Below are 144179 nucleotides of genomic sequence, written 5' to 3'. Positions count from 1 at the left end.
GAATCCCATTAAGGTGATAAGAAGGGGAATAGAAAGAGGCAATATGATGGCAGTTAGGAGCAATCTCATCCTTTAATGTTAGCAGTCCTCTAAATGTTTTCAGACTTATTCATGCTTCTCTTAAAAATAAACAGGATAGGAAGCACAGAAATAAAAAAGAAAGAAGGTTACAAGGTTTCTATACACTATATTCCATTGCAAAAATGGAACATTGAGAAAGATTGTGGAATTATAGGATTATAGAGATGGAAGATACCTTGGAGATAATCTAATCCACTCCCCTTATTTTACAGGTGAGGAAACTAAGGCTTAAGAGAGATGAAATGGAATGTGGATAGTAACAGTGCTAGCCTTTTAATCAACAGCTGGCTCTTTCTAGGGCCAACTTCCATGGATCAAAACTCTTGTGCAAACATCCATTATAATGTCATGTCAGGAAAATAATAGGAATGACCTAAAAGAAACATTGGTAACAGTATTTAGAAGAATTCTTCAGCTGTGATGAGCAAAGGGGGCAGCAGGTTGAGTTCTCCAACTTTATCTACCATTTTTTGGTATCCTCCACATAGCTACCATAGTAACATCTCTGAAGCCCAATCAAGATGGCAGACTAGAAGGAACCAGAATAGCATCCACAAATATCCATATCAATAAATTGGGCATGAAACTCAGAATGAGGAGAAAACCATCAAATTAAATGCCAAAATTGAAATCTAGAAGATCAAAGAGATTAACAAAATTGAAAGCAAAAAATTAATAAATATAATAGTTTTCAAAATGATAGATAAACCATTATTGGAACACTTAAAAAGACGAAAACCAATTTCCAGTACTGAAAAGGAAAAAGAATTCACAGCAAATGAAGAAATAAAAGAAATTATTGGAAACTACTTTGCTCAAGTATCTATCCAAACGCAATTGAGAAATATTTTCAAAAACAAAATGCCCAAGTGAACAAAACAAGAAATAGAGGACTTAAATAATCCAGTCTAAGAAAAATTAAATAAGCAAAAAAAACAAAACAAAAAAAAAACACCAAGTAGAAGAATCGACAAACAAATTCTATCAAACATTTAAAGAACAGCTAACTTCTAATATTACATTTGGCTTTCCCTCAAATGTACCCCAGGCCATCCTTCACTCATCTGTCAGATTGGTGTTTCTAAAGTACAGTCAATCCCCTAGTCAATAAACTCCAGTGGATCCCTATTATCTCTGACATCAAATATAACATCATCTATTTAGTTTGTAAAGGCCTTCCTATTTTGGCCCTTTCTATCCTATCCACTCTCCAATCCAGTGTCATAGGCCTCCTGGTGTTCCTGGCACAGGACACTCCTGACTCTAGTCTTTGTCCTTGGCTATCCCTCATGCCTAGAATTCTTTCTCTCCCCATTTCTGTCTCCTGGTTTCCCTGGCTTCCTTTGAGTCTCACATAAAACCCTACCTTTTACAAGAACATAAAAGCCTTCCCTCTGCTGATCATCTCCAATTTATTCTGTATACATATCTTGCTTGAACATAGTTATTTGCATGTTGTCTCTCCCAGTAGATTGTGGGCTCTTCAAGGATAGGGACTAATATTTTGCTTAGTAAATGCTTGTTGACGACTTAATCATATCTGCTGTTCCATGTGATGAATCGTACCCATTCAAATGTCCCCCAAATATGTATCTCCATCCCCCTTCTTCTCTCTATCACCAAGTGCAACCTCTCTCCAAAGTCCCAGTCTTATATTCCCAACAGCCTGCTAGACATTGCCACGTGGTAGGACCACTAGTACCTCAAGTGCAACATCTCCAAAGTGGAGATGATCACTCCCCCCCAAACCCTGCTTTTTCTCCCTCCCTCCAGCATCTCTGTTTCTCCAGATAGCTTCACCATTCTCAAATTTACCCTGGTTTGAAACCTCAGAGTCACCTCTAACTCACCTCATGCCCTACATTCAATCAGCTGCCAAGTTCTTTTGATTCTGCTCATACTCTGTAGCTTACCTCTTCCTACTCATCTTAACACCTACGCTTACCATCTGGGTCCAAAGGCAGCCATGACCTAATGGACAAATAGACATGGTCTCTGAGTCAGGAGTTATCAGTCAATCAGTTAGTTTAATAAATCAATCAAGAAGCCTTCATTTAGTGCCTTCTGTATGCCAGGCACTGAGTTAAGTGGTTGGGACACAAAACCAAAGAGGAATCATTCCATACTGTCAAGAGTTTGTATTCTCTCAGGAGGATATAAGATGGATATATATTATCATTATTATTATTAAGGATATAGGTAGCATTTATGTAGCACTTTAAGTTTTGCAAATTGTTTTACAGATATCTTATTTTATCCTCACCACAACCCTATAATAATAATACCTGTCTTGGAGATAAATACTATTTTCCCCATTTTATAGATGGGAAAAAGGCTAGGAAAGGTCAAGTGACTTTCCCAGGGTCACATAGCCAGTAAGTGTCTGAGGCTGAATTTGAACTTGAGTCTTCCCAACTCCAGGTCTAATGTTTTATCCATTGTACCATCTAGCACCCCATATACAAGTATACGCAAAATTTAAAGAAAATCAATACAAAGAGAAAGGGAGGAGGAACTGGTAGCTAAAGGAACTGGGAAAGGCTTCATGTAGATGGTGGTGCTTAAGCCAAGTTTGAAAAGAAATAAATTCTAAGAGGCAATTTTACTTTGACAGGTGTCACTATTTAACCTGACAGTCAGGAATCAGTAAATCACTGAGCATTTATTAAGTACCTACTGTGTGCATGACCCTGTCCTTCTAGTATCCCAGGGCAAATCTTTAAAATTATGAATTGTACAGGAGGTGCCAATCTGCTTTGAGACAGGGTATTTCCTCAATAGGATTTTTCTATGCCAACAAAATCATAGGTTTGATTCAAAAATAAAAAGGAAAAATCAGAAATGTTTAATAATATATAATAAATGTATATCCCATATCCCATATCCCATGCCTTTGCATCCCCATATCCTAGCAGAGTGCTTTGAATACTGTAGGTCCTAATGAATATTTTCTAAATGAATGAATCTTGTCCCATTGTTCAGGGTCCCCCTTGTCCCAGTATCTCCGCCCCTTTGTTTCTTCATCCATACAGTAAAAGGGTTATATGAGATATCATCTGTGATCCCTTCCAGCTTTAAATTTCTGACCCCACACACCTCACCAACTTACACCAAGACTGGAGTCCTTTCTGACCAGCAAAGGCTGCCTCTGCTGCACAAGCCAATGCCTGGCTTGTTCTGAGGAGTACTTCCTCATTAATATTTCATTGGCAAGCCACAAAACTGAGATCTGAAAGGAAGGGACCATTTCATTACAGCCCAAGGTAGTTTCAACCACCACTCTACCAAGGCTACATAAGTACCAAGTCCTTAGAAAAGGATGCTGAGAATGTGAATCCTTGGGGTAGAGGCAGCCACCTTGCAATTAGCAGATGGATCTTTTATCAGTTGATATGGGAAAGGTGAACCTGAAAGACATCATGATCTCAAAGAACCTTCATATCTAAAAATTCTAACCTAGAAATATTTTCCTAGAATGGTTTTTTAACTGTGAAAAGTACTTAAAATTAAATGAGTTCCATAGATTCTGAGTTACATAAGACTCCTCAGGCCCTCTCTTCTGTCCTGCATCTAAACAAGAGTCCCTCTACCATATTCCAGACCAGAAGTCATCCAGTCTTAGATTGAAGACCCTGAGAGAGAGAGAACCAACCCCCTTCCTCCCAAAGCACTGCAAAGTCCCCTCAGCCTGAAGAACTTCAGTAATCATCTAATCCTAGGGTCTAAGGACAGAGGGAACAGAATTCTAGATTTAGTGTTAAAAGAGAGCTGAGCAGTCATCTAGTCAATTTCCTTCCTGTACAAGTGAAGACACTGAGGACTTGCCCAAAATCACACAAATAGTAGTAGGTGAGAACCTCTGATTTAATTTTCTAGCATCTCCAATTGTTACTGGGTTTTGTTTGTTTGTTTTTCCTGACACAAGCCTGAATTGCTTCTCCACCCAAGCCTACTTCTGTCCTCAGATACTATTACATAATTACTCTTGCACTTTATTTATTTCCATTTCATTGAATTAAAAAACACACACATACATACGCTTATTGAAGTCCCACTAGGCAGGGTGTTAGGCCCCTGGAATCCAAAGATGTAAACAAAATAGTTTTAGTCATAAAGATGTTTTATTCTGTTGGACTGGGAGGGCCATGTTGCAGCTATGGGATATTTCCCAGGCTTCCTCTTTTCTAGGCTACACATTCCTAGTTCCCTCAGCCCTCAAGTGGGCAGATTCTAACCTTAGATCTTCATTGGGCAGGATCTCTGATCCATTCACCTCCTAGCTGTCTTCTGTTGGGGATGCTTCATTCTTATCCCTGTCTTTTCTAAAACATGATTGTTGTGGTTGTTCAGTTGTGTCCTATTCTTGTGACCCCTTTTGGGATTTTCTTGGCAAGGATTCTGGAGCAGTTTACCATTTCTTTCTCCTGCTCATTTTACAGATCAGGAACTGAGGCAAACAGGGTGAAGTGACTTGTCCAGTGTCCCATCACCAGTAAGTGTTGGAGGCCAGATTTGAACTCAGGAAGATGAGTCTTCCTTATGCCAGGCCCAATGCTCTATCCATTGCATCACCCAGAACTAAAAAACAATATTCAGAACCAAAGGGAGTGGTCCAGATGTGACAAGTATAATAAAACCTTCACCTCCCTCTGTTCTGGACACTGTGTCTCTCTCAATGTGTCTTTGGATGGCATTAGCTTTTTTGGTTGCTGTGATACCCTGTGGAGTGTAAACGCTGTTTAGCGGCTTGCCCTGCAGCCACAGGGTCTGTTGGCCAGCCTATCTCTCCTCTCTCAGAGTTGTGAGGTTGAGTTCTTTTTTTTTTTAACCCAGTTATCAAATAGTGCATGTCACTTTAGACAACTCCCCCATTGCTCTCACTGGAATGGTTTCTTTTCATGTCCTAGAATTTGATTTTTGAGAGCTTATCCTGCACTGATTTCCCTTGTGGAATGTTACACTCTGGAATCCTACCAATCCTTTCTCTGAATTCTTGGAAATTTGATCTCCCCACATGTAGTTGTAAGATGAAGACTGACTTTACTCTCTCTATCTTTCCTTAAGATCGAGATCTTCCATCATTCTCAGCCGTAAAACTACTTTGTCATCTTTGATGACGATTGGACCGCAGGCAGACAAGTTCCCTCTGTTGATTCCACTGCCTTTTGGGGTTTAGTGACTTGCCCAGGGTCACACAGCTAGTAAGTGTCAAGTATCTGAGGCTGGATTTTAACTCAGGTCCTCCTGACTCAGGACTGTTATTCTATCCACTGTGCTCCCATTCCATTGCTTTTTAAAGAATGAAGAGATCATTAAGGCAAGTCAAGGAATGATCCCAGCTTTGCTCCTGGTGAAAGGAGCACCAGCAGATGTCCAAATAATAGAAGTTTTCCCGTGACTACTAGATCGCACACCCATCAAGGATTTTGATCTGTCTTCCACAAAGTTCATTTTTTTTTTCTGTTAAAATTATAATCTCATCAAGGGCAAGGACTAGCCCTGATCTGTATTTGTAATCCAAAAACTTAGTATAGTGCTTGATGCATTGTAAGCACTTGATAAATGCTATCTCTTCCTTCCCTTCCTCCCTCTCTCCCTCCCTCCATTCTTTCTTCCTTCCCTCCTTTCCTGCCTCCCTCCTTTCCTCCTTCCTTTCTTTCCTCCTTCCTTCCCTCCCTTCCTCTCTTCTTGTTGAAGTGAGATTCAGCAGCTACTTCCATATCCCTGGGCAGGGATCAACCACCCCTTCCACTGGATGTTCTCTCTGACCATAGTGGATGCCATCTCACCTGACAGTAGCTATTGCTTGATATCCTTATCCCTTGAAGCACCAGACTAGAAGCTGGTCCTTCCAGCTCTTTCCTCCAGAAGAGTAGCAGTAGCCTCCTCCCTATGATTTAGGCTCAGATAGTCAGGGTTCTTTGTTCCTTTTCTTTTCCATATGACCTTCCCCCATGACTCATCCTCATGCTGCACTAGAGAATTCCCCTCTTATCTCCTGAAATCCTTTTGCTTCTGTGGTTCTTCCTTGAAGCCCTTTTTTTCTAGGAATATTTTAGGTCCCTAAAAACCCAAAGAATAGAAATATGGTCCTCTAACACATTTACTTTCTGTTCTTTTTAAAAATTTAATGTTTTTTTTTTGTTTCATTTTAAGTTTTGAACTATCTCCCTCCCTCCTCGTCCCACATTAGAGGCCACCATTTGACCTATACACGTGTATATATAAATCCATATCATGCATTCTTCTATTGATCAGTTATTTTTCTGGAGGTAGACAGCATTTTCCTTCATAGGTCCTTTGTAACTGATATGAGTATATATAATACTCAGAATAACTTAGTTGTTTACAGTTATTGTTATACAACATTCTCGTGGTTCTGCTCATTTCACTCCTCATTATTTCATACAAGTCTTTTCATGTTTTTCTAAAATCCACCAGCTCATCATTTCTTACAGAAAGGTAGTATTCCATCACAATCGTATACCACAACTTGTTCAGCCATTCCCCAGTTGATGGGCATCCCTGCAATTTCCAGTTCTTTGTCACCACAAAAAGGACTGCTCTAAATATTTTAGAACATATTGATTTTTTTCTTTCTTCTTGATAACCTTGGGAAGCAGACCTGGAAGTGGTATTGCTGAGTCAAAGGATATATACACAACTTTATAACTCTTTGGCCATAATTCCAAATTGCTCTCCAAACTGGTTGGATCAGTTCACAACTCCACCAAGAGTGCATTAATGTCCCAATTTTTCCACATCCCCTCCAACATTTGTCATTTTCTCTTGCCATATAGTCAATCTGATAGGTGTAAGATGATATCTCAAAGTTGTTTTAATTTGCATTTCTCTAATCAATAATGACTTTGAGCCTTTTTTCATATGACTATATATAGTTTTAATCTCTTTATTAAAAAACTGCTTGTTCATATCCTGTAAGATAGAAAACAACTTGTACTTTGTACATACACAGAAACAGGGACTGGACCTGTTCTCTATATGTTGTCTCTCCCATTAGACTATAAACTCCTTGAGGACAGTGACTGTCATTTGCCTCCTTTTGTATCCTCAGCACTTAGTATAGTGCCTGCAACATAGTAGCTGTTTAATAAATGTTTATTTTTTCTTCATTGCTGTATATTTTTTAAATTTTTATTTATTTTATTCTGAACTTAAGGAATAAAACAAACATTATACACATTTCCATTATATAGTAGAATAAAAAAAAAGATGATGGCACATGAAACTGCAAAACTATCATGAACAACTTGCTATTCCCTTTAAATATTAAATAATGTTATGATGTAATTTTCTTTTTTCCATTCTTTTCTTCCCCTTCCCCCCTCCATGGCTGCCCACAAATCTGTGTGTGTGTGTGTGTGTGTGTGTGTGTGTGTGTGTGTTCATCCTATACATACTTCTATTTATCAGTTCTTCCTCTGGATGCAGATAACTGCTTCCTTCATAGTTAATTTGGGTATTTATAATAGTTAAAATAACTTAATGGCTCAAAGTTGTTCTTAAAACGTTACTGCTGTTGCTGTATACAGTATTCTCTTGGTTTTGCTCCCTTTGTCTTCATTATTTAATGCAAGTCTATCCACAGTTTTTCTGAAATCATCGAGCTCATTATTTCTTACAGCATAGTAGTATTCCATCACAATCGTATAGCACAACTTCAGCCATTCCCCAATTGATGGGTATCCCCTCAGTTTCTAATTCTTTGCCACCACAAAGAGAACTGCTAGAAACATTTTAGAACGTATAAGTTCCTTTCCTTTTTAACCTAATCATCTTTGGAAATAAATCTAGCAGTGATGTTGCTGGATCAAAGGGTATAGGGGCAGGGGAGGAGAACGTGCAACCTGGAGGCCATATGTAACCCTCTAGGCTCTCAAATGTGGCTCTTTGACTGAATCCAAACTTCACAGAACAAATCCCCTTAATAAAAAGATTAATTCTATAAAACTTGGACTCTGTCAAAAAGCTGCGTGGACCTAAAAGGCCATATGTGGCTTCAAAGCAACAGGTTCCCTACCCTGGTGCAGGGAATAAAGTGTTTATAGATAAAAACAGAAAAGCAGAAAAATTAAAAATATCCTTTTCAGATCACAATGCAATAAAAATTATATTTTATAAGGGACCATGGAAACATAGATTAAAAACTAATTGTAGACTAAATAATCTAAACAAGTCGGTACCTTCTCTACCACTTAGAGTCTTAGAAGGCTAACAGAAAACACAGAGAGGTTAAGTAATTTATTTAGAGTCACACAGCCAGTAGATTTCAGAGGCAGGCCCTGAACCCAGGTCCATCTAAATCTGAGGCCATCTTTCTCTCCTCTGTGCTTTCCCTCAACACTACTTCCCTACAAAATACTTGCATTCCAAATAAATTTGTCTTAGCAGTCACTTAGTGACTTGCCCAGGGTCACACAGATGGGATGTAGGCCCGCTTTCTATTTTCTTCTCCAGGCCCTCTCTCTTATGTACATAGATAAAGATGAAACATAAACCATATAAGTCAGGGGGGAGGGAAGGGGGTAGGAGGAGAGAGGATGTGTCAAGATGATAGAAAACATGCAAACAGAGATAAAAGCAAACTCTGCAGGCAGACTTCAGAAAAACCTGGAAAGACTTACATGAACTGATGCTGAGTAAAGTGAGCAGAACCAGCAGAACACTGTACACAGTAACAGCAACACTGTGTGATGACTGACTTTGATAGACCTAGCTCTTCTCAGCAATGCAAGGACCTAAGACAACTTCAAAAGACTCATGATGGAAAATGCCATCCATGTCCAGAAAAAGAACCAAAGAGTCTAAATGCAGATTGAAGAATATTATTTGTGTACATTCTCTCTTTTTTTCTTTTTGCTTCTTCTTTCTCATGATTTTCTCCCACTGGTTGTAATTCTTCTTTACAATATGACTGATGTAAAAAATATGTTTAATATGAATTCATGTGTGGAGCCAGTATCAGATTGCATGCCATCTTGGGGTGGGGGGTAGGGAAGGGAGGGGGAGAAAATTTGGAACTTAAAATCTTATGAAAGTAAATGATAAAGACTAAAAATTAATTTTAAAGATACAAATAAAAAATAAAGCAAGCTCTAGACAGGACAAATAGGAAATTAATAAAAGAAGGAAAGCCCTGGAATGAAGAGAGGTTAGGAGAGGCTTCCTGTAGAAGGCGAGATTTGAGTTGGGAATTAAAGGAAGTCAGCGAGGTCCCTAGTATCTAAAACAATACCCAAGAATTTTCAGACAGAAAGTGACAAGATCAGAAAAGGCCTCATCTGGGAGATGATGTTTGGACAATACTTTGAAGGCAGTTAAGAATTCAGTGAGGCAAAGGTGAGGAAGAAGAGTATTCCAGATACTATGAGACCATTTGTGTAAAGGGATGGAGGTGAAGCTTGGTGAAGCAGAGAAAAGAGATCAAGAGGAGTAATGATTCTGCCAATACGTTTCCCATATAACGAAACCTGTTGTTCCTAGAAAACTTTTCATCTCTAAATAATAGAGTATGTGTGATGGGGTGGGGGCGGGGCCTCTTAAAGAATTGTTTTGCATGATTTCTGCTCAATCAAGGCAGTGTCTCCAGTTTTCTTCTCCAGATAGTTCTTCTCAAATCAATCCCAAATTACTCTCTTCTCAAGCCTTCCATCTCCCTCACTGCTGTCATCTGGCCCATAGAAAACTCCATTCCACCTCCAGGGAGTTCATAGCAAAGTTCCAACAACTTTATTGCTCATGCCTTGGAATCTAATCCTGATGACAAATCAACCTTTGCCTGTTTCTCTCATCTCAGAGATACCTTCCTTGTCTTGGCTAGGATCCCCAGCATTAGTCCCAGAGTTCCATTTACCCTTCCTTCTTCACCATACCATGGTTCTTTCCTTCCTATTTTGTCCTATTCTTTGCTTTTTTTGAGTCATCTTTGGGGTGTCATCATTTCCCCCTATTATTTTCCTGCTTTATGGTTTAGACTATACCACAAGATGAAACCAATTCTTGAGCTCTCTGGTTTTGATCCCTATCTTAATAATAACAGCATGTTCCTATAAGCATTGTAAAGTTAAAAACCAAAACACTTTTCTTGCAACAATCCTCTGAAGTATATGTATCATTGTCATCTTTGACCTAGTGCACCCTCTGTCCCAAAAGGCCCCTGCTCTTACTCACACAGACTGGGTTCAGTCCTGGGGTAGCCTGACCCCAAACAAGAGAATACGAGTTTTCTAAAGCTGTCTGGCTCATTGCCCTCATCCTGGAGTAGAATACTGGAAATCTTTTGTTAGAATTAATCTTTTGAAACAAAGGTTATATAAGGTTCATCTCTAGGATGCCTCCAAAATGATGAACAGAACTTGCTTTTATTTTTGGAGTGGGAAGGCAGGCAATTGGCATAAGTGACTTGCCCGAGGTCATACAGCTAGTAAGTGTCAAGTGTCTGAGGCTGAATTTGGGTCCTCCTGACTCCAAGGGCAGTGCCATATTCACTTTGCCACCTAGCTGCCTCAGATTTTCCTTTTACTCTTTTTTTTTTATTTAATTTTTAACATTCATTTTCACAAAATTTTGGGTTACAAATTTTCTCCCCTTTTATCCCCTCCCCCCCCCAAACCCAAGCATTCTAATTGCCCCTGTGACCAATCTACTCTTTCTTCTATCATCCCTCCCTGCCCTTGTCTCCGTCTTCTCTTTTGTCCTATAGGGCCAGATAGCTTTCTTTACCCCTTTACCTGTATTTCTTATTTCCTAGTGGTAAGAACATTACAGTTGATCCTAACACTTTGAGATCCAACTTCTTTACCTCCCTCCCTCTCCATCCCTTCCCTTTGGAAGGCAAGCAATTCAATATAGGCCAAATCTGTGTAGTTTTGCAAATGACTTCCATAATAGTTGTGTTGTATAGGACTAACTATATTTCCTTCCATCCTACCCTGTACCCCATTACTTCTATTCTCTTTTGATCCTATCCCTCCCCATGAGTGTCGACCTCGAATTGCATTCTCCTCCCCATGCCCTCCCTTCTATCATCCCCCCCACCCTGCTTGTCCCCTTGTCCCCCACTTTCCTGTATTGTGAGATAGGTTTTCCTACCAAAATGAGTGTGCATTTTATTCTTTCCTTTAGTGGAATGTGATGAGAGTAGACTTCATGTTTTTCTCTTACCTCCCCTCTTTATCCCTCCACTAATGAGTCTTTTGCTTGCCTCTTTTATGAGAGATAATTTGCCCCATTCAATTTCTCCCTTTCTCCTCCCAATATATTTCTCTCTCACTGCTTGATTTCATTTTTTTTTTAAGATATGATCCCATCCTCTTCAATTCACTCTGTGCACTCTGTCTCTATGTATGTGTGCGTGTGTGCGTGTGTATGTGTGTACTCCCACCCAGTTCCCAGATACTGAAATGTTTCAAGAGTTATAAATATTGTCTTTCCATGTAGGAATGTAAACAGTTCAACTTTAGTAAGTCCCTTATGACTTCTCTTTGCTGTTCACCTTTTCATGGTTCTCTTCATTCTTGTGTTTGAAAGTCAAATTTTCTTTTCAGCTCTGGTCTTTTCATCAAGAAAATTTGAAAATCCTCTATTTCATTGAAAGACCATTTTTTCCCCTCAAGTATTATACTCAGTTTTGCTGGGTAGGTGATTCTTGGTTTTAGTCCTAGTTCCTTTGACTTCTGGAATATCCTATTCCATTCCCTTCTATCCCTCAATGTAGAGGGTGCCAGATCTTGTGCTATCCTGATTGTATTTCCACAATACTTGAATTGTTTCTTTCTAGCTGCTTGCAATATTTTCTCCTTGACCTGGGAACTCTGGAATTTGGCCACAATGTTCCTAGGAGTTTCTCTTTTTGGATCTCTTTCCTGCGGTGTTCTGTGGATTCCTTGAATATTTATTTTGCCCTCTGGTTCTAGAATCTCAGGGCAGTTTTCCTTGATAATTTCATGAAAGATGATGTCTAGGCTCTTCTTTTGATCATGGCTTTCAGGTAGTCCCAAAATTTTTAAATTGTCTCTCCTGAATCTATTTTCCAGGTCAGTTGTTTTTCCAATGAGATATTTCACATTATCTTCCATTTTTCCATTCTTCTCTCTTTGTTCTGTGATGTCATACTTTCTCGCAAAGTCCTTAGCCTCCATCTGTGCCATTCTAGTTTTGAAAGAACTATTTTCTTCAGTGAGCTTTTGAATCTCCTTTTCCATTTGGCTAATTCTGCTTTTGAAAGCATTCTTCTCCTCATTGGCTTTTTGAACCTCTTTTGCCAATTGAGTTAGGCTAGTTTTCAAGGTGTTAATTTCTTCAACATTTTTTTGGTTCTCCTTTAGCAGGGAGCTGATCTGCTTTTCATGCTTTTCTTTCATCTCTCTCATTTCTCTTCCCAGTTTTTCCTCCACCTCTCTAACTTGATTTTCAAAATTCCTTTTGAGCTCTTCCATGGCCTGAGCCCATTGGGTGGGCTGGGACACAGAAGCCTTGATTTCTGTGTCTTTGCCTGATGGTAAGCATTGTTCTTCCTCATCAGAAAGGAAGGGAGGAAATGTCTGGTCTCCAAGAAAGTAGCCTTCAATAGTCTTATTTCTTTTCCCTTTTCTGGGCATTTTTCCAGCCAGTGACTTGACGTCTGAATATTCTCCTCACACCCACCTCGCCTCCTGGTCCTCCCAGCCAGTGTTTGGGGTCTGAGATTCAAATGCTGCTTCCAGCCTTAGGGCTTTTGGCGGGGGCGGGGCTGCTATTCAGTGTGAGAATTAAGTTCAGGTGGTCAGGTCCGGGCAGGGCCGCCTCTCAGGCTCAGTTCCCTCAGGGGGTTTATGCACAGACCTTCCACAATGGATCCAGGCTCCCGCCCGCTTGGGGAGCCCCTGTCTGCAGCCGCCTCTCAGCTTCTACCTCCCAGGGGGGCCCGAATCATGGGGGCACCCCACTCCCCTCTCGACCCTCCAAAGAGACTCTCTCACCAACCCCCGTCACCTGTGGGTGGAGGGACTTGTGCGGCCGCTGGAGATCCCATCCCTGAAGCCTGCTTGGGTCTGTTTCTCTTGGTGCCGTGGCCACAGCAGGTCTGGGCTGGGCTGGGCTCTGCGTCTGCAGCGTGACGGACCTTTTGCAAGAGGTTTGCAGGTCCCTCTGTGGGTGGAGGGACCCGCGTGGCTGCTGGAGATCCCGTCCCCGTAGCCCTCTCGAATCTTTTCCTCTTGGTGCCACAACTGCTGCAGGGCTGCCCTCAGCTCCCAGTCCCGGCGCCCAGTCCGCAGCGGAAAGGACCCCCCGCGAGAGGTTTGCAGGTCCCTCCGGAACAGAAATCTCCCTCGCTCCAATATTCCATGGCCTCTGGGTGCAGAATTCGCCGTGAGTTTCTCCCCTGTAGCCGTTCTGTGGGTTGTGGGTTCGGAGCTACGTGTATGTGCGCCTTTCTACTCCGCCATCTTGGCTCGGCCCCCCCCCCCAGATTTTCCTTTTAGAAAAGTTACTTAATGTACAAAATAATCCAGATGTATAAGACTGCTATTTATTTACTCAACCATAAAAGAAATACAGAGCATCCCCAAAGTCAGAGTGAAGTTTTAGGCCATTATAATGTAAAACTGTTTTAAGGCTAGGAGCCATCCTGTATTTAAGGCACAACAGACTCACCAACATATATTAACAAAGACTACATGATATATCTATATCTATATCTACATGATATCCTTTGTAGAACTGTTGAATGTGTATTTCACTTTTATCTCAGGCTTATATGGTTTATTCATGAGTCTGGTTCTCCCAACCAGCCAGTCATGGCCTTGGCTGTAAAGTCCTCCTGGTCACAGTGCTTTTCTCTTCCAAGGTGCTGCTATATAAATCATCTCCTGTTGACCAACCAGTACCAGACTCTGGATCTCCAGACTTCTTGAACCCTCAAGGCTGCCACCTATTTCAGCATACCTGGCCAGATCCCTGTGCTCAGGGAAAGATACAGAAACTAGATTGGAAGTCCAATTTGAGGCTTGCCTAGACCAGAATATTTTCTCACTGCCAAGTACCAGCAGCTGCCAGAGCTGTTGCTAGGAACAGGGTAGGTAGGAGGGAAGGACGTCAAGTCCTTCAGCTAGAGCACCTGTTGCCCATGGGAAGGGACCCATCCCCACACTTGCTACCACTATGTTAAATACCCATTTTATAGATGAAGAAAGTGAGCTTATTCTCCTCAAGGTTAGGCCTTGACTCCTATAAATAAATACAAGACTTTCCCCCTGATTGTGAGTACTCTGTAATCCTCCCCCCAATTCCTTTGCATTTCTTTTGGTATTTGCTTGTCTGTTTTCCTGTTGTTTGCCTCCCAATAGAATGTGTTTCTAGAGGCCTTAGATGGTTGCCTTTGATTTAGGCATTTAATATCATTAAATAGCCCCTCAAGGTTGCAGAGCACTTCACAAATATTTGGAGCCAGCTAGGTGGCTCAGGGAGTAGAGCAACCAGCCCTAGAGTCATTAAGACTTGAGTTCAAATCAGACCTGGGATACTTTCTAGTTGTATGACCCTGGGCAAGTCATTTAACCCCATTTGCCTCAGTTCCCTTGTCTGTAAAGTGAGCTGGAGAAGGAAATGACAAACCAGTATCTCTGCTAAGAAAATTCCAAATGGAGTTTTGAAGAGTCAGACACAACTGAAAAACAACTGAATGACAATGGATTACAAATATTGTCTCATTTAATCCTCACAACCCTGAGAGATAGGGGTTATTATTATCCTCATTTTTCAGAATAGGAAACGGAGGTAGGCAGAGGTTAAGTGATTTGCTCAGGATCACGACTAGCAAATGTTTGAGGTCAGATATAAACTCAGATCTTACTGACTCCAGGTCTTTAAGAAATACTTGGTTGATTCATTGACCAATTGATTTCAGGCCCAAGTTTATCTCTTTTTTCTTCACTGTAAATTAATATCATTTCCTTTGTTCTTCCTGGAAGGTACTCCTTATATCATGTTTGGAAAATGCTCAAATGAATTGGTGATCTCATTGATTTAGACATTTCTTCTAATGCCATGTAGGACAGGCCATCCATCCCTGCTCACCTGGGGAATACCTGTCTGTATCCTCCCATAAACTCAGCATAAGGAGTCCACCCAAAGTGGAACCCTTCCTTGCTTTCTTCTCATGTTGTTAGGGTACCAGAGGATCATTTTGTGAGTCATCCCTTGCCCTAGCCACATGGCCAGCCTACCATCTCTACCAGTCATACAATTCCTTGGTAGCATGTTTTTCCTCCTATTCTTTGGAATATCCTGCCCATTCTCTGGTGCTGCCTGCTTACTCCCACCATGAGCCTCTCCATTTTTCTCTGACTGATACTCATTTGTAATTCTTCAGAGACTGCTGTAATCCATAACTTGCTTCTGTTTAGCAATCCCTGTAGGGTGTGGGTAGTAAAAAGATGGGCCTTTGTATTCATGGAAGGTTCCTGAAAGCAATCAGAACTGCTTTCCTTCTCTAGTTCAACTATACATTGTCTGTCTTCACTGTCTGTCACCAATGGATAAATCCTATGGATCATGCCTCCCAGTTTCTTCCAGTTTATTTATTTGTCCTTTGGCTAAGCCATCAGTGATGACATGAGTACGCATAGACCTCCGATTCTGAAATGACCATTATATCTGTAACCAATAGTTTCCTGTCTTTTAAGAGCTGGTCAATTTCAAGTAGAATGACATCACATTCAATGCTTGCCTCCTGTTGCTAAGTAGTTAGCAAGCTTTGGGCCTTTTTCACTTCTTGATCCTGAACCACGTTTTCTAACAGTTATTACTGTCCTCCCCAGAATTCGCTTTCACAGTACAGTAATCCAGTAACAAGAGCTGTATTAACATTTTGGAGGTCCTTATGAAGTTCCCCATAAAATCTCTTCAGTTCATCTTCCATTATATATAGATTGGCACCTAATCTGTTGCTATTTTCATTGAATACATTTCCATCTATAACCAAGGGTCCCTAATGTAATAATGTTTCTTGTGATCTTCAGGCACATGATAAATCCAGCTCCTGCAGCCAATGTATTTATTCACCTTACCAAAGAGTACTTACAAGATGTCTTCATTTAGTTGCAATGCATTTTTCTTTTGGTCTTCTGGCTTATCATGAAAATAGGAATACTACTGTGGTTTATTTCTTCTAGGAGAACATCAGCTTATTGTTGATCATTGAGCAAAGATCACATGTTAAAAATTATATTATAATAATAACTAAATTTATTTAGCTTCTACTGTGTGCCAGACACGCTGCTAAGCATTTTACAAATATTATCTTATTTCAGTCTCACAACATACATGACAAATATGTGCTACTATTATTCTCCATTTGACAGATGAGGAAACTGAGGCAAACAGAGGTTAAGTGACTTGCCTAAGATCATACAGATAGTAAGTGTTTGAGGTCTTCCTCACTCCAGGGTCAACATTTTTTCCACTACAGAATCCTAGATTAATGTTTGCTATTGGCATAAATAGCATAATATTCTTAGCATCTTCTACCTCCTTTCCTGCCATTCTACTACTGTCACTGGGTAGTGAAAGTGAGCCACATGGGGCAAACAGCAACTTTGTCCTTTGGGTAAATGTGTAAAAAAATAACCACCCACTTGGTTCCAACTTTTGAGTGATGAGCCTCTCAGCCTGGCCTTCTTAGCCAGGCTTTTAAACAACACTCAGTCCATCACTGAGACTAAACTTGGGGTCTTTATAGCTTATAGGAATCCACCAGCGTGTGCATTAGGCTGATAGAACCTTTAAGAATCTTGGGTCACCACAGGGTGAAGCATATGAGTAAGATATTTGTGACTGCAAATGTTAAGTAACAAGGACACTTGAGTCTACTAAACCTATAAACTTCTTGAAGACTAAGACCGTGCTTTATTTTCACTTAGTATCTATCTCCCCCACCAGTGCCCAGCAGAGTGCTCTGCACACAGTAGTAACAATATATTCTTGGTGAAGTTTGTTGTGAAGATGAGGGCTTTTCCCTAGCATCTGATTAACTCTGGCAATTCCAGTGAAGACAGAGGAAAACTGTTGTTTACTTCATAAGTTCTGGCTTTTTTTAAAGCCTTCATCTCCATCCCTATTTTATTTATCAATTTATTTTTTGACCTGGCTTTGTAATTTCTTTAGGGTGTAGGAAGTCCAAGTAAGTAAATCTTACTACCAAGCAAAGGTAATGTGGTACAGTGGAGAGAACACTGACTCTAGCTTTCAAGTCAGAGAACCTGGGTTCAAATACCACCATTGCTGAATACTATCTTTGTGACCTTTGGCAAGTCACCTAACCTCCAATTAGGTGACCGCTAGCCTCAGTTTTCTCATTTCCTCATTTGTAAAATAGGAGTGAATTAGATGACCTCTAAGATTCTTTTCAGTTCTTTCTGTGAGCTTATGATCCTATATATAGCATTGTGCTAACTGGAGACACAAATTATTGGTTGGTTGTCCTTCATACTCAAAGAGAACCAAAATGACATCACTATGTCAGGTCAAGGTACAGTGCATCTGACTGTGGCTGATCAGACCAATAGGAGCTCGGAAGACTCTACCACAGGTTGGGCACAGAGAGTCTGTATGAGGATTTGGAGTGGAGATTTCTCTAAATTTGTATGTCTCATGTGTCTTTTGAGCTACTGCAATTCTGCTTTGCTCATAAAGTATAGCACCCCTTCGTTGAAGTGGGTATGCCATGGCTGAGTGGTCCTATGTCAATGTCTCCCTTGTCGCACAATCAATTCCAAAAATCTTCAGAGAGACCTTGAGAGTGTCCTTGTATCACTTCTGACCTCTATGTGAGTGCTTGCGTTGGGTGAGTTCTCCATAAAATAGTATTTTAGGCAAATATGTGTTTAACATTCAAATCATGTGGACAGCCCATCAGAGTTGCAATTTTTTTTGGAGGAGGAATTTTATTTTATTTTATTTTTTTATTAGTTTTATTTATTTTCACTACCAATAACTTAGATTATTATTTTTCTCCTCTCCCTCCCCGAGATGGCATACAATTTTTATATAGGTTCTACACATGTATTCTTGTTAAATACATTTTCACTATAGTCATGCTGGGTAGAAGAATTAAAATAAATGGGAGAAGCCATCTGACAAACCAAAATGCAATACATACACAAAATGATCTGCTACATTCTGCGATTGAATTCCATAGATCTTTCTCTGGATGTGGAAGGCATTTTGCCTTAGAAGACCATTGGGAATTTTTTTTTTTTTAATTCCTTTCATTGCTACAAAGTTCCAAGTCTACCAGAAAAAACTCTCCCACACTGTGGTCATTGCTGTGCACAAAGTTCTCCTGGTTCTGCTCCTTTTGCTCAGCATCAGATCATACAAGTCTTCCCAGGCCTCTCTGAAGTCTTCAGAGTTGCACTTTCTGCAGCAGAGTTTGAATGCTTGGCAGTTCAGCTTGAGAAAGAACCTCAGTGTCTGGTACCTTATCTTGCCAGGTGATCTTCAGAATCACCTTAAGACAATTCAAATGGAAGTGAATCAGTTTCCTGGCATGACGCTGTTAGACTGTCCAGGTTTCAAAGGCATACAACAGTAAGGTCAGCATATGACTGTAGACCTTCAGTTTAGTGGGCAGCCTAATACCTCTTCTCTCTTATACTTTCCATCAGAACTTCCCAAACACTGAGCTAGCTCTAGTAACGTATGCATCAGCCTCATCATTTATGTGCATATCCTTGGAAAGTGTACTGCCAAGGTCATTGAATTTATCCAAAGCATTCAATATTTCTCCATTTGCTATAACCGATAGTTTCACAGATGGATGGTGTGGTACTGGGTGGTGGAGAATCTCTGTTTTCTTGGTGTTATTGGTCCAAAATTAGTATAAGTGTCAGGGAATCAATCCATATTCTGTTACATCCTAACCTCAGAGGCTACACTGAGTGTAAGCCCTAACCCTAACCTGTGAACAAAAAGTTGCACCCCAACTCTCCCTCCATTTTAGTCTTGGCTTATAGCCTTTTCAAGTTACTAGTTTTGTTAACATTTTGTTGAAGGTATCTGACAACATCGTTGAAAATATCATGCTAAAAAGCATGGGTCCTGCCTGATTCCATTGGTAACTGGGAAAGTGTGAGAGCACTATCCATTATCCAGAGGAGTTACTAATATAAAGACAGTTCCATCCCTCAAGGATTTTATTTCCTTTTTTATTAATTCAATTTTATTTTATTTTCAGATCCAAATTCTTTCTTTCTCACCTCTCTTTCCCCACTGAGAAAGCAAGAAAAACAAAACCTGCTACAAACATGCCTGGCCAAGAAAAACAAATTCCTACACTGACCTTGTCCTAAAACCCCAAACTCAGCAACAACAAAACTCAACCACACACCTCACTCCATGCTCTGAGCTCATCATCCCTCTCTGAAGTTGGATGGCATGTTCCAGCACGAGTTCTCTGGAATCACAGTTAGTCATTATGGCAATTTGAGTTTCTAAGTCTTTCACAGTTTTGAAACAAAGCTATTATTGTTACATAAATTGTTCCCCTGGTTCTGTTCACTTCACTTTACATCAGTTCATACAAATTTTTCCAGATTTTTCTGAAACCATGTCCTTCAACATTTCTTAGAAAGCAATATTATTCCATCAGAGTCATATACCGTAATTTGTCCATCCTTTCCCCAATTGATGGCTACCTCCTTGGTTTCCAATTCTTTGTCCCCATGAAAAGAGCTGCCTTAAATATCTTTGTACAAATATCTTTGTCCTTTTCCTCTTTCTTTGATTTTCAGGAAATAGATAGAAGTTTAATAGATTCTAAGGCAAAGTTCCAAATTGCTTTCCAGTGATTTGACTGGTTCACAGCTCTGCTGATAGTACATAAATGTATCTGTTCCAGGCAACTTACACTCTCCCACTCTAGTACTTGTCACTTTCCCTTTTTGTCAGCTTTACCAGTCTATTGATCATGAGGTAGTACCTCAAAGTTTCAATATTTCTCTAATTATTAGTGACAAAGAAATTTTAAAAATATGACATTCATACATTGAATACCTTCCTTTGAAAACTATTCATATCATTTACTAATTGGGGAATAGATCTTATTTTTACATATTCGACTCAATTCCCTATATATTTTAGAAATGAAACTTTTATCAGAGAAATTTGCTTCCTCCCCCCATTTCCTCCTCTTCTAATTTTAGCACAGTGAGATTGTGTGTGTGTGTGTGTATGTGTTGTGTGTGTGTGCAAAAGCTTTTTAATTTAATGTAATTAAAATTGTATATTTTACTTCTGGTGATCCTCTCTGTCTCTTGTTTGGTCATGAACTTTTTTCCTATCCATAGATCTGATTTCTTCCATGCTTTTCTAATTTGTTTATGATGTCACCTTTTATGTCTAAATCATGTACCCAGTTTAAGTTTATCTTGATATATAGCATGAGATATTGATCTATAACTACTTTGTGCCAGACTGCTTTCCAATTTTCTCAAGTTTTTTTTGATCAAATAGTGAATTCTTAGTGAGTACCCCAATAGCTAGGATCTTAGAGTATATCAAACATTAGGCTACTGTATTCATTCACATCTGTATATTGTGTTTCACTGATCAACCTATATTTTACCTACCAAATTGTTTAGATGATTGTAACTTTATAAGACAGTTTGAGAACTGGTACTGCTAGGTGCCCTTCCTTCCCTCTTTATTTCAACAATTCCCTTGATATTCTTGATCTTTTATAACAATAATAACCTTTTATTACTCCAGATGAATTTTGTTATTATTTTTCTAATTCTATAAAATTCTATAAAGTAATCCTTTGATAGTTTGATTGGTGTGTCACTGAATAAATAAATTAATATACATATTATTGTCATTTTTATTATATTGGCTCAGCCTACCTATGAGCAATTGATACTTCTCTATTACTTAGATCTATCTTTATTTGTGTAAAGAGTATTTTATGATTGTGTTCCTATAGTTCCTGTGTATATCTTGGCAGGTAGACTCTCAAGCATTTTGTACTATCTGTAGTTATTTAAGGAGCTTACTTATCTCATAACAGATATGAGAGAGGAAGGCTGTGAGAAGTATTTTGGTTCAGGAAGTTACATGAACCTTAGGGAATTAGAGCCATAGGGATTTTTAGAGTCATGGCATTCCCTTTTGAGTAGCAGTGGGTCATATTGGTTCTAGAAATGGGAGGTGAATTGAGGAGTACATTCATGGCAGCAAGGCATCTAGTGAGTACATGGTAACAGAATAAAGTAAAGCATAGCTGAAACTGGCTTAGGTGGAATGGGTCATATCAGGTCAATCAGTCAGTTAATAAACATTTTTTAAGTATCTATCATGTACTAGGCATTGTGCTAAGTACTAAGGATACAAAGAAAGGAAAAAGACAGCATCGGCAATCAAGGAGCTAATGGGGGTTACAAGACACAAACAACTACATGTAAATATGATCTATACAGGATAAATTGGATATAAACAACAGAGGGGAGGCATTGGCATTAAGTGGCAATGGGAAAAGCTTCTAGTAGAAGATGGGATTTTAGCTAGAACTTGAAGGAATCTGGGGAAACCAGGAGGTAGAAATGAGAAGAGAGAAAATTTCCAGGCATGGAGGCTAGCCAAGGAAAGTGCATGGAATTTGGAGATGGGAGTGTTTTGTTTGTGGAACAGCAAGGAGACTAGGGTCACTGGATCTAGGAGTATGTATGTGTAGAGACAGTGGAGAGTATAAGGTTTAAAAAGACTGGAAAGGTGGGGAGTAAGGCTAAGAAGGGCTTTGAACAACACACAGAGAATTCTATATTTGATCTTAGAGATGATAAAGAGCCACTGAAGTTTACTGAGCAAAGGAATGACATGGTCAGACCTGCAATTCAGGAAGATTACTTTGGCAGCTGAGTGAAGATCATCAACTCAGACGGTGGGTACTAGAGCAGGACATTCCAAAGGCCAAAGAGTTAAGTCCTCCAGGGCATTGTCTTTTGTAAAAAGACAGCCTGGGAGTAAAGTAGTACATGCAACTCTGGCAACCTAAATTCTTAGAGAGTTGACTAGGACACTGAGGGGTTAAAGGACTTTCCTAAGGTCACACAGACAATATGTATCAGAATCTATCCCTATTTTTAAAAAATCACTTGATTTTTCAGGTGCAGCAAGCACTCTGATCTTACTCTTTCAGACAAAGGTGATCTACACCGCACCATTAGAGTTCTTAGGAAATCACCCAGAGGTATGGGCTTCTCTTTCTCAACTTTTGGGTCCTTTGTCAAGAGTAGGGTATACTCTGGGGATGTGTAAGATCTCAGTTCCTCCAAGGTGGCACAATCAAGTGTGTACACTGGGCTGGGAACAGGGAGAGATTTTTGTGCCCAGAATCCTAGCAGTTACCTCTCCACAGCCACCTAGCCTCCAGTTCTGCCAAGCCAACATGGGTGGCTGATTTTCAGATAAGCGGTGGGGGCAGGGCCACCATTCAGCATGAGATAAAGATCAGCTGCCTCAGGGCCTCTACACAGGGCTGAGGTAAGAATGGGCTGCTCAGTGCCCCCAGGGATTTTACGATCCAACAATGGATTCGGGCTGCTGTAGGGGCTGCTGTGGGAACTGCTACTGCCTGCTGGATGTAGCCTCTGCAGGCAGCTGCCCGAAGCTGTAGCTATGGGAAGGCCCTTCTCCCTTTCTGGCCAGCTGAAAAAACCCTGTCACTGACCTTTGGCACCTGTGGGTTGAGGGATCTTCGGACCTGCTGCTGCGACTGGAGATTCCGCCCCTGACGTGTCCTCCTCCCAGAGCCACGCCATGTGGCCAAGGCTGGGGTGGGCTCCGCTCCATGCAACAGATGTTTCCCATGGGCCTTTCAGGACACCCTGGGCTTGAAATCTCCTCCACTCTGTTGTTCTCCACTTCTGCTGCTCCAGAATTTGTTGAGAGTCCCTCTCTACAGGTATTTTATGGGCTGTGTGAGGAGACCCTGCTGTATGTGTGTCTTTCTACTCCACCATCTTGGCTCTGCCCTCGGCTTCTCTTTTTCTAGCACCATTTGGTCAAGCCCCATTCTGGGGGTTCTTAGTTCAATGATCAGTACCCCAGTTCAAATTAACCAGTCAATATTAATAAGCTTATAGAAAGGGAAATTTACTTTGGAGGTTTAGCAAAAACAGAATGACAAATATTCCCTTCTCCCAACACCACAAGGAACACACTCTCACCTATACCACCCTGGTCTCTGGAGAGAATGAATCAGACTTATGGAAGCTTCTCCATAGGTTTAATACCACCAAGTTCACTAAGTCAAATGTAGCATGAATGGATGAATCGCTATCTCAGCTACCATTGGCCTGTCAGTGGCTGGGTCTTGAAGGTAGCTCTTTGGGACCTTGAATCTGGGCTGGCTCTAAAATTCAGACCTCAGATGGTTTGAACTCCTGAGCCCTTGATGCTTACAAGGTCATAGTCACCTCCAGTCTCCCTCACCTAAAACAGAAAATCACATTCCAAGGTAAAGAACATAAGCCTGCATACATGGACCACATGTTGGCCTCTCCCCAGATAGGAAGAACTCAAGGACTCTCCTCTCACATGATTGTCTCTCTTCTCTCACTGGAAGACATTAGGCAAGAAGATATGGGTGGGGGAAAGGAGGAGATCTGGCTCCTACCTTTTGAATGTACCCACAATCCCAACTATGCAGCTACAGCCAATCAAAAATTCCTATTTACTATGTAGTAATCTCATCAAATTTAATTACAGTCTTTATGCTGATGCTTCTCAAATCTACCTATCCTGCTCCATTCTCTCTGCTGACTTCCAGTCTCACAGCTCCAACTGAGACATCTCGAACTGACTGTCCAGTAGACCCCTCAAATTCAATACATCTAAAACAGAACTCATTATCATCCCCCCTTACCCTAAAGACACTTTTCCTATTATTGCAGAAGACAACACCATCCTCCCAGTTCCTCAGATGATGAGTCATCCTAGATTCCTCACTGTCTCTCACCCCACCCCCAAATCCAAGTTGTTGCCAAGGCCTGCCAATTTTACCTTGGCAGCATCTCCAGGTACCCTGTCTCTCCTCTGACACTGCCACCATTCTGATGAAGACTCTCATCCGCTCACACTTAAATGACTGCAACAGATGCTGATGGGTCTGTCTGCCTCAAGTCTTTTCCCCACTCCAATCCATTCTCCATTCAGCCACTAAAGTAATTTTCCTAAAAAAAAGTCTGATCATATCACTCCCCTACTCAATAAACTCCAGTGTCTCCCTACTGAATCTAGAAGCAAATACAAAATGCTCTATTTGGCATTCAAAGCCCTTCACAACCTAGTCCCCTCCTATCTTTCCAGTCTTTTTACACCTTATTGCCTGATGGATACTCTTTGATCCAGTGACACTGGCCTCCTAGCTATTCCAGGAACAAGATACGGCATCTCTTGCCTTTGGTCATTCTTTCTGGCTGTCCCCCATGCCTAGAATGCTCTCCCTTCTGTACTCAAACTTCTGACCTCCTTGACTTCCTTTAAGTCCCAATGGAAATCCTACCTTCTAAGAGAAGCCTTCCCCAACTCGTCTTAATTCCAGTGCCTTCCCAATGTTAAATCTTTCCTGTTTTCCTGTATGTAGCTCATTTTGTATTTATTTGTTTGCATGTTATCCCCACCCTGGTGCCCCTAAAATTATAAGCACCCTGAGGGGCAAAAACTGTCTTTTGCCTCTTTTTATATCCCCAACATTTAGCACAGTGCCTGCCACATAGTAGGCACTTAATAAATATTTATTGAATTGATTTGGTTAACAGACCACAACCAAGTATAGAATGTTTATTCAGGCTCCATTGTCCACATGGGAAGCACATGGACAGAGCACTCATAAGGACTGGGCTCTTTGACCAGTCCCTTATTATACTTGCCCTTCAATCTCCCTTTATGCTAACTCAGGATATGAGAAGGGCAAATCCTCCACTACACAGGTATCTATGATCTCACTGACAAGTATTTTCCATGAACCATACCAAATAAAATCAGCAAAATGAGAAGGGGGCAAGGGACTCAAGGAAAGAGGACAATTTAGTGTTGAATTGCTCCACCAAGGGGTCAAGATGAGGAAAAGAGGAGAGAGTGGATAGTATGTGGGAGTGCCTGGGAGACAACTGAAGGACTAAGGGATTAGAGGTCATGATATGAACTAAGAGCAAGAGAAGGCAGAGGAAGAGGTGAAAAACCAAAGGATTATGGTCAGATAAGGGAATTTCGGAATTCTTGAATATGGAGGTGGAAAGTTTGTGGGTGATGACAAGTTCAAGGGTATCTTTGTGTGTGGTTGAGGTGGGGTGGAAGAGTAGCTTATAGGAGATGAGTATAGTGTAGGAACTGAGTGGTTAATTCTGGAATAAGGGCAGGAGGTGGGGAGCGGAGACAAATTTTGACCCAGGAATTGAATTCATTGAGGAAGGAAAGGGAATGACCTAGAAGTCTGCAGACCAGGATTTTGATTGGGTGGAAGATGTGAATTGAATGGAATACAGGTTCTTCCTTCCTCTACAGTTGGCTTATTTGGCTTACCCTACTCAGAATTGTCCCCTGCCTCAAATGACTCAGAATTGTCCCCTGCCTCAAATGAATCCTTAAAAAATGGAACTTGTAGCAGTAGCTTGGTGGTGTAGTGGATGGAGCACCAGCCCTGGAGTCAGGAAGACGCGAGTTCCAATATGGCCTCAGATACTAGCTGTGTGACTCTGGGCAAGTCATTTAACCATGATTACCTTAAAGGGGGGAAAACAAATGTAAGTGGATCAACTCCTACCCACTACACTTATCTTCTACCACATTACACTATGAATCTTTTCTTTAGCTAACATAGATTCTTTACTTTCCCAAGATTTGCCTTTCTCTTTCATTAGCAGCATGCTTCTGTTCATTCTCCCAACCCATGTCCCCTCCCCATGCATACCTTTTTCTCATCCTTGGTGTGAGTCCAACCCTATCTATCACTCAAGGTTCAAATAAGGCCATTTTTTTCTATGAGACCTCCTCCTGCGGCTCCAACCCCTGGGTTAATAGAAAGAGAGCTGGAGTCAGAGTCAGGAGGCCTGGATATGAAGCCTGCCTCTGACATCTACTATTATATGACCTTGATCAAATCACTTAGCCTCCAAAAGACTCAAGTTTCTTCATCTGAAAAAGTGGTAATACTTACTACTAACTACACAGAGTTGGTATGTGGACAAATATTTATAAACCTTAAAGAGCTGTACAAATGTTAGTTCTTATGGATGTACATTTTGGATCCACCCATTATACATTGACAGGCATTTATTAAGCACCTACTTTGTCCTAGATACTGTGCTAGGATCTGGGGAGTACAAAGACAAAAGCTACCTTAGAAGTCCCAGATTGTTAGACTTTCAGAGTTGGAAGGGAGATCATTGGTAATACAGACCAAGCCATTTCTGAGAAAGAATTCCCTCACAGTAGATCTAACAATGTCCAGCCACCCTCAAAGACCTCCAATGAGAGGGAACCTTGGTTGCACTTGTGACCAGCTCTAATCTGTTACAAAGCCCAGCTCTTCCCTCCTCCAGGCTGAGCATCCACTGTTCCTTCATACATCCCCTAGAGCAGTGGTGTCACTCAAACAGAAATAAGGGCCACAAAATCATGCATAAGCTGCATGTTGACTTAGAAAGCACACGTTGACATTATTTATGTTTTACTATATTTTGCTTATTTTGTCAAATATTTTACAGTTATATTTTAATCCAGTTTGAAGGCACTTGGGAGTGTTGCAGGCTGTGGGACATGTGTTTGACACCTCTGCCCTAGACTATATGAACTAAAGGGCCTTCAGCCTCCTGGTTGCCTTCTTCTACATCCTGTCTAGCTCATCATCCTCCAGGGCTGTGTTGGAACCAGTTCCTGGAGTTTCAGGAGAGCCTGTTAGGATTTTCTGAGTGAGGCCTTCTGAGTACAAAGCTACAAATGAGAACTTGATGGAAAAAATGTCCAAAATGCTGATAAACTTTAAAAGTATGTCAAGCACACATTTCCCCCTGGCCCTGGAGACCTTGTTGTTAAACATTTACCAGCATTCCCTTGTCAACATCCTTCCTAAACGCTAGTATCTAGAACTAAACTTGATGTTCCATCTGCACTCGGACTAGGGCAAAGTATAACTGGACCATCTCCTTCTTCCCAGAAGCTCTGCCCTTCTTAATTGAATTGAAGAGCTCACCCTCCCCCACTCCTATCCCTCTCATCCTCCTCCCCTGCTTTTTGCTACCATGTCTCACTTTTTGCCCATATTGACCTTGCAGTCCACTTAAACTTCCAGATTGTTTTCAAATGAATTGCTACCTAACCATGCATTCTCCCTCTTGTATTTCTGAAGGTGATTTCTGGAGTCTGTGTGAGACTTGACATTGTGTGTATTGGATTTCATTTTCCTTAATTTGGCCAAATGTCTTGGGTTATTATGCTTATTGACTGATTCATTGATTTCTGATGATTTCTGATGCTGACTCTTGTCCTTCAGTGTATTAACTGTCTCTCCCAGCATTGTGTCATCTGCAAATTGGATGATTGCCTACACAGAAATCATCAGTAAAAATACTCAACAGAGCAAGACTAAGGCCAGATGCATGAGGAATTCCATGGAAGACCTTTTTCCAAGTATATAGGATCATAGACTTAGAACTGGGAAGGGATGTTCATGGTTCAAGGTCAAACATCACAGAACCACAGAATCTGAGAGTTGGAAGACACTGCAGTAGTGATCTAATCCAGTTCCCCTCCCCATTTTGCATGTGAGGAAACTGAGGTTCAGGGAGTTTAAATGATATGCTGAAGCTCACATAAACCGTAAATTAACATGGAACAATGAATAACTATTAGTCATATAATCCAATGCCTTCCTGATACAGATCAGGAAACTGAAGCTCAGGTTCATAGATAGTATGATAAATAATAAGTCCTCATATTCCAAATTCACTGCTCTTCACAAGATCACACTACCTCCTCAAACTGAATGCAAAAAAAAATTTATCTACAGCGTTTCTTCTATTACTTCTTCACATACATATTTGGCTTTCCATCATTACTTAATTCTTTCCTATATGTATGTTTATTTCTTCCCACCCTGCCTCCTCCTTCCCCCTTCCCCTCCAACTAGGTTGTATCCCACATTGTACCACATGGAAAGTACTCCATGCACATTTTCTAAGGGAACACACTGATTGTTGGTGGGGGCAGTAGCTTCACAGAAACATCGAATCACAGAATTTGAGAAGTGGAAAGAACCCCAGGGACCATCTAGTCCAACTCATCAATGGAAAGAATCCCTGCCATCACATATTCATTAAGTGGACAGGAGCATATCTATGAATTGTTTTATGGGATAAAAGAAGTGAAAATACTGTCAGGCTATTTGTGAGCGTTACTGTCTTCAGACTTTTCTAGGAGGTTGGTATGTCTAATAAAGCATGTATTGTAAAACACCCTGCACTTGGAGTTAGGAAACCCTCCGGTGTCTGATGAGAGGCTGTCTGATCCTGTACCATCCGAGGGAAATCCCTTGTCCTCTCTGAGACTCATTTCTCTCATCTAGAAAATAACTAATCATGTTTGTAACAGTTACCTCCAGCATCTTCCCTGACCCTGCCTCTCCCACCTGTTTGTCTTGAAATGAAATGACCTTGTACTGACATCTCTGTGTTACATATGAGAGGCAATGGTGGGAGAATGGATGTGAGTCAGGGAAAACCTATATTCAAACCCGCCCTTCTACTGACACATCCTGACTAACTGTGTCATCACAGGCAAATCACCACACCCTCTCAGTAGCTCAGGCATCTTTCTCAAGGTATAAGTTATAGGTGAATCATCCTTTGATATATAGGTAGAGGGAATTTCCACACTAGGAGTTCCCCATGCTGATGAATCCATGGCCCAGGTCATAGATTGAGAACTGGGAGGGGCTGTAGGGAGCATTCACTTTGCACATGAAAAGACTAAGGGTCAGAAGAGCTAAGCCACTTGCCCAAGGTCACCTAAGCAGTAAGTGATAGAAGCAGACTGGAGTGTCTTTGAACCCAGATCCACTGATATTAAATCTGAGGCTTTTTCACTCTACTATGCTCTGATAGTTCCTCCCTCACCAAAATAAATGAATAAATAAATAAAAGAATAGAACAGAAGATGCTCAAGGCAGGGATTATCGTGTTTTTATCTTATTATACACAACATTGGGCACAGTGATTGGCACATTGTAGGCACTTAACAGGGAAAATTTATATAGTACCTACTATGTGACTTTACAAATATCTCATTAATAAATATTTGTTGAATTAATTGTAAGGAAAATTCACACAAATTTAAATTTTCATACTTTTTCTACCCCTGGCATCTGCTATATAGAAAATACACAATAATCACTGACAATATCCCTTCAATCAATCAAACAATCATTCAGTGAGAAAACATTTATTAATCACAGACTATGTGCCAGATGGGACAGCAAGGTGGTGCTGCAGTGGGCAGAGTGCCAGGCCTGGAGTCAGGAAGATTCATCTTCCTGAGTTCAAATCTGGCCCCAGACACTTACTCAGACCCTGAGCAAGTCACTTCACTCTGTTTGCCTCAGTTTCCTCATCTGTAAAATGAGCTGGAGAAGGAAATGGCAAACCACTCCAGGATCTTTGCCAAGAAAACCCCAAATGGAGTTAGAAAGAGTTGGACAAGACTGAAAAGGACCAAATGAGCAACAAAATGTTAGACACTTTGCAAAGTACTGGGAAAGTCTGTTCTCTAATTGAGGAATTCAGGATGTTTACGGATAAGAGGAGATAGTAGGGTAGTGAAGAGAGCAGTGCACCCTGAGTCAGGAAGACCCCTAGGTTCATATATTGCCTCAATCCCCTTGTGGATCTTTGTGTGACTGTAGACAAGTTATAACCTCTCTGAGCCTTAGTTTATTCAGGCATAAAATAAGGGGGTTGAACTCCCTTGCAGTTTTGATCTATGATCCTAGGGAGTAAGTATAGGATATAATCACCATAAATAAAAGGTAATTTGGGAGTGAGTTGGCACTGACAACTGGATAAATCCAGGAAAATCCTTTTAGCATGTGGTTCTGGGGTTGTTTTGAAGGGAGTATTTTGTAGATGAGGAAACTGAGGCTCCAGGAGGGTAAGTCATTTGCCCAAGATCACACACAGGCCAGAATTTGAATCCTTACCTTCTGATTTTGAAGTGCAGCGAGGTGTTTTGTTTTTGTCTTTTACTACCTCACATATTCTCTTGCTAGTATCTGTTTCAAAAATAATTCTCCTACATTATCCGTTATATCTTCATAAGAACCCCTATAAAAGGGATGCAGGAGTTATAATCCTGTCTCAGTTTTAAAGAAGTGCTGTCTCCAGTACTTTCATGTTGAAATCAAACAGAATTGATACCTAAAATTCACACTCTCTCACCTCCTTCTCTGCTCACCTTAAAACTCTCCAAGAATCAGCCATATCAAGGCGTTCTTTGCTGGTTTCCCTGGAAGTAACTTTTACTTCTCAAGACCTTGGACTTTTTTGCTCATATCCTGTTGACATCTGTGGCTTGACCAAGAGGTCACCAAGACTCTTGGTCAGAACTCTGGAACAGATGAAGAAACTGAGGCAAACAGGTGAATTGATTTGCTCAGGGTCACACAGCTAGTAAGTGTCTGAGGCCAGATTTCAGCTCAGGAAGATGAATCTTCCTGGCTCCAGAGTTCACAGCTGCTGGCTGTGAAGCCCTCTATCAGCTGTGACAGCTCTGAGATGAATGCACTTGGAAGGTAGTGGGTAGCAATAGAAAATGTGTCATTTATCAGGATGAGATACCCAAATATGAACTTATGGCTCCCTTTTCAAAAGTCGAATAGGATAAACTTTAAACAGCATATTGTTTTACATCTCTCTAATGCATTCAATAACTCTGAGTTGAATTCTGATCTCCCAACTAAGCTGTGAGCAAGCACCTGGTGTCAGGTTATCTCCACTTTCCATTTGTCCTTCCACTTTAATACAGCAGGCACTAAACAATCTATTGCATTATTGTAATATTGTATTATAGATATCTGTTTTGTGTCATGCCTTATATTATAGATATCTGTTTTGTATCAGGTCTCCTTACAACATGGTAAACCACTACAACATAGAGATTGTGTCTTATGGAAACTGTATTTCCCTTAGGGCTTAGCACAGGGTTCCTCATGTACTAGGTTCTAGATAAAGGTTTGTGGCATTTTACTATAATATTATGTGTGCTTGTGCACTTGGAACTAGATGATGACTCTCCAAGAGGAGGGGGCTCAGTTTTTATCTATACTTTTTATATCCTTCATTGCCCCTAGACCACAATGCTTAGCATATAGTAGTTGTAATTTAGTTATTAAATTGTGTCCAAAATGTTTTGCATAACTATATATGCATAATCTATGTCAAACTGCTTGCCTTCTCAATTGGGGGGAAGGGGAGGGAGGGAGAGAATTTGGAATTCAAAATTTGAAAAAAGAATATTAAAATTGTTTTTACATGTAATTGGGAAAAAATAAAATATTAAATAAGATTTTAAAAATAAATTGTGTCCGACTTTTCAGGACCCCATGGGGTTTCCTTAACAAAGACACTAGAGTAGTTTGCCATTTCCTTCTTCAGTGGATTAAGGCAAACAGAGTGTAAATGACTTGCCCAGGGTCACACAGCTAGTAAGAGTCTGAGGATGAATTGGAACTCAGGTCTTCCTGACTCTAAGCGCAAAGCTCTATCCACTGAGCCTTCTGGCTGACAGAGTGTAATCAATCGTAAGCCATTTGACTTGAATGTATTGTAGGATATTGTGTTGTTTTGGGGTGAATTGCATTGTATTAATGTTTAGAGGACAGATGGCCACTTCTGGGGAGTTTTAAAGAGAGGCTTCCTGTTCAAGAGCAGCTTGGCCCAGATGACTAAGGGAGCCTTCCTCGTCTAATGAGAGGAGTCAGACAACTCACCTTGGAATGTCATCTGACACTTACTAACTCGAGAGACTTGAGGCAAATCACTTCCCGTTTCTGAACCTGTGTGTCATTCATCATTTTGAATGAAAGCATGAACTCCAAGGCCTTCCTCAGCTCTTTTCAATTCTAGGAATTAATTCTCCATCTCTAGATTTTAGGATTCTGAGTTTTGAACTCATTCAGTCTGATCAAGGGGAAGCTGATATAGATCTTGTCTAGATCAGTCAGCCAATCAATAAGCATTTATTAAGTGCCAAGTAACCCTAATCCAACTATTTCTTCTAACCAGAGTTACATTCTATAAAGTTCCATGATCCTTAGGAATTCTCCATAATAACTTACTTCAAATATTCCGCTGAGTAGATTTACTAAGAGGTCGTCAGATGTAGCTAGTCAGGAAGATCTCTGTTTAAGACTTGTCTTTGGGTAATCCTGGGACAATCACTTAACCCCTCAGGGCATGAGGCCAGAGATATCAAACACATTGCCCTCAGGCCTCAGGTTTCCTCACATCCTCATGTACAGATTAATAGCCCCTGTTTCTATCTGAGTTTGACACCACTGCTCTAGGTGACTCTCTAAGATTAAAAGTGCTGGGGAGGTGCCAACCTCCATTGGTAGAGGGAGTTTTCTCACCTGGGAGCTCCTTGTGCCAGTGAAATCTCTCTCTCTCTCTCTCTCTCTCTCTCTCTCTCTCTCTCTCTCTCTCTCTCTCTCTCTCTCTCTCTCTCTCTCTCTCTCTCTCTCTCTCTCTCTCTCTCTCCCCTCTCCTCTCCTCTCCTCTCTGTCTCCATCTCTCTGTCTCCATCTCTCTTTCTCTCCCCCTCTCTCCCTCCCCCCCCCCAATCTATTTTAGGACAGCTAGGTGGCACAGAAGTGAGAGTGCCAGACTTGGAATATAGCCTGGAAGCCAAGTTCAAATGCTGCCACCAATATTTACTGAGCTGGTGACAAATTCAGCCTCAGTTTCATCATCTATAAAATGGAGATAAAAATAGAATCTACCTCAGGGGGTTGTTGAGAGGGTGAAATGAGATAATTATATAAAATCCTAAACTGATAAATGCTCACTATTCATCATCAACATCAAGGTTGGGCAAGGTTGATGACTGTAATCTCCTTTTCTCTGTATTTCTGAAAAAGGGGGAGGGCAGGGAGAGAAGAATCATTAGTTGTTAAAAACAGCCTCCCAAGGTTATAAAAAACAGCAGGAAATCCTTACTAAGTGACAGCTGAGCACACAGTGAGAGGGAGGTGGGGAGTGAAGAGATACAAAGTCACTCAGCAACATTTGTCAACATTTAATAGTCTTTGTTGTGTCTATCGGGGGCAGCTAGGAGGTCCAGTGGATAGCTGCCAGGGCCCTGTAAGCAAGCAGACGCATCTCCTTGAGTTCAAATCCGTCCTTAGACACTTACTAGCTGTGTGACCCGGAGCAAGTCACTTAACCCGTTTGCCTCAGTTTCCTTATCTATAAAGTGAGCTGGAGAAGGAAATGGCAAACCACTCCAGTATCTTGGCTGACAAAACCCCAAATGGGGTCAGAATGAGTCGGACACGACATAGAGCTTTTTTTGTAACCTGACCCAATTTGGAATACTTTGTATTTCTGTCTGTCACATGTACGTATGTGCATGTATATATGTTTACACATTGTATCTCTTCGGTGTATACATTGTTTCCTCCCTCCCAGACGAATTAGGATAGCTGCGACGGTTTGAGGCCAGTCTTTGTGTCCCCAGCTCCCGACACAATAGCCCGGCTGCCAGGCGCGAACCAGCAGGTGGATCTGAGCCCCAGCGGCAATATTTCACGCCCATCCCAGCGAAGGGAGTCAGAGGACCCAGGGTGGAATCCCAGCCCTGCCAAGCCTGACCTTGGGAAAAGCCTTTTCACCCTCTGAATCTCAGTTTCCACATCTGTAAAATGGAAGGGTTGCACTAGAGCGCCTCTAAGGTCCTTTGCAGCGCTATGTCTATTTTCCTGGGGGACTGTGGTTCTAAGGGTGTGTGGCCTGGCGGCGGTGGGGTACCCGTGCTTGGGTGGGTGGTGGTGGGGCGGGACTACATCCCCCAGTCGGCCCCGCGGCGTCATGGGGCGGGGCCCTCCGGGGGCGGGGCGGGGGCAGGAGGGCGCAGGCTCCTTCCCAGAAGCGGAAACAAAAGAGCCCCCGCCCGGCCGTGGCACACTCGACTGTCTCTCGCTCTCTCGCTCCCCATCCTTCCCCGGGTCGCCCGCCCGCTCACACGCACGCAGGACGCACGCACGCTCGCTCGCTCCTTTGCTCGCACACGCACGCACGCAGGGCTCACCCGGAGCCGCGGGGGAGTCTGTGTCCGTCGGGAGGAGAAGGAACGAACGGCCGCTCGCTGGGGGGGGTGTGCGCGCGCGCCTCACACTCACGCTCGGCGCTTGCACACGCACGCTGCCCTCGTCCCGCAGCCCAGCGGCCGCCTGAGGCAGGAGGAGCCCAACGCCCCCCGGACCCATGGCGCTGAAGCGGATCCAGAAGGTGGGTACCCCCCCCACCGGGCCTGGGCTCCAAAGAGCCCGGCATCCCCGGGAGGTGGGACGGAGAAGGGCCCCCTCCCGGCGCCGGAGATGCGCCCGGAAAGAACCTGTGCCGGGCGCCGGCTGTTTGGGGGTAGCTTTTATTGTTGTTTATCGCTCCTCTTCTCCCCCCTCCCCCGTGGGTCCGGGTTAGAATTAATGATTATCCCCTCCCGATCCCACAGGGTGGGGCTTAAAATCTGGCTACTCTCCCCGCTGTCCGGGCTGGGGGGGTGAGGGGAACGTGCTGGAGAGCGCAGGCCTCCGGTGCCTCGGGCTTGCTAAATTCCTTTCTTCGCGGCGCCCTTGCCCCTCGTGGGCTGGGAGGGAGCCCCTTTTCGGGGCAGAGTCTGGAGGCCTAGGGCTGCCCGTCTCCGCCCTGCTGCCCCTACTCTTTGGGTGCCACCCGCCTTGGGGTCACCTCGCTGGCTGCGGTCTGATCTGCCCATCCCATTCTGACCCAGAGGCACGGGGGAGGGTAACTTGGGTGCTGGGAGAGACACGCAGGCCGAGCAGGCTGGCTTTTCCCAAAGCACTACTGTCTTTCTGGGGAACTTTGCTGTGAAGTTTGGGGCTCTGCTTTATGGAGTCCCCCACCCCAAGTGTGGCCCTGGCGAGGAGGCGGTTTCGTTTGCCCTCTTTGAGCCAAAGGACTCAGAGCACGACTTTCTGAAAGCAGACCAGTTCGCCGGGCTGACTGAGATTTGGTTTGTTTACTTATGTGACCTTGGGCAAGTCATTTAGCCAAATGATCCTCCATTGGGTAAGGAAGGATTTGGACCAATCCCTAGACATCTTTAAGGCCCCCTTCTAGCCCTCAGTCCCGGGATCTAATTTAACTTCTTGGCTAGATGGTTTGGCACAAAGTAATATGTTTTCTAGGGATGTAGCCCTTTCCTCTGTATAATGATGAGGTTAGACCAGATCAGGGGTGCTTAATCTGGGCCCATAGATCTCTTGGGAATAGATTTCGGGCTTGTGAACTTAAGGGGGGAAAATCATCTTTTTTTCACTAACCCTCCAAGTGAAATTGATCATTCCTTTTAGTTATTTAAGCACATGATTTTGAGAAGGGTCTTAAGCTCCACCATACTGCCATTGAAAAGCCCTGGACTCCATGAATCCCACTGTCCTTTCCAGTCCCTAAATATTGGAGTCTTATTTGTGTGGTTCTTCGTTTACCACTAACCAAAGTTCAGACTGTCCAATTATTTAGGGGTCTTCTCATCTGTAATATGAAAAGGGGTGGGATTAGATTATCTTTAAGGTCCCAGGCCCTCTTCTGACTTTCAGTCTTCTGCCTGTGTGTGTGGCTTGGTAGACATGAAGGCAGTGGTTCTTAACATGAAATGTATACTGTTTCCATGTTTTAATACAATCAGAGTATTCTTACTGTCTGGGGTATCAGGAAGGACTTCTGTCTTGTAAGCAGTAGATCAGAGTTGAAAGCCTGCCTCAAGACACTTACTAGCTTTATGACCATGGGTTGTGCATTTGATTCTCAAAGCCTCAGGTTCCTCTTCTGTAAAGTGGGGATAATGTTTGCACCACCTCTCCCATTTATGCCTTTCCTGCCTATGTGATTCTTGTCTGTGTCCTGTAAATCCTTCTTAAAGGATACACCCCAGTACTGGAGTCCTTCCTCTGCGTCATGTCATGTTTCCCTGATAGCAGTGTGCATCTGTTGACCTCACCACATGACTGGCCTCCTTTTCTCTGGCATACCTTAGCCCTGCTTATGGCTTGTAGTCTGCTGCTTGGACTGAAATCATCACCTTTGTAACTTCCTACCTAACACCTCCCATCGGCTAGCCAGGTGTTTCTTCTGCTACTGCCTGGGGGTGGGGGTGGGGGGCTGCTATTGCCACTTTCTGATGAGGACAGGAGCAATCCAAGTAGTATTTCTCATGTCTTCCTATTAATTTTACCTCTCTTAGCAATGGTGTATTTCGGAGAGCTGGGAAAATATGGGCCTTTTGTTTTCAGTTACTATCCATGGCTACATCTTTCACTAGAGAATACAGCTAATTTCTTTAGATATTTAAGAGTCATGTACTTTATTTAATAAGGCCATATCTTCTGTTTTCCAAAGTGATGAAACTAATTATGATGTTCCAGTCTTTATTTTTCTTATCTCCTGCATGACTTAGCAATGATGATGCAGTTATAAAATATTTTTATGTCAAATGGAATATATTTTCAAAGTAAACATCAAAATTTTATTTTCTTCCTTGGAGTGAGGATTTTTTATATGATTTGGAGTGTATTTTCAATATTCTAATGATCGTAATAACTTGCACTCTTTTCTTAAAATGGGTAACTGCTATTGAATTTTTTATAGGGGTTTGGAAAAAATTTGGGAGCTGTCACACCCTCTGGATACCATTTGCACTTGTTACTGAACTAAGATTAATTAGCTTATTTGTATCTATGATTTATATAGCACTTCAAGGTTTTAAAAAATATTATCTCATTTGGTCCCCAACAACCTTGAGTTGTTGTTCAGTCATGTCTGACTTTTCATGACCCCATTCTGAATTTTTTTGGCAAAGATCCTGGAGTGATCTGCCATTTCCAACTTCAGCTCATTTTACACAAGAGGAACCTGAGGCAAATAGAGGGAAGTGACTTGCCCAGGGTCACTCAGCTAGAAGGTGGCTGAGGCCTGATTTGAACTCAGGAAGATGAGTCTTCCTGATTCCAGACCTGGAACTCCGTTCTGTGTCATATTATTCCCATTTTACAAATGGAAACTTAGCGTAAGTCATTTGCCCATGGTTTTACAGCAGAATACAGGATTTGAACTCAGGTCTTTCTTACACTCAGGTGCAACAGTCTCCCCACCAGGCTGTGCTGTCTCTGTGCTGCGATAAGATTGTTTTCTTTTCTTTTCTTTCTTTGAGGCAAAGAGGGTTAAGTGACTTGCCCAGGGTCACACAACTAGTGTCTGAGCTGCATTGGAACTCAGGTCTTCCCTCCTCCAGAGCTGGTGTTCTATCCAAAGATGTTTTCTAATAAAGTGGCCTTGTCCAGGACACTGTTCCTTTGCTATATACCCAAGCAGACATAACACGGATACTTGTTTTGTATTTTTTTATTTCCATGCCATATACTGTGAGTCACTTAACCTCTGTTTGCCTCAGTTTCCTCATCTATCAAATAGGGATAATAATAGCACTTACTAGCCAGAGTGGTGGGGATAAAATGAGATAATTGATGTAAACCACTCTGCAAACCTATGATTGTTGTTTTTGTTACTATTATTACTCCTAGCCGCCCACATTTCTGTAGTGCTATAAGGTTTGTAAGGCATATAACATCTTTTATCTCATGTGATGCGAAGTGATTTAATCTAGTTTTGACATGCTGTGCTACTTTCATATTCCCCCTAGAAAGGGATAGCCCTATATTCTCTTTTTTCCTGGGATGAAGTACAATATCAAGGCTGATAAATAGTGTGGGGGGGGGAGAGAATGTAAAATAGTTTGATCTTCTGCAATCTCCTTAAAGCCAGGGGGCCCTTTGTAATTTGCCTGCTTTAGACTTTGGCCTATTGTATTGTTCTGGCGGCCTCTGCATTTTAAATTACTTGCAAAGAATTTAAGCTAATGATTACCCCACTTGCAAGACGTGAAATCAGGAACAGGCCTCTTGGTTTTCTAGTTCCTCTGTTGAAGAGTGAGACAAGGCTTGTTGTGCAAATATGGCAACCTTGGTAATTATTCCCCAATGCCTGGTTGTTCCCATAAGGGGCCTTAAAGATTGGCTTGTACATGAGCTGACTTTATAGTCAATATTTAACATGACAATATATGTTAATGCAGAAGAAATATGTATGATCGATCCTGTGCCTTTTAGACTCCTACTCTCCTTGTCAGGCAGTATGTGTGAGACCTTACACAACTTTAAAGCCTTTTCCAAAATCCTCTCAAGAAATGGAGATGCCACCTTCAGAACCTGGAAATTGGCCCATCCTTTATAGCTGATCTATGTCTGGATCATATCAATGCTTGCTCTGGGCCTTACTAAAGCATGGACCCTGGGACCATGCTGTGGGGTAAGGGAGTGGAAATGAAGCCCCCAAGGCACAGATAGCCAGTCTTGGGGCTTTGTACTGCCAGCCCTGTGCTGTTTTTCCTCTCAAGCCAGGCAGCAAAGTCTTTATCTCTCCCTGAACTGTTCTGCATATTGATCCCAATAGAAAGTTCTGTTGAGAAAATGTTTCATAAGCTGGATTGTTGAACCAATCTTTAATGAATATTAGACCTTGGTGTTGCTTTAAATACATTGATGTCCCTCAATTCCCTCCTTGTTTTTACATCATAAAATACCAGTTCCTAATAGAGCTCATGTCCCATACCTGCTAAGGCAGTTACTTTCCTTAAATTGTCTGTATGTCCAATTTGTCAAAATGAATCTACATCCCAGACAGCTGATTCTGGCAAAAACTTTGGACAATAGTCACTTGTATCAATCAAGCAGCTATTAGAGGAAGATTCCTCTAGTTGAGAGAATTTTCATCTTGGAAAAAGAAAGACCCCCCCCCCCCCCAAGTTCCTTCAAGGGAGAGGACAGGGAACAACTTAAAAACAACACTGTGAGAAAAAAAAACTCACTTGTGTGGATTCACATCTTTAAAACGAACAAATCTGAGTTTTCTTTTGCCTCCTATAGCGTTTTCTTTTTGTTTCCCTCCTCCTTTGAAGGTATAATGGTATCTGGGAAATGCAGGTCTCTTCTGTTCTTCCTCATTGGGGTTATTAATAGCATATGCTTAAATAAGACTTGTTTAAAAATAAAACCACCACCCTGACCCCAGGCCTAGCTGGATGCAGGAGTGCCTCTAGTCCCCTGGTCTTAGGGACTTCATTGACTGAAGTTCCAGGCTGATTGAGTCTAAGTAGAAAAGGCATCAGTTCAGTTCAGCAGACAAAACTGGCCTTCCCTGATCGCTGTCCTTCAGGGCCTCCTGTATCCTGAAATAAGGGTTGCCCAACTCTCAGCCATCAGCTTGCTCTAAATGCTTCAGGAACTGACTTCTGTGTTGTTCACTTAAAGAGCTTGTTTACTTTTACATATTTAATTTGCCAAATAAACATTTATGGGTGAAATAACACTTGGATTGCATCAAACTGAAGGCCTGATATTTTACACCCTGAGGTTTGGCTTTGTTTTTCTCAGCCTTCGTTGATTGAGTGATTGTCAGTGAGCCCTCGTGGGATACGAGAATGTACCTGAGGAAGGCAGAGATCAGGGTCAATACTGGACTACCTTTGGCTCTAGAGGACCCTTGAAAAATTGGGTTACTTCTCTGGCCTTTGTGATATTTGAATTGGCTTTTTCTGACTTATCCCAGAATGACTTCTGGTCCTGTTCTGTGTCTCTTCTGGTAGACTGTTATTACTTTTTTTTCCCCTGAACTATTTCTTCATTTCTGATCTTACCCCCTAATCAGTTTTCATACTAATGGCCAGCTGAGACTTCTGGCCTGCCGGGCTATTTATGGCCAAAAACTCCAAGGCTAAGTGGAAGGCAGTTTGGTGAGGAGGAGTGTCCTTCTAAACAATCCCCAGCAGTAAAAATAATCTGGTTGTTTTTTCTCTAGGTAGGGCTGTCTGAGATGTATTTACAGAGAGTTTACTAAGTAGTATGGTGGAGAACTGGGTGGGGAGGTGCTAACATAGACCTGGTGGCCAGGGCTTCCATCCTTCAAAAACCAGAATTGAAACACTGGCCTATATTTAGCATATTTGCACTGTGATAAGGTAAAAAAAAAAAACAACAACAAAAAAAACCCCTTTCTCCTCTACTGTGTTTGCACACTTCAAAAATTGTTTTCATGAAAGCCTTCATGACTAATTTTAGTTTGGCATTATTTTCTGGAAATAACTTAGGTTCAACAACCACCACCACAGTGTCCCTCTTGCCTTGGGAATCATGACTTCCGAGTCCTCCAAAAAGAATTCTCTGGGAACTTTGGTCTGTGTAGTGTTGTTAAAGCTCATGATTTTTACTTTGTATTTAGAAAACTACATGAGTGAACACAATGTAACACATTCTTATACAGTTCTATCCATGGCCCCACAACAGTTGATACAAAGTGACATTGTTTATTGTTTATTGTTCTTCCACTAAAACTGGAAGTGTTTGGTGGCCTTTGCCTACTCTCCGATCTCCAGATTTAGAGCCCTGGGCCCTGGTAAGCTTTGGGAGAAACAGGTAGAAATGCAAACTTTTGGTAGGAATTCTTTAAGTGGGTGGTAGTGGAAAAGCAGCCATGATAGTTGGAGATAGGCTATTGTACTAGTATACACCCTTCTTTAGAAAGATTTTTTTATACTTTAAAAAAGTTGCTGTTAATTTCCAATATTGCCATCATCAGTAGAATTCTCTGGTATCAAAGTATAGTGACCAGAAATAACGGACACACGTGTCTAATGATACTATATACCTCATAGCGATGAATCTCTAGTCTACCACCTCTCCTGAGAAGAGAGATGGGCATGTGTCCTCACTGGTTCCCTGCAGTCAAGATTGATCATTTAAATTCAGCAAGCACTGGTTTGTCTTCTGATGTCTCTGAGTGTTTCCCTTCACATCCTCAAGATCGTTGTCTGCATTGTTCTCTTGGTTTTATCGGTTGTTGTCAGCATCAGTTCATTAGAACTTTCCCAAGTTTCTCTGGATCTTCTCTTTTGTCATTTCTTGAAACACAATAAAATTTTTTTGTTTAACAAATCCTTAATCAATGGGTGCCTGCTTTGCTTTCATTATGTGTGTGTTGGTGGGGTGTGGGTAATTAAGAATATTATGTTAGAAATGAAAGATTTTTTCCCTCTCCCCAATTTACTTGGGGCATATGCCCAGTAGTAGAATTAATTTCAAAGGGTATGAAAAAATATAGTTGAAACTTTTTCTCACACAGGTCTACATTGTTTCCAGGAGGGCTTGGCCAGATTGTTATTAATTAAACTATCTTCTGACAGTCTGTTCAATACTGACTCTTTTTCATAGATTTTGTTGACATATTTTGTTTATATGTTCATCCAGATTTCCATCTTTATCCTTCCTATTTCCCTTCCCAGAGGGCCATTCTTTATAACAAAATCTTTTAAAAAGAGGAAGAGGAAAAATCCAGCCAGATGGATCAATATATCAAAAAACCCTGATATCATAGGCAGTATTTCATACCAATGCCTCCCCTTGTCAAGGACTAGTATTGACTATTTTAAAAATAATGTTTTATTGATAATATTTATTTTTACTTCACCTAAAGTTCTAACCTCAAAAATAGTCACCCAATGTTGACTATTGGTAGTTTTTTGAAATTCATCTTTGCAATTTGTTGCGTGTGAAATGGAGACTCAGTTATCTTAATTTTTGTGCACGTCTCCAATATATTCATAAAAATATAATTGCACTCTTTTGTCTTAATATATTTTAAAAGAGACAAGGATGACAAAAGTGAAATAGACATGAGTTTGAAAAATACTTTTTATGATACAAAAGCCAGTTTTGATGTTATACAATAACATACTTTTGTTATTTTCAAAAAATCCCTCCATATTCCCTGGCGTATAGTGTAGTCTTATAAATGATAATTGTTAATAATCTACTAACTGTTTGATAAAAACAGGTGAATATCCTGGGGGTTTAGGGGTTGTTGTGTTTTTTGTTTGTTTTTTACAGATAACACTTTTTTAAAAGCTACCTGATACCTGATACAAGAGATCTTAACAGACAGTATAAATGCAATAGCTTTTCAGACTCATGACTCCATATACAAGATGCTAAACTACATGAAAAAGTGAACTGCAGAAATTTTTTGACATAAATGCTCTTTTTCTTTACCTAGTTCTTCCTGATGGATTGTATCATTCTTTCAGTACCTGCTCTTAATCTGGATATTTAGTTTTTTGCATGAGTGAGAGGAATAGCTAGGAAGCCAGTTTGACTGGACTTTATCATTAGATGGGGAAGGTAAGTCAGCAACAGAAATGTCAAACATAGGAGTTTCAAGGGATCTACTGGGATTTATTGAATAGGAGGTGATGTAATTAGACCTGAGTTTTAGGAAAATCATTTTGGCCAGTCTGTATAGGCAAGATCAAGAAGGAAGGGAGGGGGACATGTTGCGGTAGGAAATTCTTGGAACCCATGCACTACTAGTTCAGACATGAGGTTATGAAGACCTGACCTGACTGTGTGAGTGAAAAGAAAGGAACACAATGTGTGAGAAGTTTGTAGAGACAGAAACCACCCCATCTGGCATCTGCTTGGATACGTGGATATAAGGTTGACACCTAGGGTATGAGCCTGGGTGACTGGAATGATAGAGGTATCCTTGATAGAAATTGGGAAATTTGGAAGAGGAAGGAAAGATCATGTAATAAAATCTACAGTGCACATAGCAGTCATCTATCCATACTTGATCTTCCTGGTTGATTATTATTTCCTACCCAAGATGTAAAGGAATAGGTGGGGCTTTTTCTCACCATCCTGGAACTTCAGGTCCTATACTCTTAAGGGGCACTTTCCGGCAGCTACAAATAATACAGGGGCTGGAGCTGTGTGTGGGTGTTGGGGTGTGCATTCACGGATGATAGAAACAGAGACAGACAGGGGTAGAGAGATTTTTTCAGTAACCTCTGTGCAGCTGCTGTTGCTGTGGGTGCCTGGGTCTGGGCTGTAATTGCTCTGAGAAGTGAATGTCCAGTGCAGAAAATGGAAGGTTGTAAGCTTTCCCAAAAGTCAGGGTGAGGGAGGTCTTGCATTTTTCAACGAAGTGAAGGGTAGGTGTGGTACTATTTGACACATCTTCCTACTCTTTGCTTCATCACCCCTTAAGGTGATGCCCTCCACTTTTGTGAATTTCAGTTTTTTTCTACAAATTATTATTTTCTCTCCCCCGCTTCCAGATGAATAATAAAAAAAAAGAAAACTGATGACTGATATGCATAGCTCAGCAAGATCGAGTCCTGCATTGACCATGTCCAAAATGTGCTCCTCAGTTAGCATTTGAAGTCCATCACTGCCCTGCGAGGAGGTAGCTAGGGGACTTAATTTGAAGGTTAGCGGCATCGTCATTGATCCGAGCTCTTGAGGTTTTTGTCTCTCTGATGTTGTCATTGTGTAGACTTCTCTGGTTCTGCTCAGCTCGCTCTGTGCCAGTTCATTGACGTCTTCTCGGTTTCCTCTGAAACTGTCCATTTCATCATTTCTTATGGTGCAATAATATTCCATTACATTCATAAACCATAATTTGTTTAGCTCTTCCCTGATGCGTGGGCAGTTCCCAGTTTTTTGGAGTTTTTTTTGCTACTATGAAAAGAGTTGCTATAAATATTTTTGTGCGTATGGGTCCTCTTCCTCTTATTAGGACTGAAGAATTAAAAGATTAAAGAATTAAATTAAGGAATTTAAAGATTAAAGAATCCTTCTGGGATATGGATATGACCGCACTGGCACAGGGAGTTCGCAGCAAGGAGAAGGCTCCTGCGGCAGATTGGCAGCTGTTGTGCAACATAGAATCTGAGAAGTGCCTGGTGCTTGTGTGGTCATATGACTTGCCAGGGCCCCATCCCCCAATATGTTCAAATAGCAGTACTTGAGGCAGGTCTTCCTGAGCCTGAGGTGGCCTATCTCCCGTTACTTAACACCCCCCCCCTCCATCGTCTCTTCAGTAGGAATAATTCATTCAGATAGGAAGCTACCAGATTATCCTTACCCACCACAGTCATGCATTAGGAAGCTAATTCACTCTGCTCTTAAACCCACCCGCACTCCCCACCTCTCAAGATTGTTCCAGAATTTCCCCTCTTCTCCACTCCAGAGCACAGGTTCAGATATGGCCTCAGACACTTTCTGAGCTGTGTGACCCTGGGCAAGTTACTTAATCCTTTTTGCCTCAGTTTTGAGCCAGAGAAGGAAATGGCAAACCCCTTCAGTATCTTTGCCAAGAAAACCCCAAATAGGGTTGAGAAGAGTCAGACACAACTGAACAACAACAAACCAAACCCAAGTTGCTAGCTATGACTGACGGGCAATATCCACCATTGCCTACATTTCCCTCTTCCTTTATTAATGTAGTACTTGTCTGTACTTTTTAGAAGCTGCCATGGCCAAATTGAATATACACTTCATCCAGGGAAAAAATTGAAGCCCCACAAAATTTGGATAAGGGCCTTTTCTCTGGGGGGGGGGGGGGGGGGGGTAATTGTCTGCCAACCCTTAGTTTGATTACTACAGGGGAATTATTGGGAAAGCTCCAATATTTTGTATTTGGGAAAAGGCCAGGCAGCTGTTTGATTTGTAGAAATTCTGCCATGACTACCATTAAGGAAGTTCTGATCTGAAAGCATTTCTGCCAGCTCTTTTTTGATTTTTTTAATCTTGAAATAGCTACTGTCCATTGCATATAAGTGGATCAGAGTCTGAAATGAAAGTACAAGGAATGTTTATGTATAAGCAAGCCAGCCATAGCTCATATGCCCCTGTAGTGGAAACAACCAGCAAGGAAATCCAGTAAGAATTGTTCCCTTGTTGTAGGAGTGGGAGGGTCTGAGGGGAGCTGCAGCGACAGCTAGCTGCCTGTTGGCCTGACTGATGGCTTTTGAAATTAGTCAGTATGGGTGTTTTTTAGTCTTTGAGGCTCTGACTTGCAATTAAATTAGTACTCTAAACATCACTGCTGACATGGACACTGGTCCCTTACATTGCATGGAATATAAATTTTCAGAAAATCTTGAGGCCAAAAAATAACAAAAGGGCCCATTTAGTAGGATTGGGGTTTTGTTTTGTTTTTTATTAATTTGCAGTTTGGAATAAATATTTGTTGGCCACCATCACACCTGAGTAATTGAGGGTAGATAATAGCTGAGTAAGACAATTTTATAGCATATTAAAAAATACATGTAATATGAACCTCCACAACCACCTTTAAACTGTTGACAGCCTTCTGGGAGCTTGGCGATTTCTTCTATCTCGTGCTTCACTCAGTTCCCATTTATTTGATTACCTGCTTTGTATTAGTTTACCTTGTCTGCATTCAGATTTTACGTTCCTCAGGGGCAGAGACTTTGTGTAGATTGGTTTAACATAGAACACTTGTCGTATTGTGTGACTCTTGTAAATAATGCTACGTGTGCAATTACAGATTCAACCTGGACTCTCTTGTTAATATTTTCATTATGTGGGATTGATACAGAGAGCCTTGGAAATGTTAAGGCTGTGTCTACTCTAAAAGAGACTGTTTTGTTTCATTTTGATTTCCTATCACCCCTTGTAAACTGAACATTATTACTATACCGGCCCTTCCTTAACCAACATCTGAGGCCATTTTTGGATACAAAATGTATCTGAAATTTAAATTTTGGATACAAGTATCTTTCAGTACCCTTAGAAAGAGATTGGATATAATGGTTTGATCAGCAGTGCTGATGCTTTTTGTGTGGTATGCCTTTAAACGGTCATTGTCATTTGTGTGTGATTTGTATATACCTATGTGTACATGTTGATGAACCATCTCCCAAGCTACCCCACCCTATAGTGGTGTAGTATCACAAAGACTTATTTCTTGACTCCTTTTATGTTATTCATTTTCACTGTCATGCCACCTGCCTCCCCCCAACCCCCGTCCCTTTCTCAAATTGGTCAGGATTAGAGAATGGTAGATCTTCAGAGTTTGTCTTGTGTAAGGAACAGTCTCTTTATACAGCAAGATATATGTGTGGTGTTATATGCTTGTGGCATTTGGGATCAAACTGTAATAACTCATTTCCTTCTCTTTTAATAGAATTGGAAGTGTGACCTAGTTTAAAAGAACTATTTCTAGTTTGCCCACAGTGTTGAAACACCACCTCTGTTGTTTCTCTTTTATTAAGCAGCAGAGTGATACCCTTTTGAGTAGCATTTAAGAAGTTTATTCTTGTTTTCACTTTTGTATACAATTTAATGAAGATTTGTTGTTTGTAAACCATCACTCTGTGTTTCCATCAATGGCTTTTGTAACAGAAATGGACTTGGTCAAAATGACAAGGCCATAAGTTAAGAGGAATAAGGTAGGAAGTAAAATCTCTTTTAAGAATTTGACTTCTATACTCATTTTGTTCACCATTGCTCATAACCTCAATGTTAATATCCTTTATACCATTTTTATCATCGATTAAAAAAAAAGCTTCAGAACAGTCACTTGGGTTATTGAAACAGTTGCTTTTGATTCAGTAATACCAGCACTTAAATCTCAAAAAGACCAAAGAAAGGGAAAGAACTCAAATGGACAAAACAATATCCAGCAGCTCTTTTTTTAGTGGCTAACAATGGGAAACTAGAAAAAGGAACGCCTCTCATTTGGAAAGTGGCTGAACAAATTATGATACAATATGGTAGACAGCTAGGTAGCCCAGTGGAGAGAGTACTGGGTCTGGAGTCAGGAAGACCTGAGTTCAGATCCAGCCTGAGACACTTACTAGCTATGTGGCCTTTGGCAAGTCACCTAACTTATCTGCCTCAGTTTTCTCATGTACAAATTGGGGATAGTAATAGTAACTCCTCCCAGAGTTGTTTGAGAATAAAATCAGATACCATTTGTAAAGCACTTAAAATGAGATATAAATCCTAACTGTTAATGTAATGTAACACTATTGTCAGGTAAGAAATGCTGAGAGGAATTGATTCAGAAAAACCAGGGAAGATTTTTTAAAAAAATATTTATTTTTAGTTTTCAACATTCACTTTCATAAGATTCTGAGTTCCAAATTTTTCCCCCATCTCTTCCTTCCCTCTACCCCAAGATGGTGTGTAATATGTAAAGAAGAATTAGAACCAATGGGAGAAAACATGAAAAAGAAGAAATGAAAAAAAGAGAGAGCAAATAATATGCCTCAATCTGCATTCAGGTTCCATAGTTCTTTTTCTGGGTGTGGACAGATTTTCCCATCCTGAGTCTTTTGGAGTTGTCTTTGTTGCTAAGAAGAGATGTCTGCCCGTTAGTCATCTTACAATGTGGCTTTTACTGAGTACAGTGTTCTGATTCTGCTCACTTTACTCAGCATCAGTTCACATAAATCTTTCCAGATTTTTCTGAAGTCTGCCTGCTCATCATTTCTTACAGCACAGTAGTATTCCATTACATTCATATAGCACAACTTGTTCAGCCATTCCCCAAGTGTTGGGCATTCCCTCAATTTCCAGTTCTTGCCCATCACAAAATGAGGTGCTATAAATATTTTTGTACATGTAGATCCTTTCCCCATTTTTATGATCTCTTTGAGATACAACCCTAGAAGCATTATTGCCGGGTCAAAGGTTACGCACATTTTTATAGCCCTTTGGGCATAGTTCCAAATTAGTACACAACTCCACCAACAATGCATTAGTGAAATCAGGAAAGATTTGTCTGAGATGATGCAGAGTGAATTGAGTAGAATCTGGAGAACAACATATATGTACAGTAGCATTTCCATTTTGAAAGACTAAGGCCATGAGGTGGCACAGGGGACATTGTGGTGTGGAACTCAGACAAGAATTTCAGTTCTTCTCCAGTTTGCCAGTTGCAGACCCCTAAGCAGGTTGAATTTTAGCTTCCTTACCTGTATAACAGGGATAATAATGGCACCTAACTCACAAGGTTGTTGTAAGGATCAAATGACTTAACATGGGATGTGCTTTGCCAACGTTAAAGTACTACGTGAATGGTAGGCATTACTGTTATCTCGGTCTAGCCCTAGGTCTTAAGGAATTCTGATCACTGCAATGACCACATGACTCCAGAGGACCAATGAGGAGCTGCCCTTCCCATCTCTTGCTGGTTACGAGCTGAACTCCCAGAGTTGGCTGACTTGTCTTGAGAAACAAGAAAAAGCAGCATGTCAAAAACCCAGAATACTTTTAAAAAAAATATTCAGAAGTCACCCCATCTTTTCCTCATAATAGTAGCATCTGTTTGGCATTTTTTGTTGGTACTAAATGAAGTTCCAAATGCTATTGATGTAAGTCTGGGTTTGTGGGGCCCTTGCAATAGCTGTGGTCTACAGTTTGGGTCATAGGATCCTTGAACCAGAGCTGGCAGAGACCCCCAGGCCATCCTACCAGACCAACTTCTCTCATTTTACAGATGAGGAAACTGAGGCTCAGGAATTTTAAGCAGTTTGCCCAAGGAGGTAGTAAGTGTAAGAGATCTATTGGTACAGTTTATCTTATCTGAAATTACATAAGGACATAACCAATTTTTATTATTTCTGTTTCCAAATTGAATTTGACTTTTCTCCAAATTCTAAAATTTGTGTTGGAGGGATGCTTGCTGATCTTCTTGAAATGTTTTTCTTTCATAGCTTGACTTTTGAAATGTTTTCCCTTATTTAGACTGTATCATTAGATATAGTCATTCTTTAAATTGCCATAAAATAACATGAACTGATTCAGTCTTATAATATGATTACCAAATTAGCCTGACATGTTAAATAGGTAGCTTTTATAATAGAAAGAAGAAAAGTTATGGGGAAAAGAATCCTGAATTCAGTCAGAAGCCTCAGTTTTGAGTCCTATCTCTGCTCCTTATCTGCCTCTATGACCTTGGACAAGGGACTTCAACTCCCCTCCCCTTTCCTCATCTGTAAAATGGGTGCATAAGTGGTAATGCTACAGGACTTGAACTAGGTGGCCTACAAGCTTTCTGCTAGAAGCTCTTAGTCCTGTGGTCTGAATTTATTTATTTTAAAAATATTTATCCTAAACTGACTGACCTCATTTTTATCCTTTCTTCCCTAATCACTACTTACAAATAAAAATATGATGCCAAGAAGGACCATGCTTACTTGGCTGTGTAGGCAAAAACAAATGCACTATCTTCTTCTGGGTTTAATAAAAACTTTTAAAAATGCTTGATCTGGAGCAGACCATTCAGAATATGGCCTGAAGACTAAAGAAATTGATGTAGAAAGTCTCCCTACCTATGGTGTCTCCTGGATTTCTATGTGACAGCAGAATGTGGAGAGAGCACGAACAAGTCTTGCAAGATGAATACCCCAGCCTCAAATGAGGCAGTCTTACCTTTGGTCTCCAGCCTGAGATCACATGAGCATGAGTTGTGTGTTCACATGGGAGCTTTTTATTTAGGATACAGCAGAAACCCAGTTTTTTGGTATAGTGCATTCATTGAGCAGAAACCAATATCCATGTACAAAGCACATTTTCACTGAAGAAGGTACAAATCATTGTCTCAACTTTTGAAGGAACCTCATATATCACCCAAGCCTGACATATGCTCACATGAATACCTCTAGAGACACGCAGCTCACTTACCTTTTGTGGTAGCCCGTTCTAATTTGGGATGATAACCATTGTTGTAAAGCTTTTCATACTGAGCAAGATGTATAACCTGTAACTTCTTCCTGGTGTATCTACCCTTTGAGGCATTAATGCTCCAGCCCTCCCAGCTTCCCCAGTCTTCCAGAGTCATTTCTCATCAGGCTAAACAGCTCCATTTCCTTCATTGCTATTCATGGGGCCTGCTTTTTAGTTCATTCCCCCATTCTGATTGCCTTTCTCTGACCTTGCTCTGGCTTGTTAATGTTTTTCCTAAGTTGTACCCCATAGACAAAACTACACACCCAGAGTAAGTGTTCAGCAGGATCAGAATTAGCCACTCCCCTCGTGGGGACCCTCAGCTTTCTATTCAACCTGTTAGTTTGGGGGACTCACCTGCCACGTGTAGGGATGCTGAGTTTACAGTGCTAAAGCAACAGACTTGGCTTGGACTCCATGGCCTACGAGACCCCTCCCAGGTCAAGGTTTATGACCAGATGGTCCCCTAGCCTTTTGAGACCATTTTCACATGAACAGTTGATTGTCTGGCCCTGTTGAAGCCATCTTGGGCCTGTGCAATTTGAGTCTTTTAAACCAACTGGAAGATTTTACATTTAACTCTCCAAAGTTTAATATTAGATTCCACTCACATCGTTCCAGCCTGCTGAGCTATTTCTGGTTCTGTTCTGTCATCTTAGGTATTAGCACTCCCTTCCAGCTTTGGGGAAGCATCTTATCTCTTCCATCCAAGCCAGTGATCTGAATGTTGAACTGGATTGGGTTGATTTCCCTGGAAGCCTCTCTCCAGGCTGATTTCAATGTCATCATGGGTACCATTATGATTTGGCTAGTCAACTATTTATAACCCACAGAACTATCCTTCCTAGTTTCCATCCTTCCATGTTGCCTACAAGGCTCTTGTGGGAGAATTTTGCGAGTGCCTTGCTGAAATTCCCATAGACTGTGTAGCATTCTCTAGGTCAGCAACCCCTTTCCTGTTAAACAAGAGAATAAGGTTATTCTGCAGTATTTTGTTTTCAGTTAACCAATAGTGGGTCCTAGTGATCACTTCCCTTTTAGTAATGCTTTCTACAGTTTTGTCAGTCCAGCCTCCTTGGGTCTGTAGTGTAAAGAATCTGCCTTTTTATTTTTGTTTTTCCAGAAAATTGGTGTAATTTTTGGCACCTCTCCCCATTTATTACCTTTTTTGAATGCTTTTTAATTTTCACAGCATATTCATTTATAAATATACATCTCTGTCTTCCCCACCCACTCATGTTATCTTTCCTTGTAAGAGAAAAAAAATATTCAGCACACCCATATAACCCATGGATTATGTGTGACAGCATATGCAATATTTCATACCACTCTTCTTTGACCTTTTCAATGAGAGAGGTTCATTTTTCTCTAGGGCCATTATAATTACACAAGGTTCAGTTTCATCTTACTGTTCTTTTCATTTACATCCTTATAGTTACTGTGTTTATTGCTTTCCTCGTTCTGCTTCCTTTTCCATCGTTTTCATCTTTGCTAATTTGTGGGATATGAAATGAAATCTCAGAGATGTTTTGATTTGTGTTTTGCTCATTAGTTATTTGGATCAGTCTCTCATGACTGTCAGTAGTTTGTGATCCATCTATTGAGAACTATACCAGTCCTTTGGCCAGTCATACATTGTGTATTTGTGTTAATTCTTGGGATATTTTGGATATCACACTCTTGTCAAAGATACTTGATGCAGACCTTTTTTCCCTGATTCAGTTTCCATTCTTATCCTAACTGCATTTATTTGCTCCGTGCAAAAGTTTTCATTTTCATATTGAGCATAATTTTTCAGAGATGACTAGGAGTGACTCAGCAACCATATCCACAATTTATTTCAATATCTGGTTATGTAGTTTAGATGAGCCTAGTGGCTCAACATAATGGAGGGTGGTCAGGCATTTTCTTTGCTAATTTTGTCTTTACCACACTAATGGTAACATGCCTTTCATTCTTCTGGGACAAGAAAACAGAAACAGTTGAAGCACTTGAGAATTGTAGAATCCCAGAAACTTGGATTGGAAGGGGCCACTGAGACTATTGAATCCAACTTCCTACTTGAACAAGAATGCTCTTAGTAACACAGTGAAGAATGGTAATCCAGCCTTGGCTTGTAGACCTCCTTTAAGGGGGAACTCATCTCTCCCAAGATTTCTGAACGGTGGGTGGCTCCATTTGTTGAGAAGTCTTTCCTTTCTTCAAGTTTGAATCTGCTTCTTTACACCTTCCATCTTTTGCTTCCATTTCAGTTCTTTGGGGCTGCCAGAACAATCTACTTCAGGGGTGGGGAACCTGTGACCTTGATCTAATTTCTTTCCCCCATAACAGCCACTGGTAGGCTTCAAACATCTGCCATGCCACCATTCCTTCCCCCCGAGTTGTATCTTCTTAAAGCTCAGCAGCCTGAGTTCCAGTCACCTTGAAGAAAAGAACATCCATACGTAAAGAGAGAAGAAAGATGAGTGTGTCAATAACAAAGTCAGAAAAGCTGATTATGTTATTGAAGCCTTTGTCCAGGATGATAGAGTTGATAATGCACGTGTGTTCTGCTCTGGTTACAGAAACACTGAATAGCAGAGGAGAAGGGGCCTCAGACCCTCTCTAGTTCACCCTGAACTTGAAGGAGAATCCCCCCCACAGTATACCTGAGAGACAAATGGTCATCCATTGACCATTTGAGCTGTCGCTCAAAGATGGCCGCTCTTCCCAACGCAGCTAGTTCCATTTTGGGAGAGCTCTTACTGTTAAGATATTTCTGCTTCTATCAAGCCTGAAATTTCCTCTTTGCTTTTCCATTACTCTTAGTAAAAAGTGTAATCCCTCTTCCTTATGACAGCCTTTCAACTGCTTAAATCCAAACTATTATGTGCCTCCTTCTAAGTCTTACTTTCTTTAGGCTAAATATTCCCATTTCCCTGAACTCATCCCTCTGGGGTCATGATTTTGAGAGTTTTCCCATCCCATTTACCCTTCTAGATAATCGGTGTCCTTCCTGAGAAGAGGCATCCCAAACAGAACATGGTACACTAGATATGCTTCCACCAGCACAGAAGACGAGTGGGCCTGACCTCTTCCTAGGCCTGGATGCCAGGCGTTTCAGTGCTATTTAAGATCACATGAGCTTGCTTGGATTACGTAGGACATTGTTGATTTGAGTGGAACTTGCAATCTACTAGTACTTTTTCATATTAATTGGTGTAGAACCTCCCCTTCAGTATGTTATATTTGTGAAGCTGATTTTCAGAAATCCAGGTGTATGACTTCGCTGTTCAATTCCATCTTACTTGATTTGGCCCAAATTTCAAGCCTGTCACAATCTTTCTGAGTTTTGACTCTCATCCTATGTGGTAGCTATTTCTTCCAGCTTTGTGTCTGTTACCCTGCCGTCTCTCTGGCTTTTTCTCCATCATGTCATTATTTCATCTATCTGAAGCAGTGATTCTTTATCGACTTTGATCTTTCTCATATCTCAGAACATTGCTTTAAAAAGCCCTTTTTGTTGTTTTTAGAATTCGCCACAAGCCTCTGCTCCTTCTGTGTGCTTCAGGCTTTCTGATAGCTCTTGTATCCTGGTATCTTAGAGAGAACCTCCTACTCTTTTGTATTTGTTCTCAGTGACCTGCCTTTGCTTTTTTTGTATGTCTTTTAAACACTTTAGTTGGTTGATGTGTGTTCTTGTCAGTCTTTTGAAAAAGGTTCCCTTTTTTCATAATCAGAATAAGATAATGACTTTTTCCTTCAAGAAGTTTACAATCCAGTGGAGAAGAGATGTACTTAAATAACTCCAAGACCAAACAGAACAGAAAACCTTTCAATTTGAGGGTTCAAAGCAGAGGAAAAAGGTCTACGTAGCGCTGGGAGTTATCAGGGAAGGCAGTTGCCATTTTAGCTAGGCTTTCAAGAATTATAGAAACGTCAGCTCCAAGTATGTTCTTAAGCCAGTGAAGGGAAATAGTGAAACAGTTATGAAGAGATTTGAATGAGAGGCAGAGGAATGGAGTGAAAGAAGAATGGGTTTGGAGTTAAATGACTGGGGTTCAAATCATGGCACAGCCATGTTGCTGCTTGTGAGACCTTGTTTCTCACAACCTCTTTCTTTGTTCCTCAGTTTGCTAATCTGTAAAATGAAGGTTTGGACTAGATGACTTCTGGTGTCCCTTCCAACTTTTTATCAGTGATCCAAGGAATGTAAGGCCAAGGTGTTTAAATTTTATTCAGTAGACAGTGGAAAGCACTTGCCATTTTAACAAGGGTAGAGTGGTAGATCTGTGTACTAGAAAAATAAGTTTGTCCAAGGTAGGAAAGATCAATGGGAGAGGGAGTGATAGATTAGGAGTCCAATACTGGGTTCTTGATGGGAGATGAGGGTGGCAGCAGAAAGAAATGAAAGCAGGAGGATGTACGTGAGAGAAACTGAAGAGTACTTAAAGATGACCCATAGTTTTTGTGCTAAAAAGAGAAATGAAGATGTCCGGAGGATTGGAGACGGGGAGAAAAAATATTGAGGGGGAGAACTAATGAATTCTCACTGCTAATGATACCATTTAGAAATTCACTTTGGGCCATTAGAACTGGATGCCTAGAGGACAGTGGGGAATGAGATTGAGCTGGAAATAATGTTTGGGCATCAGGATCAGAACCTTGAACAGCGCTTGCAGCCCAAAGAGAAGGAGAGGTCAGTGTTTTGGAGGAGAGAATGTCACAAAAGAGACCTGTGGAGAGTGGACAATTGTGTGGGATGTTACAAAAAGGTTGACCCAGATGTGGACAAAACTGTCAGCCCTTGGGTTCTAGGCCACTCCCTGGCTGTGCCACCTGAACTGTGTGGCTCGTCTTTCAGGCTTGATTTCCTCTTCTGCACGGAATGACTTGTAAGGTCCCTCTTCCTGCTGTAACTATGTCTTTTTGCTTTTTTAACAGAGGATACAATTTTATTGGCAACAGACTTCTTTCTACATATGATACTGAACAGATTTTAAATGAATCAACAGAATAATATTAATTGCACAGGTTGTTATTAGCACTTAGATAATATTGCTTTTTAAAGCTGTGTGTTGTGTGTCAGGTTCCTATGAACAGGATGTGAATGTGACAGTCATTTAAAGGATCTCAGAAGGACTTCAGTTTTAACAATGTTAACTTCCAGACACAAAGCACAAATAACCACCACACCAAACAAAGCATTCAGTGTGTCAGACCCTGCAGAATCAAGAACTAGGATATAAAATGAACACTGTCAGAGAAAACTGTGAGGAAGAGTCTAAAAGGCTATTCCTTTAATCTTCCAGCAGTAGAAGATAAGATCCAGAAAATAGGAAATTTTAAACTTTAGAAAAGACAGCTGTATTCTACTGAAGGGGAGCACAGTAGCTATAGGAATTATAATTTTTTTTTTTTAAGATTTTCAGGTTGCTCCATTACTCACCTTCCTTGATTTTTTTTGAACCGTGTTTGTACAGATATAAAGAAAGAACACAATTAAAACAACTTTCTCTCCAAATTCTGTCATTTAAAGAAAACCTAGTACTCCACTGAACTGAAGAACTAAGGAATTCAATTAACATGTCAACCACCTAAAAAGGCCACTTTGTTCTTTCCACAGTTAAGACAAATATAGATCCTTCGCTTCCCTCTACTGCATGAGAGCATAGACATAGACAATCTGCATCTCTTAGAAGGAGATAAGAGACGTGGATCGTTAAAGAGGCATTGTGGCCCAGTGGAAAACCTTCAGTCTGGTCCTGGCTTTGCCATTAGCTAGTTACAGGATCTCAAGGATATGTCCCCAGGGAGACCACCCCACTTCTCAGGCCTTTGGGGGCTGGACTTAATGACCTCTAAGATCCCATCCAGCTCTGAAATTCTAAGTAAACTTAGGACTCTTACTTGAGGAAGACAAGTGAACGAAACAAGGAGTTAAAAATGAGAGACCTGAGATTTTTAGAAAGCGTTGTCACTTAGAAATTCTTTGCAGTGTTCTTAAAAAACTCTTATCTATACACAGTGACCATGACTCTTACAAGTTAAGGCCTACTGCTAAAGAGAGCTTTGATAAACATTTTAAGACTGACAAATCTGGCTAAATGAGAGATCTCCAAAGTACTTTGAGAGCCAGAAATCAGGGGTTTAAATGTAAAAATGATTAAAACATTCCACAGTTAGACCTACTTGCAGATATTCACCGTATGCACAACTATGCGAAATGCAAGACTGAATCTAATGAATAAGATAAGGACGATGAAAATTTGTTCTAAGAGAAATAACAAACGGAGATATAAAGTCAAAATAAGGATTGTTTTTTTCTTTACAGAATAGAAACAGTGCTCAGAATTTTTCTAAAATCAATCTGTCACCTAAAAAATGGTGCAAAGACCACTTTATCTGGGATTTAACACAATGGTTTTATTTTCAAAACACATTAACTTTCTTTTCCTCATAAGGCAGTCATACTCTGCAAGGCCTAGATTCTGAAAGAAACATGATTTCTTTACAAAGCCACATGGTTGAACACAAGCATTCTGGGTACTTAATGCCAAAGTAGTCCTGGATTTTCCAACGTTAAAGCTTTCATCACAGCTATAAGTTGCTTTGATGTCTAGGTTATTGAAAACAAATTCTCCCCTTTGACCCAGCAATAGTACTTCTAGGACTGTATCCCAAAGAGATCATAAAAATGGGAAAGGATCCCACATGTACAAAAATATTTATAGCAGCTCTCTTTGTGGTGGCCAAAAACGGGGAATCAAGGGAATGCCCATCATTTGGGGAATGGCTGAATAAATTATGGTATGTGTATGTGATGGAATACTATTGTGCTATAAGAAATGATGAACAGGAAGACTGCAGAGAGGCCTGGAAGGACTTGCATGCTGTGGTTGCTGCTGTGCACAAAGTTCTCCTGGTTCTGCTCCTTTCACTCAGCATCATTTCATGTGAGGAATTTTTCTGGTAGACTTAGTCCTTCATAGCAGTGCAAGAATCTAAAAAATTCCTAATGGACTTTTGAGGCAAAATGCCTTCCACATCCAGAGAAAGAACTATGGAATTGGATCACAGAATGAAGCAGACCATTTTCTTTTGTATTATGTTTTGTTTTGTTTTATGGTTTCTCCAATTCATTTTAATTCTTCTATTCAACATGACTAAGGTGAAAATATATTTAATAGGAATATATGTGTAGAACTTAAAAGACTGCACGTCGTCTCTGTGAGGGAGTGGGGAAGGAGGGGGAGGAAGGGGAAAAAATCTAAGATATGTGGAAGTGATTGTAGAACACTGAAAATAAATAAAAAATGAAAAAAAATTCCCCGGACAACTTGTCTTCTCCAAAGTCCATTTCTGTTCCTAACCGTGTCTTGTCAGTGGTGTGTTCTTTGCAATGAACACTCTAATTTCATCCTGACCAGCTTCATCAGATGATACATTCTAAAGTGCGAGAAAGGCCATTGCAGCCTCTGGTTCCCACCTACCTTTTCAGGTTGACTTTAAGAACCTGCTGTATCTTCTTCACAGCTGCTGGTGGCAGGCTCAGGGCTGCAGCTTCCTCTGTCTCACTGCTGGGACTGTGGCATGTGCCACCAGTGAAACCTCCTACACTTCCTCCCTTCCCCTTCCCAGGGATGTCCTGCTGCAGCTTAGCTGCTCCATGGACGTGGTCAGCAGGCCCCCTTGTGCCCCTGACTGTGTATTTTCAGACTGTGAAAAGTCATTTAATTGATGACAGTCATTCACAGGAGACTTTGGGGAGGTCAGTTTTAGTAGAATGGTGGTCGTCTTCCAACTGTGTTGGGAAGTGATTAAGTGGGTGATGAGAATGTCTAAGCTAGATTGTTAGGTTAAGACTGATGTTTGCAGAAGTAGGTTAAGGCCTATCCTGTGCCAGGCATTGGGGGTCAGAGAAAAATAAAAAGCAGTGCTTCTCCTCAAGGAGTTTACATCCTAACAAATCAGTGCCGAGTAGGTGCGGGGCAGGCTTACCTGGGAAAGCAGTAGTTACTGGGGAGAGGAGCACTCTGAGAAAAGGCTCCTGGAGGGGATGGTGTTGGAGCTATTGTTTGTCCTTCATTCTCAAAGAGGACCATGATATCAGAGAGGTGATGCCATGGTTTGCAAGTGAACTGGATTTAAGTGAGGAAGGGCTGTGCAAGGTCACCAGCCTTACTCTGTCCTCCAGAGGCCAGATATCAATCAAGATGACTGGAGATGGGTACCTTGGCCTTTATAAAGCTAAGCTGTTTAACAGGTCTTGGTTTGACTGAGGCCAGTGTTTGAGCTGAGTCTTAAAGGAAGCCAGAGCTTCTGAGAGTTGGAGGTTGGTGAGCATTCCAGATATGGTGGGCTGCCAGCTCAACACCACCATGACTAGAGGTGGATCTTCAGGTTTGGGGAACAGCCAGTGGGCCAGGATGGCTGGACTGACTTCTGTAATGTGTGTGGAAATAGAGGGAGGGACAGGGTTGTGAAGAACATTAAATGCCAAACAAACAGAAATGTTTCTATTTGTTCTTAAAGGCAATGGGGAGCCATTGGAGTTTATTGATCGGAGAAGTGACATAGAGCTGTACTTAGCAGTGCAGAGGATAGACTGTGGAGTGGGAAGAGACTTGAAGCGGGCCATCCAGGTAGATCTAAGTCTGTTTTTGCAGCAGTCCAGGTGAGAGGTGATGAGGGCCTGCAGTTAGGGTGTGTAAATGGAGAGACTGGGACATGTTCCTTAGAGAAAGAAATGATAAGATTTAGAAGTTAATTGGATATGTGGGGGGGCAGGGGTATAGGAGATCACCATGAGGTTCTTATTAACCTGGTAACTGGAAGGATGGCGGTGTTACCCTGGGTTTAAAGAAAATGGGCATGTCTTTTGGACATGGTGAGTTTGAGATGCCTAAACTGTATACAGTTTAAATGTCCACTAGGCAGTTGGTGATAATGAACTGGAGCTTGGGAGAGAGTAGGGTTGGATTAATAGATCTGGGAATCATCAGAAAGATAATTGAACCTATGGGAGTTGATGAGATCCCCAAGTGAGATAGTGTAGAAAGAAAAAAGAAAGAAAAAAGACCAGCATCTTAGGGTACAAAGCATACAGAAAGATCTAGCCAAGGAATCTGAGGAGTTGATCTGACAGGTAGGATGAAAAGTGAGTTGTAAAAACCCAGAGATGAGAGGGTGGCTGGGAGGAGGAGGAGGAGGAGGAGGTGGTCACCATTATCCAATGCTCTGGAAGGCCCAAAAGGATGAGGATTGAAAAATGGGGCAGGGTGGGGGGATAGACAGAGAGACACACGGTGAGCAAGTTTAACTGGAGTCAGGGACCCAACAACTCTGATGTGTGTGCCAGAGGGAGAGTACAGGATGCCTCAGAAGGTGCCAAGGATCATGTGACAGATCCATCACCCCATAGGCTGGCATGTCCATGCCTGGCCACTTTTATTTACCACTGTTTCTCTACATTTCTCAAAGTGTTTTGCTCAAAGCCTGGCATTCTTAGACCCCCTCCCCCCTGTAGTCTCTGATTCCTAGTATTTGTATTTTGTCTTTTAGATTCATGTGCCTTTTTTCCTCATCCTTCCCCTATAAACCCCTTGGAGGCAGGGCCCATGTTTTATATTTCTTGTATCCCTAGCTCTAGCCCTGAGGCCTGCACGCAGTAGTTGATGAACAAATAAATGTTTATTATTGCCAGGGGTGTAGGGGTATTAATAAGCAAGAAGATAATCTTTTTAATTTGCTTGAAAAGGGGCACATTTCCTGAAGGGTTGTTTCTAGTGTGGGGACTCTTGTGGATGGCCTTGACCCAAATAGTGATTTTAAGTGAATTCAAAATTGTGTGTCTGGAAGAATAATTGTGGGTGTGTCATTGGAAAAAAAGAAAATTAACCCTCAAATATTTCTCCTTTGCCACAGGAATTAAGTGATCTGCAGCGTGACCCTCCTGCCCACTGCTCAGCAGGCCCTGTAGGAGATGACTGTAAGCTTTGCTCTGTTGCTTGGTTTTTGTTTCTCTTAGTATTGAAGGTCTGAACCCTTGCTGATGACTTAAACAATCCTTTGTCTCTTTCAGTGTTCCACTGGCAAGCCACTATTATGGGACCTGTAAGTATATGATTCCTCTAGATAAACCTTAACCCTTAGAGCCAAGCTGCTTTCTTATCCCTTCCTAGAATCTGTTCTCATAGACTGGTTTCTCCCACATCTGCCCTGTTTGATTTTCCTCCAGTTCTCCCCACCAGATTAATCTTAGGGGGATTACTGGATTTCTCAGCAAGTAATCTGATAAAATTACTGTGATATCTTTGATTCTCCAAATTACTGGTCATGAAGCATTATCGTTACAAATTGCCACGCACAGAGCTAGAAAGGAACATAGACAACAGTAGAAAGAGCCATGGCCTTGGGAGTCATAAGACCCATCTGGATTCTGGTCCTAGCTCTTGTGTGATCTTAAGCAACTCACTTCTCTGTTTGTCTCAGTTTCCTTGTTTGTCAAATGAGGGTGTTATGCCAGATGCTGTCTGACAATCTTGGCTTCTCTATGTCATCTAGTCACATCCCATCATTAATTAGAGCAGTGAAGTTTTGGTTTCCAGAGTCCTCTAGCTAATTAGTGGAAGGAAAAGCCCAGAGCCTTTGGGCCTTTACCTCTAGCCAGTGTCCTTTCTACTGTGCCACACAGTCTCTCCTAAAACGCCAACTTAGAGTGAACTTTTTCTGTTTTTTAAGAAGGGGAGTAATAGGATGTATTTTCTAAACAAATAGTCTTTTAGTAATGAACAGATCATTTCTATTTGCTATTTGTTGCCTTTTTAGAACAGTCAGAGTACTGGAATTTAGAGGTCCATCAGTAGGTGCTGCATGAACAGTAACAATTCATAACTCACTTTAGGGGTGTCACATGCATCTCCAGGTGTCAATTAGTCCTCTTGCCCCTTCCTAATGGACAGCACCTGGAACATTGGTCACTTACCTGAGGAGATCAGAGAGATGTCACTTCAGCTTAACTTTGTGGACCCCTTTAATTGATCTAATTACTCTTGATAAACTAGAACAAAGATATATGTCTTGGCAGATATACCCCAATTTAAACAGCATAACTGATAGCCTTGTTGATTATAAAAGCACTAATTCAGACTTAGTAGCCTAATAAAGGCCTCTAAATGGAAGAATTGTGTGGCTTACAGTGCACTTTGCTACTAAATCTTTTTAGCTTGTTCTTTTTTTTACTACATTGCAAACATTGTTAAAGCACATTAAAGAGTTAGTGCTAAGGCCCACTCTGTACAATTGCTACGAAAACTGATGATGGGTGAATCCTCAACTATTAAGAACATGGGAAGGGTTTGCCCTTTCACTCTTTGACAAGGAGGCCATACCAAGAGAGTAGCCATCATCTGGGTTTGGAAAGAGACTCCTTTTATTGGTAAATTGTAGTTTTGTTTTAACTCGCCAGCCCAAGTTCCGAAGCTGTAGTCTTGTAGCTTTGTTTTGTTACAAAGCCGAAGTTGGATGTTTACATTACACGACAGAATCCATTTCACTTCAGCCTTTTCTTGTAGGAAGAGTTCTAGTTGTAGGATCCAGAGACACTTGGGTTCAAGTTTCACCTTGGCTTCTACCTATTTTTCCAGCAGCAGGTGTCCTTTGTGGCTCTGAACCATCATTGCACATCTTTAAAATGGGGGAATCCTATTAATCCCTTGTACCACATCCCATTTTGGGGATAGGTGGGGATTCTTCTGTCCTATTCCATTCTTAACCCACCAGTTCATTACTACTGCAGAACATTTGTTTTTTCCCCTTACGGCACATTTCTGTGGGTATCACACAAATCTGTTCTCACTGACAGATTTGTTTGTGGGTCATATGATAGATTTTTATGTATGTTTGGAAAATCTTCCTTTACACCAAGAAAAAGAAAATGCTTTTTAAGGTAAATGATTTGGAATGTAGAGTGGGACAAAACCCTTTTTATAAATTGAAAGTCTATGGGGGAGATACCCAACATTTTGTGGTTCCTGTGAAGGAGAGGTGATCCCAAGGTGATGTGCATGTCTTCTTCTTTCAGCCGGACAGCGCATATCAAGGTGGAGTCTTCTTTCTCACTGTACATTTCCCAACAGACTATCCTTTTAAGCCACCAAAGGTAAATGTGTATTTTAAATGTATGACCCTTCCTGATATCCTGTGTTGGGAATTTTAAATCTTGTCCATTTTGTCTACAGTAGTATGAGAGTCAACATATTCAAGATTTAGTGCTTGGGTTCATTGGAAGCTATAGATGAGTCTGATTTATTGATTTCAGCTGTCATAAAGTGTATTTGTCAAGCTTTGTGAGTGTGTTATGATAGTGGAAAGAACTCTGAAATCAGAGTTGGGAAAAAATTCTGACTCTGAGATGACTACTATCTATGTGACCTTGGACAAGTCATTTACATTCTAAGCCTCAGTTTCTTCATTTGTAAAATAGGCTTACTGATTCTTGGACTGTTTACCTCATAGCATTGTTGCAAGTAGAAACATGAGCCATACTCTCTTATTTGATATTTGCATCAAAGGAGTGTTTGCTGCAACTGTTGGAGGTTCTTTGGGTCAGTTATCTGATTTTTAGAAGTTTTAAGTCAATAACGATGTGTTTTTGCATAATACATACATAAATTTAGGACCAGGGATTTCCCTGTTCTTGCTTTTTCATGAATTTTGTCTTTTGACAATCACCAAATCATTAATTTACATTTAAAGGCAGGGAAATCCTTTTAGATATCACTGAGAAGGCTTAACCTCAGAACTGTGGAAGATAGGAGATTATATGGACACTTATGGAGTGGAGGGGAGAGTTTTCACACTGCAAGTTTCCTAACTACACTGAGGAAATCATGGTTCCTGACTCTCTCTCACCTCCTCCTCCCCTCAAAAGCCCCAAGCCCCAAGGCTCTGGTCATTAACCTTCTTAGAGTTATTATTTATCAGTTTAAGGCATGGGAAAGGGAAGTGGAAGAAGACATAAAGGGAGAAGATAGAAAGAGGGAGGTGAGTTGGGTGTTAACAGCTTGTACTGAGTTACACTTAGTCTGATCAGTACCTTGATTGCTTACCCCTTCATCATTTTTCTAGTAAGATCACTCATCTAAGAGAAAGTTCATCCTTAAGTGAATTGGTTGTACATTGGTGTTCCTCTTTCACTCTTCGTATTTTTTTAATCACTAGGTTTTTTTTTCCCCTTCCTTCTTTAGATTGCTTTCACAACAAAAATCTATCACCCAAACATAAATAGCAATGGAAGTATTTGTCTTGACATCCTGAGGTCACAGTGGTCACCAGCTCTGACTGTATCAAAAGGTAATCTCATTTAGAAATTAATAATTTTGGAAAAAATAATGGGCTGGATATGAAAGTAAGATGAGAGTTACAAAATAGCTAATGAGTGAATCTGGGAACCAAAGCCTTAGTCTCTCTCTGGTGCACTCCTGATTCCTTTCAGAGTCCTAGGATGGAAGCCTCACCGATGACTTACTTCTCTTTAGCTCTGAGGACTCTGCCAGGAAGGTGGCTAGGATATTTTAAATAAGAGGCCAGGCCATTTTTTAGAGCAGGATACGGTGGGGTGAGGGGGGAAATTACTTTGAATACATACACCCTTGGGAAGAAGACTGGTTTTTGTGGTTTGGTGTTTTCTTCTTTAAAAAAAGATGATGTGAAGAAGTTGCCATGAGTCAGCCAGTCCTCAGATAAGATTTTAGTGTGAAGTACTGCTGTTTTTAAGGTGAGCAGCAAGCTCCAGGCCGATCGCTAAAAAGAATGTTCAGATGGGACCAAATGAAAAAAAATTGTAAATGATGAATCTCTATGTCAGGACAATAGAGGATTTTTAAAAATGTCTTTTCACATTTAGGGGTGATGTAGGCAAAATGAATATTTTAGTTCAAACTTCTGGTGTTAATTTTAAAACAACAGCAGTGGCAGTCATTGATTTCAGTGTATAACTGATGCTGTAAATGCACCTAGACAGTAAGAGATCATTTGTTCCTTTCTCAGTTTATTGGATACGTAGGCAGAAGCCACCAAAACAATGAATTGACCAATGTTTCCCAGTTTAGAAAACCTTAAAACCAGGCCCCACTCTGACGTTATTTACCTGATCAGTAATCTTTCTCTTCCCCCCGCCACCAGTACACTGTGGACAGGGAGTACCTTTTCATAGGTTACTTGGCATTTATAAATGCTCTTTTCATTAGCCACTTACTTTTGTTATGTATGTCAGAATTGTAGAATTATACTCTATGTTCTCTCTAGGAGTGGAGTGTTGTTTCTGACTCTTCTGGTGTTGTAGCCTTATGAGTTTGAGCATAATGGACAGGCTCCCTTTGCCTTCTATAGCTCAGGCTGGCCAGACTGATAATAGAGAGCATTCTCTTGGGGTTGAAAAAACCAGCCCAGAAAATTGTTCCCCTTGTAGCATTCATGTAAAGAACCCGGAATCCTTTATGTTAGTGTTATTTTCAAGTTGTTGCCTGACAATAACATTTCTGTAAAAACAATGAAATTTGACTGCTTAGGCATGCACAGCCATGACTGTTTCACATGCTAGCTAGTCCTATATTTTCCTTAGTACATAATGGCAAATTTTCTCATCTAAAATGTTCAAGTGTTGTTGATGCCTTATTTTAAAAACAACAACCACCTTATGATACGAATACTTTTTACCTTATTTATCAAAGATTGATTGACGTTAACACCCCATTTCCTGGATTGGTGGTGAGATGCATCTCATTTTACATAAATAGCCAAGTGCGAACACTTACACAAGAGATGGCAGCCTGCCAAGAGACTGTCTTCTGACACTGCTGGCTTTATTTCAAGAATATTGAGCATCATTGGCCTCTGGAAACCTTGTCCTTTGGATTTCAGAATGATCATGTTTTTTCTGCCATTCTCATTTGCTTTTTGAGGTGCCCTTCAGGCAAAGGAAGGCTTTTTCTGCCATGGGAGACAGGTAGAGAAAAGGAAGCGCCATTTTCCCCCCTCTTTTGTTTTTTTTAACAAATATTTCATTGTGTTTGTTTAAATATTTTATTTTTTCTGAATCCTAAAACTCTTGTTCTGTCCCTTTTCACATAAATATGATGGAAGTAGAGCATCCCTGAGGCCTAAACGTGTATATGAGGGGATCATTCTTGTGACAGCCCAGAGGAATTATTTAGTTAGTTTGTTTACTATAAATGGCTCAAATCCTGAGAAATGGGAGGGAGAGCTGTCATTGGCTTCCAGCACATCGAGTTTTACTACCCTCTTTTCTTTCCTGACTGATCCCACCCTGGCATGTGTCACCTGCTTTGGACTTGGGGGTTACAGAAAGAGGAAGTAAGGGAAGGGAAGATAAGTGGGGAGAGATATTTCACAGTTGTTTTCATTTACTTAGAAATGAAAGAGTGTGACTGGAAATGGCACCTTCCCTTCTGCTCCCTTAAAAATAGACTCCTAATTAATAAACAAATAAATAAAGTAAATGAATAGAAGTAGAGCCCTTCGTGATAGTATCTGAGCACTATAACAAGTGAAGCCAATAGTGGTGTCATTCACATGGTGGAAATCTTGGCAGGATGTTTGGTATTGACACTGAATTTCCCCGACTGCCTATTATACCACCATGGGAGACAATGAAGGATTACTTGGTGCTCTTCTCCTTTGTATTTAACCAGAGTGAGACTGGGTGAGCCAAATGATGGACAGACTGCCCACCCAGGTTTGGACTGATAACTCCCAATTAGATTGGCTTGGACGCAGGCTTTTGGTATTCAAATGATAGCAGAAAATATATACATCTCTACAAACTTACTAGAATTCAGGATTCAAGTCAGCAAATAATTTAGTAAGCACTTCCTAGATACAAGCAGCAGTTTGACAGTGAATTGTCTGCTGGGTTATAGCATTAGTGAGATGTAGGCCCCAATCCCACCGCCAACGCTAATATGTATGTGATCCTGGCTTTTCTCTGGCTCCAGCAAGCCCCTGCGGCTTACGTAGAAAGGAGTCATGATGTGTGTTAGCAGAGGGAGTTCTCCATGTGAGGAAATCATAGGTCCTCTGGGTACTGGGTGCTGTGTGTCAGCCTATGAGCTAGCACCAAAATGTGTCCCAAAATGTTAGGGATACAGAGGTGAAATATGACATAGCCCCTGCCCTCAAAGAAGCCAGTAGAAACTATCATTTGAAGAATTTTTTTTCTGTTTTAATTTTTTGGGGGTATTATAGGCAATATTCAGGATACCGTGCTCTTGTACAGAGTACTTTGAAGATGGTGTGTCTAATTCCTAAACAAATTGAATTCTCAATGCAATTTAAAGCTGTGGTGGCTGGAATCATTTAGAGAGGCAAGGTTGCGTATCATTTAGAGAACTGGATGAAAAAAATCAGGAAGAAATCCCACCTGTGCCACATACTAGCTGTGGGACCCAGGACAAGCCACATGGCCTGAACCTGAGGTCTTCTGTAAAAGGAGAATGATCCTGTCTACCTTCCAGAGTTAGGGTGATGATCCACTGGGAGAATGAGGTAAATGTCACCTCTCATCTGGCCAGTCATCTGGTTCTCATCTAGTTGGCTGGAGTTCTGGTAGAGCTGCTCAGGGGACAAGTGGCTGTGCCATTCAGTAATCTCCATTGTTGTCATCCTCATCAACACCAAGCTTTATTATGTATTATGTATGGAACATTTTAAAATCTAAATGAGCACTTGTGCAGTCAGCGTGTAGATGAGACATCAGGTAGCTGCCTTAAAGTCCCTATCATAGAAACATCTGTATTTGTCTAGCACTTTGCAGCGTATGAATAAATGTTCAGTACAAAATCTGTATGACTGATTTGAAACAAGCAGCTAATGGCGTGTTCTCTTTTCTTTCTAGTTTTGTTGTCCATATGTTCACTACTTTGTGACCCAAATCCAGATGACCCGTTAGTACCAGATATTGCACAGATCTATAAATCAGACAAGGAAAAGTAAGTGTTTGTGGCCATTCAGTCTGGATTGGGTACGTTTTTGTTCTGTGTGCCAAAGAAAAGAAAGATTTTATAGATAGATGTGTTTAACTGAAGTAAATTATACTCAGGAAAGCAACTCTTTACACATGGCTTGAATGTGCTTCTTCTTCATCGTCCTTTCTTTGTTTTACTGGGTATTTTTGCCTTCTTTTCTGTATCTGTTGTTTGGTCTCCTCCCCCCCCCCCCCCCCAATATATCTTTATTTATGTTGTTGATATTTCCTAACTATATGTAAAAGTCTTAGCTTTCGTTTCTTAAAGTTTTGAGTTCTAAACTCTCTCCCTCTCTTTTGCCCCTTCTTGGGAAGGCAAGCCATTTGCTATCAATTATATATGTGGAGTCAGGCAAAATGAGAGGCCCTGTGGTATAGAGGAGAAAGACCTAAGGTTTGCTTCCAGAAGACCTGGGTTCTGGTCCCGGTTCTGCCACTGGGATCTAAGGCTAGTTTCCTTGACCTGTAAAAGGAAGGGGTTGGAATAGATGCCAGAGTCCTTTTCAGCTCTTAATTCTATGGTCCCCCCTTTTGTACCCTTCCCTTTACTATTTGTAAAATACACTTTTATTGCTGCCTCCTGTTTCTTACATCATTATAGTTATCCCCAGGATCCTCTTCCCTTTCCCTCCCAAGAGCCATCCCATAGAACAAATAATGTTTCCTTCCATTTACTATTATACATTTTAATAAAGGTTCTAGTCGGCGAGCAGTTATCGAGTGTCCTCTGCCCCTGGGGTGTTACATGTTGAAAAGTTTTCAGTGCCTTGGATTATTTAGAGCATATATTCATATTCACTTCCTAGAAAGAAAAATTGAATTCACCTGAATTCAGATCTTTAAACAAACAAGTAAACCCCTCAGAAATTAGCCTTCTGTTTCGAAGTGGGTTCATCTTGGTATTTTCTTTTCAGGGGTTGCAAGAAGCCTGCTCTAGGTGCTGGTGCCCCTAGCACTGCTCATGGGCAGGTTTCAGACAGTCCCTGACCTAAAACAGACAGGCTTTCATGTGCCTGATCTAATAAACTGATTTCTCTCTGGAAGGTGAATTCTTTATTTTGTCTTAATTGGTACTGTAACATCCCGATTTCCAGTAAGTTAGTGGAGAAGTCCATCTAGCTTTGGGAACAAGTCGAGTTTCAGATTTTGTAGCTCCATGGGTTGAATGATGCACTCCCTGCCATTTGGCCTTGGACAGATTGATGCTGGATTCCAGTGAAGGACATTTACGTATAAAGCCTTTGAAAGGATACAACATATGTTCACATATATTCACTGTGACTCTTTTGTATACCCGCAGATACAACAGACACGCGAGAGAATGGACTCAGAAATATGCAATGTAAATTGGAAGATTTTTTTCCTATATCCCAGAGTACTGTAAATTCTAGGTTTTTTCAATATTAGAAGTAAATCAAGCACCGTTTACTGTTCCAGTGTACCCTGAGACCCTTTGATTTTTACCCATTTTAAATGTGTTTCTGGAGCAAGACAAAACAAACTTCCAAAAATAACCTAAAGACTGTGATGAGAGTATTTATCCTTTTGTATGCTTTGCAAAAGACATTTATTATGGTTTTTAAGATACATGGACATCTGCATCTTCAGCCTACAAGACCCACAGTGCAGTTGTAAAGCAACCAAATTATTTTTTGCTGATACTAGATGTTTTTACATGAGATACTGTATGTGTTTGTCTAAGATGTCGTCAGTTTTATAAATCTGTATTCAGATTTCATTCTTTGTTAGCTCACTATATAATTTGTATTTTTTTACTGTATAGACTAAATATATTTTATTTACCATGTAAGTCAACTCATTAGACGTTCTCTTCCTGTGCACAGTATTGACAAAATACAACTGCTAGTAATGAAACAAATGAACGCTTTGCCTCCTTCTCTTGCTTAGGATATTCCGTAGACTGATTGCAGATTCTTCAAACTTAACGTGATCTTTTACACTGTAATTCTCAGTATGCTGATTATGGAGAAACACTTGTTTTGATTTTGTTGCATACTTGACTTAATTTTATTGCAATGTGAACTAATTGCACTGCTAAGTAGGAAGATATGTAACTTTTTATTTGTTGCTATTCACATTTGATTTTTTTCGTACGTACGGGCAATATAATATTCTCACGGACCTTTTACAGATCTTACTGTAGCTTTTTCCATATAAATAAAATGCTTTTTCTATTACTTGTCATGCCTGTTTTTACAACAAGTCTCATTACTAGGTCTATGAGAAAGGATCTGAATATTGTATATAGTTTTGCATGCAAATTGTTGATGAGGAGTACTCCAAATTTTGAAAATAAGGTCTGCCTTATTCAGAGTTCATGTATTTAATTTTCATTTGTTATTATTACATTTCCTGTATAAATCTTGTCTGACATTAAATTAGCATCCCATTACAGGAAATCATTGTACTAACAAATAATTCCTGTAACTCTCTTGCTGTAGAGCAGAATTCAGAATATTGTGGGTCTGTCATGGATCCTGGTGTTGAGGCGGTTTGTTTGTTTATCAGAGAACCAGAAGGAATCTCTTGTAGAAAATGATTTCACTGTTATGGCAGGCCTGTGGGATGGACCCTGAGTATAGCACTTGTAGACATGAGGCCTAGTTTAATCAATTAGTCAAACTTAATATATGTCTACAGGTGCATGTTTTAAAAATAAGTTTGTTCAATAGACTGAACTTTCATTTTATCCTCAATATTTAACATAGAATTACTAATATAGTATTTTAGAAAAGGATTCTCAATTTTGAATTAAACTGATTTTTTACTAGAGAAGTTTTAAGAAGACACTAAAATCATGCATGTTTGAGTCTATTTTTGTGAGTAGCTTGCTTCAAAGCCCCCAATTGACTTGTGTCAAACTTTCATTATTGCATAATGAAAACTTTGAAGACAATAAATTTTCTAATCATTTGACTTTAAAAGCTCGTAACGACTTACATTTGTCTAGTGAGTGACAGTTTTGAAAGCACTGCATCCATAATCTCATTTGGTCCTCATGACAAAGCCCATGAGGGGAAGCAGGCCAAGTGGTAGTGAGTGCTCCCCTTGGCCAGATGAGGAAACAGAGGTTCAGAGAGGACTGCTAGCTTGCACACGGTCACACAGTAAGGAAGTGATAGAGCCAGAATTTGAACCCAGGTCTTCTGATTCTCGGGCCAGTGCTATTTCCCCTACACCAAGGTGCTATTATGATTATTGTTGGTGTTGTTTTCTTTTTCACCGCCTGATGTCTTTAACACAGTCATTTTTCCTGTAGTGTTGCAGTGGTTCTATAAATGTACACCTATTTGGGATGGGTTTATGACAATAATTTAAATCAGTTGGCTATCTTCTGGATAGAAAGTTACAGCACAAATAAGCTTATGAAAAAAATAGAGATGTCATGTGTTTTATAAATGTATGTAAAATATTTAAATGAATTGTGAAATGGAAACTTAAAATGTGATTGTTTAAAAAAAAACCACCTCATCCTTTGAGTATTCATGGTAGAGTCATCTGAAAGATACTTTATGTTCTGGGCTACTTTCTCACTGAATTTAAAATGGGGTTGAGGTAGCTAGAAAGAAACTCTTGGCCTCACTGGGGTTGGATAATTAATCTGCTTTGGTAGTAAAGGACTTTGTTGGCTGGAATATCCTTAGAGCTTTTGTTTTGTGACATTCATTTATGGAAATATCTTTTTTTTCTTGCATTAAAGTTTCTGAAACTTGACAAAATAGTGTTTTCCTTTGCTTTACTCAATTAAATTCTCTTCCTTTGCTTTACTAGTTCTGGGTTATACAGAAAAAAGTCACCAACCTATCTGTCAAATGGAGACAGGTGAAAAGGTCTTCACAACCTAGCAGTGGTATAATGTTGGGTCACATAAACAGTCTTCCAAAGAGCAGCTTTCTAGGTGCAAAGGAAGGGCCCCTTTTGTGATTGGGTGGAACAGAAGGGAAATGACCCAAATGACTTTTTAAAAACAACATGGTATTGGGACCCACTTCTGGAGGTTCTAGACTCCTAAGTCTTTTTAAAAAATTATTTATTGAGTATTTTATTTTTCCCCAATTACACATAAAAACAATATTAGACTCCCAAGACTTGACTCCCTTTTCCCCCTACCCCTACTGGTATTGAGGTGGAAATCATTGGCATGGGGAGAAGAAAGAGTGAGTATACCTTTGGTCCCATTGCTAGGGATGTAATATCTAAAGATTTAAAACTGCCTAGATGACTTTTTTCTAATGTGATTGAGATTTCTGTTACTTTATTTAGTACCGAACATAATTACAGATAGGATTGCAGATTTGGTTTTGTTCTGTCACAGATATTTCCTGGCAGAGTATTTAATGGGGAAAAATGAAACTTCTCTGATTCCACCACCACTATTGAGGTACCCACATTGATCAGTGATGTACAGAAATATGCAGAAAGCAAGTAGCTGAGCTTCAAATGAATTTGTTCCCTTTCTTAAAACTCAACTAATCATGAAAAGAAAAATAATTTCTTTACATCTTACTGGTTTCTCTTCATGCTTGATCAAATCCTTGGCTTTTAACAGAAGACTGGTCTTAATTTCCTATTTTAAAATGCAGGAGGTATTGAGAAATTAAGTTTTCCTGTGAACCAAGACAGTCTATGGCCAATTTGGACTTGATTCGAAAGCCAGCCTGGTTAACTCTGGACAGCTTTTGAGGTGGACCAAAAATCACTAGTTGTATAATATTTGTAGGGAATTCAAGTTGAGAACATTGGCAAATCTGAATGATCAGCTCTTTGTTTTTTTGTCATGATGCAATCTGAACATATTTCAAGTTCTCATAGTTAATTTACAAATATACCAGAAAGTTCTAGTTATCTTAAAAGCAAAGTATTATCATTTTAAAAATATACAGTTCAAAGAATCTTAATACATTAAACTGCAACTTCAAATTATTTAGTTTGTAAAAACACACATATACATACACACACATACATAGACACAGAGGCAGCTAGGTAGCACATTGCATAGAGTCAGGAAGACTCAGCCTTTTGAGTTCAAATCTAGCCTCAGACACTTCCAAGCTGTGTGACCCTGGGCAAGTCACTTCACCCTGTTTGCCTCAGTTCCTCATCTGTAAAATGAGATGGAGAAGGAAATGGCAGATCAGTCCAGTATCTGCCAAGAAAACCTCAAGTGGAGTCACAAAACATCAGATGCAACTGAAATAACTAAACTATATACATACATATGTGTGTGTGTATATATGTATATAAAACATTTTTGCTTTTTTAACTTCTTAAACTAGAGTCCTAAAATATTCTATACATTTCAGAGCCTTTTTTCTTTTAATCAGACTTATGGATGTCAATTGTTTTCACATTACAGCTATTTTTGAATACGTTCCTTCATTGCCCTGATTTTTCCTCTTTCCCCAGGAACTGATCCCCGACTTATAACAAAGAACAAGAGACAAAAATAATACTTTGTATCCAACAGTGCATGCAGCATTCTGCCCTGTACTTCCTCAACTCTGCCTCAAGGATTTTCAGTTCTCTGGGAAAAAGATTGCATACTATGTGTGTATGACAAAATGGAATTAACCAAATAAATCACAACAAACCATGTTTGTTTTGCCTACTTCAAGCCCTCCCAAAGCTCTGTGACCTTTGTATTTCCCCCTGTGATGTGTACAGTTCTATTTTATGTGTGTTCATGCTATACATCTTTTTGTATGTATGTCTTTCTGTGTTTTCTTATGTTCTTAATTTTCACTTTTTGCACGTTTGGAGGTACATGAATCTTGGAACGTCAAAGAATCAGTTGCAGATGATCTAAGGGGTGACCAATTCAGGATGTGAAAGGTTTGCTATATTCCAATGATGACCGAGGCCTAAGAAGTGCCATAAGGAACATCGTCCAAGAAATGCCCAGTTGGAACAGGCCAGTTCCGCAGTTAGTGAGGGGAAGCATATGGACAGCCCAGGTGCTGTTCTTGGACCCATGAAATCGAAAAACAAAAACGTCCCAGCTAAATCCCTGAAGTATGTGGAAGAGATTCCCCTAGTAGGATCTGTGGGAGAACAGGACAGTCGCATACAGTGAGGAAATATAGATGAGTTATGCTGACTACTGTGAAGTGAATCCCTGATCCACTGAAGCATTTCTTAACACTGCTATGAGATTTCATATGGATGTAATTTGACCATTTCCCAATGGTTGGACAAAGTTTTTTTTTTTAATTTCTTGTTATTACAGATAAAAACTTCTGTACATTTTTTTGTGCAGCTGCAGCCTACCCCCTACCCATCTTTCATGATACCTTTAGGATAAAAGTGGTGGAATCATGGGTTGAAGGGTAGGGATATTTTTTGGACATTTTCAGATGGCTTTTTTAAGAAAGTCTGTACCAAGTTTTTCTACTAACAACAAAAAAAGGTAGTATAATGCCTGCTTCCATTTGCTAATAAACCCACCCCACTACAAATTTATATACGTGTGTGTGTGTATATATATAATGTATATATATGTATGTATATACACATAAATATGTCTCATCATATATATTCTGATTTTGCCTTCAGTCTGAATTCCAAGAAAACAAATGTGGAAAAGAACAATAATGAATTACCAGTTCATGCAACTGAAGGGAAAGGTAAAAAAGTTTTTTCAGTTGGGGTTTCAATTGGTATGGAGAACTCAGTTCAGGAAATTCCCTGTACCAACACAGATCTGCAGTTTCCAAGTCTTGGTCTTAGTTAGGTGGCGCAGTGAGAGCAAGTGGTTGTCCCAGGGTCCTACAGGGTCCCTGTCAGAGGCAGACCTTGATCCAGGCCTTCTGGGTGTAGAGGTCAACCCCTCCATCCCCTAGCCACAATGCTTTCCCCTACTTCCTAGAAACCATCATTTTCCATTTGATGTATTTTGTGTTTACTCTGATGAGGGTAGGAATGTGCTTTGTATTCCATGTTTGCCCATTTTTACAACACAACCACATTCATATACCATGATTTGCCCATCCCACAGTTCTTTGATCCACAGGTTATTACTCATACAGAGATGCATAGTTTTATATGAATAGGGGTTTTTCCCCCTTTTTAAACTTTAGAATTATAGTTCTCTTATGAGCACCCTGAGTAAAGGGTATAGATCAGTTTGGTAACTTCATATTGCCAGATTGTTTTCCAAAATGTTCTCATTCACAGCTCTGCCTATGATTTTTTATTTTTTATTGGAGGCAGTTGGAATTAAGTGGCTTGCTCAGGATCACTCAGCTAGTCAGTGTTTGAAGGCAAGTTTGAACTCAGGTCTTCGTGATTCCAGGGTCAGTGCTCTATCCACTGCGCCCCCTAGCAGCCTCTCTGCCTATAACTTGTCTTCACTCCTCCCAATGCTGTCTCGTCACCCTTTTGGCTATCTTTCTTTGCCCATTGGATAAGTATGAGTCATCTCAAAGTTTTCATTTGTATCTCACTGATTGTTAGCTTAATTCTTAAAATAACAAGTTGGGTGTCTTCCTTTAGGAGTTGCTTCATCTCTTAACTGTCTAGCCATCCGTATTATCCTTATGAAAAGGCTCTAGCCACTGCACCACCTAGCTGCACCAGTGTAGGAGTCAGGAGGACCTGAGTTCAAATGTCACTTCAGACATTTGACACTCACTAGCTGTGTGACCTTGGGCAAGTCACTTAAGCCCAATTGCCTCATCCTGGGTCATCTCTAGTCATCCTGATGAATATCTGGTCACTGGATTCAGATGGATCTGGAGGAGAAGTGAGGCTGGTGACCTGCACAGCCCTCCCTCACTCAAAACAAAGTCAAATGCAAGTCATGTCATTATTTCTCTGATGTCATGGTCTTCTTCGGCAACAAAAGATGAACACACACACATAATGAAAAGGTTAAAAGCACAGTGAATAAGGAGCTACCTTTGACTCAGGAAGCCATCATCTCATCCTGGTATGAGGGGTTTCAATATGAATCCAGCCTCCTACACAGCTAAAATCACAGGTCTGGAACCCCTTCCTCCAAATAAAGGTGCTTAATACAAATTTCTTAATATGAAATATTTTAAGAGCTTATTCTCAAATATTCAGTTGATATGCTTTAGCTAGGTAGTGCGGTACACAGAACACTAGACTGGAAGTCAGAAAGACTTGAGTTCAAATCTAGCCTCAGACACTTACTAGCTGCGTGACCCTGGGCAAGTCCCTTCACTCTTTACCTCAGTTTCTTGCATCTGTAGTCTCTGCCAAGAAAACCCCAAATGGGGTCACAAAGTAGGACATGACTAAAAGACAAAACAGCAACAAAAATGCTTTAGCACATAGTCCTAAAACTTATTTTGGGTTAATTATCAGTCAGGTAAATCCTTGAGTTTGAAATACTTTCCCCTTTGCTGCTTTGACAGGCCTATCATCAGTGAGTCATTAGATAAAAGCTTATCTTTCTATTTGTAAAAATGTTACCCACTCATTTTCTGATGCTTCATCCAAGCCTTGGGATGTGCCTAAGTATTTACAGGTCCTAGAGGACTTAGGCTATCGGCCTGGAAACCGTGTGTTATCTGCTAAGTTCCTAGAAGCTGGCCACCGTGTGATGACTTTTTTTTTGACCACAGTATCTCCTGAAGACTTCGTGTTTGTGTTCATGTGTGCGTGCTTGCATACGTGTGAGCGTGCACAGTGGAAGCTCCCTGAGGAAAAGCACATTTATTTTCGGTTTTAAATCTTCAGCACCTAGTTGTGAGTCTGTACTGGTCACTTCAAGGCCTGTTGGCAATTGATTCATGATAATGAATGAATAAAAAAGGCATTCCTATCTTCCAAACACTGTGCTAAGTCCTGGGGATAAAATTCAAAAGTAAAGATTGTCTCTGCCTTTAAGGAAGTCACTTTTTCATGGGGATGTTCGTCTGAGAAAGGCACTTTTTGTCTGGAAAGTTAACTCGATTGTTAGGGAACATTAGGGAAATAGACTGACATTCCCCATTCAAGAAAAGTGATAGGTGGTTTAATCTTGCATAGTTTATAGTTCTACAGTTGCAGGAGAGAGGAAGGAAAGGACATATAGCTATGGACGAGCTGTGGAAAAGGTGGCTGGAGATGGATTAAAGTGAAGCCTGGTGGGGATTGTCCTGAAATAATGATCCAAAGAATACTCACCAGTCAGCAGAATGCCTCTCCTCAGGTGGAAGTTCTTCCAAAAGGAAGAGTCTCCCCCTTGGGTCGCAAGGCAGTTGTCAAGACTGTGGGGGAATTGCAGAAGGAAAGGGAGAAACTATGACAAGCGTCTGTCATTTAGTGTTATACTCTGGCTAGGAATATAGCACACTAGAATACTTGTTCTATCAACACATAATGTGCAACAATATGAGAGGAAACTATGAATGAGTAAAATCAATTTGGACATATATGAAATTTCCTAGAAAACCAAGCATTTAGGTCCTTTGGAATAGTCGAAGTTTAATATCAAGTTCCTGGAAACCACTGATTTTCTTTTGTTCTTCCTTGGATCTTTTGTAGTGGGGAAATGAAAGTTGCCTTTTTTAAAAAAATTCTTTAGGAAAGTTTTGTTTGTTTCTTATGGTTCACTTAGGGTAAAACCAGTGCTTTCCTATGATGGAAACGTATGTAAATTATGATTTGTGACTAGACAGAAACATTTAAAACCAGGAAACTTTAAGGTGCATATCCTTTTTATTAAACCCATGTCTTTTCAGGCATTCTCATGACTCTTATGAATATTGTTTCTTGCCTTGTACTATAGATAATAATATAGTCACCATTAAATGTCTAGATTACAAGAGTGGGGAAGCTGGGGCCTTCAGGCCATATGTGGCCCTCTAGGTTGTCAAGTGCAGCCCTTTGACTAAATCCAAACTTCACAGAACAAATCCCTTTAATGAAAGGATTTGTTCTGTAAAACTCAAACTCAGGCAAAAGGCCACAACCAAGGGCCTAGAAGGCCATATGTGGCCTCAAGGCCACAGGTTCCCCACCACTGGCCTAGAATGTACCAGCAAGTTTCTGTGGTACTCTAAGAATTACTTTTTTTTTTCATTTGATCTGATCCTGTGACTTCATCAGTGTAGGGGATTCTGGAATGTGTGCTTTCCTTTCATGCACAGATATCAGCAAGTCATCTATACCTTAGTCTGAGGGTGTTACCTGTGGGACTGAGAGATTAAGTAAAATTAGCCCTGGGTTTTAGCTACCTTGTGGTAAAGGCTGAATTTGAACCCAGGGCTTCCCGATTCTAAGGCCAGAATCCCCTTCCCTACCCCCACCAGTGTACCAGGCTGTCTCTTCATGAGTTTATCTGGCAATTAGGAGTTGTTTTACACAGCTCATCTGATCCTTTTATAATTTTTCTATAACCCTAGGAGGGAGGTGGCAATACCTCCATTCTACAGATGGGGGAACCAAGGTACACAAATATTAACAGCAGATTCCCCCCACACGCACACTTAATAGCGTTTTATTTTATTCCAATTACATGTAAAGATAGTTTTCAACATTCACTTTTATAAGATTTTGAGTTCCAAATTTTTTTTCTCCCTCTCCCCAAGATTCAAACAATCTGATATAGGCTATACATGTACACTCATATTAAATACATTTCCACATTAGTCATATTGTGAAAGAAGAATCAGAACAAACAAAAGGGGAAAACCACAAGAAAGAAAAAACAACAAAAAAAGAGAAAATAGTGTGTTTGATCTGCATTCACACTCCATAGTTCTTTCTCTGGATGTGGATAGCATTTTCTATCATGAGTCTTTTGGAATTGTCTCAGATCATTGCATTGCTGGGGAAAGCTGTCTATGCAAGTTGGTCATTGTACAATGTTGCTGTTACTGTGAACAATGTTCTCCTGGTTCTGCTCACTTCACTCAGCATCAGTTCATGTCTTTCCAAGTTTTTCTGAAATCCACCTGCTCATCATTTCTTGTAGCACAATTGTATTCCATTACATTCATATACCACAGCTTATTCAACCATATCCCCAATTGATGGGCAACCCCTCACTTTTCCAATTCTTTGCCACCACAAAAAGAGCTGTTATAAATATTTTTGTGCATGTGGGTCCTTTTTCCTTTTTTATGCTCACTTTGGGATACAGACGTAGGAGTGGTATTGCTGGATCAAAGGGTATACACAGTTTTATAGCATAGCCTTTTCAGCAGTTCCAGATTGCTCTCCAGAATGGTTGGATCAGTTTACAACTCCAACAATGCATTAATATTCCAATTTTCCCACATCTCCAACATTTCTCATTTTCTTGTTTTGTTCTATTAACCAATCTGATAAGTATGATGTGGCACCTCAGAGTTGTTTTAATTTGCATTTCTCTAATCAATAGTGATTTAGAGCATTTTTTCATATGTCTATAGATAACTTTAATTCCTTCATCTGAAAACTGCTTGCTTATACCCTTTGATCATTTACCAATTATCAATTATAAATATGACTCAATTCTCTATATATTTTAGAAATGAGGCCTTTATCAGAGACACTAGCTTGAAAAATTGTTTCCTAGCTCTCTGCTTCCATTCTGATCTCAATTGCATTGGCTTTGTAACAGTGACTTCTTGTTCATGGCTGCATAGCTAGTAAGGTGAAAGATCAGTTTGATTCCAAAGTTACTGCTTGCTCCTCCCACTGTTCCACAGCTGCTCTTTCAAACACTGTCCAGAGAATGTATGCATGTGTATGTACATATGTGTGTAGACATATGTTACACATCCATATATATGTATGTATGCATATATGTATGCATGCATGCACGGAAGGGGCATGACTTGCTTCTAGGTCATTAGATCACAGAAAGCTGAAGACAGATTTGAGTTTAGGGACTTGATGGCGTGGAAAGGGCAGTTGATATATGGGGGTCCAACATCTGGCACCTCCCATGGGAATACTGACAGTGACCAAGTCACTCTTTTTTTGAGCTCCAGTTTCCTCACATGTAAGAAGGTTATAACAATACCTATGGCACAATCATTGGGAAGCTCCAAGGGAAGGGTATCTGCAACACTTTGCCAACCCCAAAGCATCACTTTAAAGTAGTGGAAGGGGAGGGAGAAGAGTAAAGCAGGGCACTGTGGAGAGAGTCTAGCAGTCCTGAAGTCAGGAAAGCTTGAGTTCAATCCAACCTCAGACACTTCTTAGCTATGATCCTGAACAAATTGCTCTATCTGCCTCAGTTTCTTCGGCTGTAAAATGAGGATAATAAACAGTACCTTCCTCCCAGGGTTGTCATAAGGCTCAAATAAGATAACATTTGTAAAGTACTTAGCATGTCTGTCATATAGCAGGTGTAATAGAAATGCTTATTCCCTCTGCCCTTGATCAGTTGTAAATGCTGATTCCTCCCCGGTGGGTCTGGGAGAGAGCCATAGTTCTAGTTTTTATCTGCATCTGGGGTAAATACCGCGCCACTCATCGATCCAGCTTTGTGCTACATCAGCATGGGCAGTTTTGAAAGCTGCATTTAATCTTTGTGGGTTACTAAATCAAAAAAGTATGTCTATAGTAATTTACAAGAAAGGTCCCTTGTGGCTTGCAAGAATGGATAGCTTCTTCAAGTGATTCTGCGCTCTGGGAGACAGAGCACAGATCCTCATAACAACCTGTAAAAAAAAAAAAGGGCTGTCCCCCATGCCTCCCTTCTCATCTCAATTAATACCAATCAACTCCTCTCATTTCAAGTACCTGTGAACAGGGTCTGTGTTGATCCAAACTATGCACAGGTGAAGCCTAAGTCCCGTACAACTAAAATCCCAAAGTACTTGGTGACTGGAGTTTCTTTCTAAGAAAACATGTATGTATGAGTGTGCTGGTAGATGTTTAACAATCAGATCTCCAAAAAAGGGTGCAAAAGACACATTTTTAAGTTTCTTCTGCATTGATAACATTTTCTCCATGACCTTTTTAAGTCTAGACAATCAACCAAACAATAAGTCAAGCCCTGATTTATAGCGTTTGCTGATTTCCAGGGTAAAAATGGTCACATTGAAAATTTAATAATCAGCTCTCCCAGGCAGTTCTAGCTGCCTTTAGCTTATCCCTACTTGTATGCCACTATTAACAGAAACTCAAATACGACTGGTTCAAGTTTTTATTTCAGATTTGGAACTACCAAGTTCCGTCTCTGTCTTTTCCAAAGCCCTCTTGGCTAGTTAAGGAAATTCAGTCCTGAGTTTCTTTAGCATAGGATGTATTTCTATTCAGATGTTAAGTGCTCACACTGATTCTAGCATAATTCGAGGGGGCAGCTAGGTGGCACTGTGGCCTAGAGTCAAAACCTGAGTTCAAATGTGACCTCAGACATTTACTAGCTAGGTGACTGAGCAAGTCATGTAACACTATTTGCCTCAGTTTCCTCATCTGTAAAATGAGCTGGAGAAAGAAATGGCAAACCATGCCAGTGTCTCTGCCAAGAAAACCCCCAATAGGGTCACGAAGAGTCAGACACAACTGAAAAATGACTGAACAACAACACAAAAAAACTAAGAAAAGACTTTTCTCAATTTGCAAACCTTGCTGGGAAGGCAAGATGTAAGCCCATAAAACAACCAGGCCAAAATACAGACATTTTACCATTACTGGAAAGAGCTCTGGGTTCCAATCCTGACTCTGTCACTTAATATCTCTGTGATGTTGGACAAGTGACTTGACCTCTAGACCCTGATTTCTTATGTAAAATGGGGATAATAATAGCTTCCAATTTATAGGGTTGTTGTGAGGACCAAATGAGATAACATGAAAAGCACTTTATAAGCCATAAAATGTATATAGATGCTGGCTATTATTATAGTTATTATTACTCTATCTGGACAAGTGACCTGACCTCACTGGGCCTCAGTTCTTCATCTGTAAAATCAATGAGTTGGACAAGATGACTTCAAAAGTCCTTTCCAGCTGTAATTCTTGGATTCCCTGATTGGGGTGAGTCACAGAAGGCTTCATGGTGGCAGTCTGGTATTTGGACTGTTGGCTAAAAACAAGAGCTCCTATTTACCTAGAGATTAAAGGCTTGCAAAGAGCTTGATGCATATTACCATATTTGATCCTCACAATAACCTGTGAAACATTTTCCTCTGCCTGTCCCTCTTGCCTAGAATGCTCTCCCTCCTCATCTCTCCTTCTGGGCTTCCTTTAAGTCCCAGCTAAAATCTTACCTTCCACAGGAAACCTTTTCCAAACCCTCTTAATTCTAGTGCCTTCCCTTTGTAAATTATTTCCTATTTATTCTGTATGTCACTTGTTTGTATATAGTTCTTTGCACCTTATCACCCCATCAGATGAATAAAAATAATAAATGGCTAGCATTTTATAGGCCAGGCACTGTGCTAAGTACTTTACAAATATTATCTCATTTGATTCTCACAACAGTCCTGGGAGGTAGGTGCTATTATTAGCCTCATATTACAGATGAGGAAACTGGGGCAATCAGATTAAATGACTTGGCCTTGGTGACATAGTATGTGTCTGAGGCTGGATTTGGACTCTTAGGTCCAGCTCTCTATCCCCTGTGCCACCAAACTATCTGCAGATAACTGGGAGGTCCTCAACGACAATGATTGTTTTTGCCTTTCTTTGTATCCACTGTGATTAGCATAGTGCCTGACACATAGTAGGTGTTTAACAAGGTTTATTGTCTGTGTTATTATTATCCCCATATAATAGGAAAAGTGAGTTGCCCAGGGTCACAAAGTTACTAAGTATCTGAAATTGAATTGGAATCCAGATCTCCTTGACTCCATGTCTATTGCTCCTTTCAATTCACCACATGAGCTCAACTAGGTAGGAAAGGGGAGGACACCCCAGAAAAGGGAAATAGCATGAGGTGAGAATCATGGTTTGCTCCCACCATGATGGTGGTGAAGAATGGTCCAAGTGGAAACAAGGCTCTGCATTGGGAATAGTGAGAGCAAAGGTTGATCTGGCAAGATGGAACCACCTGATGGAGGACCTAGATCCTTATCCTGGATGATCTCATAGTCTCATCGTCAATACTGGTAGTGATTTAGCAGGGGAGTGGCATGATGAAAGATGAATATCTAGTGAGGACATGCAAAGTAACTGGGTGAGAGGGAGACCTAGGCTGCAATCATCCCGTTGTATATCAGAGGGCCAACACCCATGTGGCTGCAATGGAAATAGGAGAGAAGCTGATGGAAGAATGCTTGGATAGTAAAGTAGAGTTGAAGAAGTAAATTGGGGGGGGTTCCAACAAGAAGCCACTTTTGAATTTACCAAGCCATGCTAAGGAGAAAGGAAGATGATCCTAACCACAGGAAGTAGATGTAATACTCAGGGGAGGAGGCTTAGAAAGAAAGTCATTGCTCAAGGGTGCTGTTTTTCTCCAGGAGTCATTCTCTTTTGCATTCTAAAAGATGATTTTGTAACATTTGGATGCTTCTGCAAGGTCTGGGTAATTGTTTTGCCTAGATTCATGCCAGCTGATGTCACAGATCCATCTGTCTGATTGTTCCAGAGCACTGGAGGTTTGTGAAGGAGCTAAGATTGTCTGCTGGTCAGAATTCTCAGCATGCTTTGTCTCTTGCAAGGAACATTTTTTTGTCAGACTTTTATCCTTATCAGCGTTGGGAACATGATTCGTATTTCAAAAGTTGTTTCTCCCCTATTTTTCTATTCTAATCTGTCATTAAATTGTGATCTCCTTGAGGGCACGGGCTATTTTTGCTTTTCTTTGTATCCTTAGAACTCTGCACAGTGTCTGGCACATAGTAGGTGCTTAATAAATGCTTTTTTTGGACAACTTATTTGTGAAAATTCCTAATCTAGTAAATTGTAAACTGCCTTAGGGCAGGTGCTTCTTCTTTCATCTTGGTCTGCTTCCCCTTCACCTAACAGAGGCGTTGTATATAGTAGGCACTCAAATGCTTGTTGAATTGAATGATTAATTAATTCAACATATTGAATTGAAGTATCCATGTTCATTGATGTGATTCTGTTAGATGGTGTTATGTTGTGATGGAATTCGCCCCTGATTTGCAGTTGGAGAGGCCAGGATTTGAATCTCAGATCTACTTGCTAGTCATGTGACCTTGGAACCCTTTCTTATATTCTCTGGTCCTCAGCTGCCTCATGTGGTGTGGAGCATACAGCCTCTCATATATCCTATGGTCTAATCCTAGTCTACAACCCACTCAGGTCTGCATTCAGATCTCTACTCTGGCTGGAAAGTCAGGGAGCCTAATAGGTTTTCATACCTCTCCATAAAATTAGAGCTAAGCTTTTGTCTGTCCTGGTTTTCTGCTGACTCATAGAATTGGCTTGAAATCTTTAAAAGGCTATATTTATTTTGTATAATGCTGCTACAGCTGTATCTAAAAATACCCACAATGTGCTTCTCATTAAGATTGCATGGAAGCTTTGCTTAAGTTGAGAAATAATTCATAAGCTAATTTACACTGCTGGGAACTATTAACTATCTATAACCTATTTTTTGGCATAGTCATTTTGAAAAACAATCTCCTGGGCATAGAGTTCATTCAATAGATGCCAAGGCCATGAAATGGCTTGGAGACCAAAAAATTAAAAATTAAAAGAAAAACACTATTCTGGAGAGCCCTGCTCTATAGAAACTCAATATATGAAAATCCAGACTTACATAAGAGACAAATTAAAGTGATTTTCTTCACCTTGCAAAGGATTTCACTGAATGATAGAGGATTCATGAATATATGTTCATTAGATGATTGTTTTTGTTGTGAAGTCAATCGTTGCATAAAATATTTAAGTACCTACTATGTGCCAAGCACTGTGCTAAGTGCTAAGGACACAAAAGGAGCACAAAATACCCTTAAGGAGCTTGCAATCTAATGAGGGAGACAATGTACAGACACAGACACAGAGAGACAGACAGACACACATACACACATACATGTATACATATAAAAGTAAGCTAAGGATAAATAGGAAATAACAGAGCAAAGGCACTAGAATGAAGAGGGGTTAGGGAGGTTTCTTGTAGGACCTAGCTAGGGTTTTAGTTGGGACTTAAAAGAAACCAAGAAGGTCAGTAGTAGGAGTGGAAGAGAGAGAGCATTCCAGGCATAGGGGGCAGATAGAGAGGATGCTGGGAGCTGAGAGAAGGAGTATCTTGTAAGTACAACAGTCAGAAGGCCAATGTCAATGGAGCAAAGAGTACATGCTGGAAGTAAGTTGTAAGAAGACTGGGAAGGTAGGAGAAGGCTAGGTTATGAAGGGCTTTTAATGCTAAGTAAAACATTTTGTAAAATACTGTGTTGCTGAGGTGAAAGGGCTAAAGAGTTTCACAAGATGAGGGCCACATGCCACCCGAATAGGAAGATGCGGTAGAGATCGAAAATGCAAGTTGTTATTCCTCTACTTCACAATTCAAAGCTAAGACATTGAATAGATTATTCCCCACCCCCATACACTCCCATACCCCCATATACCCCCCACCCCTGAAGTTGGGCCGCACTGTTCTACAAACACACCCAGCCACAGGATCAGCTCAGGGAACACATATGATCAGGCCACATGAGTAGAGAAGCATATACAGGTAATGTACGCAGAGCACATGTCAGGTGCCCATATGGGTGCCCAGGGATTGGAAGAGAGAGATGGGGCAACCCACACTTGTGCTGCAATAAGGCTGCTGCTGTCCTGTGAGGCATCCTGCTGCCCCCATTGGGTTCACATGCCATACAATCTTTGCCAAGTGGTGTTCTCTGCTGCTCATAAAAAGCTGGGAAGGACAAAGCAGGGCCTTTGTCCTGGGGCATGGTTTCTTCTACTGCAGCTGCGCCCCATGTGAACCTCAGCCTCCCTCCTCCTGCTCCTCCACTTCACTCCAGGTGCAAAACTGCCAGTTAATGCTTGACTGTCATCCTATGTTATTTATCCTAAATCTCCAACAAAAACTACAGATTACAGGAGCCGCCAGAGTTCAGAGGCAGTACAGGATAACCTTGTCTGAGATGGGGTGATCAGGAGAGGTCTTCCAGGTGTGAAAGAGGGAAAGTGGTGTGGCATAGTCAGAGGTATGGAAATGAGCATCAGTCTATATATCTCCCCAAAGGAAGTCTTTCCTGATCCCTCTAATTGTTCATGCCTTCTTACTCTTCAAGTGTCTGAATATTACTTTAGATGTATGTTCATGGAATAATAGGCATAGAGCTGGAAAGGACCCTTAAAACAACTAAATTTATCCTGCTCATTTTACAGATGAGGAAATTGAGGGACAAAGTGGTTAAGTGACTTGCTGAAGTTATACAGCTACTGTCTGAAGCAGGATTGGAAACCAGGTCTTGCCAGATGTGGTGGCACACACCTGTAATTCCTATTTCTGGGAAAGCTGAGGCTGGATGACTTCAGCCTGGGAATCCAGAGCTGCATTAGGGTTAAAACTGATTGCTGATTGGGTGTACGCACCAAGTCTGGCATCAATATGGTGATCCCTCAAGGAACAGTGGGGAGACCAGTCCAGATCAGAATGGAGCAGATCAAAGCTTCTGTCATTGTCAGCAGTGGGACTGGGCCCATGAGTGGCTGATGCACTTCTAACCTGGTTAAGCAAGGGAGATTTAATCTCAAAAATACACAAAATTACGTCTTTCTAACTTTATACCCAGTGTTCTAACTACCACAACACATGGCCTAACACCTGGATTTGCTTGCTCATCTTTAAAATGAGAGGGTTAAATTTGATCGAGGTGGAGCAGTTGATAAGAGTACCAGGGTCTGAAGTCATGAAGCCCTGAGTTCAAATTTGAACTCAGACACTTACTAGTTGTGTGACCTTGGCAAGTGACTTAACTCTGTTTGCCTCAGTTGCTTCATCTGTAAAATGAACTGGAAAAGGAAATGGCAAACCACTTTAGGATCTTTGCCAAGAAAACCCCAAATGGGGTCATAAAGAGTTAGACGTGACTAAAATGACTGAAAAACAACAAAAACTCTGATGTACCTGGGGTCTATGGACTTGTTTGAAAAAGTATTTGAAAATTGTATTTCAATATGAAGCAAATTTATTTTGTAATCCTCTGTATTTTATTCTATGCATTTAAAAACCCTGTTCTGATGAGTGGTCCATAGGTTTCTCCAGACTTCCCAAAGGGTCCAAGATATGCAAAACAAAATGTAGAACTCTTGGACTAGATAGAATCTGAGGTTCCTTCTAGCTTTCTCTCAGTGATGCCAGAGAGATTGTCACACAGGTAGGGAGAGTTAGTATTTCAGGTCCCACAGCTTCAAATGCAGCCCTTTTGTTGCTGTACTATGTTCCTTCCTAATTTGGACCAAGAGGTCTTTGGAATCCACTGATAAAAAGTCCTGTGCTGTGTTCACCATACCATGCCGCCTTTCCTAGAGGAACTGAAATACTGAAATATGAAGTGATTCCAGTTGCAAGTATAATGAACTCTTAAGCCAAAGATTATTCCTCTACTTCTCTGAGGCTAAAAGTTCTCAAGACTGATAGCTTTTGTCTAAGTTAATAATTACCAGATGGGGTATGTGCTGGCCCTTCTGCAACAAAAGAGGTCTCTTGCAACCATTAATAGAAGTGGAAAATATGGGAAGCCTGTCTAGCAAAGTAAATTATGACAGCCATTTAATTCTCAGTCTAGAGTAATTTGAATGAACGCTTAGAAAAATGCATTGATCTCTCCCTAATTATGAAATAGAGGAGTTATTAAATTAATTTTTAATGTATCATGAGCAGTACTCTGATATCACAGGGAGAATATAGGCTGATCCAGCTAGCATTGATTAAACTCACTACCATGCTAAGTGCTGGGATGTAAAGACAAAATAATAATTTTTAAAATACCCTTCTGCCCTCAAAGAGCTAACATCCAACTAAATGCATGGTATTGTAAATAAATTGAAGATGGTATTGCTATTTTCCCACTGATTCTGTGAACAATCTAGAGAAAATCATAACAATGCCAAAACAGGCTTACACATACTGTAACCAACCACATGGAAGAGCTATGAAGAAGAACAGGCAACCTTGTTGAGACTACAGGTAAGATCCCACAATGCCAAGTTCTAGGGGGAGGGGAGTCGCCAAATTGTTTGGCCCTTGTGGGTCTTTGTGAAGAATGCCTTCTTGTGCTAAGAATCACCTTCTTAGTCAGTTTATAAGGATACATGTGCTAAATAAATGTATTTGTTGTTATGCCTGCCCTATTCAATTTGGAGGAAGAGGGCGAAATATATTTCCTATATTCCCGACAATATAGGAATACTCCATTTTAAGAAAACCTGTTCTGAACTTACAGCACAAAGACGCTATGATTAAGGTTCTTTCCATTGTTTTTTGTCTTTTAAAAAATGAGATAATACCTTACTTGTACTTAGTAACTGTAAAGTGATGTTTATTAATACCTATTAGACCTGGTGCACTAATCCTCCCTAGGCTTTACTTTCCTCCATAGGAAAATGAGAGGGTTGTCTTTGATGACCCCTGTGATTCCTTTGAGCTCTAGAGCTATGAGCTCTCCTCTCCTGTCCTTTCCTGTCTTGTCCTGTCCTGTCCTGTCCTCTGGTGTTCTACCCAGGGAAAGGTGTACTCCATGACCAAAAGCTACATTTTTTCCTTTGGGTTTACTGGCTACATTTTTTGCTCAAAGATCAAACCTTAAACCCAATTCACTCTGAAGCTCATAGACTGGACAACAAGTCCCCCACCCACCTAGCACAGAATGAATATAATTATTAAATAGTAATTGTTTCTCTTTTACCCAGGAACCCTGAGGGTCACCCTTACCCAGTTTGATTTTTTGGTAACTTGGGTCTCACGTTTCATCCTGGGCCATCTCCAGTTGTCCTGATGAATATCAGGCCACTGGACCCAGATGGCTCAGGAGAAGAAAGTGAGGTTGGTGACCTTGCACAGCCCTCCCTCACTCAAATCAAAGTCAACTGCAAGTCATGTCATCATCTTGATGTCATGGTCCTGTTTGAAAACAAAGGACAAAACACAAAATAACAACAACAACAACGTTCTAGTCGGTAGGATGTATAGAAAATTTAGCTAATTATCCTTGGTCGCTAAGAAATTAGCAAAAAAAAAAAAAAAATGGTTCCAAAGTATGTGTTGTGCCCACATCACCCCTTTGCCTGACTCTAGCCATAGGTTAGGTTTATCTTTATTAGCTTTTTTTTCTTTTCTTTTCCCTTTTGGTGGGTGGTTTTGGATTAGGGACATCTTCTGCAAGAAACATTTGGAATCATGCTGGAAAACAACTTGTAATTACAATACTGGAGAAAGGTTACTAAACTATTCATAAGCTTTAGTCTAATGATCTTCTTCCTAAGTCTATACCCAAGGAGGTCAAAGAAAGAAATAAGGGTCCAATAATATATACAACAATATCCATAGTAGCATTTTTTTGTGTGTGATCAGAAAAAAACAACTGGGAAACAGTTCAATTCTACAAGCATTATTTATTTATTAAGCATTTAATAGGTGCCAGGCATTTTGGTTGGGTGCTAGGGACATGAAGGCAAAAGAATCCATTCCCCCAAGGAGCTTATATTTTATAGAAAACAAAATGAGTGTCTATCAGGTTGGAAATGCTTGAGCAAACTATGGTAAATCAAGGTAACAAAATACTATCATGTCATAAGAAATGATTACATTGCAAGTTCCTTGAGGGCAGGGGCTGTCACACTGGAATCACCATCTGCTCCTCTTTCTCCTCCTTTCCTCTGCAATTTTTGATTGCTTATACTTTCCAAGTTGTCTTGCGGTTTGGCAGCTAGATTTTCCCCCCTATATATTTATTTTATCACTATTTTTTTCAAAAAGCTGGGACAACTCTTTGTCTCCCATAGTTTTCATGTGTGATTTCTTGAAATATAACTGAAAAAACAGGCTTTCAAAAAGCCCATTATGCTATAAGAAATGACAAACAGAGAGACTTCAGAAAAATCTGGAAAGACTTACATGAACTGATACTGAGTGAAATGAGCAGAACCAGGAGAACGTTACACACAGTAACAGCCACAGGGTTAAAGGACTGTTTCTGATAGACTAAGCCCTTCACAGCAATGCAAGGACCTAAAACATCCCCAAAGGACTCGCGATGCAAAATGCCATCCACATCCAGAGAAAGAACTACAGAATTGGAACCAAGAATGAAGCAGACTCTTTTCTCTTGTGTTATGTTATGTTTTGTTTTGTTTTTTTCTCATGGTTACTCCCATTCATTTTAATTCTTCTATGCAACATGACTAATGCGAAAATGTGTTTAATAAGAATGTATGTGTAGAACCCACATAAGATTGCATGCTATCTTGGGGAGGGAGGGGAGAGGAAGGAAGGGGAGAAAATTTAAGACTTAATGGAAGTGATTGTTGAAAACTGAAAACAAATAAACTTTTAAAAAAGCCCACTGTGATTCAAATGGAGTTACTTGACTATGCCTTTAAACCCCAATCACTCTAGCTTTCATTGATTGGCCAACAATAGGTCCCAGCCCAAGCCTCTCTGCCTCATTGTTTGGCTTTGAGTATAAGTAACAATTGTTTTCTGTTCTGGCCAGAAACTCTGAAGTTTTTCCCTTTCCAAGTTTTCTCCTCTATTCAACTGGTAAGTCTTAGAGAACAGGAATTGTTATTTGCCTTTCTTGTATTTTCAGCTTTTAGCACAGTGCTTACTTAGTACATGGTAGGTAGGTAAGAAGTGCTTATTGACCTGGAGGAAGCTTGAAGCCAGATAGTCCCTTCTTAAGAGCAGTGGAGTCTTGATTTTATAAGGAGTGACTGCAGTAAGATTAGATAAGGCATTTGTTGTACAGGATTCTTACATACAACCAGTTTAACAGTCTAGGGCTACTGTGTTTTCTGCCAAGGAATGGAAATGGCTTCATTATTTACAATCCATTTTTGTAATGGTGTTTGGTAAAATGTAAACATGTCTTCATAAAAAATTGATGATTTATTCTGAGGATACTTGTATATAATTCTAGAATTGAATATGAGGTGGTGGATATTGAGTCAATAAAATCATAAACACATACAACATGTCAAAATGTTACACTGATATCATCATTAAAGTGGTTAGAATGGATTTGGGGAAGATGGGATGTCTAATGAAACACTATTACTGGCAGGACAGTAAAGGATGCCATACGTGCAACATTAGAAATATTACAAATCAGTGGGATGATAATCACTCTCATCTTCATACCTTACATTTGTAGAGGGCTTTGTAGTTAAAAAGATCTTTCTTCACATTATTTCATTTGATAATAATACTTCCATGTCTATAATAACATTTCTACTTCAGTTTACAATATACATTTTTCATAGCAACTCTGAAAAAGGCAATACAGACACTATATCCCCATTTTACCCAGGAGGAAATTGAGTCTTACAGAGTTGAAAGCAATTTGCCTAAGGTCCCATGGCTGGGCTTAGTACATCAAGGACAGGAACTGAGGTCCCTGGGGTACTCTTCCCATTGTACAACAGAGTTGGTTTTTGCGACTGATGAGGGGGATGACATCATACCCCCATACAGGAGAAGCCTTTAATGTCTTTAGTTTGTATAGAACTTTTCAAAACTCTCACCTTAGAGCAGGTTGCTTTGTGGTTAGTGACAGGGTTAAACTTGGCTCCACATCAAATTCCACCTTTTACTAGTTGTATGACCTTGGGTAAATGTGAACCCTTTGGGAATCAATTTCTTCTTTAAAATAGGGAAAATGATAGTGGTAGTGATGGTGGTGTGGTGGTGATGATGATGATGATGGTAATTATAGATTTTAGCTCACAGACTTGTGAGACTCAAAAGAGATAATGCTTATGAAACACTTTACAAATTTTATTATGTAAAACCATGACCTCCTTATTTCACATTTCTGATCTCATCTTGTCCTCATAACAAGCCTTTGAAGTAGGTGGGACAATTTTAATTTTTATTTGATAAACTAGGATATTTAATACAGAGAAACTGCATTGGGAGTAGAAAGGAGGACTGTGTCCTACTCTCAGATAATTTAATAACAATAATTATTATTATCATAGCTTGCATTTATATAATTCTTTTGTTGTTGTTGTCAGTTGTATCCAAATCTTTGTGATCCAATTTGGGGTTGTCTTGGCATAGATACTACAGTGGTTTGCCATTTCCTTCTCCAGCTTATTTTACAGATGAGGAAACTGAGGCAAACAGGGCTAACTGACTTGCCCAAGGTCACACAGCTAAGAAGAGTCTGAGACCATATTTGGACTCAGGAGGATGAATCTTCCTGACTCCAGGCCTGGTGCTCTATTCACTGCACCACCTAGCTGTCCCATGTGATACTTGAAGATTTGCAAAATGCTTTACAAGTATTGTCTCATTTTATCCTCATAACAGCCCTATGAAACATATTCTACAGTTATCCTTATCATTCCTATTTTACATATGAGGAAACTGAGTTCCAAAGTGTTGAAATTGGCCCAAATCATCAGTTCTTTATGGAGACATGTTTCAACTTTAAGAGACCTAAGAGATAGGTGCTATCATTTTTATCCTCAGTTTACAGATGAAGAAACTGAGGCAGACAGAGGTTGAGTGACTTACCCAGGTTTATGTAGCTAGTAAGTATCTGAGGGAGGATTTGAAATTAGGTCTTCATGACTTCAAATGCAATACTCTATCCACTGTACCACCAATGGCAAAGACACCTTATGGAAATACCCTTCTGGGGCTTTGTTACTTCATCTGCAAAAATGAGGCAGTTAGACTTTATAATCTCTATCGTTGGTCCTTACCAGAATCAAAAATCCTAAGTGTTTGAGAGTAAGTAGAAAGCAGTGTTCCCTAAAGTTAAGCCCCTCCTTTATCTCATTCTTTCTTTTCCTACCTCCTCCTGAACTCCTCCTACCTGTCTATGGTAGTTTTAATCTCTCCCTCTCTACTGATCTTTTTCCTTGTATGTAACCACACTGTGATCTCCTAATCCTCAAAGACTTTCCTTGATCCAGATGCCTGATCATGCTATCAGCCCATGTTACCCTCTGCTTCTTTTGACCATTTATCTTCAAAAAAGAATTAATCTTTATAATAAAAAATCTATCTTCTCTTTCTCCCATCTGAAAAGAAAAATAAAATCATTTGTAACAAATGTGAATTTGCTGCCCTTCACATCTGAATTCTACTCCTACCACTCTACTGAAATTACTCATTCAAATGTCAATCTATCAACAAGTATTTTAAAAGCACTTACTGTGAATCAGGTATTGTGCCAGGTTGTTGGATATATAATGAAACAATCTCTATCCATGAAGAAATTATAGTCTAGCAAGGAAGACAACAGAAATAAGTATTAATATTTACATAATAAACATAAAGTGAATAAATACAATTATACAGAAAGTAGTTAAATACACTGTAGTCTAGGAGGTGACCATTATTAGAAATAATGATACTGCAGGGAAGAGGAGTTTAGGGGGTGAATTATTCGGAGCATTTTAAGCAGGAGATGCCAGTTGGCACATTCAGGTAGAGATATTTCAGTAACCTGGTGAAAATGTAAACCTGGAACTCTGGGAAGAAGTTGGAGACAAGAGACAAAGAGTTGAGAGTTTTCTGCATTGAGTGACCCTTGAGGGGAAAGCCAGGTGAAAAACTTCATCATTCCAAGCCCAGTGCTCTACCCAACCCCAACCCAAGGCTGTCTCTCAGGATCTGGTGATTGATTAACAAAGGGGAAGGAAAACAGGGGGAAATCAATGAGGAATCAGAGCTTCTAAACTTGGGTGATAGAGATAAATAGGTCTAGGGTTAACCAAAAGGGAAGTCAGGAGCAGGGGCTACTGGGGGTAGGAGAGTGAAACAAGCCACCAAGAAAAGGAAGTGAGGCATCCTTAGCTAACATTCCAATTTCCAGCTTCCTAAGAAGGTTGTGATGAAGAAGGGAGAACTAAAGGAGAAAGAAATGAGAAAGAGACCTAGAGAAGCTTCAGCTTAAGGGCCAGAATGAGCCAGGTGATGGCCCTTCTCTAGTGCCCTGGTCTTTGAATTACAGAATGTTGTTGGGAACACTGTCATCTCCATTTTGTTCTCAAAGAGGACCAATGACTTCATGAGAGTGACATCTTGCCTATGAGTGAGGTGGATAAGTTATCAGCCTCACTTGCTCCTCCAGAGTCCTGAAAGCCCAGTGGTAAGACGTGTCAAGATTACTGGCCATGGCCCCTACAGAATCTGAGTCAGAAGAGATCAGAGACATCAAATAGCCCAGTTTTGATGAGAACAAGAATCCTCTCTACATTTAGAAACCACCATGATGGTAGGCAAGTTTTTCTTGACATCAAACCAAATAAAACTGGATTCTTTGTAACTTTTATGGCCTGCCCCTGATCTGTCCTCTGGGATCACACAGAATGAGCTTAATCTTTTCTCTTACCTTTTCAGCTCTTCAAATCAATCAGTCAGTCATTAATCAATCAATCAAACAAGCATTTACTAAACACTTACCATGTGCCAGCACAGTATCAGGTATAGAGGATACAAATGCAAAAGTGGGCCAAGGAGCAGATATACACAATACAGACACAATCCTTTTCTTCTTTTTTTTGAGGAGGGAGATCTGGGGGTGTCGGTTGAAGGAGGTGGCACTTTAGCTGAACCACGAAAGCAGCCAGGGCTTCCCAGAGGTGAGGAGGGAACCCACTGTAGGCATGAGAGATACATTGTGCAAAGACACAGATAAGGAATGTTGTCTATAGTGGAGACCCCAGGGGCCAGTTTGGAGGAGAGTTAGGAGGGGTAATATGTAACCGAGGCCACAGCCTGATTGGGAAGGGCTTTAAATGTTAAGCAGAAAAAACCGTTATAGGTGATCCTTAAATCCAGCCACAATTTGCCTCCTTCCTCCCTGGTTCCTAGTCCTGTTAGCCTCAGGCACCAAGAAGGAGTCTAATCCTTTCATGGTGGACAATCCTTCTACCTACTGGGAGTACTATCATGTCTTTTTCTCCTCTACTCTTTAGTCTTCTCTTTTGGCTAACCTTTCTCACTAATGGCCATCTTGTCCAATCAATGCAGAAGGATCTCTACCAAAACAGATGGAAAAAGTAGTTCTCCCACCGTTGCACAGAAGATATACAATGATGGGTGTCCCATCTTGATGGAATGAGATGCCCACTTCATTCCTGGACAGTTTCATTGTTGGGAGGTTCCCAGTTTGGTCAAAGGGCTGCACCCAAGGACCTAGAAGGCCACAAGTGACCTTGGGGCTACAGGTTCCCCACTCCTGCTCTAGCCCCTTTCTTTGGATTACTTCCCAAGGTTTTCCAATATCTTCTCTGTATATTTACTCTCTGGCTGTACCATTCTAATCTCTTTCAAAATCACTTTCTCATTTCTTTCTCCTTTAGCTCTCCCTTCTTCATCACAACCTTCTTAGGAAGCTGGAAATTGGAATGTTAGCTAAGGATGCCTCACTTCCTTTTCTTGGTGGCTTGTTTCACTCTCCTACCCCCAGTAGCCCCTGCTCCTGACTTCCCTTTTGGTTAACCCTAGACCTATTTATCTCTATCACCCAAGTTTAGAAGCTCTGATTCCTCATTGATTTCCCCCTGTTTTCCTTCCCCTTTGTTAATCAATCACCAGATCCTGAGAGACAGCCTTGGGTTGGGGTTGGGTAGAGCACTGGGCTTGGAATGATGAAGTTTTTCACCTGGGCCACTCACCAGCTGGTGCCTTAGCTTCCCCAGATGTAAAATGAGGGGATCATATCTGATTACCTCTGAGGTCCTTCCATCCCTGAATCTATGATCCTATAGATTCTTCCACACAATGTGCTCCGTCTCTTTTGCTTCTGTATCCTACTGTCACCATTATGACACTATGCCCAACCTCCTACCTAATCTCTCTGCCTTCAAGTTTTCCTCATACAATACTTCTTCCATACCATCATCAGACTATTTTTCTGAAAGCAGTGCTTCATAGGTTGGCATTCAAGGCCATCCTTCTATAACTGCTTCTATTTATTTCTCTGGCCTCATCCTGTACTTTAGTGTTGTTATTTTTCAGTTGTGTCTGACTCTCTGTGACTCCATTTGGGGTTTTCTTGTTAGAAACACTGGAGTGGTTTTCCATTTCCTTTCTCAGCTCATTTGACAAATGAGGTAGCTGAGGCAAATAGGGTGAAATGATTTGCCCATGGTCACATACCTAGTATCAGAAGCTGAATTTGAACTCAGAAAGACAAGTATTCCCAATTCTAGGCTCTGTGCTCTAACCACTGCCCCACCTACCTCCCTGGGAAACCCGGCTTCAATTCCTTCCTTGGTTACTTCCTAAACTATGAAAACTTGGTCGAGTCACTTAATGGTTTGAACCTCAATTTCCTGCTTTTTCAAATGAAGATGATATTCTTATCTCCTGCCTTCACCGCTTAATTTATTTGAGCTAAGGAGAAGAGTATCAATTAGGAGTCTAATGAGTGTTCAGAGTGTGGCTGGGGTGGACTGGAATAGAAATCGTGGGAGACAGAGTGGCAAGGGTGATCAAAAGGTACAGGAATTGGGAGTAGAAAAGATGGATTCAGGTACTGAATTTGGTGGGGAGAGTGACCCAGAGGGGTGCAGGTGATAGCCTCAAAGCTCTGGGAAGACTGCAATGAACTTTAAAAGATGAGAAAGGATGCTCCCCACCTCCTGAGAGGTGAAAGTCTCACGATGCGGAAGGAGATACACATTTTTGGACATAACCAAAGCTGGGATTTGTTTTGCTTGGTTATGCGAATTTGTTACAAAGGTTTTTGTTTTTGTTTTTAATTGGAGAAGGGGAAGAAAGAGAAAAAAAAAGCTTGTTCGTTTAAAAAAGGCTAAAAGAAGGTAAGGTTAAAAAAGACTGGAGAAATAAAACATCTCAGCATTCCAGTCAATAAATATTTCTTAAGTCTCTTCTATGTGCCAGGAAAGGTGCTAAATGCTGGGGAAACAAAAGAAAGGTCCAGAGCAGTACCTACTCCATAGGACCTCAGAGTCTAAAGAGGGAGACAACTACATACAACTATAACACAGTGGAGCATTTACAAAGGAAAATATGCTTCCAAAGGTCACAAGTTACAAAAATAAGTCCTCCATCCCAATACGTGGCAGGCTTAATCCCCCTCCCTTCTGTACCACCTCTGTTTTGGAGGAGAGGAAGGGGACTGGGCTCATTGCTAAGTTCCATTCCTATGGGCACACTCCTAGGTCCGAGGCCCCCCAGCTTCCCAGGGTGTCCATGCTGACATGGCAGGCTACTGTACCAGCCCACCTGTAATTCTGACTCCTGGCTCCCCATTCAATGCAGATTCCCCACTAGCACTGATGGGGTACAGACTCTGGAAATCTCCTTGAATTTTCCCACTTAATCTGGCATTTTTTACCCAAACCTATTACCCTTAACCTAGCTTGGCCCTCCCCAATCCTTACCTCTGGATGGCTCCACCTGCTTCCCACCCAAGCTCTCCACTGATACCCCCTCATTGCCTCCAGCTGTTTCCCACCCTTGATCAGTTACCCCAGTCCCATTAAGATCCTCCTTGGATTCCTCCTCAAAACCCTCCCTAAACCCCTCTTTCCATCACCCTAGATTACTAAACCATCCCCAGATCCCTCCCACAGTCTTTCTGTATATAAGTTCCATCTGGCTATCCCTTGAGTAACTACTTAAAGAGGCTTATTCATTGAATGAGTGTATCACCCAAAGTAAGAATCTGATAAGACCTTAGCCTAAAATGGCCTAAAATGGCCAAGGTCCTGCATTGCATCCTGGGCCATTTTCAGTCTGCCCAATGAAAATATTAGGCCACTGGACCCAGATGGCTCTGGAGAAAGTGAGGCTGGTGACCTTGCACAGCCCTCCCTCCCTCAAATCAAAGTCAACTGCAAGTCATCTTGATGTCATGGTCTTCTTCAAGAATGAAGGACTAACATAACAATCCATCTTGCTTCCAAGAAGCTCAGATTCTATCTAGTTCAGATTCTATCTAGTTCAGCATCTATGTGGCCTGCTTGTGTGACAAACATCACAAATGGTGAGGCTTCGTAAGAGTCAACCCAATATGATCAATCTTTAATAAACTTTGTTTTATTTTGGCTGAAAGAAGGCTTGGGTCGAATTCATTCAGGCAGGAGCCTGGGTGGCGGTATTTTGGGAGCACCCCAAACCTCAACATTATGGTTCCCTGACCTCAACAGCACCAGAAACTGAGGACAGACCCTACAAAGCAGAAACAAACACCCCAGGAAAAGAGGGGGAGGAGAGGAAGGGTTCAGTGCATGGCCTCTTAAGTTGGGAGCTAGTACAGAGAAAAGATGGCCCAAAGAGCCGCCCCAGGAGGCTCCCCACCCTTGGGTGGGGACACAGCCAGCCAGCACACTCAAAATCTGGTGACATGAGAAGAGGAGGAGATAAATGGGGCAGCTAGGTGGGGCAGCTGATAGGGACTCTTTTTCTTGGGTTCACCTGTGTGACCCCAGGCAAGTCACTTCACCCTGTTTGCCTCAGTTCCTCCTCTGCAAAATGAGCTAGAAATGGCAAAACAATAGCTTTGAGAAGAAAACCTCAAATGGGGTCACAATGAGTGGGACATGAAGATTTCCGCCTAAGGTAGGGCTTTGGCTGAGATATGAAGGAAGCCTGGGAAGCCCGGAGGCTGAGATGAGGTGGGACGGCATGCCAGGCATGGGACACGACTAGGGAAAAGGCTCAGAGTCAGGAGATGGATGCTCTTGTTCGGGGAGTAGCACTGCAGGAGGGCTCCCTTTGTTGGGATGAGTCACGCTCTCCTGTTTTACTGAGCAGTGAACCGGGAGGTTGAGTCACTTGCCCAAGGTCACAAAGCAGCCAGGAGGTAGCAGCCCGGGTCCTCCCCACATCCCCCGGGAAAGGCAGGCAGCTCACCCACGTGCGGATTGGCCGAGGACTCGCGAGTACGCAGGCGCAGCTGGAAGGCACGTGCCGTCCCCCCGCCGCGGTCTCGCTCTCTTTCCCTTCCGGGGCGGTGCATGCGCGCCTTGCCGCGTCTGCGACCTTACCGGAAGTGCTTCCTTTTCCCCCTTCCCACAATGCCCCGCGTGCGATCGCACACGGATCCAAACACCCTCGGGACACGCCGCCTCCGCGGGCTGAAGGAGGACGAGCGCGGGCCCGGCCATGGCGCTGCTGCTGCGGGGTAGCCGGGGGGCGCTGAGGGCCCTGGGCCGGCCCGCCGCGGCCCGAGCACTGCTGGAGCCGCCCCCGCCGAGGTGAGCGAGGGGCCTGGAGGGAGGGGAGGGGCGCATCCAGCATGCGGCTACTCCGTGCGGGCCTCAGCTCGGCCCTCCCGCTGAGAAAGGTCGGGGGCCTCCCTCCCCGAGCCTCAGCTTCTCCAGTTCTCACCCGGTTCCGCGAGCCTTCATTAAGCGCTTGTTGTATGCGGGGCTGTACCGGGCCCCTCCTTCTCGTGGGAATGACCCGTGGACACCGCAATCTTCGCGCGGGAAAGCCCCGGGTTCGAGGCGCCTGCCTGCCTGGAGTCCTTCGGCCGGGTCTAAAGGTGTGGCCCCCAGGAAAGGGGTGTGTGTGACCCTGGGACCCCCCCAGGGCTCCTCGTGGAGTCAGGACCGCTCCGACCCTTCCCCGAACATGAAAGTGCAGAAGGTGCTGCTGTAACCGCGGAAATCGTGTTATCGGCCCCCCCCCCCCCCCTCCCGGGGCTAATCCCGAGCTGGGAGGGGCCTCAGGGAAGGCCGGGGGCCGCCGGCCCGAGCCCTCGACGTGCAGCCTTGTGCAGGCGCGCGTTGTGCGTCTTGGGAAGGCCAGCTGCCCCACGACTGAGCGGTCGGAAGGGGAGCATCTTGGGCGAAATGCTGGCCCTTCTCGGGACGTTCTGAAGTTGGCGGAAACCTCCAGGACCACACTTTGAACCTCAGTTTTCTCGTCTGAAAATGAGGCAGTTGGTGGAGCTGCTCTCAGACCTTGGTCCGTTCAGTCCTCTGACTCCTACGGTAGCGTATGGTGGCTACCCATCCGACAGGCTTTTTTGTTTTCCTCACGTTTCAGTGTTTACATTGATTGACACAGTTTTTTTATTCCTTACAAATAGCCAAGTTCCTTTACAAAGTACATCTTTACCTGCCCCCACTGTAGCTGATACGTTAACAGGGAGAAGGAATGTATCCTTTACCTTTTACAGCGTCTTGTTACCTTTCCGTCTTGACTTTATTTACATTGCTCTAGTAATTGTGTATCTTTTTCTTTGGGCTCTGCTTTTTTTTTTAAATTCCATATTACTTTATACAAGTGTTCCTTCCCCCAGTAGTTGAACCGTAATTCATTCAGTTATTCCCCAGATCACCAGTTCTAGTCTCTCTGGGCTCTAGGATGAGATCACTAATTTTTGCCCTTTGGAGTTGGAAAAATTAAGTGTACCATAGGTCTCTCAAATTCCACAAGACCAAACCGAATTTCTAATCATTTCCCCCAAACACTTCCCTGGTACTGCTGGGATGCTGTCTTCCTTCTGAGTTCACAGCTTTCCCCCTTCTCCCACATCTGCAGCGAATTGCTCCACCTTTGCAGCCTCTCCTCTGGCTCTGGTGCAGATCTGATTTGCTCCTGCTGCGACTATGGCAGTAGCCTTCTCTTTGGGCCTCCTTCCTTGGTCCTCCTTTCCCTATTTCACCAGGGGCTACTTCTTAGCTCCAGGATAAAATCAGTATTTAAAACCATTTGAAATAAAACTCTACAACTTGGCCCCTGCCTGAGCTTACCCTGGACTCACTTCCACAGGCTATGATACATGGGCCCGGCTTGCTTTTTCTCCAAAATCTCCTTGGCTGTCACCTTTGCCTAGAATACTCTCCTCACTTCCTCCACTTTTCTGGCTTCTCTTAAGACTCCACTGAATCCCGCCTTTTTCAGTAGCTCCGTTGCTCAGCCCTGCTCACCCCAGCTGATAGTATCTTCACTTCTGAGATTACTTGATATCTGTACATGGGTTGTACATCTATAGCTGTATATGTTTTATCTCTGATGTTGCTTTTGCCTTTCTTTGTGTTCCCAGCAATAACACCTGACTTGGCACGTGGTAACCCTGTCCAAAATGCTGATTTTTATTTCCTGTTATTTGTTGTGTTCAGTAATGTTGCCATGATATGTTGTACTTTACATCATCACACATGTGTATCCTGAGATAGTTAATGTTACATTGTTACTGTAAGACACTCTTGACAGAATGACCTCTCTCCCTCAAAGCCACCTGATGTCTCTCTATCTTTGGCATTTTCAGGTTTATAAACTACTGTTCAGAGGTAGTGCAAGTGTCCTTGTCCTGCTCGTGTTTGAGCACACTTAGGTGTAAAAAGGTGATATTGTGTTCCCATATGGTGACTGAGGTCTCCTGTTTAAGGCACATAGTCTGCTATCTCACCTGCCATACACTGGAAATGATTGGGCATTTCCTCCTAAATTGCCCTCCTGAAATTGGGGTATCGTAACCTGTGACCTTCTGTTTGAGCCTTAAATGGGACCCTAACCCTAGCAGCTGTATGACCATGGACAAGCCATATAATGTTTCTGACCCTAAAGTTTTTTGTTCATTAGAATATCAGTAGCAATCCTTGCAGTAACTACCTCAGAGTTGTGTGATTAAGCACCTTAAGGTTAGTGCTGTATAAATGGATATAAATGTTTATTTTAAGAGACCCTTAACAAAGACCTGAATCTAAATGCAGTTTTTATTCACAGCAGTTCTCTTTGTGGATTGGAGCGGTTTATGAAAGACTGTACTTTATCTAATGCTCCAAAGAAGCCTTGGTCTTCATACATTCGATTTACAATGGAACAAAGACCCATGCTCACACAACAGAATCCAAGTAAGTTATGTTTGATGGAAGTCTACTTAACACAGAAAAGAAAGCATGATGCTTTTGTTGATGATCTGGATCTGCCATTGACAGTCATGATCCTGTCACTCCACCTTTTTTGTTTCCTTATTTATAACAAGGACACAAGCTGTTGAACCCATGCCTCTCTCTACCAAGGCAGAGTGCTATGATGACACCAAGAGAGTAAGTGAAAGGCTTTGAGTTTTTTAGAAGCTATGTTACTTTGAAAAGAAATACTTTTCATGAGGTTCTACAAAGAGGCTCCTTGAGGAATAATTAGGTGAGTTGTCTGCCTCCATCTTCTAGAAGATGCCATGTGACCTCTGGGCTAGAAGCAGCCTTGCTTCCCTTTGATGTTTTGGTCCCCACCAGTTTTATGGAACTGCAGTGATCTGAAATAGTGACCCTTAACTCAAGAAGAACTGAGGCAGGATTGGCATGGGTGAAGGCAGAGCAGCCACAAAGAGTGGCTGTTCTTTCCATTCAGAAGGTTTTCTGTAAAACTTTTGTGGCTCTGGTAAGAGGCAGCTAGGTGGTGCAGTGGATAGAGCACCAGTGCAGGAGTACCGGAGTTCAAATCTCACCTCAGACACTTGACACTCACTAGCTGTGTGACCTTGGGCAAGTCACTTAACCCCAATTGCCTCATCCTGGGTCATCTCCAGTCATCCTGATGAATCACTGGATTCCGATGGCTCTGGAGGAGAAGTGAAACTGGTGACCTGCACAGCCCTCCCTCACTCAGGGCAAAGTCAAGTGCAAGTCATGTCATTATTTCTCTGATGGCATGGTCTTTTTTGACAACGAAGGACACAGACACGCACGCACGCACACACACACACACACGCTCTGGTGAAGTTCTTTCTGAAGCTTCCTCATGGCACAGGTTGTTCTGGAAGGTCCTAACAACCTGGAAAGGCTTCAAGTTAGGGTCCATAAAGGAATCCTGGTGTATCTTGTTGTCCAAGGCCCATGGTGGTCAAGTTCAGAGAGGCTGTATCACCTGGTTTACCACAGGATGATGGCCATCATGTTATTTCTCAAGGACCGGATCAGTCAGGTTTTATTAAATGCCTGCTTGGCTCCATGTGCCATGCTAGGTGCCCTGGGATAGATTAGTAAGTACTTAGAGACAGTTGTATTCTATGTTTGGTGGGAGGGGCACCTGTATGAATGAAATAACAGGTGTTTGAGTTATTGAGGTGGCATCACAGTAGCAGGTGGTGGTGGGAGCAAATCAGTAGGATCATACACTCCCCCACAACAGGATAAACCATGGTATTTGCCTACTAGTCTGACAGCATTTTAAGGAAGCAGTAACTTATTTTTAAGACCATTATAAATCACTGAATTTCTAAAAGGTTAAGGACATTGACATTTACATTTGATCTCACTTCTCTTCAGCCATAAAAACAAGAAAACCACAGCAGTACATGCTAAGGAAGCAGTAGCAAGTAACGCTTCTTTAAACTAGGTCACGTTGCCTAACTTTATTGTGGCCAGGGAGGGGGAAAATATCCTTTTTAAAAACCTGCATCTTGCCCTTGCAGTTGAGGGAAGAAATATGAGAGTAGTGGATGAATTTGAGGATAATGGAGTATGCTTCAAGATATTTTCATGAAGAAATACAAGGTAGTAGTATCTAAAATAAGATCATTGGTGTATTTTTTACAAGATGCTCAATATAAAACTTGAAATGATTTGGAGCCCAGCAGTATCTGTTCTTCTGAGGGTCATCATGGGTATCATATCATTTAACATGTCCTAGGAATTAAATTTTGTATATGGTGACTGTCAAGTCAGTAAAAATTAGGACTTTCAAGCTGATTAGAAAACCATTGTTTCAGATCATTTGATTCAAGATCATAGGTTACTGGCATAATGATTTCATGATATAAATTAGTTTAGAAGACACCAGTGAATTTTGCTCTTTTAGAAATGTTTAGTTATGAGAAAAGTAAAATTGAAATATTCTTTAATTCTATTGTTCAGATTTGAAAAGCACAGAGATAATTAAGAAGCTTGCTGAAGCTTGGAGGGAGCTTCCAGAATCACAGAAGAAAGTAAGTGTAGTTCCTTGCGACCACCTTGGATTCTGTTGCTAGCGCTGTGAATTTTAGAGGTCAGATGGCCAGGGCTTATGGCCAATGAAAAAAACACAATCTTTATTCTTTTCCCGATTTATTTATTTTTAGTTTTTAACATTCATTTCCATAAAGTTTAAAATTTTCTCCCCTTCCCTCTCTCCTCCTTCCTCGAGATGGTATGCAATCTGATGGGCTCTACAAATTCCTATTGAACACATTTTCACATTAGTTATGTTGCATAGAATAATTATAATGAATGGGAGAAACCATTAGAAAGAAAAAACATAACAAAACAAAATTAAACAAAAAAAATAGTCTGTTTCACTCCACATTCAGACTCCATAATTCTTTCTCTGGATACGGGTGGCATTTTCTATCATGAGTCCTTTTGGAATTGTTTTATGTCCTTGCGTTGCTAAGAAGGGCTAAAGCTATCAAAATCAGTCAGAGCACACTGACTATTTCTGTGAACCATGTTCTGGTTCTGCTCACTTCACTCAGCATCAGTTCATATAAGTCTTTATAGGATTTTTTGAAGTCCAGCTGTTCATTTCTTACAGCACAATAGTATTCCATTGCATTCATATACCACAACTTGTTCAGCCATTCTCCAGTTGATGGGCATCCCCTCAATGTCCAGTTCTTGGCTACCACAAAAAGAGCTGCTATAAATATTTTTGTACATTTTTATGATCCCTTTAGGTTACAGCCTAAGAAGCAGTATTGCTGGGTGAAAGGATATGCACATTTTTATAGCCCTGTGGGCATAGTTCCAAATTGCTCTCCAGAATGGTTGAATCAGCTCACAGCTCCTCCAGCAATGAGTTGGTGTTTCAACTTTCCCACATGTTCTCCAACATTTATCATTTTCCTGTTTTGCTATGTTAGCCAATCTGATAGGTGTGATGTGGTACCTCAGTTGTTTCAATTTGCATCTTTCTAATCCATAGTGATTTAGAACATTTTTGCACATAAATATAGATAGCTTTAATTTCTTCCTCTGAAAACAGCATGTTCGTTTCCTTTGACCATATATCAGTTGGGGAGTGACTTGTATTCTTGTAAATTGGACTCAGTTCTGTATATATTTTAGAAACAAGGATTTTATCAGAAACACTAGTTGTAAAAATTCTTTGCCACTTTTTTACTTCCCTCCTGATCTTGGTTGCATTGGCTGAAAAAACTCTAATCTTAAAACCAATATTTATTACTCCCTCTGTAACATACTTGGAAAGAATACTTAACTCCAGTCTGAAATGCTTGGATCCAAGCCTTGGTGTGCCAGTGTTTGTTAGCTCTATGTCTGGATTAGGCTTGTTACCTTCCTCAGCCTTAATTGGAATAGGAGAATACTAACTCTTGTATAGTCTGCCTTATAAGGTAAATGGAAGGAAAATGTCTTGTATGCTTTTAACTATTCTATAGAAATGTGAACACTCAGGACTATTAAGTCCTTACATAGATAGGATAGAGATTAAAGCAAATATGTGCACTGAGGCAGCCATAATGGGTTTTAGAAAAGAGTGTATCCTACTTTTTAAAAAAGTTTAATTTTACAATTATCAAAGATCCATTTTCTCTCCTTCCTACTTTTCTCTCTTGGGGAAACCTCCCCCCCAAACTCTTGAAAACAATTGTGTAGTTTAAATATACCCTATGCAATATGAAAAAATGATTTAAAGAAAGAGTTTTTTGTGTGCTTGTAAAAATTGTTTCTTTTGGTGAATCTGTGTGGTGCAGTGGATAGAGCACCAGTGCAGGAGTCAGGAGGACCTGAGTTCAAATCTCACCTCAGACACTTGACATTCACTAGCTGTGTGACCTTGGGCAAGTCACTTAATCCCAACTGCCTCATCCTGGGTCATCTCCAGTCATCCTGATGAATATCTAGTCACTGGATTCAGATGGCTCTGGAGGACAAGTGAGGCTGGTGACCTGCACGGCCCTCCCTCACTCAAAACAAAGTCAAGTGCAAGTCATGTCATTATTTCTCTGATGGCAAGGTCTTCTTCGGCAACGAAGGACCAACACACACGTAAATCTTATTACTGAGTGGTTTGCATTTTTGAGGTGTTTTGAGAGTTTAATTTGAAATAAAAATGTCTTTTAAATAGTTCCCTTTAGTTGGACTAATAGGGTCCACATGATGCCAACACGTTTAGCTGCCTGCCCAGTAACTAAAGTTTCCTCTGCTTAAAGCTTTGAGGCTTTCTTTCCGTACCACATTTGCTGCAATGTACTTAGTTGGCAACAGCTTAGTGATAATAACTCTTTTGATTATTATGCTTTTTGTATGTTTAGGTATATGAAGATGCTACCAAGGCAGCTTTACAAGTATATAAAGAAGAGGCTGCTAAGTATATGGCAGAACTCAGTCCTAATCAGAAAAAAATTTTGAAAGAAGAGAAGCGTCGAAGAAAGATTAGAAAGGAAGTAATAAAGAAAAAAAGAGTGAGTATGAACCTGGTTTCTCCTGACAAATGACCGAATTTGACATAAATATTTAACTGCTTGGACTTCTAGTAGTGTTTTAAAATTCAGTTTTTAACTTGTAGTAGTGTTTTCCTTATTATAAATTTGAAAAATGCATGAACATTTCTCTATATAAAGAACAGGAAAAAAGAATGCATTTAAAACTTTTGATCTCCACTGTGCACTGTGTTTTGGTTTTGCATATTTCAAATTTAACATGATAATTTCAGTACTTTCTTGCTTGTGTGTATGGGAGAGGGCTGTAATTCTTAATCTGCCATTGAGAGTAGGACCTCATCAATTTGGACTAGTTAGGACTGAGAGCAATCTACTTAGTCATAACTCTGGATATCTCATTCACTGGATCATCTTTTTCCAACCTTTATTGATTCTTGGTCTCTGGCTTCATTGCATTTGGCCCTGGAAGCAGTGATGAATAAGACCTCTGGTGGCATTGTGGCCATCTTCTTCCCTTCTCTTCATTCCCTTCATCTTCTACCAATCTTAAGGTCATTCTTACGGTTGTCTCCATGCCTAGTACCTAACCTGTCTCTACCTTCTGTCATTATAGTGACTTGTATGTTTATGTTGACAGCAACTTGACACCCAGTTCCTTAATGCCAATAATATTTGGTTTTTATGTGGCACTTGAAGGTTTACTGAGTATTCAGAATTGGAGTTACCTTATTTATTTTTGTTATCAAAGTATGAGTTAGTTCCTGATGATGTCCAGACTGACTTACTAAAGCACTGAGCAAGGAAGAAACTACTAGGTAAATGAGTTGATGAACTCATTTAAAAACAATGTGACAGAGTTCAGCTGCCTTACTTGATTTTCTTTTCAGCATCATTCCTCTACTTTAAAAAGTTTTATATGTAGAGCAAACATTTTCTGCATCCAGTTATATTTCATGGTTGTCAGAAGAAGCAATACAAGGACAGTCTCAAGAATTTTGGAATTGTGTGATGTGGGAGACACTGGCACAGGACTGCTCAGCAAGGCGTGCCCACGTCAGAGAAGGTGCTGTGCTCTATGAGCAAAGCAGAATTCAAATAGCTCAGAGGAAATGCAGGATGTGCAAATTTGTAATATCCACCCCAAATGTTCACATGAACTGTTTGTGCCTGACCTATGGTAGAGCATTCCTAGGTCGTATTCATCTGATCAGCCACAGTCGAACACATTAAAAACTTTACCATAGTAATGTCACTTTGTTCCTCTTCAAGAACGAAGGACAACAACCAATCAACCATATTTCATGATGACATTGATCATAATTTTGAAGACTTGTTCTTATGGATGGAGCATTTATGCCATAGAACATTAGTCAGTGCATAATTGGAAATATCTTGATATTGGGATTGCATCTAATGCTTTTAAAATGCAATTAAATTTTTCTTAATGAATGAAAATCTTATTTTCTCTCATTAGGTTCCCCCATCCTGTCATGGCTATAAAAAAAAAAACTAAAACCTTTGCACCAAATATGCATAGTCAAGCAAAATGAAATTCCCACATTGTCCATGTGCAAAAAAAGTCTCTTTAGTCTTTCCTTGGAGTCTGTTATCTTTCTGTCAGGAAGTGTGGAGTGTGTTTTGTCACCCATCTTTAAGTCACAGTTGGTCATTGCAGTGACCAGAATTAATTTTTGTCCTTGTGATGATGTCTTTGTGTAAATTATTCTGCTGGTTCTGCTCACTTCACTCTATATTCGTTCCTCTAAGTCTTCCCAGGTTTCTGTGCAGTCTTCTTCATTTTATTATGGCTGTATTGATGAGGTTTGGTTTCTTCTTTTGAAAACTGCCTGTTAACTTTTGATAATTTTTCAATTGAGGAATGGCTCTTGTAAATTTGAATAAGTTCCTTGTTCGTCATGGACATGAGACCTTTTATTAGAGAAGCTTCCTAGGAGATTCCCCCCCATTATCTACAATTTTAATGGTTTCTAATTTTAAAATGATTTTGTTTGTGTAAAAACTTAGTTTTGTACAATCAAAATCATTTTTTATAGATTCTTTGACTCTTATCCTTTATTTGCCATGAACTGTCCTCCTCTCCATAGGGCTGACAGGTAATTTTTTTCCTTGCTCCACTAACTTGTTAATGATGCCTCTCTTCATGTCTTAAGTCATGCACCCATTTAGAGTTTCTCTTCATATAAACAATGTGAGATGTTGGTCTGTATCTAATTTCTGACAGACAATTTTCTTGTATTCCCAAACTCTTTTTTCTCTTTATTCAGGAGTTAACCTTCTTTGGAAAGCCCAAAAAACCTCGCTCAGGTTATAACATTTTTATTTCCGAACACTTTAAGGAAGCAAAAGGGATTTCGTCACAGGTAAAGCATAATAATACTTGATAATTACAGTATTACATATATTAGTTTATTGATCCTCAAGTTCAGTAATCAAGCAATTAGCATCATCATTTTATAGATTAGCTTTAAAGCCTCAGTTTCTTAAGTGATATAACTAAGGTCATGAGCTAAGTGATAGTCCCTAAGTTAAATTCAGAACATCTCACCTTACATTTAGTCTTCTACTGTAGAGCCATATCAGTTACGTTTGAACCTCAAATTTCAGGGTCATCAAAGGTTGTGGTCTAAGGATGTCAATTCACCAGTTGGATCTATGCTACATCCCAGGTGCTGGGGACAGTGCCAAGTCTGAACATAAGAAGCAGTCAGGATTTCCATGTAAAGATTTAATTTTTTGACCATATTTTCCTGTTACTCTGTTCCATGTGCAAATTTAATTGGTCAGCATTTCAGAAATCCATACTTTTTTTAAATTCAGAGACTTAGATTAAAGATAATCTAGTTCATAAGATCATAGATTTAGAGCTGAAAGAAACCTTGGAGGTCATCTAGTTCAACCCCCTCATTTTACAGACAAGTAAATGAAGACTCTTGGAGGGAAAGGAAGTGGAAATAAATGGTCCACTAGATTTTGAACTGAAACCTTCTGATTAGATCCAGCAGTATTTTACAGGAGAGGCAGTTATGACTTGGATGAAATGACCAATTACAGTGAGCCTTACAGATTTATGTACTTGTAGATACTTGGACACAAAGGTTTCAGAATGAGCCACAGAACTGCAAAGAAATGAAAAATCCTGTAGCTTTTGCAGTTCGGGTGATTATATGTGCCTGATTTTGAGTGTTCTCCTTTCTGCAGATCGATAAGTACACTCATATATTTAGTTGAAAGTGTAGTTCAGGTTTAGAGTAGAATGATGTTACAGGTTGGTCAAGTGTCAACTGTTTGTTTTAGAAAATAATTTGGTTTTCTTGAATCCCAAGAGGAATGATACAATTGCAGTTATTTTTCTTTTGTTTCTTCTATCTTTCTCCCCATCCCTCAAAAGCAACTAAACAAAAATATGTTATTTTTAGCAAATGATGAAGCTTTTAAATGAAGAGTGGAAAAGTCTGTCATCATCTCGGAAGCAGGTATGATCATAGGATCCTAGATTTTAGATCTAGAGTGAAGTTTTTATTGCTTGAAGAGACCTTAGAGGTTATTCAGTCATTTTACAATAGAGAAAATTTGAGGGCTAAAGAAATTAAATGACTTGACAAAGGCCACAGAGGTTGTAGATGACAGGATTATTTGAAACAAGTTTTCTAGACTTCAAATCCTGTAAATCTCTGCACCGTACCTGTTTCTGGTAAAAAAAAAATTTGTCTCAGATGCTCAAATAGAATATTTGTTCAAACCTTGGTGTACAGAGAACTTAATGCTGCTAATTAGACAGTTAAAATATTTTGAAAGGACTTTTGTATTTGTTCTGGGCCTGGTCCCATGATTTTATTGGTAGAGGCATTCCCCGATGAGGATACTCCCTGTAGCACTGCGGGATAACACCTCCTCTGCTATTTATAATTTGTAGATACTTGCCTAGAGCGATGGGGCCACACAGCCAGTAGGTGTCAGCAGGTGTCAGAGGTGGGAGACCTGAGGTCTTTCTAGCTTTGAGGCCAGCTCTAGCCACAGGAGAATATGCTTGTTGCATATTCTCTTACAGAGTACTATAAAATGATTTATTTTTTGGCATCAAACACGAGATTTTTTTCTTCCCATTGCTTAAAACTATGAAGTTGTTCCTTAACTGAGTTTAAATTTGACCTTTATATACAAACTGCACAAAGTTTTCCCTGTGTCTGCCCTTGGGATGATGATTTTTCTTTAGAAAGTTTCATTGCTATGTAAAGGTCATCATTTCACACATCCCTTCTAATAAAAAAAAATACAGTTAAGCAAAACAAAGGAGCACATTGGCCATGTCTGACAACATATTCTTTTAATTCACTGCCTTTTCTCCAGACTTTGCTAATAGTCCTTTTAAGTCACAGTTATAACTGCATCGATCAGGCATCTGCTGTCTTCAAGGGTTGTGCTTTATATTCTTGTCATAAAAATTACCCTTCTGTTTCTGCTTACTTCCTTATTTATTAGTTCATACAAGACTTCTTAAGTTTCTCTGAATTCCTCATGATTTTCATTTCTTATGACACTATAATGTTGTTACATTTATATCGCACAGTTTATCCATATTCCTCAAGTGATGAGCATCAATGTTTTTGTGCTGACATGTTTTTTTTCCCCTACCAAAAAAAGTACTGCTGTGTTTTTGTGTGGGAGTTTTGTGTCATAGGCTGTGTATCCTTTAGAGACTTTGCTGATTAACTCTTTCACATGTAGATATGCCTTCTTATTGGGCCTCTTCTTTCCTCTCCCTTTTTCCAACTTTTTTCCATTATCATCCCCTCCGTCTCCTGGAGGTGGTTAAGTTCCACCTATATTTTTGCGAGATAGTATGCATATCATAGGTTTCACTGTTTCAGAGAGAAAAAGATTTACCATAAGAAGTTACTGAACAACTTTGTATTCCTTCTTCAGGTATATGTACAACTTGCCCAAGATGATAAAATTCGTTATGTAAATGAAATGAAATCATGGGAAGAAAAAATGCTTGAAATTGGACGGGAAGATCTTTTACGTTTTAGGAAACTGAAAGCCAAAATTGGAAAACACCTTGAAGAGATCTATTGATGCTTGCTTCTTCATAGTGAATATGATAAATGCTCAAGAACCAATCAGGTCTCTCACTACGCAGAACTGTGGCAGAATTTCTAAGAATGATGTTGGTGAACATTATATTAATCTCTTTTTGTTAACACATGGACTTCAGCCAGTATGCTGACTTATTTTGTATTAGCACCTAGCTATGGATACTCTGCCAGTATAGACTCAGTCTAAATTTAGACATACTTGCTTTTGGAGCTACTGAATCCCAAAAAAATTCATCTAGGTGTAGGAGGGATTAATTTTACCCTTAGATAAAGGTAAACCAAACTGTGAAATATTTTTGATACTGGATGATGACAAGAAAGTATTCTTGTTTCCTAATAAGGAAGCAAGCATTTGCTTTTCTTAAATTGTTTTAAATTATAAAAGCCACAGTGGTCTAAGTTATCACTACTGTGTATTTTTAAAGAATGAGGAACTGACCTAGGTAAATTTCAGTACCTAGGCAAGTGCAAATTCCTAGATAATACTAGCTCATGTAGTATTCAGAGATGACAAGTGGACACAATTGCTGATTTCATTTATGACTTTAAAAAAAACAACTATTGAAGGGTTTGTAAATGTTTCCATCCGTTCTTTTTTTTGTAAAGTAAAAAGATTATGTCAACTCTGTGCACATTGATGTTTATATCACAGAGAATAAAATCTTCTAATGCATTATACCTAAATTACATACTTAAACATATTCCAAAAACAATGTTATAGCTTTTTCTTTTAGTGGGTATTAGATTTTTTTTTTTAAAAAGTCAATCAACAAATATTGTGTGTCTGTTGTGTGCTAGGCAGTGGGCTTGGGCATTGGGTGTACAAGTTTCAAGTATGAAATGTTATACTTGAAATGAATTCGAAATCGTTTTTTAAATGTTTTGTACTCTTAAATAGAACATTTCCCCATCCAGTATCAATTTTCATTATGATGTGTGAAGATTTTCATTTCCTCTAGGTATCTACAGAATATTTAGAAACTTACAATGTATTCTATAAGAAGAGGAGGAATTACTGAGTCCTACTTTAGGAAATGTCCATTTTTACTGTCAAGGAGCTGAATTGCCAAGTCTCACATGATGGAGTCCTGAAATTGTAGAATCTAAAGTGCTGAAAAAAAATTGTAGATATTTTGGTTACTTATAAGTAGAGATGGTATAATTAGTATTGAGCCTTTGAACACTTACTTTGGAGTTGGTGAGCATCATAAGGGAGTGAAGTGGGATAAAGTGTTGACGTTGTAGGTGTAGTATTTCTGTGATGGTGTAAAAATCTTCCCGTAACCACAATTCTACCCAAGCTAGGTCTGGAGCCAGCTAACATGAAGAAGAAATAGAAGCTCTGAGACTCATATTCTTTATATTATCAAAATACTCCAAACAACTTCTATCATTGATCCATTTGTCTGTTTACCACCAAGGCAAATATTTTTGATGGTGACTCCAAAGAAATATGTTTCATATTTCAAATTCCAAAGAAAGTTAAGAATATATCACAAATTCTTTCGGTTTTCTTTCTGTTTCAAAATGTCATTGTCAGTTTTTAAAATTTAATTGGTTGTCTTTTTAGGCATCATAGATGAGTAGGTGCTCTCTGTTAGTGACTAGTAATACTAATAAGAACTGACATTTATGTCGTGCTTTTTGATTCGCAAGGTGATATATCTACATTGCTTCATTTCAGCTACATGACAGTCTAAGGTAGGTATGTGTGTTGTTATCCCTATTTTGAATGTCAGGAAACTAAGGACCAGGAATGGGAGAGAGAATTGATGAACACACAAATTTAAGCAGTCAGCAAGAACTTTTAGGTTTCTACTATGTGCCAGTTGCTACAAGATTCTCTGAATACAAAGCCAAAAGAAAGTCTACATTCTATTGAGAAAGACAGTGGCTGGAGCAGAAATGGAACTTGAGAGATTAATAGATACTTATTGATTGACGTATACGTATGTATGTTATTTTGGCAGTAGTGGTAGTAGCTGGGAAAATTAGAAAATAATGTAGAAAGTGTCGAGTGAACTGAGCCTTAAGAAATTTCTAAGAGAAGTGAGGAGAGTAAAATTCTTGTGTGGGGAATAGCCATTACAAAGGTAAGGAGGGTGTGACATGAGGAGCATAAGGTGAGGTTGACCATTCCACAGAATATGTGTTAGAAGACTGGGAGAGTAGGTCAGATAAGTTGGGAAGAGCTTTAGGTGCCAAACAAGCTTATTTTTGACTTTTAGAAGTAATAGGCACCACTGGAGTTTGAGTAGGGAACAGACATGGTCAAACTAGTGCTTGAGGAAAAATGAATTGGAGTGGGGCAAGCATTGGCACAGGGAGACCAATTTTTAAATGGAGCCCAGACTAGGGAGAGAGTGAATGTAAAGAAGACGATGGATATGTGAGAAATCACCAGAAATGATTTGGTGACTGAGATCCATCAGAGTGAGGAGTTCCAGGAAGACAGTCACAAAACTAGGTGACTTGGAGGGTGACTGGTCTTGCTCTTACCAGTAATAGGTTAGGTTGTGTTCTGTTGGAAATGTTGGGTTTGAGACCCTTTGTTAGTGATGTAGGGGCTAGAACTTGGGAGAGTAAATAAAGGGGGTAGATCTGGGGAGTCCTTTGCAAAGAGAAAATAATTAAATGTAGGGGAGTTACTGAAATCACCAAGTGAGCTAGTGTAGAGAGGGCCCAGGACAGCCTTGGGGAGCACCTGCAATTAAGAATGCAGTGTAGAGGAGCCAGCCAACAGAATGAAGGCACACCAGATTCTCAGAGTATTCAGGGGGTCACAGCTATGTCAGATGTTACAGAGGTCAAGGGTGAGAACTGAGGAAGGACCATTCGATTTGGCAATTGAGAGGTCCTTGATAATTTTGGAGAGTCATTTTGGTGGAATTGGAATCCAATTTGCAAAGGGTTGAGAAGTTGAGAGGAAAGAGTGAAGGGAGTGCAGACAGCATCATAGAATTCAAAGGCAGATCTTCCTGATTTCAGGTGATTTCACTGTGAGATGCGCCTCTTGTAGGGTATAGTAAATACATCACCTGCAGTAGGAGACTGAAAATCACTCTGATTTCTCATGTTTGTAGCATAAAAACTAGAGTGTCTCGTGGTTTCATTGCCTCTGTCCACACATGTCTGATGCTTGGTCTTCTTGTGCAGAATGTGTATGGAAGAACAGATAGTGAAGAACTAGAAGTGGGGAAATAGCTGTCAGAAAGGAAGAGGGATTTCCTAATCAGAAAGAGGCATGTTTTCTGATCAGAAAAGATAATAGGAACTTGAAAAATAGAGATTATTCCGTGGGACCAGATGCAGTGACTTTGTCTCTTTTCCTTTCTGTAAGTAATAAGTAGAAAACTTTTTGAAGTTTAGTAATGATTTCAGTTATTTTAATATTGGAAATTAAAGGTTGACTTTGCCTACAGTATTACATGGGGAAACATATCAGCTGACAAGCATGTTATTGATAGTGCATGTCTAAGACCTGTCATTTCATACCACCAGGCTGTGCTATAGGCTTTGGGTACAGACAAAAAACTAGTAGATCTCTTCATTACAATTATGCTACAGTTTTTTAAGATTTACTTAAAGATGAATGAATATTGCTTCCTCAGAAGTAGGCCCCTTTTCCTGATGATGTAACTAAAGTTAGACTGGAAGTAATTATTGCAGTAGTTTTCAAATGAAACTTTGGAAATGCATTGGGCTCATGCAGTGAGTATAGCAAGCATTTGGGATATTTTTCATCGCTAGTGCTGTATCATTCTGCTTTGAGATTTTTTTTTAACTACAAAATCTCAGAATATTAGAATATTTTTACCATTAACAAACACAATTTGTCAAAAACTAAAGAAAGAAATGATAGAACTTTCAAGAAAGTAAGTGTTCTAAAAGATACCCTTAATAACCTTATTTTTCAAAATCACTTTGAGAAGACTTGAATTAATCACTACAGGAAAATGTCTGATAAAGAATAGAGGCACTGTCATGGTAGCTCTGTAGAAATAAGAGTGATCTAATGAGCCAAAGCCTCAAACTTCAGAGGAAAACCATGACTTTGAAGTTCCTTGCTTAATTGTTTTTTTAAATACTTTTATTGATATCTTTAGATTTTACATTGCCTAAATTTGCCTTCTCTACCTAGAGCAATATAACAAAGATTTTTTTTTAAAAGAAAAGAATGAGATACTATCAATATTTTGGAAAAAATCTGACAGTAGATGCAAACAACTTATGTAAAGATGTGGGGGGAGGAGGTGTTTTTGAGACCATTCTGATTATTTGTAATTTTGCAACATTTTGCATATTTGTGGTCGTCCTTTACATTTGAATTTTTGTAATCTGTATGTTTTCTTTCTCTACTTGCTTCACTTTGTATCAGTTTATGTAAATCTATTTATTATATTTGTCATTTTTTACAGACCAGTAATGCATTACACTGAGATACCACAGTTGGTTAACTTTTCCTCATTTATTGAGTATCCACTTTTTTTCTGCTTTTTTACTATCATACAGAAAATGTGCTGCTATAAATATTTTGAGGTATTTGGCACCTTTTTTTAAATCACTAGCTTCCTTTGGGGGTTTACCTACCCATAGATCTTTGGGTCAAAGCGTTAGAAACAATTTAGCCACTTTTTTGCTCAATTCCAAATCACTTCTAAAAGGATTTTGCTGTTTCACAGCTTTACCAATAGCACATTAATGTTCACACCCTTGGTTTGGCATTGACCATTTTATTTCTTAATCTTTTCAAAGAAGGAAGGGAGGGGAATGTGTCTTACCAAATTCTTTGGAGCAGAGTTTTTTCCTTTAATTTTTACTGTTTTTAAGTTACTTCCATTTCCATTGTTGACATGCTGTTACTGCTCACTTTACATGAATATCAGTTCATATAAGTTTTTCCATGCTTTTGTATTCATCATGTTCTTTGGTTCTTGCTGCCCCAGTAATATTCCATTAGGTTCATGTACCACAGTTTGTTTACTCATTACCCAGTTGATGGGCATCTACTTTGACAGCATAAAAGTGTTCAGAATATTTTGATGGTTATGAGGCCTTCTTATCATTGACCTCTTGGGGGTATTTACCTGAGTGGAATCTCTGGGTCAGTAGTCATTTTCTTTGTCTAATTTCAAATTCCTTTGCTTGTCCTACCACAACCCCTCCAGTATGGACTATTCCTATGCTTTGACATCTTTGCCAATTTGCTGGATGGTGGATTGTTTTGATTGTTTTAATTGTGTTGACCTTTTTTTTTTTTTGTTAGTGATTTGGAGCAATCTTTCATATGGTTTTTAAAAATAAATTTTTTTTAATATCTTTTGTTTTTACATAACCAAAATTTTGTCTTTCTTTGCTTTCAAGAAAACGTATAGAAAATATTTTTCATTTTAAAAAAAGAGAAAAAGTGAAACCAAGCAATACATCAGTCTGACTATGCATGTAGTGTTCTACAGCTGTAGACTTCGTGCCTCTATAAAGGTGGTGGTGTCTTCTCATATCTTTTCTGTGTGGTCATGCTTGTTCTTTGCAGTTTTGTAGTGTTCACTTTTTTTAAAAATTCAATTTTATTTTCAGGTCTGACTTCTGTCTCTGACTTTGCCTTCCCGCGCCCATTAAGAAAGGAAGAAAAACAAAAGCTATTACAAATGTGTATTAGTTAAGCAAAACGAATTCTGCATTAGCCAATGTAACATTTTACATTGGATTGTTTTGTGAATCTTTTCATTTTTATTGTTGTAGAAGAGTATTTTTTTTTTCCAGATTCTTCTTTCTGCATGGGTTCGTGTAAGTTTTCCTATGTTCTACATTCTTTCTTAAGGGGAAGTACTATTTCATTATATTCATGTACATTTGGTTTAGCTATTCCCAAACGATGGGAGTCTCTTTTGTTTCCAGTTCTTTGCTACCACAAAAAGTCCTGCTAAGACATTTTGATTTGTAAGGGGATTTTCTTACCAATAACCTCCTTGTAATATATATATCTAATAGTGGGATATGTAGGTCAAATAGTAAGGACATTTCAGTTGCTCCATTTGCATAATTCAGATTGATTTCTCTTTCCAGAATAGTTCGACTACAACTTGACCAGCTTATGCTTGTCTTTCCACAACCCTTCCATCATGGACTATTCCTATCCTTTGACATCTTTGCCAGTTTGCTGGATGGTGGATTGTTTTGATTGTTTTAATTGTATTGACCTTTTTTTCTCAAGTAGTTGTGCTGATTTCACGGCTTCCCTAGCTGTGTACTGGTCTCTCTTCTCCACAATCCCCCTAACATTGTCTGTAATAGTGATAGCTCACAATTATATGGTGCTTTAAGCTTTGCAAAGTACTTTATAAATATTTCATTTGCTGCTCACCACACCCTGAGGAATTAGATGGTGTTATCCTCCTATATAATAACTGAGGAAAGGTTAAGGTCACATTGTTCATAAGTATCTGAGGTTAGTTTTGAACTGGGGTCTTCCCTGTTTCAATGTCCAGCTCTGACTTCACAACCTAGCTTCCTCATTTTCCCTTGATTGGCTGAATGTGAGGTATGAAGCAAAGGGATACTTTGAGTTGCACCTCTCAGTAATTGTTAAGGATTTTGAACATTCTTTTATATTAATTGATGGTTTGCACTTCCTTTGAGAATTGTTCATAAATTTTGACCTCTTAATTGGGGGATGACTTGACTTATTTTTGTGAATTTGCCTATTATCTTATGTCTCAGACCCATATTATAAGTATTTTATGCAAAGATTCTTCCTAGTTGATCCATATGCTGCATTTTAAAAAACTGACCAAATTTTCATTTGATGTGTTTTCATTAATGATAGCTTTTGATGAGAAAGCCCTCTTCACCAATGCAAATCACCTTTTCTCCAAATTAGAGGCTTAGAGACTTGCCTGGGGACGAGGTCAAGGACCAAGAGTCTGTTGGAACTGGGGCTTGAGCCTTGGTCTAAATGCTTTCCTCTTGGTCTTTCTTATGCCTCCATGTCTCTTATGGTATATTTTATTCACGTTTGAAATATTCTTGTCTCATTAAATTCTTTGAGTCCCTCCTTTCCTCTGTTCCTTTTGCATTTTGTCACTTTGAATGTTAACCTTATAGTTCTTAGGCTCACATGAAGTTTATGTCAAGGTAAAATTTGGTCTAGTTAGCAGCTTCACAGCTAATTAGTTACAACACAATGTATCAGCTAAAGCAGATTGGTTAGCTCATTTAATATGATGCCTCATGCTGTGCACTTGAGGATACTTCCCAGGGGCTTGGAGGTGATGATAAGGGACATAATACATCCTAAACAAGTCTTTATCTTTGGAATAGCTGCCCAGTTTTCCCTCTCCACCCCACCTACCCATAACCAAAAATGTTCAACCTTTTCTACTTACTGCTTTAGTCTTCATCCCTTTTATATATCCTTTGCCCTTTTTGCTTCATTTTCTGCATTCAGTTTTCCCTTCCTTTTTTTTTGTCTTTCCTCTTGTCCTCAAATAGAGCACCAGGCCTGGAACCAGAAAGACCTGAGTTCAAATCTAGCCTCAGACCCTTACTAGCTGTATAACCTTGGTCATGTTATTTAACTGCTGTCTGGCTCAGTTTCCTCCAACTATAAAATGGTAATTCAAGATGGTTGTGAGGATCAATTGAGATAATCCTTGTAAAATGTTAGCAGAGTGCCTGACTTACAGTAAGTGCTATATAAATGCTTAATTCCTTTCTTCCCCTAAACTAGTGAATGAGAATGCTGGACTCGGAGTTATGAAGATGGCTTTGAAAGGTGCTGTAGACTTTGGTCAACCTGGTTGCTTGTTGAATGAATGTGACCTTGGGCCAATCAGCTAACCTTTTGGAGCCCATTTTGCTCTCCTGTAAAACAGATTTACTAATAACATCTCAAAAGGTTATGAGAAACAAATGAGACGGTTACATGCCTTGTCAATCTTAAAGCTATAAAGGCTAGTAGCCATTAATGAGGGAATCAGGCTGGTTGATTATCTCTGCTCCTTTTACAACTAAGCTCTTTAGCCTCAGGTCTGATTTTTGATATTCAAGTAGATGAAATCAAATGGATTTTGGTGCTTCACATCTGAAGATTGTTCTGAGAGGTCAGCTGACCTCACATGTCCACTTGATATTTATCCAGGTCAGCTTCTGAGTGAGATCAAAGGGAACTTTTGTGGATTCTCTGGCTCTGCTTGTATTTGGTGAATTTCTAGTATTGTCATGTTTGTTGATTCAGAACATGAGTGAATGAAGAGGCATGGGTGATAGTTTGAGTATCCTGTGAAAATCTCAGCAGGGGTCTTGTTTCTGGAAACTGGCAGCCATGCTTTGATTTTTTTTTTTTTAAAGCAAATATTTTATGTTTGTAGTTATCTCAGGTTCTATGAGGAAAGGATCATGAGATCATACCTCTGGGGTTGGAAGGAAACTCAAAGACCTTTGTCTGGTATGGCCCCATGGAGGTTGTGACTGGCCCCAGGTCACTGGTAACAAGCACCAGAGACAGGAGAAAACCTGGGCTGAAATCTTGCCTGCGAATGTTTGTGCCTTGTGGAGAAGTCTCTTGACTTCTGTGGGCCTTAGTTGCTTCATGTGAAAAACAGAGTTGTACTAAATGGCCTTTGAACTCCTTTCCTGTAGTGCTTTGAACCTCTTAGTGGTTTCATAGCCTGAGGATGATGCGTAGATTTGGAGGCAGTGGCTAAACTTGAGTAGAATTAAAAGTTAGAGTGTTCTGAAGACAAGGGAAAGGAAGGACTGGGGAGAAGGATGGTGCTGGTGTAGAAGAACAGTGTTAGAAGTGGCCTAAAAATTAAGAGGCATGATGGGGGAGGGGGAGTCTGTGTCTGCCCAACTTAGATCCCCAAAAAACTGATCTGAAAATTTAATGCTATTTAATGCTGGGGGTTGGAAAAACAGGAGATTTAGACTGGGCTCCTCACTTTGAGGCACTTTACAGCTTAACAAGGAGATTTAACAACCAAAGATAATGGAATGGGAGAAAGTGTGCTGAACTGTTTGGTCAGTAAGTACTTTTTAAGTGCCTACTGTGTGCCAAGCAGTGAGGACACATGCATACAGGTGTGTGGAAGCTATATAAGGATAAATAATTACCCACAGAGTGAAGGCACTAAAATTGGAGAGCTTGAGAAAGGTTTTTGGAGAAGGTGGCATTTTAATTGGTACTTGAAGGAAAGCAGGTGAGCCAGGAGGTGGTGATCAGGAGGGAGAGCATTCCAGGTATGATGACCAGTTTCACTGGATTAGAGAGTAGACATTGGAGGTAGGGAATAAGGTGCAAGATGCCTGGAAAAGTGGGGATGGACAGGATATGAAGGGCCTTGAACACTAAAGAGAGGCATTTGTATTTGATACTGGAGGCAATAGGGAGTGACTTAAGTTTATTGAATGGAGGGGTTGACACAGTCGGAACTATGCTTAGAAAAATCAATTTGGTGGCTGGAAAGAGGAAAGATTGGCAAGGTGAGAAACTTGAGGCAGGCAGACCAACTGGCAGCTATTGTTATGGTCCTGGCATGAGGAGATAAGGACCTGTATCATGGTGGTAGTGGTATCAGAGGAGAGAAGGGAGCAGAATAGAGAGGTGTTACAAAGGGGAAATAGTCCTTGGCAGCAGATTGTATTTGGGGGCAACGGGGACGTGACTATGAGAGATAGTGAGGAGTCAAGGATTAGGGAGAATGGGAGGATGGTGTGATAAGAAAGTCTGGAAGAGGGGAGGGTTTAGGAAAAAAGAATTCAGTTTTTGACATGTTGAGTGTAACATGTCTGCTGAATAGCTAGCTCCAGATGTCTAAAAGGCAGTTGGAGATGGGAGTCTGGAGGTAAGCAGAAAGTTTAGGGGTGAATAGGTGTATTTGAGAATCACCATATACATGATAATACCATGGGACCCGATGAGATTATTAAGTAGTGTAGATGGAGAAGAGAAGAAGACAGAAGTCCCTGTGGGGTACCCATGGTTAGTAGGTGTGATTTGGATGAAGATCCAGCAAGAGAGATCAAGGACCAGTCAGCTAGGTAGAAGGAGAACCAGGAGAGAGTGGTGGCCTGACAACCTAGAGAAGGGAGCATCATCGATAGTGTCAGGCTGAAAAGAAGTCCAGAAGGTTGGGGATTAAGAGAAGGCCATTGAATTTGGCAATTTTTGGTAACTGGAGAGAATAATTTTGGTGGATTGATGAAGTCACAAGTCAGATTGGAAGAGTTAGGAGGGTGAGAGAAGGAAGTAGGGGCAGTCTTGTAGACAGCTTTTTCAAGGACTTTAGGTACAAAGGACAGAAGAGGTATAGGCTAAGAGCAGGACTGGAAGAATGAAAGTTTTCGGGCTGAGTACACATGGTCACATTTGTAGGCTGTAGGGAATGAGCCATTAGAGATTGTAGATAAGAGTGAGGATGCTGTGAGGCCAGTCTACTGAGGGGATGAGATGGAATGGGCTCTCACTTGTGCGGGTACTGGGGCTTGAGTGCCAAGGAGTAGGGCCATCTCTTCGTGTGAGAGGAGTGAAGGAGGACATAATGGCAGAAGGCATGTGAGATGAAGAATTTTATAAACATCGCAACATCCTGGAGAAGTAGGTGTTATTCTTCCTGTTTTATGGGTGAGGGAACCGAGGCAGGTAGACAGTTTGTCCAGAGTTGCATAGCCTTATATAGGACAAGGCAGGATGAAGGGCAGAGGGGAAGGGGAAGATTTACATTGGATAAACTTGTAAATTGAACGGTAAACACTAGGGCATGTATTCTGGAATTAACAAGTTAAGAAATATTCATGAATAAATAAAACTGAGCCAGAAATTCTTTTGTCATTAACCAATTCATCATCAAGGTTAAAGTTTTGTAGGTCTCAGCTAAATTCCACAAGAAGGGGGGAAAAAATCAATCATGTGATGACTTGACTCTACTGGAGGGAAAAGAAAAGGTTTCTAATGACACACCCAGATGTATGGCTAGCTGAGTCTCACTTAAGTCTTCTCAAACCTGGTCCCAAGGAAATCGAATACTTCAATAGACTTCAACTATGATCCCGATTTTCCTCTTCTTGTCCCTCCCATAATGCATACAGTCATATCTCTTAGATAAAATGAGAAACCAGGTTATTTGAGACTAATTCATTGACATCTTAAGGACACTAGTTGAAGACTTACTTTTAAAAAAAAAAATCACATTCCTGTTTATTGAAAGAGAAAATGTGTCTCCTAGTCCTATAGTGAAAGAGAGACTGCATCTCCTATTCCCAATAAGAATCATGATGGGCAGTTCACGCTTGTGCTGGTAGTGATTTTCTCTAGCCAACAGTCTCAGTTGACAAGCATTTGTTAAGTGCTTGCTATGTGCCAGGTCAATTGTTAATCCCTGGGGATACTGAGAAAGCTAAGAAGCGCCTCTGTCTTCAAGGAGCGCACATTTTATTGGGGGTGGCAGCATGAAAATACTTGTGTACATATGGACTACATACAGAGTAGTGGAAGGCAGTCTCAGAGGAGAAGGCTAAGCAGCTGGGCTGACTGGGACCAACTTCTTGCAGAAGGTGGAATTTGAGCTGAGTCTTGAAGGAAGAAACCGAGGACATTCAAGTACAGAAGGAGAGCATTCCAGGGCTGTGTATGGCCTGTGGCAAGGGGTAGGTGATGTATCTTGTTGTTGGAATTTGGGGTAGGCTAGTGTAACTTGATCAAATCCATGAAGAGCACCATGTTGTTGGAGTTTGGGGTAGGCTAGAGTAACTAGTCCATAGAATCCATGAAGAGGGTTGAAGTGGAAAGTGACTGGAAAAGGAGGAAGGAACTAGGTTATGAAGAGCTTTAAATGATAAAGAGGACTTCTTATTTAGTCTTGGAGGAAATAGGAAGCCACTGGGATTTACTGAGCAGGAAGAATAATGTGCTTGAGAAAATTCACTTTGTTAACTGACTAGAGGAGGGATTGAGGTGAGAGAGACAAACTAGAAGGTTATTGCAGTAGTCCAGGCTGGAGATGATGGTGGTCATGTGAGTGTACATACAGGGGGAGATGTAGAAAAAGAAAAGAAATGAGATATGACAACTGAGGGGATAGATGGAGGAGTGAGAGGGTTGTAGGATGTTACAACCATATTTTGACTGTAAGAATGGTTGTTCCTTTGGCAATAACAAGGACATTTGGAAGAGAGAATGGTTAAGGATGAAAGATAATGGGTTCTCTTTTGGACATGTTGAGTTTGAGATGCTTGCATCAAGATGTCCAAAAGCAGTTGTTGATATGTGACTAGCTCAGGAGTGAGACTAAGTCAGGGTATTTAAATCTGGGAATCAAGATACTATATAGAGAAAATGATGCCAAATGGGGTTCCCTGGAAGTAACAAGGGTATTATGGTCCTTAAGAGAGTAGGTAGCCTTCTAATCCCCAGCTCTCCCTCTTTGGGGTAACATAAGTTTTGTTAGTGGGAGTTGTGATTTGTATGGATTTATTCAATTTCAAAAGCTCTTTACCTTCCTGTCTTTGTCCCCATGGGAAACCAACCCCCCTATCACTGCTATTTAATATATACTGTTAAATCATTAGAGGAATAAAGAGTCAGTGGGGATTATTCAGTAGGGGAATGATATGGTCATATCTATACTTTAGGCATACCATTTTAGCAACTTTGTGGAGTAGGAATTGAAGAGGGGGGAGAGATAGTGAAAGACTTAATCAGGAGACTGTTCCAGGTGAGAAGGATGAGAACGTGCAATGAGATCGTGGCTGAGTGGAGAGGAAGAGGTGTAAGTCAAATGATTTGGAGGTGAAAATGACAAGATTTTATAATTGATTGCATGTGGTGAGTTACACCAAAATCATCAACCTGGATGACTAGAGTGATCTATGTACAAAAAAGTTATATCTCCATTATGTAAATCCTGTGTGAACCAGGTGAGTTTTTCATCTTTAAGGATGTTTCTTTTGCATTCCTCGTTGATCGTGAAATGCACTATCATAGTATTTGATGTCACTTCCCTGTTGCCCTGTGAGTTTGCCTATTGTTTTTTACTAGGTGAACTCTATCCCATCCCTCCTAAAAGGGCTGTAGAGCATATATTTAGCTTTTAAAATTAAAGTAAAAGTTAATTTTTATTTAGAGAAGTTATGGCTGTGAATTTCTTATGTCTCTTGAGATCACTGGATTCTTCAGGAGAGTTTGCCAAAGCTTAGAAGTATGGGAATTAAGGACAGAAAAAAATAATTAAAATGAGAGAAAACTAATTTGAATTAATGAGAAGATTGCATTATTTATTTTTAATAGGATGACAATTTTATAACTCTCAAGAACATAGTAACTGAAATAAGGCTATGTGTTGCCTAGTAGAATTGCACAGTGCCCTGCTTTAATTCTTGGATAATGGTGCTTATACGTCCACTACTTAGCATAGTATAGAGCACACAGATTATACTTCAAAACTTTGGAAAGTCTCAGTGTGTTTTCAGCCATGTGGGAATGCCCTCAACCAAGGCAGATTGCGATTCTTCCATGCCTTAAACGTGATATTCATGAATGATGGTAGCCAAAAGTTTCAGTAACTATTAGCCAAACTTCTGGTGATGAACCTCTCAGACTGAAGTCTTCAGTTGGTGGACATAGCCACTGAGGGTTTATTCAGACCTTTTCAATTTGGTTGAACATGCGTGACTTTTCAGACTAGAAGCTCACCTCTGGCACAATTGGTCATCAGAAGAGGATTTTAGTTTGGGCACTGTTCATTGTGTGGCTTAAATTGAATGAATGAATGAGTTCTTGAAAGATCATTGGCTCGTATGTATCAAAGAATCACAGAATCTCAAAGCTAGAAGGACCTGCAGAGATTATCTAGATGTGCCCGAACCTGAACAAAAACTTTATCCCCAACATCCCCGCCTTTGCTTAAAGACCTCCTACATTTTATCACATTCCACTTATGGATAGCTCTTCTGGTTGGAAAGGTTGTTCCCCCTCTTACAACATGCCTACAGTTCTCTGATTTCTACCCAGTGCAACCACTGCCCTCTGAGGCTGAGTGGAACAAATCTAAGCCGCCATCCAGCTGACTACCCTTCAGACACCAGAAGGCAGTGATCATGTTTCCTCTGAGATTTCTAATTCCTTCAGCCTGTTTTTATGTGACATGCTCATGAGACCCTTGACCATTCTGGCTGCCCTCTCTCATTTGATCTCCAGCTAATTGACATCCTTCCTAAAACATTGTGCCCCAATTGGAACACCATACATCATAGATTCATGTGTTTTGAACTAGAAAGGACCATAAAGGTCTTCTAGTTCACCCACCTTATTTTATATATATTTTATAGCAAAGCCCTAGAGTTCAATATCAGATAAGTAGCTGATAGCAGCTAGGCTTTGTAAGGCTCTTTAAATGTCAATGCTTTTGATAGCAGTAGTGGTCTGACCAGGACAGAGTTCAGTGGGACTCCCATTTCCTTAGTCCTGGAAAGCCTTTTACTTGTCTCACTCCACTGTCTCTGCATTACTGCCAAGCTGCCCTGGTTACTCCTGTCTTTCCCTGTTCTCCCATTTCTGGCACCTTTAGTTCTGGCACCATAACCAAATCAAGTATGTCATTGCTCCTGAAAAGAATGTCATTGTACTTCCCCCATGGCCCTACTCACCAAGCCAAAAATATTCTTCCCTAGCCACCATTCCCCTTTATTGTTTTTCCATATTAGAATATAAGCTTCTTGAGGGCAGGGACTGTCTTCACTTTTGTTTTTGTATTCCCAGCTTTTAGCATATTTATTAAGCATATGAGCTTAATAAAAGTTTTTTATTCATTCATTAGCGTTTCTCTTGCTGCCAAAGTAGTTTAAACCCTATTCAATATTTATTTTAATTTGTGTTGCAAATCCCTTTACTTAGATGTTGCTGTTATAAATGTTAACTTAGCCCAGTGTGAATTCTCACAAATTCTGACTGAGTGGATTCTAAATTCATGAGGCCTTTACCATCTAAGCAATAATCCTAAATTGATTGGAGACATCAGTGAGGGATAAGGAAAAAAAAAAACTAATCCATTATAGTATATTGCTAATGACAACTTAATTATGTAAGTACGTCATCTGGATGGTGACATCATTATTAAGAAACAACGTATTCTCCACCTGGCATGGTTAAGGCCAATGACTGTTTTCAGCTAACGCTATGTTAAGTAGTCCAAATGTATTTATATTCTGCTCTCTCCAGATTACCATGTATATAAAAGGATTATATATATATATATCTAATGCTTTCAAGATGTTTATTGCTTTCCTCATTATACAAATAAATGTTAATCTTCCTTAAAAAGTTTACTATATGTGTATGTGTGTATGTGTATTTTGGGATGTCTCCAAAGAAACTCCACTAAGTTATCACTATTCTAGCTGATTTTCCTCTTCCACCTTTTCATCTTTCTATTTTTTTTAAGTATTATATTATTGATGTTTTTAAAAAAATTAAATTCTGTGCTTAGACACATGAATAATTTTCATTCATGTAGAATACAAAAAAAGAGGATTCACTGTGAAACTATAAACCTTCATTTCATACCATTTTTGTTTTTGTTTCTTATCTGGGATCTCCCTCTCCTAGCCCCAATATAGATTGTCATGGAAGATTAGACCTGCCCTGTTTCTGACTGAGTTGATTCACCACTCCTTAAGCAATCTTGTGGTCTCCTAATCTTAGGGGATCACTATTTTGGTGCATGACCTACTATGAACACCTGATAGGCTTTAGACCTACTGTAGAGATCAATAACCTCACAACTCCTGAGCTCATGTGAGGCACCAGACTTTGCCTATTTATCTGACTGTCTCTAATGTATATATGCATATATAGCAAATAAATTCTACACACTACTTTCAAAACTACTGCTTGTAGGTCATTCCTTTTGAAATGTTCATTTTTTTTAAAGTTACAATGGTCTTCTTTTGGGAGCATCATTATTGCTAGCCATTATCCCTTGACAACTCTTTCTGTTCCAATTAACTGAGAGAAAGAAAGGGAAAAAAGCCAAAACCTTTGCTACAAGTAAGTATAATTAAAGCAGATCTACCTGGTGGCCATGTACAAAAAGGTTCATCTCTGGACCTTGTATGCATTGCCTTCCTGTCAGCACGTGGATGACTTTGTCTAGAAATGTGGTGGGTCATTGCTTTGATCAGAATTCTCAGGTCTTTCAAATTTGTTTTTATTTGTAATGTTCTTATCCTTACAGAAATTGTTGTCCTCGTTCTGACTACCCTGGAGTCTCTGAAATCATCTCTTTTTATCATTTCTTATGGGGCAATATTACTCTCATATTTATAGATTACAGTTTGTTCAGCCAGTTCCTGATTCTTTTCTCCCCCACTTCCCATCCTTCCTTTGGGCTCAGGAAGTTTATTTTGATTATGACTATTACCTCCTTGGTATTATTATCCCTTTTAACTTTCCTTCGTCCATCCCCATGTGTTTCACATTTGAATTTGATGTATTTCTACACCAAACTCATTCTTCCTCCCTCCCTCTCATGTTTTCCTCTCTGTTTTGGTCCAGATAAGAGTGAGGTTCTTCTGATATCCACTCCCCCAACTCCTTCCATCTTTGTATATTCTCATGCATATCAATTATGAGAAATATCAAGTTCTACCCTCTTCCTCCTTTCTTCATTTTATTCTCTTTAAACTCCGAGAACAGATGAAAGCCATGCTAAGGATTTCAATTTTTCATGATGAACTGCCTCAATATCCTTTGAAAACTTTAAAGTTCTGAAGGGACAGTTGTTTGCTTTTTACTCCAATCAAAATATTAGCACTATATTATCATTATATAGCTCCTTCCAGTTGCTCAAATACATTTACCATTCTAGGTCTCTCTGTACGCTTATGTTTGTACTTCAGAGTGCCTACTCAGTTCTGTTTTTTTTCATTAAGCATTCTTGAAACTCTACTTTTTCATTAAGCACCCATTGTTTTCCCCTTGTGGGATTTTTTTTTCCTCAGGAAAACTAAATTGACTTTTTTATAATAGTTTCTTTTGAAAATTAAAATTTCTTTTTTTAAATAACAATAATTACTTTTTCTCCCTCCTATCCTTACCACTGGGGGAAAAAAGGGAAACGCTCTAGTAAAAAAATGTGTGTAGTTAAGCAAGACAAATTCCTGCGTTGACAGAGCTTATTTTGAAAATTGTTCATACTTTTTGACCACTCACCTATTGGGGAATAGCTCTTTGTTTGTTATATGTTTGCATCAATTTGCTGTATGTTTTGGATTAGTGATATTTGTTAGTGATATTTGACGCAAATATTTTTCCCACTCTACCATTTCTCTTCTAATTCTTTGTTGATTTTATTCATGCAAAACATTTTTGTAATTAAACTTGTTCATATTCTCTAAATCTTGTTAGCCAGCTACAATTTTGAAAAGTATTCTCCATCTCTTCTAATTTTTTTAAATGGTTGTATTCAATTTTTGTATTCAGTTATATATCTACTTTGAGCTTATTGTGGTATGTGCTCCAAAATGAGTCTAATATTGATTCTTGCCAAAATGCTTTCTATTTGCCTAATACTTTTGTCAAAAAAAGACTTTTTTCCTCCAATTAATTGTCCTATGACTGCACTTACTGTCCCTGTGACTTCCCTGTCTGAAACACACTTCTCTGTACAGTACTACTTTGTCTCTGTGGTGTCCCCTATTTGAATATGAACTCCTTGAAAGCCAGGGATGCCTGGTTTGCTTGTATTTGCATTGTTTGCACTTAGCACAATAGTAGGCGCGTAGAAAGTACACGTAATCAGTGCTTTGGCATTTAGTTCTTTAGCTGTGTTCTGGGGTTTATCAAACACTTCTGTTTAAGGCATATATTCATTTAATAAGCATTGGTTAAGCACCCACTTCTAGTGCCAGGTACTTTTGTTAGGGTCTGGGGATATAAAGACAAAAGCAAAAACAGTCCCTATCCTCAAGGACTTTACAATTGAGCCCAGGGACACAGCACATTATCTATCTATCTATCTATCTATCTATCTATCTATCTATCTATCTATCTATCTATCGACATATACATATATATATATATATATATATGTAGAGAGAGAGAGAGAGAGAGATATGGATAGACATACTGTAGGATCATAGATCTGAATTGAAAGAGACCTTAGAGGTCATGTACTTCAAACTCCCCCCCCCCCCCCTCCATTTTATAGATTAGGAAACTGGGGCTCAGGGAGATTAAGGCTCAGGGACATTGAGGTGATACAATGGATGGAACACTAGGTCTGGAATCAGGAAGACCTGAGTTCAAATCCAGCCTCAGCTGTGTGACTGGGCAAGTCACTTAAGCTCTGTTAGTCTCAGTTTCAGCAACTACAAAATGGGGAAAATTGTAGCATCCACCTTCCAGGGTTGTTGTGATGATCAAATAAGATAATATTTATCCAGTGCTTAGCACAGTACCTGGTACATAGTTGGCACTATATAAATGCTTATCCTCTTCACTTTTTCTTCCCTCACCATTCCAGCTCTCATTGTCTTTGTGTTGAGTTGAATTTTATGACCATTCTCAAATATTGTAGGTTCATCCATGTAGACTTTCTAAGAGAGTTTTTAAATCAGTTCAGTCCATCATTCCAAAGAATCCTCGGATTGTGGGACAAGTAAAAAACCAAGACATCATCTTTACATCATCCTGCCAAACTGTAAAAGATGAATAATAACCTAAACATAAAAACGTTCAGTGGAAGAAACACTCTTGAGCTTGGTTCGTTGAGGAAAGAGTGCATCACTGAGTGAAGTCGTACAGAGGAAGAAGAAAGCCCAGGCCAAAACCCTAAGGGACACCTGTGGTTTGACAGTCTATCTAGGGGAGGGTCCAGCAAAGGAGACAGAAGAGCAGGGGTCAGAAAGGGAGGAAGGAAACCAGCTGAGAGGGGCATCCTGAAAACCTAGAGGGAAGAAAGCATCAAGGAGGAGAGAGTGATCAAAAGTGTCCAGGGCTGAGAGGTCAGAGAATGAGGATGGAGAAAAGGCCGTTGAATTTGGCAACTAAAAGATCTTTAGTAATTTGGAGAGAGCAGTTTTGGTGGAATGATAAGGTCAGAAGCCAGATTGTAAGGGGAAAGAGAAGAGACAGTGGATACACCTATGATAGATTCCTTCTTGAGGAGTTGAACCACAAAGAGAGGAAGAGAGATTGAACAATAGTTAGCAGGAATGAAAGGATCAAATAAGGATTTTTTCAGGATGAGGAAGCATGGGCATGTTTGTAAGTGGTGGAAAATGAGATAGTAAGTAGAGAGGCAAAGATTGAAAAGAAGTGAAATTGAAAATAAGTGGGAAAAGTGAGAATGACAGAAGGGGCAATCTATTGGAGCAGAAGAGATGGACTAGGACCACTGGGACAAGTAGATGGGTTAACCTTGGTAAGGAGTGAGGTCACTTCATCATGTGAGACAGGAGTGAAGGAGGGAAAAGTATAATATGATAGGAGATGAGAAGAGTGGAAAAGAGGGGTTCATAGAGCATTGCCTCAATTTTTTCTGCAACGTAAGACGATTCTCAGCTGAGAAAGTGGGGGAGGTGAAGGTTTAAGGAGGGATGGAAAGGTTTGGAAGAGCTGTCTGTGGAGAGTGGGATAGTGAATCAAAGGGAGGTATAGTAGGATTGCCTAGCAGCAGTGAGGGCCCTTGGAGAGCTAGGTAGCTCAATGGATAGAGGGTTGGGTCTGGAGAAAGAAAGAACTGGGTTCAAATCCTGTTTGCCTTAGTTGCCTCATCTGTAAAATGAGCTGGAGAAGGAAATGGCAAACCTTTCCAGTATCTCTGCCAAGAAAACCCCAAATGGGGTCATGAAGAGTCAGACAGGACTGAAACAATTGAACAAGTGAGGGCCCAGTAGAGTTTATGTAAAAAATGTGTAATGGACCCCATCAGAAAGGTTGTGAGATTTTCTCCACTTTCCTTCAGCAGCAACTGTGTTGGCACAAAGGTGATGAATGGGGGGAGTGATCCAGGGTTGAGGCTTGGCTGGGCATAATTGGTGCCATGATAAGGGGGCTAGGGATTCAAGAAAGGAGGACAAGGTAGAGTTGAATGGTTCACTAAGGGGTCAAGATGGAGAGAAGAGGAGAGAGTGGCCAGTACAGGGGAGATAGCCTCTGAGAGAATTGATGAATCAAAGTATCAGAGGTCACAATATGGATAAGGAGTAGGGTGTTATGTAAGGGAAGGTAAAGGGAGAGGTGAAAAACCAAATGATAGATAAGAGGATTTCAGAATTCTTGAATGTGGAGGTGGTATGTTTGTGGCAGATGGCAAGATGGATATATAATCATTTTTTTATGACTGAGGTGAGGTAGAGGAGTATTTCAAGGGAGGGGAGTAGGTTGAAGAACTGAGTGGTTCAGGTATTTGGGAAAGCATCAATATATATGTTACAGTCTCCTAGCATGAGAGCAGAAGTTGGGGAGGAGAGAAAAATTGTGAGCCAGGTGCTGAACTCCCTGAGGAAGGTTGTGGAGTGACCTAGGGATCTATAGATGACAACTTTGTCTAACCATGATACCCCCACTCCCCACCCCTTCCTCTACCTAGGGAGTCTCTCCCTTGGAACAGATAATTTTTTTTGAGGGCTGAAGCACTTTTAATCACAGAAAAGAGTAAACAATGGTACAAAATGGTAACAGCTCCCTCAATGGCTGCTGCCCTCCCCCAACATCAGGCCTCCCCCAAGTACCATTGAGTAATGAGCACGATATCAGCTGCTGATGCTGCTGGGGGAAGCGGGAAAGAGGGAGGCTGATACAGAAAGAGTCCAACTAAGGGCTACAGTAAATCCTGGCCATCCATCTAGAGTTCTTCTGTCCCAATGAAACTCATCACATGCCTCCTGGCTCCACTGTAGAAAACGGGTCGAGATTGGCTGCTCTATTCAGAGAGTTCAAGGGGCCAGAGCCATAAGCAACAAGAAGATGGGAATGGTGATCCAAGGACAGGTCAACATGATCCAGGAATGCAGCCAGAACTTGAAATTGGGGGTGAAGGGGCAAGGCATAGCTTAAGAAGTCCAGTCCAGAATTGTGCCCCAACCCACCAAGTCACACATGTATATATACACACACAAACACATATGCATGCACACACAGCAAATAACATTACTGACAAGAAAGTTATTAAATGCAAAACGTCAGAGTTTTTTAAAAAGTGAAAATGTTTGCTTCTTTTTCTCTCCTCAGTGCCTGGTGGGTCCACATGGCCACACATGAGTGGCACTATGGATGGGGAAAGAGACATGGGGAACAAGTTGCCAGTAACCTTGAAAGTTCATGTGTCCTGGAGTCACCACATCAGCCTGCCTTACTCTTGTGCCCAGCATTTGTTTCTCATGTGGCCATTGACTTGGTTGTCACCATTGCTGGAACTGCCATCAAGAGGACACTTCTTGTTGCCAGTGGGCACATCTTCCTCTTCTGAGCTGCCCTCAACATCGCTTCAGGCATCCTTCAATACCTTTCCTTGAACCAGAGCCTTGCAAGCAGTTTGAGCAATCAGGTAGGACCAGACGATGTGTAGAACCTGTAGAACCAGGAGAAGGCCATTGAAAAGCCACCAGGAGGAATAAGGTCCAATGATCTCCCAACTCTCAAACAAAGTTGTGTTCAGGATCCAGAATGGATACATACCAAGGTGGGTGATCACAAAAATGACACTAAACACCACAAACAATGTGTCACAAAGCCGCTGATACTTGGCATAGTTGGCCAATTTGGCTGCCTCAAGCAGAAAGTCCGAGGTGTCATATAGGCACATGACCAGCATTCCCACTCACACCATGTTGTTGATGTAGGAGAAGGTAATGAGGAAATCCTTTAGCTTAATGTCTATAAATTGAGAAAACATAGGAGACCAATAAAAGGCCAGTTACATGATACAGTAGTAGTAAAGGCCAGATGTAAGAGGCTGATAGAGGTAACTGTGCCAGCATTGTCGTCTATCCCAGAACCATGGTGATGGCCAGAGACACTGGATCCCATAGCAGAATATACATAAATAAAAAGTGAACCTCCACATGCTTTCACAAAATTTAGTGAGTATTGGGGGCTTGTGTTGGTTCCTCCAGTGGAGGAACCAGCCTTGGATTTTTCAGACATCCCAATCCAGCTGCTTTGAGAGGCCCTCTAGCCTTTTCCCATCAGGACACTTTGTGATGGATGTGTACACCTTCTCAAGGATGGCATTGGACTGTGCTTGGTGGGGAGCACTCTCCTGGATGCCAAGATGAATTGCACATGGCTTAGCAATAAACCTTTTCAAGCTTCTCTTGATTCTTGTGTTTGAAAGTCAAATTTTCTTTTCAGTTCTGGTCTTTTCATCAAGAATGCTTGAAAGTCCTCTATTTCATTGAAAGACCATTTTTTCCCCTGAAGTATTATACTCAGTTTTGCTGGGTAGGTGATTCTTGGTTTTAGTCCTAATTCCTTTGACTTCTGGAATATCACATTCCACGCCCTTTGATCCCTTAATGTAGAAGCTGCTAGATCTTGTGTTATTCTGATTGTATTTCCACAATACTTGAATTGTTTCTTTCTAGCTGCTTGCAATATTTTCTCCTTGACCTGGGAACTCTGGAATTTGGCTACAATGTTCGTAGGAGTTTCTCTTTTTGGATCTCTTTCAGGAGTTGATTGGTGGATTCTTTCAATATTTATTTTGCCCCCTGGTTCTAGAATATCAGGGCAGTTTTCCTAGATAATTTCACGAAAGATGATGTCTAGGCTCTTTTTTTTGATCATGGCTTTCAGGTAGTCCCATAATTTTTAAATTGTCTCTCCTGGATCTATTTTCCAGGTCATTTGTTTTTCCAAGGAGATATTTCACATTATCTTCCATTTTTTCATTCTTTTGGTTTTGTTTTGTGATTTCTTGGATTCTCATAAAGTCATTAATCTCCATCTGTTCGATTCTGATTTTTAAAGAACTATTTTCTTCAGTGAACTTTTGAATCTCGTTTTCCATTTGGCTAATTCTGCATTTTAAAGCATTCTTCTCCTCATTGGCTTTTTGAACCTCTTTTGCTAACTGCCTATTTTTAAAGGTGTTATTTTCTTCAGTATTTTTTTGGATCTCCTTTAGTAAATTGTTGACCTGCTTTTCATGCTTTTTTTGCATCTCTCTCATTTCTCTTCCCAATTTTTCTTCCACCTCTCTTACTTGATTTTCAAATCCTTTTTGAGCTCTTCCATGGCCTGAGACCATTGAATATTTATCTTGGATGTTTAGGATACAGAAGCCTTGACTTTTATGTCTTTCCCTAATGTTAAGCATTGTTCTTCCTCATCTGAAAGGATGGGAGAAGATATCTGTTCACCAAGAAAGTAACTTTTTATAGTCTTATTTTCCCCCCACCTTTTTTGGGCATTTTCCCAACCAGTTACTTGACTTTTGGGTCCTTTGTCAAGAGTAGGGTATACTCTGGGGATCTGTAAGATCTCAGTTCCTCCAAGGTGGTATAGTCAAGCTTGTACACTGGTCTGGGAGCAAGCAGAAATTTATTATTTTTTTTGCCCAGAATCTGAGTAACAAAGTTTCCTCTTCACAACCACCTCTCCTGCAGTTTGGCCAAGCTAGCATGGGGGGCTAAGACTCAGGTAAGTTGCAGGGACAGGGATGCCATTCAGTGTGAGATAAAGATCAGCTGCTCAAATCCCCCAGAAGTATTAGGTGGGGGCAGGGCCTCTACACAGGGCTGAGGTAAGAATCAACTGCTCAGTGCCCCCAGGGGCTTTATAATCCAACAATGGATGCAGGCTGCTGTAGGGGCTGCTGTGGAAGCTGCTGCTGCCTACCCTAGGAGGCCTCTGACCTCAGGGAGCTATGGGAAAGCCCTTCTCCCTTCTCGGCCAGCTGAAAAAACCCTGTCACTGACCGTTGGCATCTGTGGGTTGAGGGATTTGTGAACCCTGGCTACTGCAACTGGGGATCCCACCCCCGAGGCCTGCTCTCATCCTCCTCCCTGCCCAGCCAAAGCTAGGTTGGGCTCCACTCCACGTTGGGTGCGACAGACATTTCCCATCAGCCTTTCAGGTCACCCTGGGCTGGAAATCTCCTCCACTCTGTTGTTCTGTGGCTTCTGCTGTTCTAGAATTTGTTGAGAGTCTGTCTTTACCAGTATTTTATGGGCTGTGGGGGAAGAGCTAGTATATGTGTGTCTTTCTACTCCACCTCATTGGCTCTGCCCCCAATTTTTTTTTTTAACGGGAGAGAGGAACTCAGCAAAACCAACCAATATATTGACTGAGTTTAATGTAATTGTATTTTCAGAGCTCCCTACTGTACCCTCAGATCATGTCCCATATCACTCTTCTTTTTCTTCTTCCCATATTGGGATGTCATTTTAAAATGCCTTCCTCTTTTTTCTTCCAAAACCACTTTCTCCATTACAAAAGGAAGGAAACTAAGTCACAAAGATATTTCTATGAGCCTCTCCTAGGAATCTAGGGATAGGGGTTAGTGAATCCACCTTCAGCCCCAGTTCAGCATGCATGATTATACGTGGGCATTTAATTTCTTGTCCCTTATGATTAAAGAGGGGAGAGATCCTTTGAAATGCATGTCATTTTAACATCTTTATCCAGATTAAGAGGCTGGAACCCAGACAAGTTATGTGATACCCAAGGTCACACAGGAAATTAGTCACAAAGCTAGGCTTAGATTTCACTGTTCTCAAGTTACTAATCAACTTGGTGGCGTCTGCCTGCTTTTGTGGAATCAGAGTGACTTTCTTCTCAAAGAATTTACAACTAAACCCCCAGGCCTTCAGTTTCAGGGCAAAAAAAAGAAAAAAAGCCCAGGGAACTTAAGGGGAAAAAATAAATCATTTCATTTTAATTATAGTTCCTTAACTTGTTTGTTAAAAGATTTAGGAATGTATCTCATTAAACAGGATTCTTCGTTCAGTTAGACTTATCAACACCTGAATCACTCTCCTATTTTTTAGTTCACAACAATTCAATAAGCATTAATTAAACACCTATTTTTAAGGTACATGCTAGGTGCTGAGGATACCAGTCTCACGCCTTCAAGGAGCTTACATTTTGCTGGGGATGAGAGAAGAATACAACTGGTACAGGCATCCATCAGAGATATTGAAGGTTTGGTTCCAGACCACGGCAATAAAGCATGTATGGCAATAAAGTGAGTCACATGAATGTTTTGGTTTCCCAAATAATAATTTTATTAACATTAATAAAATTATGTGTATACTATATTGTAGTCTATTAAGTACGCAATAGTATTATGTCTAAGAAAATAATGTACGTACCTTAATTAAAAATGCTTTATTGCTAAAATATGCTAACCATCATCTGAGTCTTCAGTGAGTCCTAATCTTTTTTCTGAGGGAGGATCTTGCCTCCATGTGGCTGCTGACTGATCAAGGTGGTGGTTGCTGAAGGTTGGGGGACTGTGGCAATTCCTTAAACTAAGACAACAATGGTGTTTGCCACACTGATGGACTCTTCCTTCCAATTGAACACTCAGAGGCCATTGTAGGCCATTAAATGGCCTAATTTCAATATTGTGTCTCAGGAGTAGGGAGGCCCAAGGAGAGGGAGAAAGACAGGGACAGCCAGTCAGTGGAGTAGGTAGAACATATACATTTATTGATTAAGTTCATTGTTTTATATGGGTATGGTTTGTGGTGCCTCAAAACATTTACAATAGTCACATCAAAGATCACTGACCACAGATCACCCTAATGGATATGAGTTATGAAAAATGTTTGAAATGATGAGAAAGTAACCAAAACCTGACACAGAGACACAATGTGAGCACATGCTTTTGGGAAAATGCCACCCTAGAGTTGTTGGATGAAGGGTTGCCACAAGTCTTCAATCTGTAAAAACAAAACAAAAAATCCTTCATATCGGTTAAGCATCACAAAGTGCAATAAAATGAGGTGTCCCTGTACACAGATAGGGACATTTAAAGTAATTTGAGGAGAAAGAGGTAACTATTGGGAGGTTCAAGTTGATCAATGAAGGTTTCTTGAAGGAGGTGGCCTGCCAGCTGAGTTCAGGGGACAGTTAATAGTCTAGTGTGACTGGATTGTACAGCACACAAAGGGGATTAATATAAAATAAGACTGAAAAGGTAGGTTTGTGCCAGATTGTGGGAGACTTTAAGTGCCAGACTGAGGAGTTTGTGTTCTGTCCTGGAGATAATAGGGAACTACTGATTGATTTTGAGTGGAGGAGTGGATTTTGAGTGGAGGAGTGGATTTTGAGAGGAGAGTGATGTAGTCACATCTTTGTTTTGGGCAGAGTCCTATAGATTTCTTTCAGGTACTGACATCTAGAGAGGCTCCATTTCCTGTATGGGTAGAGCTTCTAGAGAAGGGAACCAATCTTCCTGACTTGAAAGAGAGCCCAGGAAAAATCAGGCTTTGGTAAGTCCCATTGAGATTCAAATAGAGCTACCTGAGTATGCCTTAAACCCAAATCCCTCTGGCTCTCACTGATTAACCAATAAGTCCCAACCCAAAGCTCTGTTGATCATGGTTTAGGTTTTGATGTCTCAGAGTGAGTCTAAATAGAAATTATTTCTGTTCTGGCCAGAAACCCTAGCAGTTCTCCCTTCCCAGATTAATTTTTTTTTTTTTTTTTTGCATATGTAGAAGAGGTCATTCTTTGTCTCATTTCTTGTGTAATCTTAATCACTGGATGGGTGTAGCCTCAGACAAACTGAGAACAGGGAAAAGACCTTAGTTTAAGAAGGCCAAAGGCTCTTATTGCATCTGGGTGCATCTCCAATGGAACTGATTTATATCTTGCCACTGAATCCAGATGACCCTGGAGGAGAGAGAGAAGCTGGTGACTCTGCATAGGCCTCCTCACTTAAATCCAATTCACTTGCAAGTTAAGACATCACCTTCCTGATATTATTGTGACAACCACAACAATTCTTCCTGGCTGTGATCCTCTGATGGCTTGTGCCCCCTTTGGGGGGGGGGGGGGGAGATTGTGGAGAAGGCAGCTCAGAAGAGAGTGAAGGAGTAGGGCATCTGGTTGTGGTGAGGAGTGGGGAGGAGGAGTTGATATGAGCTTCCTCTATCCCTTTTATAATTTTACCCACAATACAATAATTTTTCCTGTCCTCCCTTGCTGTCAAAATCCCTTTACCTTGTTACCTCTCCCCACACTCTAATCTCTATGTGATTTAGCACTACTTTTTTCAGTCTTTATATTTCTTTGTCCTCTAGAGTTTTCCTCTCTGGTTAACAAATTCCCTTTTATTCTATATCTCATTCTCTCCTGTCTTTCCTGTCTTCTGGTACTCACCCAAACTTGGCTTTCTCTTGAAGACACATATTTCTTGGCATCCTGTTGTTGTTCACCCTTCATTCCAGGACTGATGACACTCTGCACTCTCTCCCTTTCTGCATCCCAGCAACACCAGCCCCATCCCTGGCACCCACAGGTCAGGAAGAGTCCGCTCCTCACTGCCACTTTCAGATCCTTCTTCTGCTCCCACCACTCAGCAGCTTCTCCCTTCAAGTTCACTCCATTCTGCCTAGCATAGATCAAGGTTAGGCTAGCCTTTATAGATCTCCAGGTCTCCTCTCCTATTTCATTTCATGAGAAAGTAAGTTTCAGTTAAGTGGTTGAGTCAAAAGCCAGGCTGGGAAGTAACTAAAAGACAGGGCTGTGATTCCTACAGTGCAAATGAGTCTAGGGTTTTAGCAGTAAAAGAGATGTAAGGATCTCTTGAGAGATTCGCAAATTTCAAACAAGGAATTTTCAAAGGTGGGAGAAATCTGGGGCTTTATAGGTATCGGAGAAGGGGCCAATGGGTAACTAGTGATTGAAGACATGAGAAAGAGAGGGAGGAAATGATCAATGAAGTGATCTGAATGCAATGAGAGAGATCGAGGGCTCATGTAGAAGGGTTAGCATTGGCAATGAGAGGGGCCATCTCAGGAGAGGACAAGTGAAGATCCAGAAGGGCACATTCTGGTAAATGGAAGGAAGAACCCATAACTTTTTGTCCAAAATTCTAGCCACCAGATATTTAAATTAAACGTTTGATTTTGCTAATCAATAAGTATTTAAGTGCCTACTGTGTTGCCAGGAACTGTACTACAAGCAGAATGAACGAAACTGTTCCTACTATAAAGAAATTTACATTCTGATGGGAGAAGCAAGAAGAGATTATTATATAAGTGCATTCAGAATAAACATAAAAAGATAGCTTGAGAAGGAAGGCAAAAACAGTTGCAAGGTTGACGTTAAAAGGTGGTGCTTGTGCTTTGTCTTGACAGAAGAGGATTCTTTGAAGCAGAAATGAGGAGTAAAATCATCCCAGGCATGAGGAGCAACCCATGCAAATGCATGGAGATGTGTGAGAAACAGAGAGGCAAGGTTGACTGCACTATTGCGTGTGGGAGGGAGAATGATGTCTAGTGAAGCTGGAAAGATTGGGGCAAGACTGTGAATGGTTTAAAGCTGAACAAAGAAGTTTATATTTTATTCTGGAGGTACTTGGGAACCATTGGAGTTTATTGAGCAGGGGAGTAACATAGTCCTGGGCTTATGGAAAATCCCTTTGGTAGCAATGTGTGTGTAGGGGGTGGAATGGGGGAGGAGATGGGCTTAAATGTGGAAAGACTTGAGGCAAGGATGCTTAGGCTCTTGCCCAGAGAGCATTGCTTCTGAACACTAGACTCCAGAAAAGGACAAATAAATTGTCTCAGAGTATGAACTTGTCTTTGGGACTTGTAGAAAAGATAGAGCAAACCTTCCATTTTATGTGCTATGTGGGAGGATGGCAGGCAGGCAGGCTGATTGGACAGTCTTTCTGATCTCTGGCACCCCAGGCCTCCTTCCTCTGGGATTTTGGTAGACTTTGACTTCAGGATGGTAGCATTTAGAACTGTAGGATATTTGCTGCTGGCTTCAGATTATTCCCAGTTCAGTCAGGGAGGAAAAGAAAGGTGAGGCAGGAGTCTGACCCTCTAGCTGCTACTACTTACCCCTTGCATGTCCATGGAACTGATTTTGAACATCAGCCCTTTGGCTGCCAGTCTCCCTGTTCATATGATTAATGCCTGTGTGGAAAAAGGTTTGAGAAGAGGTTTGGATCCTTTTTAAAAGACAGGAGGCATCATCTTTTTTCCACTGATAGTTCAAGCTTAAGGGAGGGGTGTGTATGGATCCCATCTGGATTTTCCTCAAACAGGGAGATCTACTATGATCATATCCCCAAGGCCAATAAAAGTTTCTCATAATTATTTCTCATACTTGGTTTCTCATGATTAGGAGATAATGGCCATGATTTATATACCTCTAGACATAATCCCTATCTGTCCTTGGGACAAACCAGAATCAAAGAAGGGGAAGGAGGCCTTGTGAAGGTGACTTCTTGTACCAACCTCTCATATATGTGTATAATACATACTCATATTTATGTGTATATATATATATATACATATATATACACACATATATACACTTATATATGTATATGTATAATACACACATATTTTTCTTCTATTAGCAGTATTCTTTCTATGGGAGCCATTATAAACATGATTTAGGCTTACATTATGAGAAGCATAACTTCCAAGAATAAAGACAAAAAGCTATTTTACCCCTTTCTGGCCACCACTCCTTTGTATGTTTTGTCTTCCACTAGTAGGATCTATATTCTTTGGGGGCAAGGACTGTCTTTGTTTTTATCACTTATATGACCAGTGCTTGGTACAGTATTTATCACATTGTAAGCACATAAATGCTTTCCTCCCCCCATTCATTTTACATATCCATGCATTATCACATTTTATCCTTACAACAACTGTATGAAGTACTTTGATCTCCTCAGGGTCACAGATCTGGAAATTTTAATTTTAAGAATGTCATTCTTCAATCAAGAAGAGATATTTTGAGAAAAGGATGGCCTTCACTGACATGTTACAGGCTCTCTTCTGGACCCTTCTGGCTTAAGAGTGATTATCAGTAGTAACTGTTGCTGTTTCCCTCCCAGCCTGAAGTCTTTCTTTTCTTTGCCTCACTAAAGGGGCCATGCCCTGGCTACCTGTTAAACAGTCCTATTCAATGAATGGGCATTACCTCACCTAAGTGAGTACCTGCATAGACCTTGGCCTAAAGGGGCCAAGTGCATTGTGGGTCATCTCCAGTCATCCTGATGAATATCTGGTCACTGGATTCAGATGGTCTGGAGGAGAAGTGAGGCTGGTGACCTGCACAGCCCTCCCTCACTCAAAACAAAGTCAAGTGCAAGCCATGTCATCATTTCTCTGATGGCATGGTCTTCTTCGACAATGAAGGACAAACACAACAACAACAAGGTAGGGTAACTGGGAATCTGGGGGTTGCCTTCCCTGCCCATTCCACATGACATCAATGACACTAAGCTGACCTATGAACCCCAATTTCACCTCCTTTGTTCTCAAGCAGTTTTATCCTTTTAGCCTACACTCCTTATGCTAAATCAGTGTCAGGGCATTCACAATGGTGGCTCCAAGTGTATTTTGCACTAATTCCTGAGAGACTGTAGAAGGAGAAAGTTTAGATGGTCCCCATACTATGAAGTATGATGTTTCTATCACCTTGTGCCTTGTGGTTCTCCCCTAATATTCCTCATGTATCTTGAATGTGCCCAGTTGTCTACATGTCATCTCCCTCATTGCGTTGTGAGCTCTGTGACAGCAAGGACTGCTTTTGACTTTGTTTGTCTCTCCAGTGCTTAGCCCACTGCCTGGCACATGATAAAGACTCAAGAAATGCTTACTGACTGACTGACTGATAGGTTGATGGGACAGTATTTCCACTGAGCTGAATCATTCACTTGCTTTCTCTTGCCAGGCCTTCTTTCATGACTAGTCTATGACCAGTCATAGAATTATACACTTAGAGCTGAAAGGAAGGAAACAAGTCTTTATTAAGGGCCAGGCACTGTGCTTAGTACTTACAAATATACAAATATTATCTCATTTAACCATCACAACAACCCTGTGAATTAGGTGCTACTTATTATCTCCATTTTACAGTTTAGGAAATAAGAAAGGCACAAGTTCAGTGACTTCCCAAGTACAACCAGGAAGTAACAGGTCAAATTTGAACTGAGTACTTACTGACTCCAGACTCAGTCCCTGGGACTTTAGAAACTATGAGGAAACTGAGGCAAGTTCAGTGAAGATCTTGGATATACAGGAAAAACACAAAACCACCATATGCAAATCCCATGGACAAGTCTGGGGGCCAGATGCCAGTGAGTATCTAATCTGATTTTTCTATTTTGAGGCACCCTGTTCCCTTTGTGGTGAGGTGTTTCAGGGATGGCTTAGGACCAGCATCAAGGATTCTTCTCCCCAAGTCATTGTAATTGCAGCAGCCAACACAATGTCTTACATACACACAGTAGATATTTCAGTCCATTTGCTAATGATAGCATCTGTGCAAAGAGCTGTTTGCCACATGGATGGCATTCCTGGGCTGGTGAGAACCAAAGATGCTGTTTTCTATTCTCTGGCTCTCTGGGCCCTTCCTGAGGGTAAACATTTCTGTGGGCTGGAAAATTGCTGGTTCTTTTTGGAAGGAGCTGATTTCACAATCCAGACCGTTGTCTCCACTGAAACAACTGATTGGATGTGACATCTGGGATTTCAAAAGTTTCCAAAAGAGTGAATCTCCCAAATGAGCCAGTTCAGTCAGGCTCTGATTAAGAGATTTTAATGCAATTTCTGTTTGCCATCTCTTTTCATCTTGCTTGTTCTTCTGTGAATAAAGACTCTTGGCCATGTCACCTATCTTCCACGATCAACAACTCACTGATTCTCCTTTCTTAGAGAATTCGTTCTATGCATAGGATAAAAGACAATATGATATAATAGATAGATAGGCAGATCTTATCATCAGGAAGACCTGCCTATGATACTAGCTGTGCCATCTTGGGCAATTCACTGCCCTAGGTAGCTCTCTCAGACTAAAAGTTACCAAGCAATTGTTGATTTGCATAGGGAGAGGGAGTTTCCATATGGGAAGTTGCACTGGTGGAAGGAATTTCTACATTCAAAACTACACCTACAAGAAAAAGCCTTGCCATCTGTTTTGCTGCTATACCCCAAGGACCATGGGGCCTTTCCATCTGACTTGTGGCTGGCACGTTTCAGGTACATTGTCTCCCCTTTTAGAATGTGAGCTTCTTGAGAAGCTGGTAGCTTACTCTTTTAATTTGTATCCCCAGTGTTTGAAGTGTTTTGTAAATAGTAAGCACTTAGTATATTAATAAACTTAGTATTTATTTATTCATTCACAAAATCACAGATTTGAACACTAGCCCCTCTCCCAAAATATTCACAATAGTTTCATTATGTCTGTTTTGAGAGGAAACACGGGTATGATGGGAAAAAATGATGATGATAAACATAGCCGTGATTATAGGATGAGATTTAACTTTTTGTGTCAGAGGTCAGCTCCTGACACAACAGGCCTGAGCCTGTTTTGGGGAATGCTTCCTTCTGTGGCTCATTGCCATCACCTTCATGGGAATGTCCATATCTGGCACTTCCCAAGTGTGACCACAAGTTCCCCTTAAAAGCACATGTGGTTTCGCAAGGTTCAGAATATGAATGGTTTTATTTTCGAGTCAGTGAAACATCTAGGACTCCCATCTGAGCTTGTCAAGAACGAAATTTTCTAAAAAGCAAACTCTCCCCTGTCCCCGGGGAGCACCCCTCCCCCAGAGATGTGTGTTTCGGTACAGCTGCAGCCACCAGCTGTTGGTTTGGGGAGCTCCTCTCCATTTCTGCTCCATTTGTGCCTTGTGACTTGTTTCCTACTATTGTCCTCTAAGTCCAGCAAGAGATGGTGCTCTCAATAAGACTTAGAGTCAAAGAACCTGAGTTCAAATTCCACTCATCACTGAATGACTAGATGACTTTGGACAAATCATTTCACCCCCCACCCCCAGTCTCAGGCTCCTCCTCAGTAAAGTGAGGGGTTGGAGTAGTTGACCTCTAAAGACCCTTCTAGCACTAATTTGATAATTGTCTTCTCTCTTTCTCTTTCTCTGTCTCTCTGTCTCTGTCTCTCTCTGTTGTCTCTCTGTCTCTGACTCTCTCTCTCTCTCTCTCTCTCTCTCTCTCTCTCTCTCTCTCTCTCTCTCTCTCTCTCCCCACGCCCCCCCCCCCTTTGCTACTTCCCGCAGTTCAGCTCTCTGCCAGCAGATGGTGCCCGGTTCCCAGCTCAGCTCCTCATTTCAGACACTTCGCCTTCTAGCAGATGTGCATTCTTTTCCCCTGGAGGTTCAACTCCCTAACCTGGCCCCGTATGGAACCAGTATCTGAACATTGCTTTGCGGCTCAAAAAGACACACCTCCAATAGTCTTAAGCTATTCGGGGTCATAGCCCCCAAGGCTTCCCAGAGCAGGTATATGGGGAAAAATGTGGGGTCGATTGCCTTCTACACCTCTCGGTGATTTGCATCTCCAGACCTTTGGAACAGCACAGCTCTTACTCGTGACAGTGGATGTGGGGTCCTGTGCAGCACCCCTTGCTCCCTCCCACCTTGCCTCTCTGTCTAGGGGCAACTAGACTCAATTATTCAAACCATCCTGGGGCTGCTTTGTGG

General features: G+C 40.6%; 2 protein-coding genes, 1 long non-coding RNA gene and 1 pseudogene across 6 annotated transcripts; 2 read left to right on the top strand and 2 right to left on the bottom strand.

Annotated features, from left to right (window-relative positions):
• The first annotated feature begins 34280 nt into the window (after positions 1-34280).
• Positions 34281-70783, top strand: UBE2D1 (ubiquitin conjugating enzyme E2 D1). Its single transcript, XM_072628914.1, has 7 exons — positions 34281-34637; positions 59924-59987; positions 60081-60112; positions 62082-62159; positions 63247-63352; positions 66915-67008; positions 68344-70783. The coding sequence occupies exons 1-7, from the start codon at positions 34614-34616 to the stop codon at positions 68387-68389; spliced, it is 444 nt and encodes a 147-aa protein (XP_072485015.1). The 5' UTR covers positions 34281-34613; the 3' UTR covers positions 68390-70783.
• A 296-nt stretch (positions 70784-71079) lies between these two features.
• LOC140517548 (uncharacterized) lies at positions 71080-98028 on the bottom strand. Its single transcript, XR_011971635.1, has 6 exons — positions 97939-98028; positions 92261-92331; positions 91615-91755; positions 76197-76279; positions 75219-75322; positions 71080-72166 (listed from the first exon to the last, which is right to left on the bottom strand). It is a non-coding gene; the product is annotated as an uncharacterized lncRNA (long non-coding RNA).
• On the top strand, positions 98009-111248 carry TFAM (transcription factor A, mitochondrial). Of its 4 annotated transcripts, none has more exons than XR_011971633.1 (8): positions 98009-98282; positions 100765-100892; positions 102897-102967; positions 105293-105442; positions 107707-107802; positions 108047-108159; positions 108859-108915; positions 110366-111248. XR_011971633.1 is itself a non-coding variant. In XM_072628912.1 (7 exons), exons 1-7 carry the CDS (start codon positions 98191-98193, stop codon positions 110516-110518), a joined length of 747 nt encoding a protein of 248 aa, XP_072485013.1. In that variant the 5' UTR covers positions 98009-98190; the 3' UTR covers positions 110519-111248. The 4 variants fall into 4 exon arrangements, 2 of the variants coding, with proteins under 2 accessions (XP_072485013.1, XP_072485014.1); XR_011971634.1 differs by having other exon boundaries at positions 98049-98282; positions 100768-100892; XM_072628912.1 differs by lacking the exon at positions 108047-108159.
• A 20565-nt stretch (positions 111249-131813) lies between these two features.
• Positions 131814-132694, bottom strand: LOC140517545 (ceramide synthase 5 pseudogene; annotated as a pseudogene).
• Positions 132695-144179: the final 11485 nt, after the last annotated feature.

Source organism: Notamacropus eugenii, chromosome 1 (genome assembly GCF_028372415.1).
Source record: "Notamacropus eugenii isolate mMacEug1 chromosome 1, mMacEug1.pri_v2, whole genome shotgun sequence".
Lineage (NCBI taxonomy): Eukaryota > Metazoa > Chordata > Mammalia > Diprotodontia > Macropodidae > Notamacropus > Notamacropus eugenii.
The sequence above is the reverse complement of the archived record's forward strand: the minus strand, read 5'-3'. Positions and strand labels throughout refer to the sequence as shown.

Excerpts from the sequence above, each read along its gene's own strand:
- UBE2D1 (XM_072628914.1), top strand. The coding sequence starts at position 34,614 with ATGGCGCTGAAGCGGATCCAGAAG. Across the intron at positions 60,113-62,081 it reads AAGCCACTATTATGGGACCT|CCGGACAGCGCATATCAAGG; the intron begins GTAAGTATATGA and ends TTCTTCTTTCAG. Across the intron at positions 62,160-63,246 it reads ATCCTTTTAAGCCACCAAAG|ATTGCTTTCACAACAAAAAT; the intron begins GTAAATGTGTAT and ends TTCCTTCTTTAG.
- TFAM (XM_072628912.1), top strand. The coding sequence starts at position 98,191 with ATGGCGCTGCTGCTGCGGGGTAGCCGGGGGGCGCTGAGGGCCCTGGGC. Across the intron at positions 98,283-100,764 it reads CTGGAGCCGCCCCCGCCGAG|CAGTTCTCTTTGTGGATTGG; the intron begins GTGAGCGAGGGG and ends TTTTATTCACAG. Across the intron at positions 108,916-110,365 it reads TGTCATCATCTCGGAAGCAG|GTATATGTACAACTTGCCCA; the intron begins GTATGATCATAG and ends TTCCTTCTTCAG.